Source organism: Prosopis cineraria, unplaced genomic scaffold (genome assembly GCF_029017545.1).
Source record: "Prosopis cineraria cultivar Desert tree isolate PC_DT_omini unplaced genomic scaffold, ASM2901754v1 PC2, whole genome shotgun sequence".
NCBI classification, from domain to species: Eukaryota; Viridiplantae; Streptophyta; class Magnoliopsida; order Fabales; family Fabaceae; genus Prosopis; species Prosopis cineraria.
Genome location: NW_026555333.1, coordinates 20,111,551 through 20,254,951, shown reverse-complemented (window position 1 = coordinate 20,254,951; position 143,401 = coordinate 20,111,551). Strand labels below are relative to the sequence as shown.

Genomic DNA, 143,401 nt, shown 5'->3' with positions numbered 1-143,401 from the left:
AAATAATGATAAATATAAAAAGAATGTGTAATTTTAAAGATAATTAATTAACTCATAGGAAGTATAATTTGATTAAAACTTCTTTATAATATTGAAGAAAATGAAGATGTAACTTTTCAATTTTACATTTCTTTACAATTAATATTCATAATAAATTGTTGCTTAGGAATTCAAATGACAATAAATAAATAAAAAGAAATTTTTTAAAAAAAAGCATTAAATACTCTAATTTTATTTTATATTAAGGATAAAAAAAAACTTTCAAATTTTATTTTATATTAAGGATGACAAGGACTACATGACAAAGAGAAAAGCTTGTGAAGTTCGTTCATTGATTATGGACACCAAATGTTTTGAGAATTTATCAAAAAGAAGAAAAGTCAGCATCAGGTACTTAAAAAGTGTTGAAAATTCTCAGCTTCAAATTGCAATCGGCAGGCCTAAATTTGTCGCCCAGTCATTCTATGATGGCTCCATAGCATATAGCAAAAACGAGTTCATGACTAATGACAACACTTTGCATTTGTCAAAATAAAACCCACAATTTTCAATGCAAGATCATTACATCTACCAACCCCAGAGAATATGTACATTGGTAAGCAAGAGGGGGGGGGGGAGGAGAAAGCCATGTGTGAATGCCAAGCCACAATGTCAGCCATCTAATAATTGAACTGAGCAAAATAATATACTGTACAATACATATCAGCCCCCAATTTTTAAAAATAAACAAATTTTAGCCAGTTAGCCTAACATGTACAAAAGCTTGGTCAGGAACCAACTATTCTTGATTCAGCAGCTAAAGTGAGTGAGAAACTTTGGTCAGTAGTAATTACGTTTTGGTTATCAATAATTTTCAACATAGCCTAAGGAAATATTTCTACAAGTATAAATATTTCTACAAGTATAACTGCAAAGTGCTTAATCCAAAGACTATGTTTTCCTCCGTTTATCAGCTGTGCTACAAAGAAAATTTGAAGGAAGCTGAACCTTATTGATCCCGGACTCTGAAGATGATGTGGAACTGGAACTACCATCGTCAGAATCGGAACCATCCACTGGATTTTTATTCAATCGATCAGATGAATTTCCTGGTTCGGGAAACCATTTTCTTTTGAGAGATCTGATCATGTCATTCACTCCCACAGGGCTAGCACTGCTTTTCGGCTTCAATGGTACTGATAAACTCGAACGCCCATTATCAACCGCTGCTGCAATGCCATGAGTTGCTTCCTTTCTATTCAAACTTCCACTTATCATACAGTAGTAGTTGTTGTCGTCGTCATCACTGTCTTCGATCTCGATAACTACTTTTTGTGATCCCGAACTTGCATTAGCTGGCAAAGAAAAGATACGTTAGAACTACATACATGAGAAAAAAGAAGGTTTGCCAAGAAATTGAAGAATATTAGATTCTACAAACGGAATACATTCTTGGTTGTTGCTTCTAGACATTACGGAAATTCCAGCCTTAGATTCTCCCGATGTATCATGTATAACCCATGTAGCTAAAAGAGATGCATGCTAAATATCCGCACCTGATTTTGGAGTGTGTGGGGATTGTCCAGCACTATCATCAGCTGTGAGATGGTTATTTCCACAATCATCTTTATCTTTCTTTCTTTGAGATGGAGAAGTGTCTGAAGCAGTATTTCCAGACTCATTGTTATGCATATCAACTCTATTCTTTTCCTGTTTGTCCATGTCTTCAATACAAACCCCTGGGTAAGTAAGCATCATTAAAATATCAGAGACTATCCACAAGCAGGACTCTCATGACTAAGCTTTCAGGTCAACAACAGAGGCAACCTGAATCCTAATCTCCCAAAATAAGTATTCTTACTTGCTGTCATTCTTCCAATTCATTTGATCAAAAACAAAGCCACAGAAGGCATAAAAGAAGAGAGCAAGTTTAATTGATAATCGATAATAAGTGGTATAGAACATTCATGGCTAAGAAATGCACAGTATATCAAAATTCACGAAAATATTTGCACAAAGCAAATTTCACAGATTTGAAGTACAAAATCACATCAGTTTAACTGAGGCAAGAAGCATTGGAGTCATATAGAAAGCATCAAAGAAGAGAGCCAGTTTAATTTATAATCAATAATAAATGATAAGTACTATAGAACATTCATGACAAAGAAGCGCACAGTATATCAAACTTAAAAAAAAAACATTTGCACAAAGCAAATCTCATCGATTTGAATGCTCATTGTCTTCAGTACACACAGTCACAACAGCTCAATCACTATACATTGAAGAAAATTGAGAGTTAAGAGTACCCTATTCATATGCTTCAAATTTTTACACAGTACCACTGCAAATGGACTACACCTAAGATGGAGTGAAAATAAAATTCCCACTTACCCCTAAATTGAAACTTGCCTCAGTTCTGTTGGTTTTACCACATAAATGTATAACATGAGATCAATTACCAGTGTATTTTCACTAAAAGTGCGAAGGCAAATATCTTCTCCCTATTTTCCTTCAACATATAAAAAGCCTTTCTTGACGTTGTCCTTTAAACTCATAAACGCAAGGTTTGTTATACCACAATAAAAAAAATCTTACTAGTCTCAACCCCATGCACTTGCATAAGAATTATTTTTTAAAAAAATATAATACAGAATTAAATAACTAAATTAATTGTAAGGAAAGACAACAATCAAATTAAGAATAATATATGAACAATAAATAGTAATCGCTCATTCTACTTTCATATAACATAGCGATCCTTCTTGATCAATGCAATGCACCGCATAGACACAATAACTAACTAGTCCATACATACGTCATGTTTTCTTTAAACTAGTCACAAGTATGTTATATCTTGCCCTAATAAAGTAAGAAATATAAATATGCAACACATGCAGCTACCAAAGTGATATTTTTAATCAGAAAACATTAATAAATTGAATCCATCTCAATCATAAACTTTCGAAGAAGCATTAGTCATGCATATCCAAGCAGCAAAAAGAGATGGGAGCTAAATTCAAGTATTCTCACTCACCGTCATTCTCCCAACTAATTTTACCAAAAACAAATCCTTAGAACAATTAAAAGAAGAGAGCCAATTTAATCGATAATGATAATTAATAATAAGTACTATAGAACATTCATGACCACGAAATACACAGTATACTCACGTTCACAGAAGCATTTGTGCAAAACAGACTTGAATGCTTCTTCTCTGCAGTAAACAATCACATCAGCTTAACAGCTATTTCTTCAAAAGAATTGAGTGTTGAGAGTACCCTACAGTTATGTTGCAAGTTGTCTGATGTGTAGAATAGGAAAGAATAGAGAAGAATAGGAGAGAGACGGGAGAGATAGAAGGAACGAGAGAGAATTTTTGAACAGTACTCGGAAAATATTATTTCAAGCATACGGAACAATTACATAGTCTCTTTATATAGGTTCCCCTAGGGTGCTGAATAGGATTAACGGTCACAGTCTAATGGTAACTAACCATTTCTGAATTATCCTCTAATTATACGCTCAAGAACCCTTGACCTCAAGGGTTAGAAATGACAAAACTAGGGTGCTGTTTCTGTAACTGAAACAAAGAAATCCAGCTAGCCTCTTTATCTGGGAGGTTCTTCCATTTCACAAAAACTTCTGTAATAATCCTTCCTTTTCTTCTACCCCTCCATTCATTCAATATTTTTCCTGGAATCAAATCTGAAGGAGATTTTGGCCAATCAAAGGGAGGTGCCGCTGCTTTACCGAAGGATCAGGGCATGATTTGAGTAATGAAACATGAAAAGTGGAGTGAACCCTTGATTCTGGAGGAAATTCCAGCTTATATGCCACTAGCCCTACCTTCTTACAGATTCTATAAGGCCCAAAATATCTTGGGGCTAATTTCTGAGAGCTTCTTGAAGCTGTAGAAATCTGATGATAAGGCTGTAATTTAAGAAATACCCATTGTCCTACCTCAAACTCTATCACTTCTGCGTAAATCTGCTTTCTGCTTCGTTCTATTCACAGCCCTATTGAGATGATATTTCACCATTGCTAAAGTCTCTTCTCTTGCTGAAAAAGTTCTGTCAACAGCTTCCACTACCACATCTCTAGGCAAATATGGAATATGCATAGGAGGAACTAGTCCATACAACAATTCATAAGGAGTAGCTTTTGTAGAAGTGTGATAGGATGTGTTATACTACCACTCTGCTAAAGAAAGCCATTTGTGCCACTCCTTAGGTCTTTCCCAACACATACACCTTAGATAATTTTCCAAACAACGATGAAGCACCTCTGACCACCCATCCATTTGTGGGTGATACGAGGAGGTAAGCTTTTGTTCCACTCCCAAAACCTTCAAAACTTCCCTCCAAAAATTACTGATAAGGAGGAGATCTCTATTGCTAATAATTTCAACCAGTGACCCATGCAACTTGTACACATGGTCTAAAAATTGCTGTGCCAAGGTAGATGCTGTAAAAAGATGAGATAAAGATAAAAAGTGTGCATATTTACTAAAATGATCAATGGTCACCCAAATAGTGTCTTTCCCATTTGATTTGGGCAATCCTTCTATAAAATCCATAGTCACACTCTCTCAAACTCAACTTGGAATAGGTAAAGGCTATAGCAACCCTGGATAAGCCACTAATTCAAACTTACATCTTGACCAAGTATCACAGTGCCTTACAAACTCATTGATGTCATCAAATAATTTTTGCCACCAAAATAACTTTTTGACTGTTTGATAAGTAGCTTGTACACCTGAATGTCCTCCTTGTGGACTTGTATGAAGCCATTCCAATATTTTCTGCCTTAAACTAGGAATATTTCCCACCACTAATCTGCCATTCCTTCTTAAATGCTGACCATCACAGGGATAGTTGCCTTCTCCATCTCCCTTCTGTTGCAAATGAGCTTTTAAAGCTCACAAATCAACATCCTCATCCCAACTCTTTTGGATTTCCAGAAAAAGGAAATCTGAACAAGTCTGCAAAGATACTTCAAAAAACTCACTTTTTGGCATCCTTAAAAGAGCATCAGCTGCATTATTGTCGTTGCCCCTTCTATAATGTATTTCATAATCGTACCCCTTAAGTTTAGTCACCCAATACATTTGAAATGCAGTTTTAAGCTTCTGATCTAACAAGTATTTAAGACTTTGCTGATCAGTTTTAATGATAAACCACCTTCCTTCAAGATATTGATGCCAATGTTCCACAGCTTGTACCACCCCCAACAATTCCTTCTTATAGATAGAGAGATTCAGATGCCTAGGAGCCAAAGCCTTGCTAAAAAAGGCAATAGGTTGACCCTTTTGCATCAGAACAGCACCAATGCCTGAGCTACAAGCATCAGTCTCAACCACAAACACTTGCGAAAAATCTGGAAGAGCAAGAACAGGGGCTGCCACCAGTGTTTTTTTTTATCAACTTTTTGAATGTAACAGCAGCCAATTCTGACCAATGAAAATTATTCTTCTTGAGCAGTTCAGTTAGGGGCTTAGTTAAGGAACCATAACCCCTAACAAACCTCCTATAATAACCCACAAGTCCCAAAAATGATCTTAGTTGTTTTACTATGGTTGGTTCAGGCCAATACATGAGTGCTTTGATCTACTTGGGATCGGTTGAGACAACTCCTCCACTTATAATGTGTCCCAAATATTCTACTTGTGTTGCAGGGAAAGTACACTTGCTTTCCTTCACAAAAAAAAGAGAAAAACAATTTTTCCTTAGAATTTCCAGAACCAAACACAAGTGTCGTGTGTGAGATTCTAAACAGGGACTATAAATCAAAATATCATCAAAGAAAACTAAGACAAATTTTCGTAAATACTCCCTGAATATACTATTCATGGCACCCTGAAAAGTTGTGGGTGCATTAGTGAGCCCAAAAGGCATCACTAACCACTCATAGTGACTTGAATGAGTACGAAAGGCTGTTTTATAAATGTCTATTGGCTCCATCCAAATCTGATGATAACCAGCCGTTAGATCCAGCTTAGTGAACCATTTAGTAGCCCTTAATTCATCCAAAAGCTCTTCCACAAGCGGAATAGGGTATTTATTCTTGACTGTCCTCTTGCTAAGTTCTTTATAATCGATGCACATGCGCCATGATCCATCTTTCTTTTTCACCAACACAATTGGTGAAGAAAATGGTGAGCTACTTTCTTGAATGATTTGAGATTGTAACAGCTCCTTCACCATGTCTTCAATGGCATTCTTTTGAGCTACTGGATATCGGTAAGGCCTTAAATTGACTGGATCAGAACCTTCTTGTAAAATAATAGGATGATTATGGCCCTTTCTCAAAAGGGGAAGAGAATTAGGCTCCTTGAATACATATGAAAATTCCAACAACAATCCTTGAACAGCTTTTTCAGAACCATTCTCCCCTTGCAATTGAAAATAACGCAGCTCTTCATCCTCCTTTTCCACTAATTGCAACATAAATATCTGTCCTCCAGCCTCTAATTTATTTTCAATCTTTTTAAAATCAACAATTTTACACCTTATAAATCCTTGAGACTGCAATTTACATATTTTCCCATTATACCACAAGGTCATGGACAAATTGTCATAATCCCAATAAGCCTGATGGATGGTTTTAAGCCAAGATAAACCTAAAACCATGTCATAGGTCTTGACTTCCATTATCTAAAAGTCTCCTTCAAACTCCTCACCCTGCATCTTCCACTTCACCCCCTTTAAAATCCCATATGGTTTCAATTTTCCACCCCCTGCCACTTCCACTTCTGCCACAAGTTTGAAATCACCCTTCCAACCAAGCTTCCCAGCCAAGTCACAGTCCATGTAGGCATGAGAAGCTCCATTATCTATGAGAATTTGCACTTGCCTTCAACCCACACATCCTGGAATTCTCATAGCAGAGGGTCCCACACTTCCTTGTATGGCATGTAGTGAAATTTGCAAACATTCAGAGTGCTCTAGTACATATTTGAATTTTTCTGGTGCTTTAACTTCTGGATTCATGTCCTCGTCAGCTTCCTTGAACCACTCCTCTTCCAATTCAATGAGTTGCAACTGCATCCTTTGAGTTTGAGAACATAGATGGTCCTTGGAAAAAGGAAAAAGGTTTCCAACAATAGAAACATAAATTTTTGGCTTGTAATTCCTTTACTTCTTCCGCAGTTAGCGTTCATGTGTTGCTGGAATTTATTCATGAAGACCCAGCGCCTGTGTGAGAAGAAACAAAGGCAAAAGAAGCTGTCTTGGGTGCGAAAGGAAGAGAATTTAAGGATTGGACCGTTTTACCCTCACCAAAAGACGACCTAACACTGCCAAATGGAGTCTTCGCATCTCTCCACCTAGTCAACCCTCTCTACTCACTTGGATAAGTATCCAAGACATCCCCTTGCAGTCTCAACTCTGAATTTCAAACTCACTAAAGCTAACACTGTCTCGACTCTGTGCCAAGTGTCTTCGTCTGTGCTTTCTGGCGATTCACCTCATGCGTACGTGCTATATTTCTCGCTTCTCGTAATGTTCTTGGTTTAAACATCCAAACCTGAGCTACAAATGCTTCCTCCAAGCCCGCTGTATATGTTTGAACCAAATAGTCTTCTGAAAGTCTAATCTTGCAGGCGATGGCATCAAACTCATCATTGAATTCCTCAAGAGAACCTGTTTGTCGAAGCCTGATGAGATCTTCCATGGGAGCCTCATAGGTAGGTCCAAATCTCTGCTTCAATTCTTCCACATATTCCTCCCAAGTCTATCGGCCACCTTCGTCTGACATAGTAAGTCCTTGATGCCATTGCCATACCTTCTCATCAAGGTGCAAACTTGCCATAAGCATCTTCCAATCTTCAAGTGTGTTGTCTATTTGAAAATAGAATTCACACTTCAAGATCCATCCCAAGATATCACTTCTTTAGAATTTGAAAAACTCCATTTTTGTAAAACGCGTGCGAGGCTAGTGCTCATGGTTTTTGGTCTTGGTCGTCCTTTACGCTGATTGTGACTTGCACGTCCTTTATCGGATATATCAATACGATCACATACTATTTGAGCAACCTGATTGGTGAGAGCTTGCATGTCACATGGGAGATCAGCCAGCTTGGCAAAAGTGTCTTCCAGTGCACGAAGTTGGTCCTCATTGTTATCTGCCATGGTATGTTGCAATCTTTGTGATCTTGTTTTAGGCATACAGGTCGAGCACCGCCAGCTCTGATACCACTGATGTGTAAAATAGAAAAGAATAGAGAAGAATAGGAGAGAGACAAGAGAGATAGAAGGAAAGAGAGAGAATTTTTGAATAGTACTCGAAAAATATTATTTCAAGCATACTAAACAATTACATAAAGTCTCTTTATATAGGTTCTCCTAGGGTGCTGAATAGGATTAACGATCACAATCTAACGATAACTAACTGTTTCTGAATTATCCTCTAATTATCAAACACAGTTCCATGACAAATAGGCAGCATTGTAGATGGAGAGAAAAATTCGCAACTACCCCTGCATTAAACATGGCCTTACACTGCCTTTCTTTTACCTCCTAATTCCTAAACATATGACTAATGATTTAGTTCCCAAAGCATCTTAACTAAAGTTTCAAACAGAGGATAAGTAAATATCTTGGCTTTTTTACCAACATACAACAAATAGTAAAAAAGAAAATTATCGAAATGCTACACCGTGGAAAATATTTACCCAAATGCTACATTGAAAATCATTCATACCGAAAACAAGTTTGTTGCTATGAAGAAATTGTTCAAGCCAAGAGCAATTTTATAATCAAAAATTATTTTTTTATTCAATGAAAGGTGAAATCATTCACTAGGTAAACGATTTCAGCTTTTTTATTGATGTGATATTTTATTCACTATTAACTGTGAAAATCTCTACTTTCCTTTCTTGCTTTGTTTTTCCTATGTGATTCATTTAAGCATGAGATAGAATGGCCGTTTACTATTGTTAATGCCCTTCTGGCCTTCAAGTTTGATAGAACATTTAAGTACATACAATGGTATTAAAGATATACCCAATAATAGATCTAACATATTAGTAGTAGCACTAGGTATGTGGTAAGTTTTTTACATTCTTCCACTAGTACCATCTTTTTTCCTTATAAAAAATTGTGATAATAAAATAATGTCTTATTGTTTATTGAGTTAACGGTCAAAAATGTCCCTGAAGTACACACGAAGGGTCACAAATGACTCTAAACTTAACTTGAGATCAATTTTATCCCTCAACTTTAAAAAATTTGTTGACCGTACCCCTGACGTTTATTTCCAATTATGTAGGTCCCACATTTGAAATTTTTTAATATAAAATATTATATAGTAGGTCCCACCATTTTTTTTATATTTTTTATAGCATCAAAATCTCTCTCTCCTCCATTCATCTCTCTCTGTCTCCGTCTATCTATCTCTCCTTCATCTCATGCCAACCAATAAGAGTTTCATCTTTGCGTTTCCATCTCTCTATCACACCTTCTCTCCTTCATCTCCTTTAATTCACGGCTTACTAGTGAGAGCTTGTTGGCTTTGCTTTGTTACAAGTCACGAGTTTGATTCTGCAAGAGAGGTGAAGCACTCATGAACTCACCATGGGCTCTATACGCAGCGTCGTTGAATATGTCATGAGAAATGTACATGATGCTTATTACTACTAGTAGTCCTATGCACTTAGTAGCACCGATATTGTGGCCATTAGAGTCGATCCCATGATCGTGTTCCTTAGCGACTAAACCCACATAGAGCATGATCACATTGATCATCTACAACAGGGTCTGCCATGGATGCTCTACTTGCTTTGATACTTCACTCACCACCGCCAGCGCGTTGGACTCCTCTTACGTTGATCGCTTCATGTGACAAAGTTTTGACATTGATGGAAGTAAATCATATTCACACCCACGTTACTACTAACCTCTTCTTCAATAGCCTTGAAAGAACAAAAACCTATAACATGGGGATGAGTTACAACAAATTCATCGTCCTCTCTTCTCACAAACTCATCGACCAAGGCAAGGGATTATGTCAGAGATCCATCTCTCTCTCACTCTCACTCTGTTGATCTTCATAGCCTTCTGCAACAAAACCAGTTTCGAACAGATTGAGTTGCAAAGAGAGGGAGAGAAGACAGAGAGATGCTAACGGGGTCATCAGTGGTTACGGAAGAAGATTGAACAAAACACATCACATGTAGTGGAGCTTGCTCTGTTTTATGATTGTAAAATAGAGCATGCTCCCTCACCTTCATTCTTGGGACACGAACAAAAGAGATGAGTGTGTTCATTCTTCATAAAAGAAATGAAAAGAAAGTGGAATCATGAATATAAAAGATATTGATAGAGATATACATATACATATATATATATATATAAATAGTAAATGAATAACAATTTTTGCGTTCACATGCATTCAAGGACAACAAACATGATGGAGGAGAGAGATTGATAAGAAGGAGATGAAAAGAGAGTGTAAGGAGTGGGGAGAGAGAGAAGAAAAGAAAGTAGGGAGGAGACACAGAAGAGAGAGGGGATAGAGGAGAGAAAGAGAGAGTTGGGAGGAGAGAGAATTTTTTTATATTATAAAAAATATTTCAAAAATGGTGGGACCCTCTATTAAATATTTTATAAAAAATATTAAAAATTTCAAATGTGAGACCCACGTAATTGGAAATAAATATCAGGGGTACGATCATCAAATTTTCTACAATTGAGGGATAAAACTGACCCTAAATTAAGTTTAGAGTTATTTGTGGCCTTTCGTGTATATTTCAAGGATAATTTTAACCCTTAACCCTTGTTTATTTTAGGTTGACATAACAGAGGATTTATACTGTCTAATGATTAATATTCATTCAAAATGCTCTCATTACATTGATTATCAAAATAGGATTGCTCACAACCAATGTAACATCTTACTTGTAATGAGAGAACAATAATTTAATAGGAACCCTCAGCATGCTCTACCAAGAGTTGAGTTGCCTCGTCTACAAATTTCTAGATATAGATTGAGTAAATAATGTGGTAACTATTTATCTATCCAACCACCAATTGAAAATAAAAATGTAGGGAAATAAGAGCCTCAAAATTTAGTCAATCCCATTACATGCCAGCCTATCATTATCATCACCCCCTTTCACCTCTCCCAATCCTATTCAAATTGAGCCTCATTACGTACCACTCTCATCATCATCATCGCTTTTCAACTCACCCACTCCTACTCAATGGTACTAGTGAAAGAAAGTGAAAAACTTACCGCATACCCAGTAGTACTACTAATACGTTAGATCCATTGTTAGGTATGTCTTTAATACCATTACAGGTACTTAGATTTTCTATCAAACTCTTCAAGTGCCGGAGGAGCATTAACAATAGTAAGTGGCCATTTATCTCATGCTTAAATGAATTATGCAGGAAAAGCAAAACAAGAAGGAAAAGCAAATATTCTTACAATTAACAATGAATAATATGTCACATCAATAAAAAAAGCTGAAATCGTTCACCCAGTGAACGATTTCATTTTTCATTTATTAAAAAAATAATTTTCAATTATAAAATTGTTCTTGACTTGAACATTTTTTCATACCCACAAACTCATTCTCCGTATGAACGATTTTCGGTGTGGCATTTGGGTAAATATTTTCCATAGTAAAGCATTTCGATAATTTTTTTTTTATTGTTTGCAATATATTGGTAAAAAAACCTAAATATCTTCCCTCGTTTTCCCTCCAATATAACAAACTATTGGAGCCAATCAATCACTTGTTCACTACCATTATAAATGTTATGTTTTCTGGAAACTAATCTCAGTACCGAAAAAAAGAAAGTAAACTAATCACATATAGCCTTAACAAAGCAAGAAATGTCAAGGTGCCAGATAATGCACCTACCACGTTGAGATATTTAACCCGAAAACGTTGCTAAATTAAAATTGAATTCAACCTATCATTTCTATCACATATAAAAATTTCGCAAGCCAGAATCAGCCATGCGTACCAAAGCAGCAAAGGAGATACATGCTAAACTTCCATACCTGATGCACCAAGCACAGCATTGTTTGGCGACTCTGAGGATTGCCCAGTGACTGCATTGGTATTTCCACGTTCATTGTCACATATATCAACACCATCCTTTTCGCCCGTGACTTTATCAGAAACCACTGGATCAGTGTTCCCTCGAATGCCAGACAGTTCCTCAGCTTTTCCTCTAGTTCCCACAAGAGTATCTCCATCCACGAACGAGTTCGTACCTTTCTCTACTATCAAAAGCCGTTCACAGAACTCCTCAAATTTCCTCTTCCAAGACTCCACTACTGATTCAGCCCTGCGATTTTCAGCCTCCAATTTAGCGTTCTTAATTCTCAGCTCAGCAACAGTATTTTCAAGGTCCAAATCATTATTCTTCTTCACCGACTCCAGCAGTCTCTCATACCTCTCTTCAGCATTCTTCCTCTCCTCACATTGCTCCTTACATTTCTTCAATTCATCTTCAACGTTCATCCTCACCAACGTCTCCAACTCCAATTTCTCAGTCAGTGCCTTAATCTCGGCCTTCAGTTTGGCTTCCTTCTCAACCAAGACCTCCTCCACATGATCATAATCAGCCATACGAAATGCAGTTCGCAAATTCGAAATCAAGTCTGTTATACTAAGCCCCATTAAATATTCTCTGTCTCCATTGCCATCGAACGCAAGTGGTGGGGCAGAACGAGGTTCCATGTCAACGCTAGAAGGACCAGAACGCGTAAGATTAGAGAACGTAGCCAAAGAGTCGCTTGACTGACTCTCGAACGAAACCGGTTCCTCTGAATCAGCAGCAACCAGGTCCCACTACTTTAATCACAACCGTCAGATACATCCGACACTCAAAAATCAGCCACGTCATCAAGCAAAGCAAAGACCAAAAAAATGGCGGAAGCACTTGCAGAAAAAAAAAAGTGAAGCAAAAGCAGTGAGAAATGAAGCAAGCACTTTGATTAATATTACCCAAGAAAGCGACGAAAAACTACGCTATTTTCATATCACGCTGTCTCCAACCTTTCTGAAGGAACCGTTCTACAAATGAAAAATAGTGAAGTCACTGATCCTGTGGTAAGCCGTCGAAACGCCGTCTCGGGCCGTGGTATCTGTCAGAGATGGGAAGTTCGACGCAGCAGGCACTATTTTAATCGTAACAGGATTTTCAAATCCCTATCTCCATAAAGCTACGGAATATCAAAAGGATTTAATCAATCAAAATATTAAAACTAGGTTTCAATCGGATTGGGAGGATACGAGGAGATATAATTTGTAATGCATGGTGATGATTGATCCAGAATAGAAAGGCAAAGAAGAAAATTAACAATTTAAAGCGAAAACAAAAAAAAATTAACCAGCAGGATCACCGCTTTAATTGAGAAAGCTAAGGGTGTGTTTGGTTTACCTCTCAAATAAGCGGTGGGTTTGGAAGAGCGTTTTCGCAGAAGCTGATAGGAAGTGCTTTTTCACGGACGTGCAGTGGTGGTGAGTGGAATGCTGGTGTCAGATTCTAGTCTCTTCTCCTTATCTTCATCCCGATCGCTACTCGCCGTCTCTTCCTTGCTCTGTCTTCAGTCTTCACAGAGCCGTGGTTGCCGTCCGTTCTGCTCGCCGGTTCTGGATCTGGATATATTTATAGTCGACGAAAAGTAAGAGCTGCACTGAGCTAAGAGAAGAAGGAGCTAAGTACAGGGAGAATTATTCACATACAAAGACAAATATGAAATTATATTTTATACCAAAAAACAAAAAGATAAATATAAAATTATTTATTAAACAAATGGCTATTATATTTTATTAACAAATAATTATGTATTGATTTTTATTAATGAATAATTTTTTTAGAAATCTTGAATTTAATTCTTCCTATTTTATATTACATAATGTAATATTATAACAATTTATCTGCTTTTAAATATTCTATTCTATTCTAAATTATAAAATAATTATTGATTATTGATATTTGCTCATATAATTATAATTATAGTGTAATGATCTAAATTTTTAAATTACACAAATTTTTATCTCAATTGATATTTTATTTAATTATTTTAATTCTATGATAAATGAAGATTAGTGGCTTAATAAAATCAATGTTAGAAGCTTATCTAAAAGTTCAGAGTTTGAATCATATTGCGCAAAAGTTTGTCTTTAATTTGTTTTAAAGTTTGGAAAAATTACCAAAGCACTTGTGTCTTTTATGTAATAATAGAAAAAGTTGTGCCACTTTTTGTCATTTTTCCAATTTTTCATTTTGTCTAGATTTTTCCTTCTCTTCTCGATCATTCAAATAACAGAGCATGAGAGAGGGAGGGATCATGTCAGTTCTTTACAGCTCTTCTCCTCTTCCCTGTCGCATCTCCTTCGACCCCACAATCAGCTCTCTTCTTCCTCGCCATCGCGTCCGCCGCTAGGAGAGTGCCATCGCCGGAATCTTGCCTTGGCCACCACCCTGTTTCTTTTTTATTTTATTTTTTTTCTCTACTTCACTGCTGATCCTTTCTCCTTCTCGTCTCTCAACGACGTAAGCTTCTTCCTTCTTCATGGCGTCATTTATGTGCTGGAGTATGGAACTCGCCCTTCCTCTTCCTTGTTCGTGATGCTGTTATGGTTTGAAGGAATTTTAAATTTTTCTCTTGCTTTGTGGTGGTTGATTGAGGTGAGGACCTTTGAATTTTTCCCTTCCTCGTTGATTTGTGTGTATAATTAAGAGGTAGAGATTGTAAAATTTTTCCTTTGTTCTTCACTCTGTTACCATGTGCATTTAATGGGGAGGGCAAGTTAATTTCAAATTAAAAATTTTGAAATCAAGAGTAAGATAAAGATGGATGGATTTGGTATCCTCAGAGTTAAAAATTAATTTTTGTTAGAGGAATTTATTGTGGGAAGCTGTATTAATTCAAATATTTTCTTAAAGCTCAAGTTTGACTTAAGAATTAAAGGATGAGGAGAAATTAATACTAAGAGAATTTGAATTTGTAATGAACATGTATGGGTGCTGCCAAAATATTTGTAGAAATGCTTGAAAAAAGAAATTTATAAAAATAATGTAACTAAATTAGTATAATATAGTTTGGAGGAATATATGTGCAAAAAGTGACTTGATCTATTGATTGAAATTTAAAAATATGAAAATAAGAGAAAGGATTACATATGATACTTGTATAATATTTTATTAAGTCTAAAGGAAACATATGAATGATTGATTGGCTTATTATGGTTTATAGTTGAGAATGGGCCATAAGGAGGTACAAGAATGAATTAAGATTTTTCAAATGGTTTAACTAACTCAAGTGCATTTGGAGCATAATTACTTAGAGTATTATCTATGATATTATTCGAAGTGAATTTAAATTCTTACTAAGTGATTGAAAAATTACTTGATAAATGATTTTAGAATTATGATTTATTTATCAGAAATTAATGGCATCGTTAGAATTAAAATAAAAAGATAAGAGAAGTAAGCTTTAGAATTCTTGAAAAACTCTCAGGTGAATGGGTAGTGTCCTAAATAATTTCTTACAAAGTATTTATAAAATTTCTTTATTTGAATTTTTATAGCATTTCTTTATAAGTTGTATAAATATTCTTGTTAATTTTATTTTTATAATTTATGCAATTCTTTTTACTTACCTCACTTTTATATTAATTGGTTTATTATAGAATCTACTTTATTTTCATTAAGCATTATGCTATTATTAAAAAAATGTTTAGATATGATACGTTATTAACTGACTATTTATTCTAAAGATTTCTATTTTTTAAATTTTATAATTTATATGATAGTTGTTAATACGGTGATTCGTGCATGGAGAACAATGAAAAAAAATTTGATAGTTGAGTATTATAATTTGAAAGGAATGGTTTTCAATGAATGTTTCAAACTCATGCAAGCTTGATTTAATTAGAGGGACTGAGTTTAGAATACTGGATACTAACGGCAGTTCCGTTAGCCCTTGGTGTGCCATGATACACCTAGCTAGCAGGGTGCATTGGAGGTGCTAAACTCGTGTGCAAGCCAACACACGTGGCATGGATGATGTAATTTCGTGGATATAATTCACGCCTGTTAATTGTTCTAACGTCTCGCTAAAGAAGGGATTTTAAAACTATTTTTTTTAAATTTAATCTTAGGAAGTCAACTTCTGTATTTTTACTAAATGTGGATTTTGTATTGAGTAATATATATATATATATATATATATATCCCAAGATGTTTAAGTATGTGTTGAAATTTAATAATTTGAAATTTAAAATTTTAATAATTTTATTTGTATTTATATATTCTTGATTTATATTATCTTTAATTGATTATTTTAGTAAATTTATAATTGGCTCATTGATTTCTTTTCATCATTTCTTTCAACTATGAATCGGGACGCTACTCATCGAAAAAATTTTCTTTGATATCAGATATTGAAATTGACCCTGCATCTCCTGCTGATTACTGAGGGACATAATTGTTTTTGAAACCGTAGAAGTATGTGTTAATTACTTTTGAAGTAAATTTATTTTATATTATAAAATTATAACTTAGTGCTCCACGTATACCGTAGTAAGGTTCTAGTTTTATTTTGTTAATATATAATCTGCTGGTGTGAAGCTATTTTACTTTGTTGGCATGAGTGGCTAGTTTTGTTATTGTAGGAATTTGGAGAGATTCAAATTATAGAGGAGATTTTGCTGAAATTTTTACAAAATATTTAAGACTACAAACTTTATACATATAAACTATATATCAATAATTCAACTTACTTTTTAGTTAATTAAGGCTTGTGAATGTGAGATTATCTTATATTCTATGTCGATTATACCTTTAATATTGAGGGTGTGACATATAATATATAAATATATCAATAGAAATTAGCTATCAATTTAGCTGATTCATGTATTTCTTTAAAATTTAAAAAGATAAGAAAGAATTTAAATATTTAGAAGAGATAAAGAAAAATCATAACAAAAAACTAAGATTTTTAATTTATCAATTTATTTTAGAGTATCTATTTTAAAAAATTTGTAATTTAAAGTTTATTATTTTTTAAAAAATATTAAATGAGTCACAAAAATATATATTAAGAAATTCATGTCATTTTTTATCATTATATATTCACACTGATTTCTGAATCAGGTCAACCAAAAAAAAATTCAATTTGTCTAATTAATTTTTTAAAAAATATTCAATTATAAATCATATTAAAGTCAAACTTTTACCCTATCATCAATTGATTCTAATATTAGTTGAGGATTTTTATCCAAACACATTCTAAATTTATGTTGTTCAATGCAGTGTTTTTAGAATCAAATCGAATATTAAATTAAAAAAACTAGTGGTTTACTATTCTCATGATCCAATCAGGTTGGACCAATGATCGAATTGGTGACATAATAATTAAATTTAAAAATTATATATGTATATAATACTCTAAATATAAAAAATAAATGTACAATTTCTACTTAACTTAAAAGTAAAATTAAATATTTTAAATTTATCATGACTTAACAAGCTATATGATATAACATAATATCAAATAATTAAAAAAATTAGTCTTTTTCTAAAAAATTGATAAAAATAAAGAAAGAAATAGGGTATTTTTCAAATAGTTTGATTTTTAAAAATCGAACCCGATTCCCAGTTCAATTGCCTTCCCAAAGCAGCCCAATCCAGCCTGACTCTCCAAACAGTATTTTCAACTTGATCGAGCCGTTAGCCTAACTAATTAATAATTTGACCTGTTTGACTTATCCAGCCATTCTGTTCAATTCACTTTTTTAATCATCGGTTCAATGTCCAAAGATTGGGAAATATCTGTTAATTTGGTATCAGAAAAAAAACCTAATTTTTGGCTCATTTAATTTGCTTGCCATTCATTTTTTTTAAATTTTTTACTTTTTTTATAATCAATATTTTTTTCGTTTACTCATACCTTTATTTTGTGTAAAGGCGGGAGATGATAAAAAGAGATATATTTAAACAAATTCTCGCATATAATCTGTTTTGAGTTGTTTGTTTAAAATTAAAAGTTAAATTATTTTTAGATAATTCAAAGATTTTATAAAAAAATTATTTTATAAAATTTATAAAGAGAAATATTATTTCATGTTTAATTAAAATAATAAAAAATAATTATTTTTTAATTATTTTTAGATTTTATAATATTTTTCGTGATCCATATTTATAAAAAGTAATTTGTTTTTAATATTTTAAAATTTTATAATGTCATCGTGTATTTCAAATTTTTATAACATTTTAGTCCATTTACTATATTAAATTATTTTCAAGAACTATTCAATATAGTTTTTCATAAAACTACCTTTTTCCTTTCATATTTTGTTTATTTACAAACTAGATTTTTTGAAAATGATTATTTCATGAAAAAGCTTAAAAAGAATGCGTTTCGTTAATGTAAAATTATTTATGCCAAAAATTCAAAATTTTAAAATGTTGAATAAATATTTGTCCCTCAACTGTCATTAAAAAATTTCAACCAATCAAAATGCTCCTATTCATGTATAATTTTTCAACGTATCTTTTTGAATTTCAAAAGTTAATTTGAAAAAAATTAATATATATTCAAATCAATAATTAATAATTATTAAATTTCAAATAAAATTGTTTTTAATCAAACATTTTTATCCAATTGAATAATAAGCATCATCGTTTCTTTCCTGAGATGCACTTAAAATAATTCACGTTGTCAAATGCATTATAATATTTTGCTCATTCCATGCATAGAATGATGTAAAGTTTTGTTTGGTTGTTAGAAGGGAATGGATTTGATTGAAAAAAATAAAAATAAAAATAAAATGATTAAAATGTATTATAATATTTTGGTCATTCCATGTATATAATTAAATCATGTTTAATTCATTGGCATATTATAATATCCTTTACTTGGTTTAATTTTTAGGGTTAATGGGCGTTTTGGATCCTAAAATATTACATGAAAGGCGCTCTAAACTCTGAACTTTTAAAATGTGTAAAATGGACTCTGAACTTTTAAATTCGTAGCAAATTACTCCTACTGTTAATTTATACTTAATGCCGTTATTGTTTACTTAGTGGCGCCCAATTAAAATGCTGACATGACAGTCTCTTATTAATGTGTCATTTATTAATAATATCATAAACTCTAAACTATTGCATGAGTAGTATCTTGGACCTTGAACTTTAAAATTTAGAGCAAAACGTTGACTATTATGTAGATCAAATTAGCTTCAGCGTGATCCACTGCGATAAACGCATTGTTGGCTGTGGTGAATGGTTCATAAATTTGTGAATGACATTTTTTGCCTCCTTTTTTGTAATATTTTTCACACAATTAGTATCTCATGCTTTTTATATACTTTGTAACTCTCATTTAGTCTTTTTTTTAATAATGCTTATTTATTTAATGGTAAAAACTTGAGATTCCACTTAAAAGAAATTTAAGTATTAAAGGATTTTATAGACAATGGATGCAAAAGACGACGATTTCATCAACGGATTTCAAATCCAAATTAACTGATTACTTAAAATCCTCTAATATTTAAATTTCTTTTCAAATGAGATACCAAGTTTTCACCATTAAATAAATAAATATTATTTAAAATAAAATTAAATTAGAGTTACATAATATATGAAAGTATGAGATACCAATCATTTGAAAAATAATACAAAAAAAAGGCAAAAAAAGTATCATTTCATACAAGTATGGATTGCCTGTTGTGGCCAACGATGCATTCATCACGACGGACCACACTAAGGCTAATTTGATCTACATAATAGTCAACATTTTACACATAAATGATGAGGGTAATTTGCTCTTAATATCAAAGTTCAGGATCCAGGATGCTATTCGCACAATAATTTAGGATCTTTAGTGCTATTAACAAATGACACATCAATTAGGGACTACTACGTCAGCATTTTGTTTGGGGACCCACTAAGTGAATAGTGATGACATTAAGTGTAAGTCAATGATGGGGGTAATTTATTATAAATTTAAAAGTTTGGTATCCATTTTATACATTTTAAAAGTTCAGGATTTATGGCGCTTTTCATGTAATATATTAGGATCCAGAATGTTCATTAACTCTAATTTTTAATTTATGTCATTCCTTATTTTCCTATCTAAGGCTTAAGAATTTCTCTTGAGGCTGTTTGAGCAACTATATGTAAAGATGCTAAAATGAGAATTAATTATTAATTAAATTAATAAAAGGAAAAAAGTCAAAAACACAAAGCATATGCAGAAAATTTAATAGCTCTTTTATAGGTAGTTAAAAATAATATTTGTAACTAATTAAGATTGGGCCTAGTTGTTGACAATGTAATGAACTAAGATTTAAATCCCTATTAAAAGATATCACATTTGATACTCACCTTAAATATGATTACTTAAATAGGAAATTACCTCCCGCACCATTTATAGAGAGAACAAACATAGCAATTGCAAATAATGCAAATCACTCAATTACCATTCAATGGAGTACATCAAACAGCAGTGGACATAATATGCGAACTTAGCTTCTCTAACTTATTAAAGTAGCTTTTAGATTAATGTATTTAAATTTAAATTTTATATTTAAAATTTTACATTTAAAATTTATGTATTTAAAATCCTGTAGAGGTCAATAGTATCAAACAAGGGATTTTTAACAGTCTTCAAGGCGTAGCTTGTGTGAAATGGAATTTAACACATGAAGCCAGAAAAGCTACACCAATAAGATTGCTTGGGTGGATATATCTGTTGGAATATTTGGATGTCTAGATGCAGGAAAGTTTTTGATAATGAAAGTGATGAGAATGACACACATGTTCTTTCAATCTTCTTTAAAACGTGTAGTGATTTAGATCTTTTGAAGAGAGTTCATTTGTTATCTTTTGAAAGAGGAAATACTAGAGCTACAAAAAGATCTTCTTGTTGCTTTGCCAATTTGGAAGTAGATAGTTCGATTCTTTCAAATAAACAGGCATGCGGGGGCGGAGTCATGAATTTTTATTAAGGAGGCCAATGATAAAGTATATATAATAATTAAAAAAATTATATGTTTATATATAATAGACATAATATAAATATTTCAACATATATATTTATATTCAATTTTACACATATATAACAAATATGTATATATATATATATATATATATTTTAAGTTTTTCTCATCAATTTTTTATGAGATAAAAATATTTAGTTATTATATTTATAATAAATGTTTTGGTAATTTTCTTCTCAATATAAACTATTATTAAATTGGTAAAAATTTTATCATCCCAATAAACATTAAATGATTTAAATACATCATTGGAATCTAAATTTTTGTTTAATGTAATAAACTTTATTACTTACTTATTAAATTTACTATTTAATTCTTTCAATGGATAATCATAGTAAATAAATATATTAACACATTAATAATATTCAATTGTCATAAAATTTTTATGTTAATGAGATCAAATTATATCAGAGTAAAAATTATTTATATCATAAATTTTAATAGCTTGATTATTTAAAAAAAGTATTTTGTTATAAAAGTACGTCTTCACCAAACTTCTTTATTGACTTTTGGATAAGTAATTTTATGATAGATATCAAGCACATAACATTCAATATATTTTGAAATTTTTGTTGTAATGCTTAACAAAGTTTGTTAATAATAATTCTCATAATTTCTTTCATTAAATATAAAATGAAAGCAAAATAAAATAATTCCAATACTTTAAAAGCATATATAACATTATCTTGTTTAAAATAAATAGATTTTATGATAACCAGATCTTTAAGATATTGAAATATTTGCTTTATACATATGTAAAAAATTACACATAGAATTAAAATGAAAATATCATCTAGTGTTTTATAACTTTTATAATGTGTCAACTTACGGGAGTCGAAAATATATAACTTCTATATTTTACTAAAAAAAATTAAAAAATTAGGAAAGGCCGTGACTCCTATCACTCTCCTTCTCTCTTCACCCCTGATAGGCAAGTTGGGGGGTGATTTGGGATGATCAATGGGTTTGAAAAAAAGTTTTAATTATAAGCTCCTCCATATTCCTTTAGGTATAGCGGAAGTCATTGCTATAATGCAGGGCTTGCACCTATGCTGGGATTGTGGGTACAACAAGATTAGCCTAATCACATATTGCATGGTCGCAGTGAACTTGCTAACTAGAGGATGCAATGAAAATCATCCCTTAAAAGATGTTATTGCGGACATGAAGCTTCTTCTTCATAAAGGTTGAACCATAAATGTTCATCATTTGTATAGGGAAGAAACTGCTAGTGTTGATTATCTTGCTAAGACATTCACAATTTTACTGAGATTTTGTGTCTCTTTAATCATCCTCCAAACCCTCTCATTGGGTTGGCAGATAATGAGTGAATTAACTCTCCTATAAACTCTGTTTGTATGTGTTTGGGCTCTTGACTTCAGTTTCTATTAAAAATAAAAAAAAATCCTTTCTTTGGCAATTTAAAAAAATTTCAAATGAAGAGAGATAAACTAAAGTTTGAAATGAGAATGAAAAATTAATTTGTATTTTTTAATTATAAGAAATGATAAAATATATAAGAGTCAGAAAAGTTAAAAGTATCAATAGTAAAAACGCAAAAACAATAAGATGTTTTAGTGATTAGAATTACAAATGATTAAAGCATAAAAAGAATTTAAAATCATAAAGGAATTATAATTTACAATGAATTTTAATTTAAAATTTGAACCAAATTCAAATTTATAAATTTAAATGAGACATCAAATCCACATCCAAATCCTCATTAATCCAAACAGCATAATTTTTGTCATAATTTTTGTCTTAAATAAATGATCTCGTCAAATGCATTATAATATTTGCATGTCCAGTGTCTAGAAATACTAAGTATGCTTTAAATTATCGAGGTATTATAACATTCTCCTGGCTTCATGCCTGAGATCATTCTTCCTCTTCCCTTTAAAAATTCCCCATTTTAGATACTTCCAACAATTATGAAAAGATGCAAAAGCAACTGCCAAAATCTCACTAACTAATCAAATCAATACAAAAAGAAAAACAACACGAGACAAAAAATCATAGAGACAAAAAATCATAGAAAATATAAATATATATATATATATATATATATATATCATGAGGATTTAAACTTTAAACCTCTACCATGCTCCGCCTGATCCTCATTAGTTGGTCATAGCTTTATTATATAGTCTTACATTGCAGATGAGCTATATTTTACAGGAACTAGTTCCAAATCATATTTTTTCTTCAAAGACATGCCAAAGGATTCATTCATGTCTAGATCTTCAGGCTTTTCCCCATTAGGCATCTTCCAATCAAAATGGAATAGCAAATTTGCAAGTGAAAGTTCAACATTAGCAATACCAAATGTTATGCCAGGACACATCCTCCTTCCAGCACCAAATGGAATGAGCTGAAAATCTGCTCCTTTGTAATCCACTGAGCTATCAAGGAATCTTTCTGGGTAAAATTTCTCAGCTTCAAGCCAATACTCAGGATCCCTCCCTATTGCCCATACATTAACCATCACCTTGCTTTTAGGTGCAATCTCATATCCATTAATCTCACATCTCTCACTGCATTCCCTTGGGAGTAACAATGGAACCGGAGGATGCATACGCAATGTTTCTTTGATGATTGCCTTCAAGTACTTCAGTTCATGAACGCTTGCTTCATCTACATAACCTTTTCCTTCATAGACTTCTCTCACCTCAGCTTGTGCTTTCTCCATCACCCATGGGTTTTTTACCAGCTCTGCCATTGCCCACTCTATGGTTTTTGATGAAGTTCCACTTCCGGCACTGAATATGTCCTGTACAATATACTATCATTAAAAGAATATCAACAATTGCTTATAGCAGTAGCTTCTACTCACAGATGATTCTAACTTGAAGTGACAAAAATGGTTCAAATTCAAGATCTGAACTTTCAAGAGATGTGAGTTTTGCTTCTGTCACTCCAATCATTTTTTGCAAGTTTAATCTGATGTGCTGCTTCTTCCAAGTATGTTTTGATTTAGGAAATAAATACGGTGAAGTAATTAGAATTGTTGTAGACTATTTTGTCAACAACATAGATCTAATGATTCTACTTTACAATAGCATACATGAAACTGAAAATGAAGGTATGTTTTATAGTTTCCAAGGCCAAACAGATTTTCGTTTGATTGCCTTCAATTTTGCATTAGCGATCACATAGAACTGCACTTCTATAAAATCACTAAATGGTTAACTACGAGTTCATATCTAACATTTCTGCCAAAATTAAATAGTAGTTAAACAAAGGAAAAAGAAGGTACTTCTACAAAACCTAAGAAACATGGTTTAAAGTAGCAAAGTGAAATTAAAATGACTTAGCAAGATGAAATTATTTAAAGTATCACATCATATAAAATGCTAGTATTAAGAATGAATATGGTTCCTATGCATATCTCGTTTCTCAAAAACCCTTCTAGTCAATTAATATCTGATAGTTAATTTCCCCCCTATTTTGGTTTCAAATATGAAAAGATAGTCATAGTAGCAAGATTCTAACCAAAATGGTTGCTTTGATCATTTCATCAGACAGAGGATGTTCAAGGTTGTCCTGCTTCTGAAGCTTCAGCAGAACATCAACGATATCTTCTGCTTTTTCATGGATTGCTTCTGTTTGTGTATCTCTGTCCTTGTGATCTCTTACAATGCTCCCAAGTATCCTGTCCATTTCTTGATGAACCTTCTCAGCCTTAGACCTTAAACCTGTCAATACTTGAAGAACTCCAATGGATGGATACAAATCAGCCAGAGAGAACCCTCCTACTAACTTCAGAACTTCCTTCATAAGTTCTATATAAGCTTCCTGATCTTTAGATTCCCTTCCAAAAGCTATCCTAGCGGTCATGCCATAGGCCATTGAGTTGACCTTCTTAGAAAGATTGATTACTGCCCCTTCACTCAGAGCTATCTCGTTGACAAGTTTTGAAACCTCTTCTTCCCGAATGGGTCGAAAAGATTCCACACGCTTCGGCGTCAGAAGCTCAAAAGTGGAAAGCTTCCTCATCTGCCTCCAGTAACTCCCATATGGAGAGAAGCTCATGCTCTTGGAGCCATAAGTGATAATATCTGCAGCAAGAACATAAGGCCTATTTGCAAAGATGATATCATGGGTTTTCATCACTTCTTTGGCCATTTCAGGAGAGGATACCTAGTGAAGAATCAAGAGAGAAAGTACACAGTAATTCAGTAATTTGATTGCAAAACTGTATAAGCTTTACAAAACAAAAGCGCCCAAACAAATAAATGATGATTGTAAGACTCTAAGTTCCATATTAAAAACAATAATTAAGAAATTAAGTAAGTCAAAATATCAAGCAAATCCGGATGAATACCACTATGCTTGAGAGTCCTCCAAGCTTTAGATGCATTAAAGGCCCATATTTCTTTGCCCATTTCGCCAGGTTTTGATGAGGCATGGCTCCAATCTGGTGCATATTCCCAAGGATAGGTATCTTAGGTGGCCCGGGGGGCAACTTTGAGTTTGGATTTCTGGTCTTAAATCTCCAAAATATGCAAACTACCGTGAACGAGAAGAGGAAGAAGGAAACGATTGCAGCAGGTGAAGGAATTTGGAGCTCCGACTCCATTGTTGGCTTGGAAAAGAAGCTTTGACTACTCCACCCGGCCCGGGGGGGGGGGGGGGGAGAAGAAGAAGAACAGCGTTCACCACTAAGCTGAAGATAAACATTTCGCGGAGAATTGAACCCCAATAAATAACCGAAGAATGTGTAACAGTGTGATAGTGACATATAAGGTGATCAAAGGTGGAGTTTGATTCGCTTTTGATCCGAATATGAACAAAACAAAACCAATCGGCATAAGAAATGACACTTCATCAATTCTTTATTCAGATCTCGGTTTGGTTGATACATAAATTAAGTTTTAATATTTTTTAACTCTTTTTTCCTTTCACATCCTGACAGTAAGTCACATTCTTAATTTCATTATTTATAAATAAAAATAAATATTATATCAAAAATAAAAATATTTAATTTTTGTTATAAATAAACATCAAAGTATATATATTGTAAATAATGCTAATACGAATTAAATTTTATTATAAATTATCTTAATTTTTGTAATAAAAATAAACTTGTTTTAAATCAATAAAAAAGAAACATGTTTTACTGGTAAGTTGTGAAATATTTGATTCTGCTCAATCAATAATAGCAACACACTTCTCCTTAATTTGGGCCATCTTTTACTCTAAAAATAATTAACAAAATTGAGAAAAGTAATATTAAGGATTTTATTGAAGTATTTTAGGCTTGGGCTAGACTTTAGTTGAGATTAAAATTTAAAATAATAAACATTAATTAATAGTCTAATATTAATTATAAAAAATACATTTAAAAATGTAAAAAGGTATGTGTCACACTCGGAAAATGCAACACGGACGGCACGAGAGCGGAGGTTTCGACCTTCAGAAAGAAGATCGAAGAAATGAGAGTTGAATAGCAATTTTATATATTTTTATACTTTTAATTTAAACTTTTAAATATTTATTTGATGCTAATTGAGTTTAATTAGATATTATTAATTTTATTAGCCAATATTTAGTTTTGAGATTTTAACTAACTAAATCTTTAATTTTAAAATATAAATGATATCTTTAATATTTGTACACAGTTGCTATTTAATTTTATTTTATTTATAGACCAAATTTAAAAGATATCAATAAAAATTATTTTAGATAAGAAGAATATGAGCATATTTGGAAGACAAATCAAGAATTAAATTTTTAAAATTTTATTTAAATTTATTTTGGATTATTTAGTATAATTTTTAATTAAAATAATTTAAAATAGTTTTATCATTTTGTTATTAGTTTTTCTTTTGCCGCACGAACATGCACGCAACGCTATTTATATATATAAAGAAAGCTGCGCCGCATAAGAGAGAAAAATAATGACTTGGACGGAAAAAAAAAAGAAAAAACAGGGTAGCAGCGATCGCGGTTCATCTTTTTCTTCAATTTCTTCAGTGATGGCTTGTCAATTTCTCATTTTATACTATTTGATTTTTAGTTTTATAGAGAGCTAAATTTTTAGTGTGATCAATCACAAATTATGATCTTAAATTTTAATTAGAGTCTTTAATATTTAGGAAAGATTTTATTTTAACTTTATTCCAATTTTCTCTTCTTCTCTCTACCTCTGAATTTTATGTTTTAATTGTTATTGCTAATTAGAGTAGCTTTATTGCATAATTTTTGAATTATAAATTTTATTTGAGGTTTTGCTTGCTATAATCGATTGATATAGTAACATAAGAGTAATTTGGCCTAACTTGAGTGATTATCCATGTTTTGTTTTTTGTGTGGCTAACATAAAATAGTTGTTAGGTTGTGGGTTAAGGGAGATTTTAATTAATTTATAACTTAATTTCTTGTTTAATTTTTGAATGATAATTTGAGAAATATATAATAAAACCAGAATAATAAAGTTAAATAAAATTTAGTTAATTTGTGGACGAGGAAGATTAAATTTAAGTGATGAGGTTGTGATTGATTGTGCTGCTTGTTTTTAGTAATTTTTTTAGTTGAATTTCCTCTATTTATTTATTTCTAATTTATTTTTTAATTTCATCATAAAAACCCTCTATTATTTATCTTTTCATAATCATAATTCAAATAGTTACTCTATTGACTCTTAGGGAGATGACTTAGGTTGCACTTTACTACAAAATCTAGTTTTTATTAATTTTGGTACTATTCGACAATAGTGTCAGGAGTTGCCACTAAAATTTTGAGAAAAATCTTAAAAAATCGTTTAAAGGAGGATAAGGATGGTCTGCTAAAACAGAAAATAAGTTCAGAAGTCGATTGAGTGTGGGAAAGATGTTAGACACCCCACAACACCCATTCGTTAGAACGGTTACCTGAAGTTTGTTGTACTATATTAATATAACTTTATGATTATTTTAATTATCCTTTTTTATATTTATATGTTTTAAAAAAAGATAAGAATTAAGTGAGAAATATTTATTTATTAATGAGGAAGGACTTGACTCAGAATTCAATTCTGAGGCCGTACCCTGTGATGGGGATCAAAGTTCATGTAGTTCATATTTAGAACATTGTCTATGGTTTTATTTATTTAAAATTTTCATAAAAGAGGAATAACAATAACTTATCAATCGCAAACAAAATAATTTTTATAAACTGTGAGTTGGTATGATTTAATTTGTAAAGATAATTTTCTTATTCCCATTTATATGTTTAAAACTATTTTCTCTATTATACTTTTTCTTTATTTTTAAAAATTCACTTTGGCAACATAGAAAAGTATTATTATTAAATATATTTCTTTTAAAACAATTTCTAATATATCTATGGAGATTTATTATCATTCGTGGATATTCAAATAATTCAAATGACCTTATTACCTTTTAAAATTCCATATTATCTTCACCATATGAAACCTTAAATTATTTATAAAATATTTTATTTTAATATATGTTCTTTTATATATTGAAAATTTATTTGATACGCCAATGGGAACTTTTATCACCCACAGAATATGGTAAAAACTTATAATCATCATAACAAAAGAGTCTTATCAACCTGCAACAAAATAATTATCTTAACAATTTATAGAGATTTGAAAATTTCATATGACCAAAAAATTTGGAAGTCGTTACGTAAATATATTAATTTAATTAATTTATTTTATTAAAACAATGTTTATTATTTTATTTTATTTTATTTACAAAAATTTATATATATAAATTGATAATTATATTATCTATGATAATTTATTATAATAATGTAATTATTTTGAATCTGAAAATTCCTTGAACTTTCACACAAAAATAAACTCAAATATTTTATTGATTTAAGTTAAAAAATAATAATAAATTAGTAAAATTAATTATTATGGAGGATCATTGGAATCCATGTCATTATATATATAAGTTGGATCTATTCATCTACGAAACCTTATTCATTTTCACGATAGATTATTATTTTAAATGCCTATGCAGATTTCTTAAAAATTTCACATGATCAATAAATAAAAAAAAATAAGGATTAATATTATGATCCAACCATATCCAAAATGGTCACCATAAAATTACCAAATTTTCATGATTAATCAACAAATTCTCATGATTAATAAGCAAGCACGATCTAATCATGAAGGGGACATAAATAAAAAATAAAAATAAAAAAAAAGAGAAACAATATGATTCAAACCCATAACCACAATCTCATATATTCGTCTAACACATGCAAATGTAGATAGTTTCAAACATTTGTCCAACACCTATATATATGGAGGTAAGCCCAGATCATTCATTCAACGCATACATGTATTTGAGCTAAACCTAGATAATTCATTCAACACATGCTAACCCAGATTCCCTTGCAAACTGACCGAAGAAGGAAAACACGTAGAAAAATCCAATCTAATTCTCAACTCCAGATCCCTAACACCAAATCACAATCAGAAAGAATAAGAAGCAGATAATCAACTAGACAATATAAACTAATTGATCAAAGTCAGATTAATTCGGATTCATGAACTTTGAACCTATTACAGCAGCTGAGAATCTCCAAACTCCTCTCACCTTCAGAGACTCAAATCATTTCCAGATTCAACCGTGATCTCCCTCAGTTCTTCTCGGCCCCCTTTCTCCAGAAAAATAGACAGAGGTTCGATTCCTTCTCACCTAGTTTCCTCTTTTCAAAAATTCGTCTAGCCCCCTCCCAAAAATCCTCTCAACACTTTGGTTTAAACTCTCGGTCTCTCTCTTTTTTTAGAAATTCGGCTAGCTCTCCCTCACGGTTCCAGACTCACAGTTTATATAGATTCAACTGCCACTTACCGTTACACGCTTCCTTCTCTAATCATCATTTCTGGTTTTGCTTTTCCTTCCCTTCTGCTGAGTATTTTCCTTTGCCATGTTCGTGTACATCGTTGTCTTCTTGCTTTTCTTCTAATTTCTCTGCTTTTCTTCTGCGTTTTCGGCCTCTGTCACTATTCCTCCGCGTTTTCTACTCACGCCTCTGGTCTTCTTCATCTTGGGTCTTCTTCCTTGCGTGTGTTCTCCTTCTTTCTTCCTCTGCTTTGCATTTTCGTACAACTTTTGGCCGCTGCGTGCTCTGATCTTTCTTTCCCCTATCTCTTCTGTTTGCGCCTCTCTCTGCTTATGCTTCTGCGTGTTTGTGGCCACCTGACTGAATGATGACTGAACCGATGGGTTAAGTTTTTAACCCATCGGTTTAAGTCATTATTTAACACCCTTTTTTTTTTTTAAAAAAATCTTCTCCCTAGCTCGCAGCCCTGTTTGATGCTAAAAAGGGTGTGAAATGTTGCAATGGGTCGCGTTTCACTCTCCCCATTTACCCATGAATATATATAAAAAAATGTTTCCTTCTTCTTCTTATTTTTTTTACTCCTAATATTTTAAATTATTAAAAATTGCTTCAAAAATTTGAACAAGATTTTTTTAAAAAAATTTATAATCCTAAAAAAAATCAAATTTCATTTTTTTATTATATATATATATACATTAATTTAATTAATTTCTTTTAGTGAAATAAAAGAAATAAAAATTCTAACCATAAAATTAAATTCTAGAAATTTTTATACTTCAAAAATATAATCTTAAGAAATATTAAATTTTATTTTTGAATTTTTATTATTTTTTTGGTTATTTATTATTATTAAATTAAAAAAATATCTGAACAAAATACAATGTTCACAGTATGGTTCATGTTTTAAAAGAAAAAAATTAAAACTTAAACCAAATCATTTAGTTTTTTAATATATAAAACCAAACTAAACTTTATCAATGATCAATTTTATGCAATTTTGATTGAATTGGCTTGGAGAATTGATTTTGCTCACCTTTAGAGACACATTGTGGGGAATTGGATCGTCAGGGCGGTACTAGGAAGAATGGGTTGAAATTGATAAAAAAATATTATACATAAAGTTTTATTTTAAAAAAATTAAAAATTTAAAAAAATAAGTTTAGTAAAATAATTTTTATAACATAAAATAGTAATATAATAATTATTTATAATCACGCAACATTATAAAAAAAATAAAATAATATTGTATATTTAGTATACTGGTTTCAATATAAATAAATACAGAAATTTTATATTTTTTGCACGCTGTTTATATTTCATAAAATATTGATATTCATTGATTGATGATTATATGTCTATATTAATAATATTCTCTCCATTTAATATTTTAAAAAATTTTAAATATAATGTTAAAAGATATAAAACATTTTAGGTGTGTAATTAGTAAATCTTTTTAAAAAATTATCTATAACTAAGGCATATTTAAAAAGGTTTTTTAACTTGAGACACAATATTAAATAAGCATAAATATAAAAATAATTTATAATTTTAAAAGTTATTAACTAACTTATTGAAAGAATATATTAGTTAAAAATACATTATAATTCTTATTAGAATGAATATATGATATAATATTGATTTTAAAAGTTATTAACTAACTTATTGAAAGAATATATTAGTTAAAAATACATTATAATTCTTATTAGAATGAATATATGATATAATATTGGAACTTTTGTAGACATAGGTCATATTATAAGATCAAACCAAGTAAATAGCTCAATATTTACTATATTTTACAATACAATTAATTTATTAAATTTATCAATGATATATTGTTATATATTAATAATAAATCTCTTATAAGTTTTTAAATTTTTAAATTTTAAATAATAAATCTCTTGTATATCAATGATAAACACTTTATATATCAATATAAATTGACAACATACTCAAATTTTCAAAAATTTGATAGGCTAGTTTATCCAATAGAAAAAATGATAAATGGATTTTTACAAAATAAAGAGAGAGATAAAAGTTAAAAAAATAAAGTGAAGGGGAAAAAAACAGAGGTGAAGTATGTGTTGAGGTATTAAAAAAAATAGAGAGAGATGAATAGTGTGAATGCTTACTTTTGACTGATAAAAATGGGGTAAGACCCATATGATTGCCAAGCTTTTGTGTATTTGAACACTTCTAGTTATGAGGGGGGGGGGACTGAGAGAGATGAATGGTGGGTTTTTAACGTGTGGGACCCACGCAAATATCAAAACCTGCCACATCTCTTTCTTCTACTTTGCATGGAAGAGAGTCGCACAGAGAGCCGCCTTGGGGGGGTAGAGCCGGTAATTTGAGCTGAGCCTAATGGGCTAGCCTGAACCTGTCAAAAAAAAAAGTTAGGGCCAAGCTTAAAAAATATGATATTTTTATATTCTGGCCTATTCTGGCTAGCTCAAATAGGCCCAAGAAAATTTAGGCCAAGCCTGATTGGGTTTGGGCTTGGCCCAAATACCTGAATAAAAGAATTTTATTTTGACAAAATATATAAAATATGATAAATATTAATTAATTCTTTAAGTTTTAAGTCATTTTATACTAAAATGCCATATATTTGAGTCCTATACATCATTTAAGGGGGATCTAAAAAGGATCAATTATTACATAAATGAATTTGCCTAATGCCTAAAGCGTAGTCTTCTAAAAAAAGAGTCAAACCTTTAGGTGGTTGTTGTGGATGGTATTACCCAACATCCAAGTTAAGTGTACAAGTAGCCAAGAAATTAGCACATTTGTTCCCCTCACGATAAATGTGAGCTATTTTTACTTGTTAATCTTGGTGCAATAAATCAAGTATTTGGTGAATCATCCTACCATGTGCATTTACCTATGAACTTTCCTAGGATAAGAGTTGTACAACAAGCAAGTAATCAACAATCCACATCAAGTTTGATATTTGAGAAAATATCAATCAAGGAGCACAGAAGGAAATTATATCAATTAAGGATTATTTATGATTAAAACTTGAATGAATATTTGTCAATTCGGGTTAATTTTTTATCAACAAGTATCCCTTTGAGTTTTAACTACAACTAATTTTAAATTAACAACAACTCATTTGGGTTTATTTTTTATTCAAGTTTTAACAATAATTGGTTCTTAACCTATATAAACTTCTTCTAGTAGCTATTTTCCCTTAGTCTTTTTATAACCATTATCCCATGCCATATTAAAACCATCAAAGATAACCCATAATTCAGGTTGTAAAGAAGTACATATTCCAATGTTCCTGCAGCAGCCTTGCAACCAAGCCCCTTCTTCATTTTGTAAGAGGCAACTTGCATCAGCTTTATCGTTAACACACTTAATTGCTCCATCGCAATTCAAAGTAATCCATTATGGTATAGGCTTTTTCTAGGTGATTGTTTTAGCATGTTTGGAGGTGTCTTGGCCATGAGCTCTATGAAGAGAAACACTTTCATTGGTATTAAAATCAACAAGCATTCTTACCTCAATCATTAACCTGTCTCCATGAGTAGAAATGTGCTAGAAAATAAATTTATTGTGTGCTTCTTACAATTTTCAACATAAAAGGCCAAAGGTAGAAGCTCAAGTATTATTCACCTCATTGTTGCAATTTAATCCATGAAGATTATAAAGCATCTAGCTATCAAAAGGCTCATTTAAAAAGTGATTGAAATGATTTGGAAGGATGACCCATCTCTATACATCATGAGCTAACTTGTAGTGTCAGAGAATGTGATCAATCATTTCACAATGTTCACCACAACACAAGCATAAATCACTAGTCGCCATATATCTTAATTAGACCTATAATCAGAGTATAATCATGTTATGAAAGCATGGAATACCTCAGAGGAGTGAAAGGAGTTGAAAAATCTCAAAATGCTGAAAGCAGAGTAGTGCATCATGGCTCGTGCGCCATATGTCGTGACTAGTTACTCTCTGTGCTATATAAAATTTGAAAAAATTTAATCTTAATTTATTAATCTAATGAGGGTAATTAGTGAGTTAATAAGATGTGGGGCCAGAGGGACTCAACTTAGTGTATTTATGGTGATTTCAGCCCTAGAAGTGGTTCCAGATTGATAGCAGGCCATTTGGGCAATGAAAGAGGAAGAAAAAGTGAAGAAATCTCCTTTACGCCATATGCTGTAGTGTGTGGTCAGTCCCCTATAGTGCATAGAGATGAATTTGAATGCAACGAGCTCCTCTGTACCATGTGCCGTGGCGCATGGGCAAAAATATGATAAATCAGTTACTTTTTGTGTGTGAAAACAGAAGAAGAGTAGGAAAGGAAAAATAAGAGTTCAACTTAGGCTCTACTAGAGCACTACATTGGCTTCCATTATTGACGTTTTGAAACTCCCAAACACCCAAGGTAAGTTTATGGTGCTTTATTCTTCCTTTCTCTCCTTCATTTATGATGAGTTATGGTAGGGTTTAAATTGAAAGATGGATGTTTAGTCCATAGGATTATGGGTCTGATTCCATTAGTTAGAATGAGTATAATAGGAGTTGTTTAATATATTGAAACATCACATTAATAATTTTGAAAGTGGTTGGTCCATGAGAGCATTTAATATATGAAAATTGATATAAATATGGTAGTTGGGAGAGGTTTATGTGCATTAATGATGATTTGAGGTGTTATTAATGATAATGTGTATTAATGAGACCTAATGAGCCCATTGAGTATAAATGGGTAGTGACTATGGGTTGATAAGATAGAGTATATGGAATTATGTGTTGATAAATTTTTAAGATTGAGACAATGATAATATTCTTGTGGTATGATTGTAGCGTAGTTCATTTTATTACCATTCAAGCTTATTGAAGCTTTGGAAAGTTAGTATAGTGAGGGGTAAACCTTTGACCTCTCAAAGGTTTAAGGTAATTGAGGAAAATTTACTTTTTATAATTGAATGTTAATTATGTTTGTGAAATGTGATTTATGATTTAAATTAATTATGCATATTGGCAATATGTTTGACTTGCAGAATGGTTTTAAAAAGATAATCTTGATTATGGCACCCTTTGTGTTTTATAAAATTGATTGTGATTTATTATTATGGGTAGAGAATTATGATATATTATGTGTTGAGCTTGTGGAGTATTTGAGCTTATGTGAGTTTATATATAATGAATTGATTGTTAAAATGCATATTATGTGAAAAATGTGCATATCATGATCATCAGTAGGAGTTGGCCTAGGGAGAGGAGTAGATTGGTTGAAATCCACATGGTATTGGCAACAACCGTTGGAATCGGGAACTAACCTTGGCATTAACCATTAGAATCGGGAGGTAGACCTTTTTCTATAGTTGATTCGAGACTGTTCCACTTATTCTACAAGGGACTTAAACCTAACTAGTCTCTATCGGTCATAAGGAGGCTAGATTATGGTACGATACCCTATGGTTGTTAGTATTAGAGAAAATTGGATTACATAAGTGAGTGAGTTTACCCTGACCCGGTAGCTCCTCATAAGTGAAAGGTTAGGTTAGTCCATGAAGGATGTAGCCATGTGATAGCCATTAGTTTCACGTTGGAGATAACAGAAGGATATAAGGTTGGCATATAATTATGCATATAAGTCTGGCCACATGGTTGTTAGTTTTATGGTCTAGCATGTGTTAAGGGTGCATGTTTGTTATTTTTATGACCCTGTGTTGTGCTTTATGAACCATCATGAGATTGTGTGTTGTGGGTTCGGTCACATGGTTATTAGTTTTGTGAACCGTGGCCAAGTGTTTATATGTGATATCTGTGTATTTGCTTAATTATATCTATTTACAATTAATATACAACTGTATATGTTGGGTAAAACTTGGTTACTAAATGGTTGTACTCACTCATCAATTCTCAATATTTTCAGGACCCAGCTTATCGAATCTGAATCGAGGAAAGCATACAGAGGCTTAGGATTGTGGAGTAATCCTATTTATGCCTCTTTTTGTTACTTTCATGTGTATTTATTGATGTACTTGCCAACTAGGATCATTTGACATGTTTTATGTACTATTTGCATGATTTCATGTATCGCTTGTGTATTTTGTGCCCTAGGTTAGTGAGTTTTAATTGTAAACCTGTGAATAAGGCTAAAATACTTGTGCAAGTAGAAATATATGTATTTTGAAAGATTTGGAATGAAATTGATGATTTTGTGTAACATTTCCTTCCCTTAAATGTTTTGTGAAAATTGGAGTTGAGTGGTGATTTTATAATATGAGTATTTTTGTTTGTGTATGGCGTGTTGCACGAGTCTGTGTAAGTCTATTGAGTATGGTCGAATGGTTGGTGTGAGCTATTGGCATGAGTGTTCGAGTTAGGACACCCATTTGTGAAATTTTGTAAAAAAGTAGTCCAAATGGGTTTTGGTGTCCAACTTTTTATGAAAAATGAGTTTGAGTGTGAAACTAGTGCCATTAATTAAAGTTAAGAAAAAGCTCTGTGTAGACATCAAAATCAACTCAATCGGATGTTGGACAAAGATTTAGGATGTGTTGGAGGTTTGCTCCTTGTGCTGTCAAATGACAGCATTGATGCTGTCATATTTGTGTAAAGTGCCACGGCGCATGAAGCAAAGAAGACAAGCCTCGGCACATGTGTCATTTTCTGCACAAAATCTGTTTTTGAGTTTTAAAACTCATTATTTTAGGTCTCAATTGATTTTTAAGCTTCCGCTTTACTTTCAAAACTCTAATTGGAGATTATTAAATAATGTTTGAGATTCGACATGTTGAATTTGAGATTCTTTTCAAAAAAGATTGGAGAAATTCCTTTTTTATGAAATTTTACAATTTGATAATTGCCATAATTTGGAGTTAAATATGGTTTAGTAAGGGATACCTTACAGTTTGGTTTGCTTGGTTATTACATGCTACTCGTCGCAGAATGTTGCAAGCTTATGACAGCATAATCTAGGCAACTTCCTACATGCCCCATTTTTTCGTCCGACGTCCAAATGAGATGATCTTGGTGTCTATAGAAAGCTCTTTTCGTAAACTAGCATGAATTTTACTTTGAAATCAAATTACACTAGGAAGTTGGATACCTAAATATATTTTCACAACTTTTCTCAACTTTCACAACAAAAAGGTGTCCAAAACCTTATACAAGTGCTAAAAGCTATTCTTAACACCCAGACCAGATTCATTAGACCTAGGACTATTGTACAACACACCACATGAATAGTTACACCACTATATCAAAATTTCACTCCATAATCCCTTTAATGCACAAAAAAGGAGGAGATTTTAGCATTGTATTTTAAAATAATATTCACCATTGTAATTAAAGGAACATTCATACACTTGTATTAGTATTTTAGCCCTATCAACATTTACAATTTATCATAAACAATGATTCAGGGCCCAAAACACATTTCAAACATAAAAAACAACTATATAGTGCAAGCGTAAATAAAATACATCCTAATTAACAATAATCAATCTACTATACAAAATAAATAAATCAAAGAGGCATATAATAGGAACACTCAGATTCCTTAGCCTCCGAAGTTTTTTCCCTCACTGCACCAAAGCTAGAACCTATAAAATGTTAAAAGAAGAGGTGTGAGTTTAGCCACTTAGTAACTAAGACAAGCCTACCTTATGTAGTTGTATATCAATTAAATAAACATATGAGTTTAAAGTTGATTTTCTCAAAACACACACTAATACATGAATTATAAATTATTATTTCTCATTACTTATTTCATTTCAATCATAAGGTACCTTGTCACAAGACACACAGACATGTGAAAATGATGTAATATATTAACACAACTTTGCTACAAACTTAAATAATCATATGACATGTCATCTAATCATATATGTATGATCAAACCATCCTTATACCCTCCTTATTTTCTCTAATTGAAACTGTGGGTTATAACACTGAATATGTCTTCATTCATATAATTGGACTACCCAAACTCACCAATTATAAGGTATGAGTCAGCTAAAGATCACAGAACTTACTTTCAGACTACGGCTTCCCCTTACTCTTGAATCTCTAGGGTATTGTATACCCTAAGCTATTGTTCTCGATAAACTAGTGAAAATAGCTAGATACTAATCCCTCAACAAATTATGGAACAATCCTTTGATAAACTATGGGACAAAGTTATACCCTCATGCATTGAAAGGCAACTAAAAATACCATATGAATTTTAACTACCTTCTTCCCCTAGGCAAACTCTTACTAACTAATCATGTAATGTACGATGCCTACTTATTTTCACAATTTCATTTATTCATTATTATCACATTGGGCTCACAATAATACATCACCCAAGTAAGCATCAATCTCATTTTCACAAAAACCACAAATACCTACCATTTTCAATCTCAACACGATTAACTCCATCTCATTATACTAAATCACAAATCAAGTTTATCACACCAATTATCAACTACTCATTTCCATAATAAATTGTAATTTGTAATTCATTTCAAAATCACTTTTACATCTTTAGTTCAAATCAAGACAAATATACCATCTCATGATTTCATAGCATACTTACACATTAATAAGCACTGATATATATGCAAATAATTACATTTCATTTTATAATGCAATTAATAAGCAACTATCTAAGATAGAGTTCTCTCGATTACCTTAAAATTTTAAAAGGTCAAAGATTTATCCCTCAATTATTAGCTTCCAAGCTTAATTTTCCTAAGCCAAAATGGTACTCAAATGGTTAATCTACAATTAAATAAATTTCTAAACTCACCAATATTGTCAAACATACATTTGCAATTCTCATTTTCCACTTCTAGAATATCCAAAGCCCCTATTTTTCTTATTTGGGCTTACCCATTAAGTTTATTAACTATCTTTAGCTCCCAATATTATTAATGAGCCATTAAATTTTTATTAATGGAATTACAACCCTTCCAACAACCCCCATTAATGCCATTTTCAAATATTTATGGCATTTATCAACCAACAACCTTTAAAATCATTAATACTTAGTTTAAATACTCTAAATAAATCCCATTAATGGGTTCGGACCTATAACCTATATAGACTAAAAATCATCTTTCGTTATCAAACCCTAACCAAAAACTTCAAGAAAATGAAAGAGAAAAGGAGATTAGGGCTTAGGACACTTACTTTAGATGTTTTCTAGCACCAAAAAACTCTTAAACCACCAATGTGACAAATCCTAGTAGAGCTTTGTGGAGCACCTTCATTTTCCTCTTCTTCCTCTTCTAATTTTTGTCTCAGTTCATGACTAGTTTAACAAAAAATTGGTTGTGTGCTACTGCACATGACATAGAAAGGCTGTTCTCCCTTAAATTATCATTTGTGCTCCACGGCAGACGTGCTACATGCCTCAGCATGTGGCATAGAGATATTTCCTTCATGTTTTCTCCTCCTTTCAATGTTGGAATGGCTCAATTTCACTTTGGACCCATAATTAAGGCTAAAAACACAACTAAGTACATTTATTAGACCTCCCTGGCCACACACCATATCAAATCACTTAATTACCATAATTAAACTTGACTAATTCCTTAGTAATCCAATAATTAAAATTTGAGATGTTATAACTCTTCCCTCCTTTTAAAAATTTTATCCCTAAAATTTGAATGATAAAGCCAGTAAACCATACCTCATGGAAAAAGGTGAGGATATTGTTGCTTCATCTTTTCCTCAGTTTTTCACGTTGCATCACTAAGAGTCATTCCTTTTTAGATAACCTTTACGAGCCAAATTGTCTAGTTTCTCAACTATTTCTCCTTGACATTGATAATTTTCTCTAACTCAGCCCGATATGTTAGATTCTTATGTAACTCCACATCCTCAGGCTCAATCACATGCATGGGTCAAGTTGGTGCTTCTTCATTTGTAAGACATAAATGACATCATTTACACCCAACAGACGAGGAGGTAAGGCAATTTGATATGCCAAAGGTCTAATTCTTTCAAGAATTTCAAACATAGGAGTCAATTTCTTAGCATGAATAGACCTCACAATCCCAGGTGTAGGTGTAACCTTTAGAAACACATGATCACCCACTATAAATTCTAGTAGTCTCCTCCTCTTATTCACATAACTCTTCTATCGACTCTGAGTAGTTAATAGTTTTTTATATATTATCTCAATCTTCTCAATAGCTTAATCCACTAAATCTATACCCATTATGCTTCTCTCACTCAACTCAGTCTAACAGAGAGGTGATCTACACTTTTTACTATACAAAGCCTTACATGAAGCCATTTGAAAGCTTGTAGGAAAACTATTGTTGTATGACAATTTGCCAAAGGAAAATGCTTATCCCAACTGCCTCTCCATTTAATGGCGTAACCTCATAGCATGTCTTTAAAATTTTAGATGATCCTTTCTATTTGACTATCGATTTGAGGATGATGGGCTTACTAAACTTTATTTTTGTACCCATGGCCTGTTGTAGTGCTTTCCAAAAGTTTGATGTGAACCTTAGTTCGCAATCTGACACAATCTTGCCCAGCACCCCATGCAATCTCATAATCTCTTAGAGGTAAACTTTTGTGAAACTCTTCAAAGAGTAGTTAGCTCTGACAACTAGGAAATGAGAAAATTTGGTTAATCTGTCCACAATTACCCGAATGGCATTATGGTTCGACGATATATATGGAAATCTCATAATGAAGTACATTGAGACACAATATCATTTTCACATTAGGATTTCCAATAGTTGCAGTAATCTTAGGGGTCTCTAGTGCTCAATCTTCACCTTCTAATGAGTCAAACATCGTGAGACATATTCTGTCACATCTCTTTTCATACCAAGCCACCACCATCAACTCTTCATGTCTTGATACATTTTGGTGGCTTCCAGATGAATTGTAAATTTACTCCGATGGGCTTTTGCCAGAATGGTTTCTCTAATTTCCATGTTGTCTAGCCCATACATCCAATCTCTATACACCATAAGTTCGTCGTCATTGAACTAAAAGTCTTTGGTCTTGTTTGTCTCAATCTCATCTTTAATCTCCAAAGGATACTTATCTTCAAATTAAGATTTGTTTAATTCTTTCCAGAATTTATTGGTGACTACCATTGTATTCAAGTTATACATAGTAAAATTTAGGCTGTTTTGATGCTCACTAAAGAAATCCTCTAGCAACTTAACAACTTAAGAAGTCCGTCATCATTTAACTTTGTAGATGAAAATGCATCATGATGAAGTAAATTCTGTCTTTAATAAAATGTTTTCCCCTTTTGCATTATATAACGAGAAAGACAATTCTGATTTTTTCACTTTACATGCTATGGGATAAGGTTGTTTTTTAGACTTCTCTATGGTTTGTTCCTAACTTTTCTTAAGAGAGTTCATCTTTCCAAAAGTTAGAGATTGGGATGCTTTGTTGCATATTTGATTTTTGAGTTTTTTCTTACTTAAATTGGTACTTCTCTCTTTCTAATACTTGCTTGCCTGGTGTTATGATTTGGATGTCAAGCCATTTTTTATGGTTAGCTAAAATTACCTACATCATCTCTTCCCTTCTCTATTCTGTAGTGTACAAGTTGATTCCTTCACGTTACTCATGTTCTGGTGGCTATTTCAATATTGGTTAAAGTTTGTTATTAATGGCTATTTCAAAATTTTTAAGAGTTTAATTGAAAATTAATCAACATAGAGTAGTCTTTAATTTCCTAGTAAAAACCTAGATAACTCCATCAAAATCATTAAGTTCTAGGGAGACTTTGTGTAATCTGTATGTATGCACCTGAACAATATACATTATATGAGAAGGAATTCATTATTGATTCTCTATTTAGTTTGTCACTAATATATAATATTATTTCTCCATCTTCTCATTGCTTATGCACTTTCACTTTAACTCAAGCATGTATGAGGGATGGAATAAAGCAATTAGCAAACTAAATATTGCCTTAGCTAGCTACAATTAGTCCTCTTATTTTGTTATGGCATTAAGTGGTCACCTACCATGCATAGTATGGTAATATTTAGAATAACTAGAGATAGGTGGAATCACTAAAATCCATCAATTTTTATTTTTTGAAGTGGTTTATCTATGTGGTTAATTTGATTTTTGATAATGACTTTAAACTAATTGTTGCAGAGATCATATCATTGGGAGAAATGAAACAAAGATGAATAAGCATGCCTTTAAAGCTATTAGCTCTAGACAAATTAGGAAAGGATGAGTCAAGCATTGGATCAAATGATATTAGACATAAGACTTCTTATTCAACAAGACATATATTTGGGGCTATCCGAAGTCTGGGTGAAAGGGTTTCAACTTCATAGTAAAATGTTTACAGCTCAAATTCCTCGAGGCAACAAGATTCTATTCATGGTTGTCTAAAATAACTTTTGCATGAAGTGCTTTGAACTCTTTGTGCATGTACCTTTTATATTTTGTTCAATTCTATGTATGAAATGGTTTGAACTTTATAATTATAATTGATGTAGTATTAAACTTTTGTTATATTAATGTGATTATAAATTGCGATTAGAAATTTGAATAAATGATTAATTGTGGCTAAACAAGATTAAAATATCAAAATTTGAGAATTGGTGAGAGATTTGTTAAATTAAAGTAATTATTTAATGAGGGATTAACATAGAGCCGATAATTTGGATGAACTAGGCTCATTTGGGTTGGGCTCAATTCAAGTTGAGCTTAAAATATCCTACCCTTTTTAAAAAGCCTATATAGCTAAGTCTGGCTTTAATGCCTTCAAGTTTCAGGCTTATTTAGGTCAGCCTAAATACTCAAAACTTTTTTGAAATATTTTTTTTCTTTACTTTTTGAATCAATTTTAATTTTTAAATAATTATGTTAATCATAAAATATTATTTTAACTTTAAAATAGTAAAATAAAAAAATAATAACTTATCAACTTTGTAATTAAGTAGCTCTATTACTATTTTATTGTATTATGTATAATTTATTCATAAATATTTTCTTTACTTATAAATGAATGTCTTAGTTGTTTAAATATTGCTCTTATCATAGTCATATATAAATATTTTATATATTTTAATTAAATTATATTATTTTAATTATGATTAAGTTGATTTTAATTCACAATTAGAACACTAACTTAAAATTATTGTCTTGATTAATTCAAAGATTTTAGTAACTTTTAGATAAACTATACTTTTTATTTTTAAATATATGAGAAAAATAGCCATAATCATATTATATCAAACAAAATCATTTAATTATGAGTAAGATACTATTTTTTGAAATTATTTTTTTATTTTTTATATTGTTTAACCCCTACATATAAGGGGTAATTACTTTAGTTTATTTTTAATTTTTAACTACATCTAGCATGGATGATAACTAAATAATTATCAAAAATATTATTCTATTTATTATGCTTATTTAGTAGTAGAGTTGGGAATTCATACATGCCTGAATTTTATTTTTAAAATTATTTTAAATTTTATTTTACTTGAAAATTAAATATTTTATTCTATAAAAAATATTAAATTTTTTTGAATACGTAAATGATTTATAGGAAATTTTTTTTTTTTAAAAATTAGGTCTTAAATATAAAAATCAATATTAAAATATATTTTAAATATTATTTTGAGATATTTTATTGATTAAAAATAATAAAAATATGAAAATATAAATATATTTAATTTTTTAAAAATAACTATAGTAATGTATTCAAATATATGGTATTTTAGTATAAAATGATATAAAACTTAAAAAATTAATTAATATTCATTATATTTTTTCATATATTTTTTAAAAAATTTATTTAGGTATTTTGGCTAAGCCCAAACCCAATCGAGCTTAGCCTAAATTTTCTTAGGCCTATTCGAGCGACCTGAGCATTAAAAATTATTATTTTTTGGCTCGGCTTTAAATTTTTTGGGCAGGTTCGGGCAGGCCTGTTGGGCTTAGCTTAAATTACTGGCTCTAGATTAAATAGGGCTTTTTAAAAAAATATCAAAGCTTTAAAATTTGTGATAGACATATTCCTAGCAAATTATGGCTAAAAGATTGGTTATTTTAGTGAGAAATAGCGAGGACAATGTCCCTCGCTAATATTGCAAGGAACACATGTCCTCACTAATTCCTAGCTAAAGTGGGCAATTTTTCAAAGCATTTAGTGAGGGATTAGGGTCGTTGCTAAAATAATAAGGGAACATAGTTGCTCACTAAATTTAGCAAGCCTATTTTTTATAATGAAATTTATGAGGACAAAATTCCTTGCTAATTTCCATTTAGTGAGGGATTCATCGAATCCCTTGCTAAAATGATTTTAGATGAATCCCTCGCTAAAATGATTTTTTCTAGTAATGTATTATATTTGCATATAATTGTTAGCTTGATGGCAGGATTGTAAAAGTGAAAAAGGTGGGACTTTCACTGAAGTTAGGAGGTTGTTGTATTGTAAGTACACATAACATGGACAACACTTGGGTAGCTCCCAATATTAGATAACTATGGCACTTGATTCGATAGTAGTTTAGTGTAATTCGGGCTTAGTTAATAATACCCACTCTGAGAGTAGGTATGTGTTACCTACAATAATCATGACACTTTATGGGAATTCAATTAGAAGGAGATTTTATGGTCCAAGTTAGGGGAGCAGTGACCTTTGGTAGGGTTACCCCTTTAATGTTAGAGAGCTTAGGCTAATCTAGTCACATGGATTAGTCTTGTTATGAATTATAGCTCATGGATTTAGTCATAAGTAATAAGTAGGAGATAAGGGGGAAAATTAATTGGTCATGCATATTTAAATATGTTACCATGATATGTGCTTGTAAATTGCCATTTAACACACTATTAAATGCTTATTCTTGTGTATGTTTGAAGTTAAGATTTCTTAATTAGTGAGATATTTATATCACTTTGTATTTAACATTTTACAAGTAAAGGCTCAGTAAGTGGCAAGGGAAAACAAATGGAGGCAACAACTAGTAATTATATTAGTAATGCCTTTTAGTTGATATCTGTAAAGAATTGTTGCATTATATTTATTTAGTGCCAACCTAGGAACATATTGTGCATTTAAGATTGTGTTGAAATTATAACTGTTATTAAATTTATGATTGATTTGTTAATTGCTGAGCCATTTGGTGGAACCAGGTTAGTATGGGCTTATATTATAGCTAGTGTGTTATTGTGGGAAAAATATGTTGAGTTATTATTGAATATTGTGGGTCAAGCCAGTTTTGTTAATCTATGCCTATGGGGCTTGTGATATGGCTAGAAAATATTGTGAATGATATTGACATGTGAACTTGTTGATGTTATGTTCATGGTTGAATTGTAGACTATATTGTTGTGTTGATTCCCAGTATGGTTATGCTCAGCCGATTGATTTGGTAGATTCAACTATAGATATTACTTGGGTCATGGAAATGACCATTGTGTCCTTGTGCTAGTAGGAAAACCTTACTTGGGATTTACCTTGTGCTTCCGTTTATTCGATTACTCTAATTTGTTGTTTTGAGCTCAAGAGTATTTGGAAATTGATTTTAATTGGAATTCTATTTTGAAAGAGTTTTCATTTTTCTTGTTTCTCTTGTGACCATGGTTAAACATATTTTACTATGGTAATGGTTAACACGGGGACATTAGCCTCAATTATCATGATAGTGTGGTTTAATTAGTGAGTTATATATATTTTCTACACATATTCTTTTACCTTTGCTTAGATTTGTATCTAAGTTCTTATATATCTAGTTCTATCCTTTAGGAGGGGAGAAAGGATGAGAAACTAAGAAAAATATAGTACGGTTTTAATGAGCCCATTCTTCAAAACCATGTAATTTTAGGGTAAATAAAGGAGATAAAGTTAAATTTTTGATGAAGATGTATGAAATTGGTGGAGGAAATTTTTGATAAAATTAGAGACATGTATAGAGGTTAAATGGTGTAAAAATATAGGTGTTGGGCTAGACTAGGCCCAATTAGTAGGCTGAAAATGAAGTGTTGCGTTTTACACTTTTAGATCAAGCATGAGATATGAAGACGTCACTCTTATATTACTTAACCATACTTTTTCCATCTCTAAGTAAACTCGTGATACAAATGAAACTCATTTCATTTTTCCTTCACATGGATCCTACTATGCTCAATCGACCTGCATGATCACTTAGTTATAAGTGTCTTTTGATTATGTGAAAATAGTATTCCTCATGTAAGAATATATGATAATCTTAGATCTAAGGGCTCAATGACATAGTTATAATGAGATATGCTTATAACCTAATTCATGTAGCTATTTCATGATGGATTGATCCAGCACCTTAGTTTGTAACAAATGCATATGGTTTTGATTTATATCTCCATTTATGATAATCAGATAATCATTAATCAAAATTATATTAGTCTTAATTCATTATTATTCCTATAATAATAATAATTGACCTGGGATATTTAGAATAATTCTTTAATTATTCATAAATCTTTATTATAAAGAAAACGTGCAAAATAATATAATAAAACATTTAATAAATTTCTGTCTATTAAATTAAATCAAATATATTGTCTCTAAATTGATTTCCTTGGGCATAATCTCCAACAAAACCATGGTATTATTGAAAGATATCATAGTACCTTTGAAAGTGAGCCTTTAATGATCTCATTACCATCACCACTTACATCCTTTTTTACTTTGTATCATGACACCTCACATTTAGGACACTTATGTAGTCCTTCATACTCCTTTTTGTACAATATATAGTCTACATTGCATGCCCATCGAACACAAGATTTTCTTGGCCTCATAGTTACAATTGGGAAGCACATTACCATTGAGAAACATATATGCTAACAGTTCAAGCAACCAAGTAAAACTTTTATTGGTCCACCAATTTCTTACCTTCAAGTTGACTAATGTTAACACACACATCAAATGTTTATATTTTTTACATCTCAGATACAAAGGCTTCTTTGCATCACTTTGTAGGCTCTTATATGTATGTGCTCCCACAGATAAATCTATTCTTAACATCACGAATCATATTTTCTATTTTATCATCCCAAGCATTCACACCTACTTCTTTCTATTAGGACATGGAACTCATCCTTTTGATTTTACCATGCCATATACATCAACTCTACCTCAAATGTATCCTATCAAAAAACAAACGCTCTCTTGTTTCAGTAATACTCAATCGACTCTCATTTAAATAATTCACACAAGGACAAAAACTCATTCCATTTCTACTATGAACATTCCTTTTAACAAATATTTAAGAAAATATTCCACCCCATTCTTATATTCCTCACTTGTTCTTTTAGCTTTCATCCAACTATGATTTATTTTATAATTACCTAATTAATCAACATACAATATGTCATATTTAAAACTTATGCTGATTTTTGCTTCAATTAGTAAAAATTATAAAAAAAAATTAGCAGAGTTTTTCCTCAGAACCTCCCAAAATTTCAACAATAATGAAGTTAAAATCAAATTCTCAAGCATTATACAAATTTAAGTAATTCCAAGCAATTCCTAAACACATAACAATTTTTTTAAAAAAAAGAAACACATTCTAAATTTAAGAATTATGATAATTAAATTATATATACTTCCATAGTTCAATTATATTTATTTTTCAATTTGTAAATATTATAAAAAAAATTTGACAACTTCTACACTTAAAATAAGACATCCCAAAATCTCAGCTATCACAAAGTAGAAAACATAACAAAATTTACTCACCAACAATTTATAAGGTTCATTAGTTCAATCATATTTATTCTTTCAATTTGTAAAAATTGGGAAAAAAATTTCTGTGAAGTTTTTTCTAAACTTAAGACCTTTCAAAATTTCAACAAAAATGAAGGTCAACTTAATTCTCAAGCGTTATAAAAAGTTAACAATTCAAGTAAAAATTTTTAAATTAGGAATTATGCACTCTCCAAAATCCAATTAATTTTTAAACACAACAATTTTTAAACCCAATTTCCTTTGTTCAAGAATATTTATTTTTAATTTTACAAAAATTATAAAAAAAAATTGGCAGAGCTTCCATCCCAAAATTTCAACAATTACAAAATAGAACAATATCAACATTCCCTTAGCAACAATCCTAACATTGGAAACATAATTTTTAGTGACTGAAAAATTGAAAAAAAATGAAACTTCAAGGAAAATATCGAAATCTAAAATTATCCAACTATTATAATTTTCAGAAATCAACAAAAAATTAAAAAGTATAACATTGAAGCTTACGTGGAATCCACTGAAGAAGAAAATGGAAGTAAAAAAAAAAAAAATCCACTCGAAGCAAACCCCACTATAGAAGAAGAAGTAAGCAATGAAGAAAATGTAAAAGGAGAAAATAAACCCACAAGGAAAAGAAGAAATAAATATGAGAGACTGAGTACCTCAAAAAGGGTACCCAAAATGTCACCTACAATGCTGATGATGAGTGGCAAACAACGGTGGTTAGATGACAGAGGCAAACAAACTAACATGGATGAGGGTTTTCGTGTTGATTACATATTAAACTAATGTGGAAACTCATAAATTTCTGTTTTTTTTTTTAAAATCTTACCATGTTGGTTGCTGATTTCAATGACGTAATAAAAAAGTTTTCACATAAGGTATGGCAAAAGCCAACATCATTAGCAAAATTTTAATTATAAAAATGTCACTATCTTTTTTTTACATCAAATTTTTGCATAACATCCATGAATAAGTGACAAAAATGAATTTTTTTTTTTGTAGTAGTAGTGCATGGAGAAAATCTCATCCCCAAGATTGATACAAGATCCAACTTTTGCAAAAAGAGACCTAGTATGGAAAAAGAAAAAAAACAAGTTCACATTGAAAATTTAATGATATAGTGCATTAGTATAAAAATAATTGCAAACAAGCAAATAAGAAGTTTTAAAGGATCCTCTCTGTAACTTCTAAGTGATGCGGTTGATTACATGAGAAAATACTAATATGCCGTTTGATAGTTAGAAAGAATGAGAACATAATGGATTAAATAAATAAAAATGGATCAAAATATGAAGGAGAGATAAATCAACCATGTTCATGAATATAACTCAGTGAACTAGCTCAATTTTTTTTTTTTTGGAGGATTGGGCATAGCATACTGTATTAAGCTAGGATTTGGATTTTCTCTCCTGCAAAGGAGAGAAAAGGAGAAATCAGTATAGATCTAAATTATTAAATTGAATTTAAAAATTAAGATTTGATAATTTTTAAAAATATAAATTTAATTTGAATGGTTTAGATTTACAATGAAGAAAAAAAGAAGAGGAGAGAAACCCACCCCATTAAGCTATGGGACAAACTAAGTTGAGTAGAACATACCTTTCTAACCTAGTTTACTATTTTTGGCATGCTAATGGATTGACATGCCGAATGCCAACTCATTTTCCTAAATTTGCACTTAACTAAGTTAAGGAACACTTTACCCAAAAAATAAATATTGAGGTGGAAATTAAGATCAATTTATCCCTAAATTCAAAATTTTAAAATATTGAATAAATATTTGTCCCTCAACCGTCATTAAAAAATTTCAACTAATCAAAATGCTTCCATTCACGTATAAGTATTTTCAACGTATCTTTTTGAATTTCAAAAATTAATATGAAAAAAATATTAATATATATTCAAATCAATAATTATTCAATTTCAATTAAAATTATTTTTAATCACACATTTTTATTCGTTATCCAATTAAACAATAAGTATTGTCGTTTCTGTCTTGAGATGCACTTAAATAATTCACATTGTCAAATGCTTTATAATAATTTGCTCATTCTGTATATAGAATGATCTTAGTGTGATATAATTAAATCATATTTTAATTTATTGGCATGTTATAATATTCTCTACTTGGTTTAATTTTTAATAATGTATGTCTTTCCTCATTTTCCTTCTAAAGTTTTCCATATTAGACTGTTTAAACAATAATATGTAAAGACGCTAAATCAACAAGTGAATTAATAAAAGAAAAAAAAAAGTCAAAAACAAAAAAAGCATATGCAGAAGAATTAATAGTTCTTTTATAGGTGATTAAAGATAATACTTGTAACCAATTAAAATTAAGTTTAGCTGAAAAGGTTAATTTTTTATAATGTAATGAATTAAGATTCAAATTTTTATTAGAAGAAATGCTACATTTAATAGCCAATTATGCCTTAAAAATTGCTTAAATAGAAAGATAACTCCCGCACTATTTATTTATAGCGAGAACAAATAAAGCTATTGAAAATAATGGAAATCACCCAAAATTACTACAATTCAATGGAGTACATCAAACAGTAGTGGACAGAATATGCGATCTAGCTTCTCGAATTTATTATTATTATTATTGTCGTCATGGTCATCGTTGTCGTCGTTTATACTTTGAGATGCACTAAAATAAATGATCCTGTCAAATGCATTATAATATTTGCATGTCCAGTGTTCAGAAACACTAAGCATGCTTTAATTTATTGAGGTATTATAATATTCTCATGGCAGCTTTATGCCTCAGATCATCCTTCCTCTTTCCTTTTAAAATTTACCGCGTTAGATACTTCCAACAATTATGAAAAGATGCAAAAGCAATAGTCAAAATCTTACTCACTAATCAAATCAATAAAAAGAGAACAAACAACAACACAAGAGACCGAAAATATTAAAAAAGAAGAAGATAGAAAGTCCAGTACTACTTGGTGACAACAAGAACTTATTAATTGCACAGATTACACACACACACACACACACATCGTCAGGGTTTAAACTCCAACCCTCTACCATACTCCACCTCATCCTTATCAGTTGGTCTCAGATGGCTTAAATTTACTATATAGTCTTAAATTGCAGATGAGCCATACTTTACAGGAATTAGCTCCAAATCATATTTTTTCTTTACAGACAAGCCAAAGGATTCATTCATGTCTAGATCTTCAGGATTTTCCCCATTAGGCATCTTCCAATCAAAATGGAATAGCAAATTTGCAAGTGAAAGTTCAACATTAGCAATACCAAATGTTATGCCAGGACACATCCTCCTTCCAGCACCAAATGGAATGAGCTGAAAATCTGCTCCTCTGTAATCCACTGAGCTATCAATGAATCTTTCTGGGTAAAATTTCTCAGCTTCAAGCCAATACTCAGGATCCCTCCCTATTGCCCATACATTAACCATCACCTTGCTTTTAGGTGCAATCTCATACCCATTAATCTCACAGCTCTCACTGCATTCCCTTGGGAGTAACAATGGAACCGGAGGATGCATACGCAATGTTTCTTTGATGATTGACTTCAAGTACTTCAGTTCATCAACACTTGCTTCATCTACATAACCTTTTCCTTCATAGACTTCTCTCACCTCAGCTTGTGCTTTCTCCATTACCCTTGGGTTTTTTACCAACTCTGCCATTGTCCACTCTATGGTATTTGATGAAGTTTCACTTCCAGCATTGAATATGTCCTGTAAGATATACTATCAGTAAAAGAATTTCAACATTTGCTTATAGCAGTAGCTTCTACTCACAGATGATTCTAACTTGAAGTGACAAAAAATGGTTCAAATTCAAGATCTGAACTTTCGAGAGATGTGACTTTTGCTTCTGTCACTCCAATCATTTTTTGCAAGTTTAATCTGATGTGCTGCTTCTTCCAAGTATATTTTTGATTTAGGAAATAAATACAGTGAAGTAATTAGAATTGTTGTAGACTATTTTGTCAACAACATAGGTCTAATGATTCTAATTTATAATAGTATGCATGAAACTGAAAATGAAAGTACGTTTTATAGTTTCCAAAGCCAAACAGATTTCCATTTGAACTTTTTGCCTTAACTTATGCATTGGCGATCACAAAGAACTGCACTTCTATAAATCACTAAATGGTTAACTACGAGTTCATATCTAACATTTCTGCCAACATTAAACAGTAGTTAAACAGAGAGAAAAAAAGTACTTCTACTTCTACAAAACCTAAGAAGCATGGATACAATCAACGACTTAGCAAATTGTAATTATTTGAAGTATCACATCGTATAAAATGCTAGTATTAAGAATGAATATGGTTCCTATCCATATCTCGTTTCTCAAAAACCTTTCTAGTCAACTAATATTTGATAGTTAATTTCCCCCCTATTTTGGTTTCAAATATGAAAAGATAGTCATAGTAGCAAGATTCTAACCAAAATGGTTGCTTTGATCATTTCATCAGACAGAGGATGTTCAAGGTTGTCCTGCTTCTGAAGCTTCAGCAGAACATCAACGATATCTTCTGCTTTTTCATGGATTGCTTCTGTTTGTGTATCTCTGTCCTTGTGATCTCTTACAATGCTCCCAAGTATCCTGTCCATTTCTTGATGAACCTTCTCAGCCTTAGACCTTAAACCTGTCAATACTTGAAGAACTCCAATGGATGGATACAAATCAACCAGAGAGAACCCTCCTACTAACTTCAGAACTTCCTTCATAAGTTCTATATAAGCTTCCTGATCTTTACATTCCCTTCCAAAAGCTATCCTAGCGGTCATGCCATAGGCCATTGAATTGACCTTCTTCGTAAGACTGATTACTGACCCTTCACTCAGAGCTATCTCCTTGACAAGTTTTGAAACCTCTTCTTCCCGAATGGGTCGAAAAGATTCCACACGCTTCGGCGTCAGAAGTTCAAAGGTGGAAATCTTCCTCATCTGCCTCCAGTAACTCCCATACGGAGAGGAGCTCATGCTCTTGGAGCCATACGTGATGATATCCATAGCAAGAACATAAGGCCGATTTGCAAAGATGATATCATGGGTTTTCATCACTTCTTTGGCCATTTCAGGAGAGGATACCTAGTGAAGAATCAAGAGAGAAAGTACAAAGTAACTCAGTAATTTGATTGCAAAACTGTATAAGCTTTACAAAACAAAAGCGCCCAAACAAATAAATGATGATTGTAAGACTCTAAGTTCCATTTTAAAAACAATAATTAAGAAATTAAGTGAGTCAAAGTATCAAGCAAATCTGGATGAATACCACTATGCTTGAGAGTCCCCCAAGCTTTAGATGCATTAGAGGCCCATATTTCTTTGCCCATTTCGCCAGGTTTTGATGAGGCATGGCTCCAATCTGGTGCATATTCCCAAGGATAGGTATCTTAGGTGGCCCGGGAGGCAACTTTGAGTTTGGATTTTTGGTCTTAAATCTCCAAAATATGCAAACTACCAAGAGGAAGAAGGAAACGATTGCAGCAGGTGAAGGAATTTGGAGCTCCGACTCCATTGTTGGCTTGGAAAAAAAGCTTTGACTACTCCCCCGGGGGGGTGGGGGGGTAGAAGAGCGTCCACCACTAAGCTGAAGATAAACATTTCGCGGAGAATTGAACCCCAATAAATAAACCGAAAAATGTGTAACAGTGCAAGCGATACTGTGATAGTGACATGTAAGGTGAGCAAAGGTGGGGTTTGATTCGCTTTTGATCCAAATATGAACAACACAAAATGAATCGGCAATAAGAATGACACTTCATCAATTCTTTATTAAAATCTCGGTTTGGTTCATACATAAAATAAGTTTTAATATTTTTTTAACTCTTTTTTTTATTTTTTAAGATCAAGTCACATTTTTAATTTTATTATTTATAAATAAAAATAAATATTATATCAAAAATAAAAATATTTAATTTTAGTTATGAATAGACATGAGAGTATATATATTGTAAGTAATGCTAACACGAATTAAATTTTATTGTAAATTATCTTAATTTTGCAATGAAAAGAAACTTATTTTAAATCAATAAAAAAAACGTGTTTTAATAGTAAGTCGTAAAATATTTGACTCTTTTCAATTAGTAATAACAATACACTTTTCCTTAATTTAAACCATCTTTTACTTTAAAAATAATTAATAAAATTGAGAAAAATAATGTTAGGGATTTTATTGAAGTATTTTGGGTTTGGGATAGACTTCAGTTGAGGTTGAAATTTAAAAATAATAAATACTAATTAATTGTCTAATATTAATTATAAAAAATACACTTAAAAATATAAAAAGATATGATTCAAGTTTGATTAAAATTTAAAAAAAAATTAAAACTTGAATTAAATCATTTGATTTTTTAATTTATAAAATCAAATTAAATTTTATTGATGATTAATTTTATTTAACTTTAATTGGATTGATTTGGATTGATCTATTTTATTTGATTTCGCTCACCTTTTGAGACACATTATGGAGAATTGGATCGTCAGGGCGGTACAGGAAGAATGGGTTCTAATTGATAAAAAAATATTATACAGAAAGTTTTATTTTTAAAAATTAAAAATTAAAATAAATAAGTTTAGTAAAATAATTTTTATAATATAAAATCATAATACAATAATTATTTATAATCACGCAACATTATAAAAAAATAAAATAATATTGTATATTTAATATACTGGTTTCAATATAAATAAATATAGAAATTTTATATTTTTTGCACGCTGTTTATATTTCATAAAATATTGATATTGATTGATTGACGATTATATGTCTCTATTAATAATATTCTCTCGATTTAATATTATAAAATTTTTTAAAATATAATGTTAAAAGATATAAAACATTTTAGATGTGTAATTAAAAAATTTTTTTAAAAAATTATTCATATTTAAGGTATAATTAAAAAGGTTTTTTAAATTGAGACACAATATTAAATAAGCATAAATATAAAAATAATATATAATTTTAAAAGTTATTATTTAACTTATTGAAAGAATATATTAGTTAAAAATATATAATTCTTAACATAATGAATATATGATATAATAATGAAACTTTTGTAGACATAGGTCATATTATAAGATCAAATTAAATAAACAGCTTAATATTTATTATATTCTATATTATAACTAGTTTATTATATTTATAAATGATATACCGTTATATATCAATAATAAACTTTTTATAAATTTTTAAATTTTAAATAATAAATATTTTATATATTAATGATGAACTTCTTATCTATTAATGTGAACTAGCAACATACTCAAATTTTCAAAAACTTGATGGGCTAATTTATCTAACAAAGAAAATGATAAATCAATTTTCATAAAATAAAGAGAGAGATAAAAGTTAAAAAAAATGAAGTGAAGGGGGAGGAAAACAGAGGTGAAGTATGTGCTGAGGTATTAAAAAAAAAAAAAGAGAGAGAGATAAATGGTGTGAATGCTTACTTTTGGCTAATAAAAATGGGTAAGACAATGATTGCCAAGCTTTTGTGTATTTAAACACTTACTAACTTTATGCTAGTCTTATCTGTGAGAAAAGAAAAAAAGAGAGAGAGAGAGGAATGGTGGGTTTTTAAAGTGTGGGACCCAGGCAAACATTAAAACCCGCCACATCTCTTTCTTCTACTTTTCACAGAAGAGAGTTGCACAGAGAGCCGCCTTGGTCACGGGTTTAGAGCAAATTTTTATGGTTAAGTTTTATTATAAGATATTTCTAGTATAATTTAAAGATTTTTATGATTAGATATATTTTTTAAATATTTTTCTAAACAGCTTTTTCCATTTTATTTTTGAAGTTGTGACCGTGGAAAATGAAGATTTTTATATATTTGAATTTAGGTGTAGTTTTAACTGGTTAATCTGAGTTTAAATATGTTAATAGAGTTTGATTAAGTGTTTAATTGATTTAGATTTGTTAAAATGTTTGATTTGGAGAATTTGTGATAAAGTGAGGGTTTGTAATTGGTTAATGATATCCTAACCATTTAAACCCGAATTTAATGCTTGGTTTATGTTTTTTTTTTTTTCCAAGTTCAAGGAAGGGAGATCCAAAAAGGATCAGTTATTACATAAACAAGTTTGCCCAATGCCTAAAGCGTAGTCTTTCAAAAGAAGAGTCAAACCTTTAGGTGGTTGTTGTGGATGGTATTACCCAACATGCAAGTTAAGTGTATAAGTAGTTAAGAAATTAGCACATTTGTTCCCTCACGATAAATGTGAGCTATTTCTACTTGTTAGTCTTGGTGCAATAAATCAAGTATTTGGCAAATCATCCTGTCATGTGTATTTACCTATGAACTTTCCTAGGGTAAGAGTTGTACAATGAGGATGCAATTCACATCAAGTTTGATATTTGAGAAAATATTAATTAAGGAGCACGGAAGGAAATTTATATCAGTTAAAAATCATTTGTTATTAAAACTTGAATGAATATTTATCAATTCAGGTTAATCTTTTATCAACAAGTATCTATTTGAGTTTTAACAACAACTAATTTTAAATTAACAACAGTCCATTCAGGCTTAGTTTTCATTCAAGTTTTAACAATAACTGATCCTTAACTTATATAAACTTCTTGTAGTTGCTATTTTCCCTTGATCTTTTTATAACCATTATCCCATGCCATATTAAGACCCTCAAAGATAGCCTATAATTCAAGTTGTAAAGAAGTGCATGTTCCAATGTTCCTGCAACAGCCTTGCAACCAAGCCCCTTCTACATTTCGTAAGAGGCAACTTACATCAGCTTCATCGTTAACACACTTAATTGCTCCATCACAATTCAAAGTAATCCATTATGGTATAGGCTTTTTGCAGGTGATTGTTTTAGCATGTTTGGAGGTGTCCTGGCCATGAGCTCTATAAAGAGAAATACTTTCATTAGTATTAAAATCAACAAGCATTCTTACCTTAGTCACTAACCTGTCTCCATGAGTAGAAATGTGCTAGAAAATAAATTTATTGTGTGCTTCCCACAATTTCCAATGTAAAAGGCCAAAGGTAGAAGCTCAAGTACTATTCACCTCACTGTTACAAGTTAATCCATGAAGATTATGAAGCATCTAGCTATCAAAAGGCTCATTCAAAAAGTGATTGAAATGATTTTGAGGGATAAGCCGTCTCCTTACATGACGAGCTAACTTGTAGTGTTAGAGAATGTGATCAATCATTTCACCATGTTCACCACAACACATGCATAAATCACTAGTGTCCATATGTCTTAATTAGACCTTTAATCAAAGTATAATCATGTAACGGAGCATGGAATATCTCAGAAGAGTGAAAAGAGTCGAAAACAGTTAAAAAATCTCAAAATGCTAAAAACAGGGCAGTGCCTCATGGCTCGTGCACTATACACCGCAGCTAGTCACTCTCTATGCTACTCACCGTAGAATGTTGCAAGCTTATGGCAGCAGAATCTAGGCAACTTCTTATATGCCCCATTTTTTCATCCAACATTCGAATGAGATGATCTTAGTATCTATAGAAAGCTCTTTTCATAAACTAGCATGGGTTTTACTTTTAAATCAAGTCACACTAGGAAGTTGAATACCCAAATACATTTTCACAACTTTTCTCAACTTTCACAACAAAATGGTATCCAAAACCCTATACAAGTGCTAAAAGTTATTTCTAACACCCAGACCATATTCATGGGACTTAGGACTACTTGTACAACACACCACATGCACAATTACACCATTATATCAAAATTTCACTCCTTAACCCCTTTAATATAAAAAAATAGAAGGGGAAGGTTTTAGCATTGCATTTCAAAATAATATTCACCATTGTTATTAAATGAACATTCATACACTTGTATTAGTATTTTGGCCCTATCAACATTTACAATTTATCATAAACAACGACTTAGGGCCTAAAATACATTTCAAACAAAAAACAACTATATAGTGCAAGTGTAAATAAAATGCATTCTAATTGGAAATAATCAATGTGTTACACAAAATAAATAAATCAAATAAGCATACAATAGGAATACTCATATTCCTAAGCCTTCAGAGCTTTTTTCCTAACTATACTAAAGCTAGAACCTATAAAATGGTAAAGAAGAGGAGTGAATTTAGCCACTTAGTAATTAAGGTAAGCCTACCCTCTGTTGTTGTATATCAATTAAATAAACACATGAGTTTGAAGTTGATTTTCTCAAAACACACACTAACACATGAATCACAAATTATCATTTTTTAATTAACTCATTTCATTTTAATCACAAGGTACCTTGCCACAAAACACATAGACATATGACAATAACCCAATATATTAACACAATTTGCCACAAACTTAAACAACTATGTGACATGTCATTTAATCACATATGTATGATCAAACCATTCTTATACCCTTCTTATTTCCTTCGACTAAAATCGTGAGCTATAATACTAAATAAGGCTCTGTTCATGTAACTAGACTACCCAAGCACATCAATTGTGAAGTATGACCCAGCCAAAAATCACAAGACTTACTCTTAGACCATAGATTCTCCTACTCTCGAATATCTAAGGTGTGGTATACCTTAAGCTAATGTCCTCGATAAACTAGTGAAAATAGTTAGATTCTAGTCCCTTAACAAACTATAGGACAAGGTTATACCCTCATGCATCGAAAAGTAGTCGAAAAAACCATATAAAGTTAACTACCTCCTCTCCTTAGAAAAACTTCTGCCAACTGATCATGCAATATATGATACCCGCTTATTTTCACAATTTCATTTATTCATTATTATCACATTGGGCTCACAATAATATATTGCCCAAGTGAGCATCAATCTCATTTTCACATATACCACAAATATCTATCATTTCAATCTTAACATGATTAACTCCATCTCATTATACTAAATCATAAATCAAGTTTATCACACCAATCATCAACTACTCATTTCCATAACACATTGTAATTTGTAATTCATTTCAAAATCACTTTTACATCTTTAGTTCAAATCAAGACAAATATACTATCTCATGATTTCATAGCATACTTACACATTAACAATCATCGATATATATATATATATATATATATGAAAATAACCACATTTCATTTTACAATGCAATTAATAAGCAACTATCCAAAATAGGGTTCCCTTGATTACCTCAAATTTTTGAGAGATCAAAGGTTTACCTCTTAATAATTCGCTTCCAAGTTCAATTTCCCCAAGCCAAAATGATGCTCAAATGATTAATCTACAATTAAATAACTTTCTAAACTTATCAACATTATCAAACACACATTTTTAATTCTCATTTTTCACTTCTAAAATATTTAATGCCTCTATTTCTCACATTTAGGCTTACCTATTGAATTTATTAACTATCTTTAGCTTCCAATATTATTAATGAGCCATTTAACCTCCATTAATGGCATTATAGCCCTTTCAACAACCCTTATTAATGCCATTTTCATATATTTATGGAATTTACCAACCAACAATCTTTAAAATCATCAATACTTAGTTTAAATACTCTAAGTAATTCTCATTAACTTCATTTGAGTCAATAGGTTTGGATCCATAACCTATATAGACTGAAAATCATCTCCCATTATAAAATCCTAAACAAAAACTTCAACAAAATGGAAGAGAAAAGGATATTAGGGCTTAGGACACTTATTTTAGATGTTCTCTAGCACCAAAATACTCTCAAACCACTAATGTGGCAAACCCTGATAGAGCTTTGTCGAGCACCTTCATTTTCTTCTTCTTCCTTTTCTAATAAAAGGAAAAAAAAAGTCAAAAACACAAAAAGCATATGCAAAAGAATTAATAGCTCTTTTATAGGTAATTAAAGATAATACCTGTAACCAATTAAAATTATGTTTAGCTGAAAAGGTTAATTTCTTATAATGAAATGAATTAAGATTCAAATTTTTATTAGAAGAAATGCCATATTTAGTAGCCAATTATGCCTTAAAAATTGCTTAAATAGAAAGATAACTCCCACACTATTTTTTTATAGCGAGAACAAATAAAGCTATTGAAAAAAATAAACAAAATTAGTTTAATGGCCTCAAAAAATGAAACTTTAATATATTATGGATGAGGTTTTTGAATATTTTGGAATATGGCCCATTCATAAAATTACTTAGATGTATTTTTCCTTTTTTATCCTCAGAATAAATTTATCATTAAAATTGAATATATTTAATTTAACTAATATTTAATTGACTGGATCTTTCATTTTTATCATAAAAAATCATATTGTGCGTGCTCTCTCTTTGATTTATCATCTCTGAATATTTTCTTCATCAAATTTTTTTGATTTAATTTTCCTGAATCATTATATTCATCTCTCATACAGTTCTTTTCTTCATCAAAAATTTTGATTTGATTTAACTAACATCTGAGAAAATTAAGTGTGATTTGTTAACCTAATGAGTTTATTAATAAGTTAATGAGGTGTGTGGCCAGAGGAGCCTAATTGATGTAATTTGTTATAATTTTAGCCCTAGAAGTTAGTCTAAATCAATGGTGCGCCACTCAGGTAAGGAAAAAGGAACAAAAAGTGAAGGAATGCCTTCTGTGCCATATGCTGTGGTGTGTGGTCAATCCACCACAGTGCACAGGGCCATATTTAAATACAACAAGCCTCTCTGTACCATAAGTCACAATGGATGACAGCATGTGTCACGGTACAAGGCCAAAAATTAGATATATCTGGTTCATATCTACACGAGAAAAATAGAGAAGAGGAAGGAGAAAACCAAAGAACATATTGAAGCTCTGTTAGGGCACAAATATTAGAACCCTTGAGGATAGATTGAAGCTCCCAAACACATAAGGGAAGCAATCTATGTCCTCTTCTTCCTTTCTCTCCCTCATTTATAAAGGTTTGAGTTAGGGTTTAGGTTAGAAGATTTATTTTTGATCCATAAGAGTTATGAGTCCGATCTATTAGATAAAATAGATATAATGGGAGTTGTTTGAGGTAGATAAACCCTACATTAATGATTTTGTGTATGGTTAGTAGAGTGAAGCCTTTAATGTCCGAAAATCAACATAAATGAGATAGTTGGGAGAGTTTGATATCCATTGATGGTAGTTTGAAGATCTATTAATGATAATATGCATTAATGGAATCTAATGAATCCATTGGGTATGAATAGGTAGTAAATTTTTGGATGGATAGAATAGAGTGTGTGGAGATTAATGTTGGAAAACTCACAAAATGAGATAATGATGATATCTTTATAATGTGATTGTAGATCATTGTTATTGGCACCATTTAAGCTTGTGAGAAGCTCTAGAAGTTGATATTTAGAGGGGTAAACCTTTGACCTCTCAAAAGTTTAAGGTAACCGGGAGAAACTTATTTTTATATAGTTGAATATTAATTTGTTATTGGTTGAAAATGGATTGTTTTGAATCGTGAATTATATTTCGAATTATAGATGCAATTTTGGATAAAAGATGAACTTGTGAATGATTTGATAAATGAAAACTTCTTACGTGCCATGCAATTGTGATTTATGAATTTATCTTGGCATATTATTGTGAGTGAAAGTTGTGATTTATAATGTGGAGTATTTAGAGTAATTGAGTAGGAGTATGTGAGTCATATGACATGATATGTTTTGAGTTGAATGCATAATTATGTGAGTTGTGCGTAGTATGATCATTAGCGGGAGTTTGCTTAGGGAGAGGAGTAGATGGTTAAATCCATGAGGTACTGGCCATGATCGTTGGAATCAGGAACTTGCCTTGGCACCGACCGTTGAAATTGGGAGGTAGCCCTGGTCCCATGGTTGATTCGAGACTTTCTCACTTGTTCTATAAGGGACTCAAACCTAACTAGTCTCCACCGGTTTATGAGGAGGCTAGATCAGGGGTATGACACCCCATGGTTGCTAATATTGAGAGAAATCAGATTATATAAATGAGTGAGTTAACCCTGGCCATGTAGCTCCTTGCAAGTGAAAGGCTGGGTTAGTCCATGAAGGACGTAGCCATGTGATAGCCACCGATTTTACATTAAAGATAACAGGAGGGTATAAGGCTGGCATTCAATCATGCATATAAATTCGGCCATATAGTTGGTAGTATTACAACTTCGTATTTTTATATAGTTAAATATTAATTTATTATTAGTTGAAAATGGATTGTTTTGAATCGTGAATTATATTTCAAATTATAGATGCAATTTTGGACAAAAGATGAACTTGTGAATGATTTGATAAATGAAAACTTCTTACGTGCCATGCAATTGTGATTTATGAATTTATCTTGGCATATTATTGTGAGTGAAAGTTGTGATTTCTAATGTGGAGTATTTAGAGTAATTGAGTAAGAGTATGTGAGTCATATGACATGATACGTTTTGAGTTGAATGCATAATTATGTGATTTGTGCATAGTATGATCATTAGGGGGATTTTGCTTAGGGAGAAGAGTAGATAGTTAAATCCACGAGGTACTGCCTGTGATCGTTGGAATTGAGAACTTGCCTTGGCACCGACCGTTGAAATCGGGAGGTAGCCCTTGTCCCATGGTTGATTCGAGACTGTCTCACTTGTTCTATAAGGGACTCAAACATAACTAGTCTCCACCGGTTTATGAAGAGGCTAGATCAGGGGTATGACACCCCGTGGTTGCTAGTATTGAGAGAAATCAAATTATATAAATGAGTGAGTTAACCCTGGCCACGTAGCTCCTTACAAGTGAAAGGCTGAGTTAGTTCATAAAGGACGTAGCCATATAATAGCCACCGATTTCACATGAAAGATAACAAGAGGGTATAAAGCTGGCATTCAATCATGCATATAAATTCAGCTACATGGTTGGTAGTATTGCAACTCTGTATTTTTATGTAGTTGAATATTAATTTGTTATTAGTTAAAAATGGATTGTTTTAAATCGTGAATTATATTTTGAATTATAGATGCAATTTTGGACAAAAGATGAACTTGTGAATGATTTGATAAATGAAAACTTCTTACATGCCATGCAATTGTGATTTATGAATTTATCTTGGCATATTATTGTGAGTGAAAGTTGTGATTTCTAATGTGGAGTATTTAGAGTAATTGAGTAGGAGTATGTGAGTCATATGACATGATACGTTTTGAGTTGAATGCATAATTATGTGAGTTGTGCGTAGTATGATCATTAGCGGGAGTTTGCTTAGGGAGAGGAGTAGATGGTTAAATGTACTAGCCATGATTGTTGGAATCGGGAACTTGCCTTGGCACCGACCGTTAAAATCAGGAGGTAGCCCCGGTCCCATGGTTGATTCGAGATTGTCCCACTTGTTCTATAAGGGACTCAAACCTAACTAGTCTCCACCGGTTCATGAGGAGGCTAGATCAGGGTTATGACACCCCATGGTTGCTAGTATTGGGGGAAATCAGATTATATAAGTGAGTGAGTTAACCCTGGCCACGTAGCTCCTTACAAGTAAAAGGCTAGGTTAATCCATGAAGGACGTAGCCATATGATAGCCACTGATTTCACATCAAAGATAACAGAAGGGTATAAGGCTGGCATTCGATCATGCATATAAATTCAGCCACATGGTTGGTAGTATTGCAACTCCGTATTGTGCATTGTGATTTAAAATAGATATATGTGTTTTTGGGCTCGGTCACATGGTTGTTAATATTATAAACTGTGGCCAAGTTTGTCACATGTGTTGTAATTGTGGTTGTCTATTTGCATCTATTTACAATTGACATGCAACTGTCTAGATTAGGTGAAACTTGGTTATGGAGTGATTGTACTCATCCTTCAATTCTCAATATTTTCAGGGCCTAACTCATCAAATTCGAGTCGGGGAAAACACGCAGAGGCTTGGAATTTGTAGAGTAATCCTTTTGTATGCCTTTCTTTGTTATTTTATGTGTATGTATGTTAATAAAATTGCTAACTAGGAGTTACATGTGATTTTTATACTACTTTATAGTAGCATACAACTTGCATAGTTTGTATCATAGGTCAGAGAGTTTTAGTTGTAAACTTGTGGATAAGGTCAAAATAATAGTGCAAGTAGGAACATGTGTATTTTAATTTATTTGAAATGAAAATGATGGTTTTGTGTGTGATTTTCCTCCCCCTTGTGCTTTGTGAAAATTGGGGTTGAGTGGTGATTTTGAGAAATATGTGTTTTTGATTGTGTATGGTGCATTGTATGAGTTCATTAGAGTTCATTGAGTATGGTTGGATGGTTGGTATAGGCTTTTAGCACTTGTGGTTGAGTTGGGACACCATTGATGTGAGATCTTGGTGAAAAGTGATAAAAAAGGGTTTTGGTGTCTAACTTTTTGTAGAAAACAAATTTGAGTGTGAAACCTGTGTCATTAGCTGGAGTTAGGAGAAAGCTCCGTCTAGACACTAAAGCCACTTCAATCGAACGTCGGACGAAGTTTTGAGACGCGTTCCAAGTTCGCTCCCTATGCTATCATTTTGACAGCTAATATCTGTCAAATTCGTGCAATGCCTCACGCTGTGGCGCATGGCATAGAGGCAAGTGAGCTACAACGTATGTGTCATAAGCTGCGGCACATGGGTCATTTTCTGCACAAAATATAGTTTTGAGTTTTAAAAGTCATTGTTTTGGGTTGGGTCCCATTTGTTTTTTTAAACTTCCACATCATCTTCAAACTCTGATTTGAACATTTTAAGTGTGTGATTAAGATTGAAAATTGAGTTTTGAGATTCCATTGTAAATGATTTGAAAATTCTCTCATTTATGTAATTTTACAACTTGGTAATCCTTTGAGGGTTAATCCGTTGATTACCATCTATATGGAGTTAAATGTGGTTAAGTAAGGGAGACTTTACGATTTACCTAGATCATTATCTTTATCACGAAGCTTTTCCTCTCTCTCCCTCTCTATTTTTTCCATGTATTATGAAGAGGACGTTAGACATCAAAGAAAAAACTCCATTACTGATTTACGATACTACATAATTGATATACTTTTGTATATCAATGATAAACAAATTGATAAGTTTTCGCTAATATGACTTGTATATTAGTGATAAATAATAGCATATCACTAATATACTATTGTAGATCAATATAACCAAACAATCAGACATAAACTTTTTATAATTGATATACGATCATATATTAATAATGTAGTATCACAAATCAATGACACAAAAAACACATATCATTTACCCAAAACAGATCAAACATGGTCCACAAAAAAAATTAGATTCTTAGCTTATTATAGAGAATCAAATAACTAAACTAATAAATAAAAAATCATGAATCTGTAGCTTCGTTCCCCATCGGGGTGCTTCGTTCCGTTGAGTACTGTCGATATATCTCACTTCTGATTTGTCTCTCGCTGTCGTGACTATGGCTCCCTCACACTATTCTGCTATCTTACATTCATCTCTCTTGCATCGAGTTTTGTCTTCTCTCTTGTATTTGTCTCTTTTGTTCAAGAGATTTCTTGCATTTTGAATCTCTTGGTATTTTAAAAAGGCATATATTAAAAAGGACAGTTTTATAAATTAATTATAATCTAAATATTAAAAAGGTCATTTTTTGAAATTTAAAAAAGGATATACTATTTCTTTTACTTAGTCTTATAATATGGGCTATCTATGCAAAAATTTCTTAAAAATAATGGAAATCACTGAAATTACCATTCAATGGAGTACATCAAACAATAGTGGATGGAATTTGCGATCTTAGCTTCTCGAATTTATTATTATTATTATTATTATTGTCGTCGTCGTCGTCATTTATACTTTGAGACGCACTTAAATAAATGATCTCGCCAAATGCATTATAATATTTGCATGTTCAGCGTCCAGAAATACAAAGCATGATTTAAATTATTGAGGTATTATAATATTCTCATGGCGGCTTTATGCCACAGATCATCCTTCCCCTTTCCTTTCAAAATTCCCCATGTTAGATACTTCCGACAACTATGAAAAGATGCAAAAGCAGCAGTCAAAATCTTACTCGCTAATCAAATTAATAAAAAGAGAACAAACAACAACACGAGACTAAAAAAAAACAGAGAGATATAGAAAATCCAGTACTATTTGGTGACAACAATAACTTATTATTGCACAGATTACAGACACATATCATGACGGTTTAAACTTTAAACCTCTACCATACTCGACCTAATCCTTTATTAGTTGGTCTCAGATAGCTTAAATTTACCTTATAGCCTTAAATTGCAGATGAGCTATACTTTACAGGAATTAGCTCCAAATCATAATTTTTCTTTACAGACAAGCCAAAGGATTCATTCATGTCTAGATCTTCAGGCTTTTCCCCATTAGACATCTTCCAATCAAAATGGAATAGCGAATTTGCAAGTGAAAGTTCAACATTAGCAATACCAAATGTTATGCCAGGACACATCCTCCTTCCAGCACCAAATGGAATGAGCTGAAAATCTGCTCCTCTGTAATCCACTGAGCTATCAATGAATCTTTCTGGGTAAAATTTCTCAGCTTCAAGCCAATACTCAGGATCCCTCCCTATTGCCCATACATTAACCATCACCTTGCTTTTAGCTGCAATCTCATACCTATTAATTTCACATCTCTCACTGCATTCCCTTGGGAGTAACAATGGAACCGGAGGATGCATACGCAATGTTTCCTTGATGATTGGCTTCAAGTACTTCAGTTCATGAACACTTGCTTTATCTACATAACCTTTTCCTTCATAGAGCTCTCTCACCTCAGCTTGTGCTTTCTCCATCACCCTTGGGTTTTTACCAGCTCTGCCATTGCCCATTCTATGGTATTTGATGAGGTTTCACTTCCAGCACTGAACATGTCCTGTAAGATATACTATCATTAAAAGAATTTCAACAATTGCTTTTAGCATTAGCTTCAACTCACAGATGATTCTAACTTGAAGTCACAAAAAATGGTTCAAATTCAATATCTGAACTTGGAAGGGATGTGACTTTTTCTTCTGTCACTCCAATCAATTTTTGTTTTTTTTTTTGCAAGTTTAATCTGATGTGCTGCTTCTTCCAAGTATATTTTTGATTTAGGAAATAAATACAGTGAAGTAATTAGAATTGTTGTAGACTATTTTGTCAATAACATAGACCTAATGATTCTACTTTATCATAGTCAGCATGAAACTGAAACTGAAAGTATGTTTTATAGTTTCCAATGCTAAAAAGATTTTCGTTTGAACTTTTTGCCTTAACTTTTGCATTAGGGATCACATATAACAGCACTACTATAAAATCACTAAATGGTTAACTACGAGTTCATATTTAATATTTCTACTAACATTTAAAGGTAGTTAAACAAAGAGAGAAAAGGTACTTCTACAGAACCTAAGAAGCATGGATACAATCAGTGACTTAGCAGAGTGAAATTATTTAAAGTATCACGTCATATTAAATGCTAGCATTAAGAATGAATATGGTTCCTATACTTATCTCGTTTCTCGAAAACCTTCCTAGTCAATTGATCTTTGATAGTTAATTTTTTTCCCCTATTTTGGTGTCAAATATGGAAAGATAGTCATAGTAGCAAGATTCTAACCAAAATGGTTGCCTTGATCATTTCATCAGACAGAGGATGTTCAAGGTTATCCTGCTTCTGAAGCTTCAGCAGAACATCAACGATATCTTCTGCTTTTTCGTAGATTGCTTCTGTTTGTGTATCTCTGTCCTTGTGATCTCTTACAATGCTCCCAAGTATCCTGTCCATTTCTTGATGAGCCTTCTCAACCCTAGACCTTAAACCTGTCAATACTTGAAGAACTCCAATTGATGGGTACAAATCAGCCAGAGAGAACCCTCCTATTAATTTCAAGACTTCCTTCATAAGTCCAATATAAGCTTACTGATCTTTAGATTTAGTTCCAAAAGCTATTCTAGCCGTCATGCCATAGGCCATTGAATTGACCTTCTTGGTAAGACTGATTACTGACCCTTCACTCAGAGCTATCTCCTTGACAAGTTTTGAAACCTCTTCTTCCCGAATGGGTCGAAAAGATTCCACACGCTTCGGCGTCAGAAGTTCAAAGGTGGAAATCTTCCTCATCTGCCTCCAGTAACTCCCATACGGAGAGGAGCTCATGCTCTTGGAGCCATACGTGATGATATCTATAGCAAGAACATAAGGCCGATTTGCAAAGATGATATCATGGGTTTTCATCACTTGTTTGGCCATTTCAGGAGAGGATACCTTAGTGAAGAATCAAGAGAGAACATTCACAGTAACTCAGAAAGTTGGTTGTAAAACTCAAAAAGATTTCCACATCAACAGAACCCAAACAAACAAATAATTGACCGGAAAACTCTTATATTCCATATTATAAACCGTAACTAAGAAATTAAATCAATCAGAATGGAAATCTAGACGAATACCACTATGCTTGAAAGTCCTTCGAGCTTTAGAAGCATTAGAGGCCCATATTTCTTTGCCCATTTCACCAGGGTTTGTTGAGGCATGGCTCCAATCTGGTGCATATTCCCCAGGACAGGTATCTTAGGTGGCCCGGGAGGCAACTTTGAGTTTGGATTTCTGATCTTCGATCTCCAAAATATGCAAATCACTGTGAATGAGAAGAGGAAGAAGGAAACGATTGCAGCAGGTGAAGGAATTTGGAGCTCCGACTCCATTGTTGGCTTGGAAAAGAAGCTTTGACTACTCCCAAAAATAAAAATGGAGCGTTTACTATTAAGCTGAAGATAAACGTTTCGTGCAGAATTGAGGCACAATAAGGAAACCGAAGATTGTGTTAGTGATAGTGACGCATCATGGAGAATTGGACCGTAAGGAAGAAATTAAAATGAATATAGATGTATGTTTCGTTCAGACGTCGCCGTCAATTGGTAAACAAACGCCGCCCGCCGGCGTCAATATGTGGCAGATCAGTGATGCTGTTAGAAGTTACGAGCATCGATTAGTACGAGCCTGCGAGATTGTTGAATATTCTCTTTCATTTCCATATATCTTTGGATTTGTTTGCAAAGTTCATTGCTTTTGGCGCCATGCATGAGAAAATGACGGGGTGCGTCTTCTGTGTACAGCGTTGTTCTGAGTACTGTAGCGATGACCGATGAGCATCCCATATATATTCCATGATGACAGGCCAAGTAGGATATATCTGATATAATTTTTAATATTAAATTTAAACCATTCAAATTAAATATCACAGGTTAAATTGATGATAAAATAAATTTATTAAAAATATTTATAATTTTTATAAAATTATATTTTAATAAACATAAAATAAAAAACTTAAATATGAATCATCCTAATTAAATTTGGACAATTTACGTTCCATCATTTATCATCAAGAGGCAAGAGTGATGAGTACTAAAGCTAAACACAGAAAATGAAAATGGCAGGGCATGAATACATTAATAGCAATTATATACATTTAATTATTAAAATTTTATGAAAGAATTATGGTTTTTTTTTATCTGGAAGTAAATGACAAATGAGTTTATAAAATTGCTCTTACCAATACCACCTAATTAAAATATATACATACATACATATATACATATAGCTGATGAAAGCCTAATGTTTTATTTGATAGCATGGAACTGATATTAGAGAAGTGAAAGTAAAATTGAAAAATAACTTGTTTGGTATAATGTATCTTACTTTTCCATGAAATATAGCTTCATCAAAATTGGTAGAACTCACTTTCACCTTCATACTCATGAAGATAATTAAAAATAAATTTATGATGTGATGGCGATGTTGCATGAAAGTTTGAGCGACAATGATGTGGGACATAAATGGTGATGATGTACATGAAGGTAATGTAGCAAGTGATATGGCAGTGGTGGTGGGACTTGCAAAATAAGTTTCAGTTATAAAATATATTAGTAACAAAAGTTTATAAATTAGTGAAGAATATTTTTCAGTTACTGAAATAGTGATGCAATATTTTTAATAGAAATTAGGAACGGATTGTCAATGCTAAACTCAAAATTAGTAATCAATTTTGCCAATAATTAGTGACATATTTATCCATTAATTTAAATTTTCTTTTAGTAGTGGGGTGTGTGCTTGTGCATGTGTGCATCACACAAAATCTAAACAGAAACTGCATTGTTTATCACTCGTTAATAATATAACTTGATAAAAATTTTAAAATATATGAATAAAATTTAATCTTGTTAGAAACAACTTCCTATATTAAATTATCTAGTACTTTTGCAATGAAGAACACATTACAATGGTTGTTGATTTGTTGTCAAAAGAAGTAATGCAAGTTCCAGCATAGACGGTATTCTCTTCAAATTCCCTTGGAGCCAAAAGAGGTTTAGTGAAAAGTGGTGTGTGTCCATTCAACTGTCAAAGAAAGGAAGAGATTATACACATTTTGAGAGATTGTAACATTGCGAGAGTTGTACGGGAAACTATTCTGAATCCTAATTAACATGCAGGATAATTTACAAGTTTGGCTTCGATGGACTTCGTCTGAGGAACAATCGCTTTAAGCAATGGCCTTGGTTTTGAGTTTTTGCGCCTACTTGTTGGATCCTATGGACAATGAGGTGCAAAAAATTTTTGATAACCACGCACCTTCAAAATTTAAGCACTGCTATTATATTGGAAGAGACAAGCACGGGAAAGTTTTAAAATAGAATTTTTCAAGTGAATGCAAAGGCACATAACGAGTGGACTCCATCCCCATTTGAATTCTTGTGGGTAGGCATGGATGCTTCGGTTAGGTTCAATATGCAGGCAGCATGTGGTGGCCTAATTAGAGATTCAAGTGAAAGATGGATCATCGGGTTCCAAACAGAAATTTCTGCTGGAACCATTGTGGAAACAGAGATTCATACAATTAAAATTGATTTGGAATTGAGTAGACAGCTCGGATTCACTAAAATCCAAGTAAAATCGATAATTCAGGTAGGCCTAAATGCTCAAATTGTCAATTTTCATCCTCTTTTTTTTTAAATCCAATTTTTATTTAAAAATTAATTATTTTTATTATTATAAAAAATGTAAAATATACTTTTTAGCAGTAATTAAAAAAATGTAGAAGATTCAACTTTAAAAAAAATTTGTGGATCTTAAAATTTAGAAATAAATATTAAAATATATTGTAAATATTATTTTAAGTTATTTTATAGATTAAAAATAATAAAAATATAACAATATTAGTATTTTTAGTTTTTTTTAAGAAAATATCTATCATAATGTACTCAAGTATATGGTCTTTCAATATAAAATAAGCTAAAACTAAAAGAATTTAATTAATATTTAATATATTTTTTAAAAATTAAATTTTTAATGGAGTAGTTAGGTCAATTTAGAACCTAATTGGGCTTGCCCCAAATAAACCTGAACATAAAAAATATGTGATTTTTTTCAAGTTTGGTCCTAAATTTTTTTCAACCTTATTTCGACTCGTATTAACTCATTACTATAAGATGGTGGTCCGTTTGAAGCGAGACACTGGAAGATACTAGAGAAATCTAATGCTCAGCCTGGGAAGTGACTTTTAGAGAAAGCATCAGGTGTGTAGATTTCCTTGCTAAAACGACCCAAAGAAGTTGGAAACCAACTGCAAGTCCTACAAACGTGGCCAGAGGGATGTGGACATATTCTCGAAGATGATCAATGAAGATGTGGTCTTAATGATTCTGTTTATGTAACTTCGATGTTGAACTAATGTTCTGTTTACTTTAACTCCTCAAGCTTCGACTTGCTTTTGATATAAAAAAAAAATTGTATTCTCCAACAACAATAATGTGAAATTATTACTTTTTATTCATTGGAACAATTGTAAACTAAAATCACAAACACAGAAACTTGTATATCACAACAACTGATCAGGTTTGCCATATAAGTATCCTTAAATGATAGGTACAGTGTTATATGAAATAGGAACCAGGAACAAATCATTCGTCCTTCTCACTATAGTGCCAAAACACTCAGCCATGTCAAGAGATTCATGACTAGTTCCAAAAGGAAGTTCCAAATCAAAGTAGTAGAGTAAGAGTGCAAGAGGAAGCTCAATATTAGCTATTCCATAAGACATGCCTGGACAAATCCTCTTTCCAGCACCAAAAGGAATGAACTCATAGTGGGACCCTTGGTAATCAATGGAGCAATTCAAGAACCTCTCAAGATAAAACCTCTCAGGTTCAGTCCAATATTTGGGATCTCTAGCAATTGCCCATGCATTAACAAAGCTTGTGGCTCTTGCAGGTATTGTGTATCCATTGACTTCACACCTTTCTCTACATTCTCTTGGGAGCAGTAAAGGAGCAGGTGGGTGTAATCTCAGAGTTTCTTTGATGACTGCTTTAAGATATTCAAGTTTTGTGAGAGCTGTTTCATTGACATGATGATGTCCTTTATTGCTTCCAAGAACTTCTCTGACTTCTTCTTGAGCCCTTTTCATGACTCCAGGGTTTTTTAATAATTCTGCAACGGTCCATTCCAAGGTTGTGGATGATGTCTCACTTCCACCTATGAACATGTCCTGCATAAAATTATTGCTTCAAACTTATATGTGTGTGTCTCTTGAATGTGTAAAATAATAATATGCAATGAAGAAATTCTTTGATACATACAATTAATCTTGTCATTTGAAATTTGATCATGAAGGAAATAATTGAATAATCATACATTCATAAATTAAATAGAGTTGGGAGAGAGACATACCGAATCCGAGAATGTAGCAGTGCACTCGATTACTAGAGTTTTTTTTTTAAGAGACACTAGAGAGAAAAAAAAAAGGGAAGAGAGTAAATAGAGAAGAGGTATTTAACTCTTGTGTGTCCTAATTTTTTCCTTTAGTCAATCTCCTCTATTTATAGTGTGGGTGATTGGTATAAATTAAGAACTCGTTCCATGATAAATCCTTGCTCATTATGATAGAGTATATTATTTATCTTGAAGATTAGGTTATCTCGAATTCAGTCAAGAATAAAGTCTGATTCTTGACTCAAGTCAAAAATAATTTAATCAAAATAAATTATATTAAATACTAATTAATATTTGATTCTCGATCAAGGGCAAAGACTCAAATCCAACAGGTCATATATATACAGCCAAACCCATTGATTAGTTATAAGTAGAAATGTATGATCATACTAACCAAAATAATAGCTTTGATGTTGGTCTTTGATAGTGGAAATTCAAGGGCATCATTATCTTCTAATTTCAAAAGAACAAAAAGAAGACAATCTTTGTCTCTTTCTTCTTCATCACCAATCTTATTCATTGCACATCTCTGATAATGTTCTCAAGAATGGTATCAATCCTCTGATGAATGTCCTTCCATTTGTGTTTCATTCCACTGATCCAATGAAGCCACTTCTGTGAAGGGAAAATATCAGTAATATTGAAACCTGCAGCTAACTTCATGACATCTTTCACTACAGAGATAAATGCATCTTGGTCCTTGCACTTCTCACCAAAAGTTGCCCTAGCAGTTATAGCATATGTCATGGAGAAAATCTCATCTCCAAGGTTGATACAAGATCCAACTTTTGCAGAAAGAGACCTAGTGCGGAAAAAGGGTAAAAAAAAAATTCACATTGAAAATTTAATGATATTGTTCATTAGTATAAGTGGCTGATATCATGAGAAAAGATTAAAAAAGCTATTTGGTTGTTCGAAAGAATGAGAATACAATTGATTAAATAAATAAAAAAAAATCAAAATGTGAAGGAAATATAGGTCAACCATGTTTATAAATGTAACTTGGCAAACTAGCTACCTAATTTACTATTTTTGACATGCTAAATGGATTGACTTATCGAGCCTTAACTCATTTCCTAATCTTACATTTAAATGAGATAAGGGACACTATCCAGGAAAAAAAGATATTGAGGTGAAAATTAAGATCAATTTACTTAAAATATCCTATATATATAATTCCATTCTAGTCAATATGACTTCGGACACCAATTGTCCATTAATTCAAGTGAGCTATTATCTCTCAGCCTGAAAATTGTTAATAATCACTCTTTGCCGACCTCATTTTGGAGCACCATTACCAAAGTTGAAAAAGTGTTTATTAATGAATTAAATCTCATAGCTAACACAAGAAAAGTTACTGAGTCTACCTGGTTCAATAGGAAAGGAGGAAAATGAAAGGTCAGATTTTAAGGGAGGGTAAAAATAGAAATAGCACTAGTGGACTGACGTAACTTGTTTAAGCAAACATGTTTGGCCTAAGCTTATGAAGAAGGATGTATAAGCAAATGGGCCAGGCTTGTTTACTTAAAACCTGGCCAATAGGCTTATCAAGCTTACCTATTTATATAAATATACATAATATGGTATAAAAATAAAAATGTAATAGGTTAATGAGCAAAATAAAACTTGGAGTATTATGCAAAAAGTCCCCTAGATCATGAACTGTTAAACTGTGTAAAATGAATTCTAAAATTTTAAATTCATAGCCAATTAAATCCTAACATTAACTTTTTGTTAACATTGTTACTATTTATTGTGACGCCTAGTTAAATGCTGACATGGTAGTTCTTTATTAATATATCATTTGTTAATTAGTATCATAGATCCTAAATTATTATAAGAGTAGCATCCTAAACCCTGAGGTTGGAAATTTCAAGCAAATTATCCCTATTATTTATGTATAGATCGTTAACTATTATGTAAACTAAATTAGCCTCAACGTGGTCTATCGCGGTGAACGCATTATTGACTATGATGAATGACTCATAATTTTGTGAAATGATATTTTTTGCCCTTTTTTTGTAATGTTTTTCAAATGATCGGTATCCAATGCTTTCGTATATTCTATAACTCTTATATAGTCTTATTTGAAATAATGTTTATTTATTTAATAATAAAAACTTAGATCTTATTTGAAAAGAAGTTTAAGTATCAAAGAATTTTACAGACAATGGATATGAAAGTTGACAATTTCATCAACGAATTTAAAACCCAAATTAATTGGTTAATTAAAATCATATGATATTTAAACTCCTTTTCTAATAGGATCCTAAGTTTTTACCATTAAATAAATAAATATTATTCAAAATAAGATTAAATTAGAGTTATAGAGTATACAGAAGTATAAGATACCAATCATTTAGAAAACATTACAAAAAAGGGGGGCAAAAAGGTCATTTCACAAAATTATGGGTCATTCACTAAGGCTAACGATGCATTCACCATAGCAAACCACGTTAAAGCTAATTTGATCTACATAATAGTTAACATTCTATACATAAATGGTGACGGTAATTTGATCTAAGACGCTACTATCATAATAGTGTAGGATCTGTGGTGCTAATTAATAAATGATACGTTAGTAAGAGACTACATATCAGCATTTGTCTGAACCCCACGGTGAACAATACAATGAACAGGAATAGCATTAACAAAAAGTTAATGATAAGATTTAATTTACAATGAATTTAAAAGTTCAAGTTCCATTTTGCACATTTTAAAAGTTCAAGGTCCAAAGCACTTTTCACGCAATACTTTAAGGTCCATTTTGCTCATTAACCCAAATATAATTAATATGAATTATGTAAATTTATTTTAAAATTTTATTTTTATATTAGAAATTAAAATGACAAATAAAGAAAAACTTTATTTTATGTTATATTAATTAACTACTATCATAAATATAAGTAAATATCATTTCCTTCATTATATAAATATAAGTAAGATAAAAATATATCATAATATAATTAAATTAAATTTTATTAAAATATTAAAACAGATCGATTAACTTGCACAAGCTTACAATTTGATTTATTCAAACTTTGGTCGAACTTGATCAGGCCTTAAGTTTAAAGTTTAAACTTGCGAGTCCATCCCGCCAACCTGCCAAAAAGTGGTGGCTTATGATGTAGAAAATGAATTCATTTAAATGTAGGATGATTTTGACCAGCATCACATAACTTAAACTCATAGCACACGGCTTAATCACTTTTTTTTTTTTTTATGTTGCTATCCTACTTGAAAACAATTTGCTTTTCCACGTGCCTAGAGCTTGGGAAGAAATTCTTATTTCAAAAAAGAATATAAATATATGATAGTAAAGCATCTAAAAATAAGTTACTAGAGAGCTTACTGTATTGTCACTGGTTTTATGTTATGTGTGTGTGTTATCAGGTTTTATGCTCTCTCTCTGTTTTTTTTTTTCCATTGCAAAATTTATCTTTAAGCTTTGTATTGTAATTTCAACCTTTTATTATATTTATTTGTGATGGAGTATATATTTATTTTGGATTATATTAATGTATTTTAATTTTGCATTGTGTTTTTTTAATGATTTAGAAGGACTTTAATTATTATTTGGATAATTAGTTTTTAAGATGAAATATAATTTTTTTACCTAAAAAAATAAAAATAAGTGAATTTGTAATTTTTTAAATTAAAAAAATTATAAAATAAAATATGTTTGGCTAACCCCCTAATTTGCTGTGGGTTATGTGGCTTAGCAGAAACACAACCCGCCAGGATAAGGGTTATGCCAATATGTCCAATTAAATCCACAATCATTTACAGGCCAATCTACAGCTCATGAATAAATTTATATTACTAGCTCTACTTAAGTTTAAGTTTATTGTTAGATTTTATTTACATAAATAGACTCAATTTAACCTATTTCCACCCTAATGAGAGGGAGGTAGAGGAGGAAATTTTAAGAGAAGAGAGGTGAGAGAAGAAAAGGGGAGGTGAGGGAGCAGGAAAATCCCTCCAAATCCTTTCACTTTGAAGGAGAGGGATTCCCATGAATTATGCTTTAATCAATCAAAGGAAGCCCTCTATTTTTCCAATCAAATAAGGAAAGAAAAAATTTATTAAAATTCTTTCTCCACTCCTCCCAATCAAACCTAGTTTAGGCTTTTAAAAATAAATAGTAAAAATACAATAATATGTAGATTCCTATATTTTGTTTGTGTTTTTTTAATTCCTATAATTTTATTTTATTATTTCCAACCTCTTTTGTTTGATCTATTTGTAATATATTAGTTTTTATAATTTTAAAAATATTCATAAAAATGATGAATGATACTAACAAAGTTTATTTTCCCGTGATGTATTTAATTATATTAATTCCCTTGTTGTCATGGAAAAAAATACGTTAACATGGAACTAAATTAACCAGCGCAGATTAAAAATAAAAATGAAGGGGAAAAGTTTTAAAAGTCTTTGTTTAGAAATCTCAATCATAAAGATTAAGAGGTTAACATAATTAAATACATGTTAGCCAAATTAAGTCCATCTGTAGTGCAAATTAGATTCTTATATGCTTTTTTAAAATTACAAACACTAACGTAATAACTGTTTAAATTAAAGGACAGAAAACACTGAAATAAAAATCACAGTACATAAAATTACTGTTGTATTTTTTTAAATAAATAAATATATTTTTTATACCTCACGAGATTCACGGCTTCTTCTTCCCTGATGCGGTGGAAGGATCGAACCCTCTTGGCACTGAGAAGCTCCAACGCACAAATCTTCCTGAGTTGCTTCCAATAGCCTCCGTAAGGGGAAAAAGAAACGTTGGTGAGGTCATAAGCAACGACATCAGCACCGGCTAAGGGAGGCCTTTGAGCGAAGGTGGTTTCGTGGGTTTTCAGAACCTCTCTAGCCACTTCTGCAGAAGAAACCACCATTGCCGACATCACTCCAAGCTTCAGGTGCATCAGAGGCCCATATTTTCCGGAAAGTTTTCTGAATCTGTGGTGGGGGAGTCTGTGGCTTGCAACGTTGTGTATGTTTCCTATGATTGGAAGCTTCCATGGCCCTGGGGGAAGTTTCGATGATGTGTTTCTGAATCTGCTGATTGATGCTTTGAGAAACAGTGCCGTGATGAAGATGATAAGAATGAGCACGAAGAAGGGAGATGATAGGAAGAGAACCTCCATGGGAGAAACACGATATAATTCGCAGGCCTAAGACAACAGCGACAGAACAACTATCGATTAAATAAAAGTAGTGATACTTTCTGAGCCTTGGATCTGGTGCAAAGAGGGAATCGATGCATCAAATAATAAACACACAAATCAGCTGGCAACTTCACTTAGGAGAGAAAGAGAGGAATCCATATATATATATATATATATATTTGTTTGACCTCTGTATCATAATACCACTTTGTTTGGAATTTTGATGTAGTTTAGTTTCAGTTGGTAATAAATCCAGTGATCAGGACATGGAAAATGTGGATTGGGTCCATCATTGCAATCCCACACGCGGAAGGAGAAACCCAAAAAAAAAAAAAAAGCGCTCAATGATGATAACGTTGACATCTGTGGAAGTTGTAGTAAATTCATGACGAATACGATGATTATGAAAACTTTAATGAAGATGGTGATGTCGATAATGATGATAAAGAATTGAATGCTGGTGCGAATTATGGGGTATGGGCAGGACTGCAGTGCTGCTGCAGAACTCACGAAAGTTTCTACACAAAAGAACTTGCGATGTTTCTGATAGCAAGGAGAGTTCTTCAATCATATCATGCCCGGTTGAAATTTGAGTTGTCCGTTTCTTAAAGTTTACCAAGCATTTAGTTCAACTGGCAAGGGAATTATACCAGTAGTATACAAGTTTCGAGTTCGAATCTTAAGAATGTACTCATGTTAAATACTTTTTCTTTTCTTTTTTTTGGGGGGTCAGAAGTCATGTTAAATACTTGATGGAAGAGCTTGCCACTCAAAAGGGTCTCACAAGTGTTCGATTCAGATTAATCAAGACTCCGTTAAGTCCCTTCAACTCAAGTTGTGCAAGCCTAGAATATTCGGTGCAATATGCAAAAAGAAAGAAAGAAATAATATCCGTGATGTCCTTAAGTGCCTTCAAGTTACACGGTGTGCAGAGTTCTGCTTTTCAATGGGCAAGGCCTTTAGTGTTTATTGAAGTCAGTTTCTTCATATTGCTTCATTTACTGGTATACATAAGGAATTTAACTGAAACGTATAATGAAATGTTCTATAATGTTTGTGATAAATACAACTTGAACTTCTAACTCTACACTTGTAACTCACATGTAGCTTTGACAAATATAAGAGGCAAACTTTTCACATTTGGTAATGCATATGCCTTTATTTTTTCTTTTCCTTATGTGCAATGAATCTAGTGAAGAGGACCTTGTAGAAGATGATCAAGACTAATGTGTCTTCTAGAGGTTCAAATGAATGCTACAATCTAAGCCATTGTTCTCCATTTATGAAGTTTCTGTCCAGAAAAGGCTTTGCTTCCTCATTGGTGAAAGATTTTGACCATCGCACTCTACCACTTCTATCTGCTCCTTTTCCTTGGCACTGAAACTCTCCAAAAAATGCAGTCCTGAAACATTACATTGATTGAGTAATAATCTTAGGCTCATTACATTTGAACTATGGTAATGCAAAATTTGGATTTGAGAAGGTTTAGTAGTTTATACTTTTTTCTTGAAGGGTGATTCCATTCAGTCCATCCTTCTGGGATTATAATGTCATCCATATAACAGTTTGAATATATTATTCTTGAATAATCTCCCCATGCTCTTCCAAGATAGACCTTACCAGTTCCTTGGATTGAACAGCCTACAAAAGAAAACCCTGTATCTTCATTTGGTGTATCCCTGTGATGAGCTGCAATTGCTCCATAGCTCTCGGTTGTTGACTTGAGACGACAATCCTAGTCAGCAAATACCGACCTCAAGCGTCAGCATCACACTCAAAAAGCATGCACACTGATATGCAAGTATATCTTTTGTACTAAGCATAATGGTATTGTGCAATTCATGTAGCTAACCTTACCCAATAAATTAAAGCTTATTGTTGTATAGAGTTCAAAAGAGATAGACTGAAGCCTCATATTCCTCAGTCTATCTCTCTACAACTACACAAGAAAAGTTTGAAGGAAAATTATAGGGAAATATGGATGCAAGTTGAAATAACCTAAACTTACCTCATAGAATGATCTTGCACTGCCACAGATAAAATCAACTTTTCCTTGGATGAAACACTTGAGGAAGTAATGAGTTCCTGTGTTATCCAAAAGAGTGTCCTGTGTTCCCAATATTTTAACCTTATAGAACATGGCTCTCTCACTGTCTACCCTCAATGCTACTCCTTGCATTCCTCGTCCACCAGCCTGTGCAACTACAGAGTTCTGCAACCAACCCCATAAAATTTACGAAATTTCAATCTTTTTTCCCAGTGTTACTATCAGAGTTTATCTTTTTTGGATTTTGTTTTAGAACTGGTATTGTTCCTATCAATTTGGTAACGAAAAAGGTTAGTTCTCACCTCAAATGTGATCCTATTTGCACAGAAGTAATCAGATTCTACTGCTACAGTTGCAGAACCATAAGTCCCCAACTCTTGGCCATTTGACCCTATGTCTGATGACTTGCTGTTCCAAGTAATCACCACACCATGTGTTTGATTTCTTTTCCCTATGAATGAGACATATGGTTTGTTCTTCGGCACAAACACCTTTTCTCTGCATTTTACAGAAATGACAGAAATCAGCTTTGTTTGCTCACAAAACACTATTGAGTAATGACAGAAATGCTTTCTCTTGTTTGAGATTTCTGTATCAATTCAGTACCTGAGAATATCATCATCAGGGGACTGAAGTAAGTTTTTTGACTATATATGATAGATCACTGGGTTTGATGAATTAAAAGGAGAAAAAACCGAAAAAAGTTAAAAGGGTTCATGTCTAACCTGTAAGTTCCTGGGGAAATGTATATCTTCACCCTGTCTGTGTTATGATCTGGCACCATATCCACAGCTCCTTGAACTGTAGAGGAATGTCCATTACCATTCTGGTCAACCACAATAACTTGAAGATCACTCTTAGATTGCGAGGCTAAGCTATTTTCGTCCACTGTCAAATCATCCCATGTAATGTAATCTCTCACAGACCCATTATCACCACTTTCTGCTGCTAATAAACCCACCAAGGAAATTACAAAAGCAAACAAAGCTAAAACTCTGAACTCTGATGACAATCCCATTATCATCGTCACCACCCCACCACCTTCTTCTTGCGGTCTCTCAGAATCTCACAGAGCATGAAGATGATGAACGAAGAGCAAATGGGAAGCAAGCACTACAGGAATCAGGACTTATATATAAAGTAACGTATATATTTTGGATGTGAAGCGTTTTGGTGTTGAGTGAGGACTTGAATTGAATGTTATGAAATGAAACACAAAGAAAGAGACGTTCAAATTTACAAGCAAGAAAATGGTGATTGAAGAAACATGAAAAGGCTGTGTATGGGGTTCAAGTTTTGGGGTTCTAATGAATGAAGCAGAAAGAGCGTTTGAAGATCTGATCTGTGAGATACTTTTAAAGTTCATCATAAAGAAGAAGGTGATGGTATTTATAAGTTAATAAGTTGAGGCTTTTCACAGAACTTGGTAACAAGAAGTGCGGCAAGCAATTGGTTATGAAATGAGTTGCTTGCCCGGAATAATTATTTTTCTTCATTGGCGTTTTAAATGTCTCATTTAATTCTCACAATCTCTTCGATTGCAAATTCCAATCATGTGCTGTAATTTTACAGTCTCTTCGGTTACTGCTACTCTAGAAAATAATTAATAGTAGTAAAGTGAATGTTAAAGAAAAAAGTTTGCTACAATTATAGTGCCTCGAACAGTCCTATAATTTATCATGAATATAACACAGATTAATTAATTAAGTTTGTATTTTGAAATTTAAGTTACTTAACATTATAATTAACAATAATTTCATAACATTAAAAAATTTCTCAATTAATCTACCACATCTGTATATTTTTACTGAATGTGCACCCACCAAAAAAATAGTTAATTAAATATTTAAAATTCAATTTTTTTTTCAAACTTTGTCCTTATTTAATGTAAGGGGAACGGACCATATTGATGAAGCAAAGGAAAGAAATATTAATATACTTTCAGGGGCATTTTAGGTAAAAAAATATATATTAATTGTTCTTAAAATTCATAAAATTCTTTTTTACCAAAAAATTTGTAAAATGATGTATACATTGAAACTGGCTTTTATTCATGGAACTAGCGTATAGTTTATTATTTCAAATCGAAATTTGGCCATAAAAAATTTTCAAATCGAAAAAATATTAAGTAATCCACTTTAAAATTTCCCTGAAAAAATAGTTATGGGTCGAAGTGTATCCTCATAAACAGTTTTTTATGCAAAGAAAAGGTAGGTTGGCTCAATGGTTATTAATAATACAACAAAACAATAAATGGTAAAATAATCTACACAACAAAAATCGTAAAAGAAGTCAATAACTTGGGAGAATGAACCAGAGAAGTTGCAGAGCAGTGACCTCACAAAGCATTGAGTGGGAAAAACTAATGCAGCTGTTGCTGCGTAATAATAATAACAATAATAATAATAATAATGGATTTACAATTTTTCATAGCTCTAAGGGTATCTTTGATGAGTGGAGGAAAATAGAAAAAAAAAAAAAAGTAAAAGTGGATATGAAATTATAAAGTGATACACAAAATATGATAAGTATTAATTTATGTAACTTACATATTTTTGGGATAAATTGGGTATGACAAAACAAAGGTGGCAAGACCATGAGGTAAAACAAGAAATTTTGGCACATTTTGGTTTAATCCATAAAATATTATAATTTAAACTAATATTGTATAGTCTAATATGTCTTTTTCTTTTGTCATAATCTCTTAACTTGTTATTTTTGCTTAACATTACCTGACATTTTTAAGTATAAGGCCATTGGAGTCCTTTTCAATTTATTTTCCATATTCTTTTGTTATTAACCATATTAGTTCATGTATCAAAGATAACTTTGTTATTATTTAGTATTTTCATTGCTTTTTTTAAAAAAATATCCATGTAAAAAATATTTTTCACCCCTTTTCCCCCTTTTCCATTCCATTGCATTCTATGCACCAAACATATATTTATACATGTTTGGTTTTAATCTATTGATGCTCAGAAAATCTCTTTATTAATTTAAAAGAAAAGAATTAATTCTAATTAAAAATTTGTATCATGCCCACTAAGTTGTTTCATTCCATTTTAATTGTTCTACTCTGATCTCATCATTTTTATTTCGTGTATGAATTGAATCTTAAGTATTTGGTCTATATCTTTGTACATATCTTTTTGGTTGGATATGTATGTGTAACATGCCAAATGCTTATACGTGGAACAGATATTGATTATAAAGTCAGTGGCCATTTAAGGCAAAAGGCATAATAAGCAGTACTCATCAATGTGCTTCGAAGTCTTTTCTTGTCATGGTCATTATCACATCAATTCTATTTCTCTCCCCACACGCACATTTTTTTTAAAATAATTATCCGATTCTAATGCAATTAAGTCATATTTATTTAAGTATTAAAGTACATAACAATTAAGAACCAGCAGAAATATTAATCAATGACAATCATTTATTAACCAAAAATATTAAAATTGAATTTCAGGACTATGGTCTTTTTTATTTTGCAGTTAAAAAATAATCTTTTAACTGAAATATTCATGTATGTTCATTTAGTCACTTAATTTTTTGGATATACTCCCTCCGTTTAAAAATATAAGGTATTTTTAACTTAATTTCACTCTCAAATAAAGTGATTACCTACTTTCAAACTAATTCTATTTTTTCATATTTACCCCTATTAAATATCCTATAATAAATATAAAATAACTATCAATAGGGGTACTATTAAAAAAAAGCAATAATTACATCTCTAAAGACTAAAAATGTCTTATATTTTTTAACATTCAATTCCTTAAAAAATATCTTATATTTTTGAATGGAGAGAATATTTAGTCATAACAATAATTTTTAAACTATGTCAAAGGACTCTAATACTTAAATTCAATTTCGAGGTTTTAGTGTCCTCAACAATTATTAATTATTTTTGCAAGTCCTTATCTATAGTTTTCTCTAAGTATTATCATATTTAATTCACAAGTGCTTCTTTTGATAAGCTAAAGTGAATTGGGTCTTGACGGCTTATAAAAGTTAGGACATACTTTGAAGCTGAAAGAGCATTTTCAATAATATTTGCAAATTGTCCATCAATAAGGTCCTTCTATTAGCAAATGGATTTGAATCCATGATCTTATAGATTATGGGCAAATATTTGCCAATTGGATGAACTTTTGTTGGTAATTAATTAATTAGAAAAATCTTCTAGCTAAATATTTTAGGTTAAACATCAAAAATATGCTTGAAGTGCACATAAAGGGTCACAAATAATCTTAAACTCAATTATGTGTCATTTATATCCCTCAACTTCAAAAAATCATTGATCCGTTATTCTTGTATTAACTTACCGTTATGTGGGTCCCACATATAATTTTTTAATATTTTTATTATAAAATATTACTTGTGGGCCCCACATTATTTTTTAATGGGTTAGAGGTCAATTTTATCCCTGAAGTATACATAAAAAATCACAAATGATTATAAACTCAACTTGAGATCAATTTTATTTCTCAATAGCTAAGATTTTTAAATTTATTGTCCTACCATTTTCTCCATTTATTTTCTCTATTAATGGAGGCTTATTTTAAATTTTTTTTATTATAAAATATTTAAGTGAGTCTCATCAATCATTTTTTCAATATTTTTTCTCCTTTTCTCTCCCCCCTCTCTCTTTCAATCGTTTGAATCAAGGTCGTGTAAGAGTAGTTAGAATTGTTGTTGATCGATGGGAAGAGAGAGAGAATGAAGGATCTTTGAATGCTATCGTTCAGGCACAAGCTGATCACTGATTCAATCTTCAAACCAAAAAAAGCCAAATCTCATAAAACAACCATGCTACGTTTGAATCTACAAGAATGGGCTATGTAGATGAGGGGATTAGCACTATGATCACTTTGAGCCATACTTGAAGTGCAAGAAGTATGCTTATGTGCAAGTTGTTATTTGGCCATAAATTGAGTTATGGTCTCGAACTATCTGAATGATATTTTGTAATGTAAAGCTAGCCTCCAGGCACTATATTTCCCATTTTTTATTTAGGATTTTGCTCTCAACGAGTGCATATTGCATCTTTAGCCATAGATTAAGTTCCGGGCGCATGTTGCTCTCAACTGATGAGCTTCTGTACAAAGACTCAGCTTGTTAGATAATATACAACCTTGATTCAAACGAATGAAGGGGAGAGGAGAGAAGGAGAAAAATATCAAAAAAATGATTGGTGAGATCTACTTAAATATTTTATAATAAAAATATTAAAAAAATTTAAAATGGACCTCATTAATAGAGAAAATAAATGAAGAAAATGGTAGGGTGATAAATTTAAAAATCTTATTAGTTGAGGGATAAAATTAATTCTAAGTTGAGTTTAAGGTCATTTGTGACCTTTCATGTATACTTCAAAAATAAAACTGACCCTTAACCCATTAAAAAAAAATAATTTGAAGCCCACAAGCAATATTTTATAATAAAAAATATTAAAAAATTTTATGTGAGACCCACATAATTGAAAGTTAATGTCAAGGTAACGGAGCAACAATTTTTTAAAGTTAAAAAATATAAATGACTCATATTAAATTTATAATCATTTGTGACTCCTTATATACATTTTAGGTATGTTTTTGACCCTTAATCTAATATTTTATGCACAAAATTCAAGCCCCTTCATCTTGTTTAAAGAATATCGAGTTTCTTATACTCAACCAATGTATCATTGATGCAAACATATCTTTTCATTTTCGAGAGGATGACTTCGGATTTTTTTGATGTGACTGTTGCCAGCTTGTTGATGTCCACAAAGTTTTCATCAATTTAACCCTTACAATATGGACGTAGGGGAAAAGAAAGACATGTCTTCAAACTTTGAATCACTTCTATTTTCCCCCTTATTTCATAAAACATCATAAATAGAACATTGATGTTGTTAAGGACATTGATCAAGCATTATGCAACAGAACTCGACTTAGAATCACCAACCTTGAAAAAACTGTCTTTAAAACCATAACATTGAATGGATCATAGCCTGGTCAAAAAGTTTTAGTACATAGAATGAGTATGAATCTTTCAAAAAGTATGTGGTTTTTCTATGTAAAAAAGACAATTCCCTGTCATGTTATCTTTTTCTATGACTATAAGATTAATAAGAGTCAAGATTAATCACTATGCTATGTTAGAACATATTTGTCCAAACTATTCTTCACACAAGGACAACTCCATGTTATATTATCAAGGGTAAAATCAGTTGATGAATTGAAAATACTTATGCATAATAGTAATAGTAATTGTAAGGGAACAACATTAAATATAGTTTGTTGTGAGGTATTTTGTAACTTGCTAGGAGCAATCGATGAATGTACTTGATGATTATTGTAATAGTAATGTTAGAAATTTATTGTAGAAGTATTGCTAGATGTTTTAGCTATTCAATGTAGTTGTAATCTAAAACATTTGAATACATTTAGTATTAGCTCGCGTGCAATACACAGGAGTAAACGCTAGATATAATAAATAAATGGAAATTTATCATGTCAGTAACAAGGATAACAAAAATGTAATAGCTCATTTTAAATGCAAAAATAATGTGGATATCGAAAAATTACCATGACATCTTTCGTAGCAAATAATAGAAACATAATCAGAAAAACTAGGACAATAATTAATAATTATAGATATACTATGTATAAAAAATAGTCGAGTTAAATAAAAGAGACTTGGTACCTTGTATATAAAATATCAGCTTCAAGTTTTATGTATTTTTATTGAAAAATAATTTACTAAGAGAATGAATTCATTTTAAACTCAACAATACTTGAATCTAAATTATTAGATGTTAAATACCAGAGTGTTCTCTCCTGCTCCCTTTCTCATGGTACCATCATATCCTCACAAGGGCAGGATTTTTTTTAAAATCATTTTATATATTGAAAGCATATTGAAAGTTTGTATTTTATATTCCCCAACTGATATGCAAACGAAATTTTATTAAAAAAAATGCAAACGAAATATAATATGGGAAAAAATGCGAAATTTTTAGTAGTTTCAAACAGATTTATAATATACAGTTGTCAAGACAAAGAATAAATAAATAAATATGAAAAGTGGACCCCGCTAGGAAATGATAGTTTTCACGTTTTGGTTGAGATGAATGACATCACTGAGATAAACTTAACTTTGGAATCTCAGAAGTGAGCAATGCAAAAATTGGAAACAAGATTAATAATGAAAGAGTTTCGTACAATCCCATATACGGATATATTATACCCAAAGGCTTTGGCTTTGAGTTGAATTTTGCGGCTTGTAATGATGGAGTTGGGGAGTTACGTTTTCCCTACACCATCAATGCAAGTCTTTTACATGTAAATGTTTTTATGTTAGGCCTCGACCCAACATTGATCTAACTTCAATCTTTATCTTTAAAACAAGAAATTGGTTTGCCTTAGTTAAGAAATGCGTGAAGATTGGCAACTAGAAGGACTCACATAGACATTATTATATATGTTGTGACTTGCTAGATTAAGAGGGATATTTTAGATTTGGATTTCTTTGATCTAGACTCATAAAATAATCAAATATAGTGAATTAGATGAGGTGATGAATTTATGGCATGTAACAAAACTATAATATGGTATAAACGTTTTGAATTTTTCAATGGAAATAAGCATTTTATGTTGGAATAAAATTCAACATATGGAGTCACATATATAAATATTAAAAATGTTGGCCATTGTAATAATTAAGCCTAAATAAAGTAACTTATTTGGAAAAGTTTTAAGGCTAAGGAATATAATTGTTATGAAATAAATGTGTAGAAATTGAAGTAATATTTATAATTTGTTGAGTAGTCAAAAAGGCCTCACCTTACATTTATGCAATCGGCCTCACCTTACATTAGATCTAAGATAGTGGGTCAAGTTTGTTCACCTGATCCATTTATGCCCATCAATTTTTTATATAGATATCTAATTGGGTCAAGTTCAAATATTATTAGGTTTAATTAGAAGTAATTCTAACTCTCTTAAAAATATTTTTCACATTTAAACATATTCAAATATAAAATCTCATACTTAAACAATTATAGCCCTTTTCACTAAACTGACATATGTTGTTCTTATGCCTATAATGTTGCTAGGATAGCTTGAGAGAATGTTTCTTTAAAGGTAAGTAAGCTTTAAAGGGTCAATCCTAATGACTAAAGGACTAAGCTATTAAGAAAAGCAAATTATTGAAAAAATGTACTAAATTCTTTACAAAAAGGGTCCTAAATTTTCTTTTCTTTTTATTTTTTTTCAGAAACTCTTAGACTTGGTTTTGATAGAGAGAAAAATATAAAGAAAAGAAAACTAGAAAGAAAAATTTCCAAAAAATAATAAATTTTCTTTTACTATTTTTAGGATTTTTTTTTTCCCCTGCCAGCTTTCCTTCCTTCATATTTTTCTCCTCGTCTAAGCCAAAGGTTAAGGACTAAATTACTAAGGAAAGCAATTACAGACTAAACTCTAAACGAAACCTTCCTAATGATGTAGTTGATTGTGATGATAATGATGAGGATCATGCATGATAATGTTGCCAATGATGCTACAAATGTCTAGTCGTTAGTTATTTGCTTTCTTATCAAATACTATGAATTATTTGTCGTTAGTAATGACAAATAATCCTTCACTCCTTCTAATCTTCATTTTACTTCTCTTAATTAAGCAATTTTCATTGTACTTTATTTTTGTGCAGTTTTGGTTGGTATAGTTGTATTTTTGATTTGATCAAAGAGGATTTAATCAATAAGTGATAAAAGATTGAACCGACTCAAATTGTAGAAAGGAAAAATAGTGATGACCATTTGTTCTAATCCTTACGGATGAAGTTATAAGTGCCTATCCTCTTTGAGATGAGATTAATGTTTCAGAACAAACAAAAATTGAATTTCCTTTTCTTTTATGTTTGACTAAGATAAAATAGTTTGATATATTAATGGTTACAATAGTTTTTACACTAAGGGTTTGTTTAATTTTGTTCTATTTTTTTTTTAAAAAAACCATTTTGCACACCAGTTTTTAAAATTATTTTTTAAAAATAAAAATTTATTTAGTTATATTAATTTAAAAATAAATTTAGAGTTAAGAAATGGCATAGTAGCGGCTGCCATTGTTTAATTGTGATGACATTTAATAATGATTGGTTATAGTTAAAAGTAATTTATAATAGTCAAATGTAGTATATTTTAAAAATAAAAAATATAAAAATATAAAATTTTTCCATATGAAAGCTATTTTGAAAACATTTAAATTCAAATATTTTTTATCTCTTATAAATAAAAAATAATTTCTAAAAAAAGAAATTAAATAGGACCTAAATAGCTTTAATTTCATAATTCATTTTAATAATTTTTTAGCTATATATTTTTATTATTATTACTAACATAAATCATATAAATTCAGAATATATTATATATTGTTAGTTACATATCAAAATTTAATATATTAATAATAAAATATTAAAAATAAGGTCTAAATTAAAAAATTGAATGAAATTATAAAAAATATATATTTTGTAATAGATATTATTTATATTTTTTATTTTTAAACTATCTTTATAGTATGACAATTATAAGACTAATGTCTTGAAAAAATTTAATGTCATTTTAAAGGCTATCCTCTTCCAAAAAATTCATTTTTGATCGATTATCTGTTCTCTGGCTGTTTCTGTAGAATATGGACTCTGGCCCATTATCAGAAGCCCATTTGAACATGCTTGGGCCATTTTAACAAGAATCGATTCACAAAGTTATGTTAAAATATATTTTGCTGTACTGGGCTTAGCCTTCCCTTTTATTAAAAAAAAAAAACCGTAATAGGCTCTTCATTTAAGAAAATAAAAATAAAAATAAAGTTGTGGATAACTCCGTTGGGAGAGCGAAGAGAACATTACCTTTGAGTTCACTGGGAAAGCTGAGCGAAAGAAGAATCGAAGAGGAGCTTCAATGGCTGTTTCTTCTGTATCTTCTTCGTCATTAGTTCCTTCTCTTTCACTCATCTCATCTTCTTCCTTGAATTCTAAAGCAAACTTCTCCTTTTCCTTCTTCCACATTGGCACTAACACCTTCAAGCTTCAAAGCTCAAAGCCCCTTCTATCATCAACTAGGGTTTATGCTGCTCCCGAAGTGTTGGATTCCCCAGATTCCGCTGAACTTCCCCCACAAACCCCAGATGACTCCGAATTCACCACCCTTGAGGTTTGTAAATTATGCCTTTCAATCTGTTTATTATCTGTTTGTTTGGTAACGAGTTTCCCTTTTGTGAATTCTGACGAAGACTTTGAATTTCTTGATTAAAATTTTAAATTGCGGAATTCATTGTTATTTCCAAGCCATATACTGCAAATCTGTGGATATTAATTTACCTTAGAGTAAGCGAAACTCACGTCAATGTTCTTTCGGCTTTATGACTCTATCCATTCTAGTATATTGCTTCTGAGAAATCTTAGTAACGGGTAAATAGTGTGGCCTTCAACATTATCCTGATTTTCACTCGAGAATAAAGTGAAATTTGGATGTCAAATGGCATGGTGTTCCAATAATGTCTTCATGTTTCAGGTTGGAGACTTGGGGACTCCAAGCACCTCGTCTCTTAGCATTGGTGCAGATGCAGATGCGGTATGTTCATCAATAACTTAGTCCACTTGCGGTTTTCTTTTTTGGCTTCACTTAATCAAATTTGGAGGGTCAAATTCCATATATTCAATTTACCTTGACAAAGTTACTGAATAAATTCTGTCAAGAAACTATTAGATGACTCTGTCTGAAAATTAGGTTTGATAAATCAGCCAGTTGCTAAATTAAATAAGTTGAATGATGATTAGCCCGTACAAATGCTTCCATATCAGAAGTATAATATAATTCCTTGAAAAGTTGGCATCCATATTGATGAAAATGCCCAAAGGTACGTAGATTTGCCAATTGTTAGTCAATTTATGACAAGGATGAATCAGGGAAGGACAGCTAATTGAAATTTTAATTTGTATAAATTATATAGTATTTCATTATGCTTGGAGAATATAGTTGCATGCTGTTCCTTTAGTATGTCATGTAGAGAGGTAGGACCAATAATTTTTTTATGCTTTAGTGGTCAAGATTAGGAGTTCAAATTTCACAGGATGGTTGTGTCAAATAATATAGAAAAAAAAAAGTTGCAGATCTAAACATATTAACATATTTCTACAACAACAACAACAACAACAAGCCTTTATCCCACTAGGTGGGGTCGGCTACATGGATTGCAAGACGCCATTGTGCTCTATCATTTATTAAGCTTTTAGAAATATTATTAATTAAGAGATCACGTTCAACAACTTCCAAGAGTGTTCTCTTAGGCCTTCCTCTACCTCTCTTAATCGGACTCAAAGTTATATGTTCCACTTTTCTCACTAGAAATATTAACATATTTCTAGTGGCATAAAAAATACATTTTTTGCTGTCAAAGTCTGAAATGCCAAATTTATACTGCTTGTTAACTTGAAGCTATGATCTGCTTCAGGCCAAGATGAGTGTGAAATTGAAAATTTGATGTGGTTTGGAGCTCAGCTTAACCACTTGTAACCCAAAAGAAGATTACATTTAGTGCATTTGAACTGAACCGATGATTTCTATTGTAGAATTTGTTCTAGTATTAGTTTTTGGCCTAAAAAACTGTGTGCTGCATGACCTGGTGTCAACCACATGCATATGGGCCTTTATAATGTTAATGCAGCTACATGACAACTGAAAAGCTTCATCTTGTTTACGTTGCCACTTTTTTTTGAAATTGATTATTGATATTCATCAATGTAATTATCAATGTGAACTCACCATTGGCTGTTGGTCTGTTTTACATGCGGTTTCTTGGAATCCAGTCTTCATGGATAGTAAAAACGGTCCAGAATCCAAACAGCACGCTAAGATGATGGAAAACTAAAGACATATGCTAGGTGTACAAAATTTTAGAACTTAATCAAGTTTATTTTATGCTGTGAATTGTCTTTATTTTAAAAATTAGGTTGATAATTTATTTTGAATTGGGATTTACCTTCATTCACCTTGTCTTATGTAGGTTTCATTTATTTTAAAACTTAGGTTATTATTATTTTAATAATTGTATATGCGGCTTTATAAATAGCCCTAGAGGTTCTCATTTGTTAGAATTTTAGCTGTTGAGTAAAGATTGAAATTATTTCCCGCCTATTCTTCCCATAGGTTCTCTCCATTTCTCCCTCCCCCATTCCCTCACTTGTCCTATATCATAAGGTTTTGAAGATATGTTTGAACTTTGAAGTATTGCTTTGTTTTTAAAGTTTCAAACCACGAAATTTTATAATATCAAGACCTATATTTCGGTTTCTGTTATAGTTTTATGAAAATCAGTTCATCTTATGAGTTTGTCTGTTTCAATTCTCAGATGGCACCAAAGCAGAAAATCAGAATCAAACTTAGATCTTATTGGGTTCCCCTGATAGAGGATTCATGCAAGCAGATAATGGATGCAGCAAAAAGTACCAATGCAAAAACCATGGGTCCTGTACCATTACCAACTAAGAAACGAATCTATTGTGTTCTTAAATCTCCACATGTGAACAAGGATGCCCGGTTCCATTTCGAGATAAGAACCCATCAGCGACTCATTGATATTCTATATCCTACTGCCCAAACAATTGATTCTTTGATGCAACTGGATCTTCCTGCTGGTGTTGATGTGGAGGTCAAACTCTAAGAATATCTGCTTTTGCAGGTTGTTGATTGTAATGGACTCGAGGTGAGCTTCATCCATCTTATAATTGTCAGAAATTGTGCGTCATATATATATATATATATTACATCCTGAATCTTGACCTTTATAAATGGAAAATAAACTGCCCGTTTTGTTTTTCCTTTCTGTCCACCCCTAGTTTCTCAGCCAGTCCCTGTCTGCTTTGGCATGGACATATCATATACAATTATTTTAAATTCTGATACAATGAACAATGGTGACCTGTAGTAAATAGTGCTCATCAGGTGACTTCATCAGTATGAAAAGTTGACTGCATTGCTCCCCTGTATCCTATAATTTGAAAAAGAAGCTAAGCAGTTGTATAGTCAGGCTTTCTGATTCTTTTATGAATAATCGTGCTGTCTTCTATTCCAAATTCGAGCCAAATTGAGCTCCAATTGAGGGGAAAGCTCTCTTATCTTAATATTTTTCCTATTCATGGGATTTGAATTTAAAATCTTACTTTAGGGGATTGAGTATCTTACCACCCGTTCCAATCAGGCAATCACGATTTGCAATCAGCCAAACATGAGTCCATCCCAATCTTCCACACCTAATTTCCCCTGTTGAACTCTGTTTATATGATGTTGTTGGAAGATTAGTCATTAAGCATCAATAAAATTTAATTTTACTTTTACTTTGGCTGAATTTCGTGTTCAAATCCCTTATTGTTTGGGACCTGTCTCTGTTGTTTTATATGCATTTCATTGCTTTCTGAGCTCTAGTAACAGGGTTGATTTCATATGATGTTTCTTCAATCCTCTTTATAGTTTATACCCACCTATTGCTGTGAAGCAAGTCCAGATATATTAGGCGAGTCTGTTTTATTCTAACTCTTGAATACTATTTGGTCATGAGCCCATATAACCGTCTTCTTCAGCTGTGGTGACCTTTGCTAATATTTTTTTCCCTGCAATGACTATCTATCTTATCCAGTTTCTGGCCATTATTGATTTTTTTTTTTCCTCCTTTTCCTTGCATGTTTATATTCTTTAAAGGAGTTGAAATTTTTCATGGGAACACTTTTCTGGCAGAGAAGGGGATATCATTTCCAAATTAGCATTAAAGTGTAACTAGTGGAGCAGGTGTGCTGAGCAGTGTAAAAATTGGTCAAATATATACATCAACGGCCAAGCATAATGAGAAGTCCAGGGGAATATTGATTTTGAATGAAAACCACCTCAATACACCCCTTTCAGCTTTCATTAATTATATATTGTTAGTGAGTCTCTTTCTGTTTTAATTAATTATTTATTGAAGTATAGTGTATTGTAATGCTGGTGGTGGACTAAATGTGAGGCATACAATTGCACAAGCTCTCTACTGTTTTATGTTTACCACGCTAGTTTTCCAAGTTCTACTGGTAGCTGCGGAGATGGATGAAGTACATATTTTAATCTCAAGTGAAATTGTAGATTACTGTTTTTATGCTTATTTTACTCGGAGTCTGGTATAGTCATCCCAGGTGGAATTTATTTATCCTCCGGATTTGATGATCCTATTTTTCTGTTGTTGAATCGCTGATTCGCGCATATGAACAGTGACATCCCACTCACTTTGATTAATAACGTAACCCATGAGTCCATGTGACCGTATTGACAACAAATTTGTCACACCTGAGTTGCGACAGGAATTGGGCGGGGAAAGATAATTAATACTTTGGATGTACTGTAGGTATTTTTATATTTTATTATAATTTTTTTGTAATTTAAATATTCCATATATCCTGATCATTTGAATGTTAGCTTCACTAACTCTTTTATTTCCATCTCGTTTTCATTTCTAGTTTCTCTCTTTTCGTTGTCTTTGAATTTAAAACTTTATGCTATTCAAATAAAGAATTTTAAGTGAGATTTTAAATCTAAAATCTAAATTTAAATTCACCAATCTAAATATTATCTAAAAAATCAATTTTGAATGAAATCGCCTCCAAAAATTTGGGGAAACCTTGGGATTTTATTTTGAAAAGAAAATTATAAGGCTAGTTTATGAATCAAATTATAAGGCTATTTTATGTATTTTTACTGAATTCAATGTGTACCCAACTCCAAGCAAGATCGTATCCTCACCATCCAAACAAACTTGACACAACTGAAACTAAGGAACTAGCAAATCTCGAGTGACGTCATCATGTATCACTGAGAGCGGGAAATGAGTGTAATAAATTGTTTATAAATGTCATAGCCGCCGTAATAATCAAGTTACATGTAGATGCCTGATAAAAACTGAGTCTACACCATCAAACATCACAATAGTTAAACTTTCCTTCGCTTTTGATTCCAATACGGCAGTACCCACTTCCCCATCAGGGAAGTCAATTTGCTAACAGGAGAACGTGGATTCTCACTTATGAAGCAAACGATTATTCCCCACAACATCATTTAATATGTAAAACAACACCTTTATATCCATCCACATGCCCTTATGGTTGAAAAGTAGCATCTAAATAACATAATCAGACCACTCAGAAATATGTGAAGTATGATCCATAGTGAAGCCTGGAATCTTGCCCAGCCTTACAGGATTTGCCTTCCCTCCTATCAATCTTGCTGGGTTTCCAACTGCAGTGGTCATTGAAGGCACATCCTTCAGAACCACAGAACCAGCACCAATCTTAGCACCATCGCCAATCTTTATATTCCCCAGAATGCTAGTCCCTGCACCTATCAGCACTCCATCACTAATCTTGGGATGTCTATCTCCGGAAGCCTTCCCAGTTCCTCCCAATGTCACATTATGCAGAATTGACACATTGTTCCCTATCACTGCCGTTTCTCCCACCACCAATCCTGTTGCGTGATCCAGTAAAATCCCTCTTCCAATCTTCGCTCCTGGATGGATATCCACTGCGAATACTTCAGAAACTCTGTTCTGAATCAAAATGGCCAACACGTTTCTTCCCTCAGACCACAATTGGTGAGCTATTCTGTGAGCTTGGATTGCCAGAAAGCCTTTGAAGTTTAGAAAGCAATGGACATAGCTAATGCAAGCAGGGTCACGCTTTTTCACTGCTCTCAGATCATACTTTACAGCTTCCACAATTTCTTCGTGTTCATCAAGGACGGAAACGAAGAGATCTACTAGGGTTCCGCTGGGAAGAATGGAACTGCTCAATTTGAGGGCGAGATGACTGGCCAATGCGATTTCAAGCGATTGGTGAGACAGAATCGAAGCGTGGTAATAGGAAGACAGAATCGGCTCTCGTTCCACATCTGACCTTGCTTCCTCCTGCATCTTCGCCCAGAGATCATCATCGAGAAATTCCTCCATTAAGGAACAATCAGAGAAAATGGGTCGACAGAATTTAGCATAGTTGAAGGAGTGATCGGAGGTGTGGCGCATGTTTGGAATCCGAGAAAGTAGATCAGATTCGCATAAGCCGACCCTTGAAGCGCCTAAACATTCACAAGCAGCCATTGAAATTGAAACGAACAAGAGAGAGAGTGAATTCAGTGGGTGTTGAAGAAGAGAGTAGAGAATTGAATCGTTGTTGAATTGAAAAGTATGAATGTTCTTTCATATATATATGTATATATATATATATACGTATGGACGTACATGTATGGGGGAAGAAAGAGAGCAGAGTTAAGGTCAAGGCATAGCGTGAGGCGCAAGACAGTTGAACTTCGTAGTGTGAGCGCGCTTTGCATTGCCAGGTCATCAGATGCCATTGTATTTAATTCTTTTTCGTGCAATACTTATTCCGTCTCAAATTGTATAACAAATTAAAATAAAACTATAAATATTGATAAAATTTAATAATAATACTTTATCATTTTATTTTTTTAAAAAATATAAGGTTTTAAAAATACTTTTTTAAATATAATTTAAAATTTATATACTTAATCATTAGCATTCTAATTCTTTCTCACTTATAAGTAATATTAAAAAATATTATTAATAAAATATTAATTTTATTAAATTATCTTACAGTTTAAAATAATAAAATATCTTTAAAATCATCTTATAATTTAATAGAGTTACCGTATTATACGCACTGACGATTAGACGAAGGATCCAGAATCAATCATAGTGGTCAAATATGGGATAATGCTTTTTTTTTTTTTTAAATTAGATTATGTTTTCTTTCAACGTGACAATTTTATTGGAATAAAAAAAAAAAGAAGGAATAAAGGTGATGTCATGGATTACATAAGCCGGAAGTGTCGAGGTCAAAGGAACACTGAATCGGATTCTGAAGTCTCCACGAAGGCTGCTCGTCTTTTATCATAAACTGGACGTCATTGCAAATGTCATCGCTTTTCTTTTCTTTTCTTTTTTCTTTTTTAATAAACGGTTATTGCAAAATTAAAATCATACTCATTTCATTAAAAAATATAATATATTTTTTTAAAAGTTAAATATTTTAAAAATATAAAATATTTTAATTTTTTAAAATATAATTATTATTTTTTTTAAATTTTTTATTAATAAATAATTTTATATTTATTATAAAGTATTTAATAAAAATAATTATAAAATGATAGGATTAATTTAAAAGTAGGTAATTATTTTATTAAAAGATAAACTTTTATCAAAAATATTTTATATTTTTAAATAAAAAGAATAATAAATAAGCTTTAACTTACAATTTACAATATCACCATCGGGTTAATCATTGTATACTTTTATGCAGTAGGATAACACTTTATAATTTTTTCGTTCAAAAAAAAAGGATAACAGTTTATAATTTGGATCAAAATAGCAATTTAGAAAATGCTAATTATTATTTATTAATCATTTCTGGTAAGAAAATATTTATTTTTCATAAATATTGGGTGATAAAAAAAAACTTGTTTAAATAAAACGAAATATTAATCCAATATATTGCAGAGAGTCAAACAAATAGTGATGGAATATTAGATTAATAATAAATATTTATATATACCCTACATTCTTCCCTTCCCTCCCACCTTCCACATCAAATAATATATGCTTCTTTAGTAATGTAAGACATTTTTAATTAAATTTTATCTCTTAATAAAGTAAGTATTTATTTTTAAATTAATTTTATCTTTTTATATTTATTTCTATTAAACACCCTACGATAAATATAAAATCATTATCAATAGAGACATTTTAAAAAAAAATAATTATACCTTAAAAGATTAAAAATATTTTATATTTTTTAATATCTAACTCCTCAAAAAATGTCTTATATTTTTGAATGGAGGAAGTAATGTTTATAACATATGAATATTATTCCTTATTAAAAGTTTTATATTTTATATTAATTGATAGTTATTTGACCTTTATCTTGTAATTTTATTAGTATATATAAATATTAATCAGTATAATCGAACCATATATGATGATAAAAATGAAAGGTTATTGCTCAAAATGATTTACTGTTTTTAAATTAAGTAAAATCATAGATGATGAATCATAACAAGAATTCGCATATGTCAGATCTCTTTCTCTATCAACTCTATGTCAGATTTCAAGGCAAATTAATTATCTGATAATTATTCATTGAAATTGTCAAGTTCATAGATTTGATCCATTCCTGACTCAAGAAGGCCAAGTAAGGTCTCTGTCTAAGAAGCCTCACTATCGGTAGGAAATGAAGAAGCACATATTAATTTGCTGCTTTCCTGGGTCTCCACCATATTAATTTGTGGGAATGTGCTTGTTTTCTTCTTCTCCTATTCAATGATGAGTCCACTAATTAATGTGTTTGGACACTACGTGCCTGTTTGCTTACCATTTTCAAAATGTTTAAAAAAAAAATTTAATAGTTATTTCTTCATTTTAACACATGTTTGGTTAATATATTTTCTTAAATCATACCACATTTGCAAAAGTACTTCTAAAGGCCCGTAACATATGCGTTTAATTTTACACAGTTGGCACGGAAGTTGGGAGTACAGTTTTTGTGAGAGGAAGGAATTGGTAATTTTTGCACAAAAAGCACATCCTCCTACTTAAATTATAAAATAATTTTGAAAGTATTTTATTATTATAAAATATAAGACAATTTGATAAAAATAAAATTTTATTAATAATATTTTTTTAATGTTGCCCTTCAAATGGAGAGAGAATTGAAATGATTATAGTATAATAATTAAGTAAGACTGAAGTTGGTGCTCTAAGTCCAAATACTTCTTCAAGCAGGCCCAAATTAGAAATGAAATAAAACATGGCCCAATAAATTTAACCTTGTACATAGATAACAGGAATGCCATGTTTAGAAAGCATAGTGACCTCACATCAAGTCATTCCTCAAGTCTTCATGAAAGATAGAGCACTCATCTTACCACTCTTCCATGATGAGGCACACCAATACTGCTCAGAACGGCACAAACAATTATTTGCTCTCTCTAATGTTTTGAAATTCAAACTCAAAAGAGCATGGTGTTGTCTCTCTATGTAAGGCAACATGTAGCTCTCTCTCTCTCTCTCTCTCTCTTTACACTTTACAAACTCAACACACCCAAACCAACTTTCCTAGTGCAAAAACTCCAATAATTAACATGACATCACTTCAAGTTCGTCCAACACGACTCCTTTTGTCATTACAACTTAGACTTTCTATGTTATTTACTTTGCTTTTGCTTCCGTATGGTACCAATTGTATTTACTTGTTAGTAATGCAATCAAGCCTCATACATTCTTTGCCGTACTTTTAGTTTCTTATTCAGCTTTGGCGCTCTAAGGAACTTGCAATAAAGGACCTTGAGATCCCACACAATCATTTGATCTAATTCTTATTTTGAGCATCAATTCCTTTGGCACCCTTGGCAAACCCTCAAAGAGCACAATGCTTTGAACTTGAATCCCACAACCAAGCCAACAATATTGTTATTAAGTTTTATTGATATGCTTAATTTTATATCACATTGTCTTATAATTTGGAACGATCAGAGTATTTCTTAAAATGTAATCCAAACATATGATATCAAGTTAGAAGCTCTCGCACATCTTTCATTTTTGAACTTGTATATGCTCAATGAAGATATGTTGCCTCTTATTTCTTCTCTACAAATCTCTTTGATTTAATCCAAAGTTCTCAACCAAATTTCAAATGACAATTATACATAAAATTTTTGCAAATAATTACAATTGTGTACTATTTTTCACATGTAAAATATATTTTTTACGCATTTGAATTAATGAAGATTTGGATTCGAACCAAATCCTTCATTTGAATAAACAAAAAATTATAAATTCATCTATTATTATAATTTTTTTGCTATATCATAGTTAATTAAAATTTTAGCTACTTCAAACATCTTGTTTTCACTGCATTTTCATTGTTAATGTCTCTATAACTTTAGTATCTTTTCTCGTTTCTTGTTCTAGTCTCTTGCCAATTAAAAAATAGAGATAAATTTATCACTCTTAATTTTATTTTTTGATTTCAAATCTTAACTTATATGTCTTTTTCATTTGAAATTTTTTTAAAATAACCACACAAAGGATTTAAAATGTGATATTTGAAATACAAGATTTTAAATTTAAAATTTAAATCCACCAATCTAAACATTACCTTATATTGATGTTAATGAAATTTGTTTCTGTTGGTAATAAAACAGCTCATACTTTACAAGGAAATATATCTGAACTCTGCTTTTGATTTGAGAACTTCATTAATATAAAATATGAGTAATTTGTAACTAAGTACTTTTTTTTTTAATACAAAACAAATATTGACTTTCGTGAGATTAAGAGCCAGCTCATCTAAATGATTTTCTATAAAAACAATTATACTAAATTTTATTTTAAAATTTATACCATTGAAAAATTGATTATATATTAATTTCAAACCTAATAACATGATATAAGCTACGCATCATTTATTATTTTATGGTGCCTTAACCCTTTTTTTTCCAGCTCTATTGCATCAACCCCATTCCCGAAAAAGATGATAAAAAATATAGTAAATTTTAAAAGTTGATTTATACTATCTAATCCCTCCTGTCCTTAATTAAAGATAAAGTTTGGAAGTTTTTTTGGGTTCATAATGCAAAACAAAATTAGGATAATTAATATTTTTAAAATTTTATTTTTTATTTATTTCTCGTCGTTTAAATTCTTAGACAGCTATTTATCATGATTTTTAATCATAAAGAAGGGTAAAATTATAAAGTGTCACATTTTTTTATAATTTTAAAGTTATGAGGAACATTTTTTTTATAAGCATGAAGTGAATTAACTTCATCTTTATACTCTCTCTTGTTTAAAATATAAAATTTTTTTAATAAAAATCTGCATACAATAAAATTTTTATTTTCATAAAAATATATATTATTTTTTTACTCTTAGTTTCAATTCATGATGAGTGAGCAGAAAATTATCAATTCACAGACATGATAATATATGTTAATAATAGTATAAAAAAGGATATATGTTAATAAATATACTGGGTAAAATAAATTTTTTTATAACTACTAAATGATTTATATTTTGAACTATAATTAGTTGGAAAAAATACTTAAATGTTAAAAGAAAGCTAAGTTATTTATATTTTAAACTAATATTAATTGAAAAAATGTTTATATTTTATACGAGACTAGTTGTATATATTTTGAACAAAAGATTAGTTGAAAAAATAATTATATTTTGGATTAAGGAAGTATCTAGGGGAGGGAGTATGTAAATAAAATTAAAATTTAAGATAAATCCAATCATGTACATAGCAAATGGGCGCCAAGTTGTCAACGATTCAATGCATGAAGCTATGGACCTTTCGTCTATATATATATAAATATAATACATAATGTATTGAAAAGTAATTAAACAGTCGTGCAATACAGTGACACTTGACAAGGCCACGCGACACAAAAAAGTTGCACGGTCTTTCGCGTCACGCCGTGTCTCTTCTCTAGTCGGCTGTGTCTTTCTTCCCCGACACGCACACGCACACGCACACACATATACATAAGGATCCGACTCTTGCCACTCCACTTCAAGTCCCAGTTCGATTCAATTCTCTCTCTCTCTCTCTCTCTCTCTATATATATATATATATATATCTCTCTCTCTCTCTCTCTCTCCATCTCCCGCAAAACTTACTCTCTCTAGCTAATTCCTGTCAATGGCTGCTTGTGAAATTGGAGCTTCTAGGATGGCCATATGCGGATCCGACCCACTTTCTCGGATTCCAAGCTATGCAAAATTCTGTCGATCCACTTTCTCTGATTGGTCGTTAATGAAGGAATTTCTCAATGAGGAAGAAGAGGATGATCTCTGGGAGAAGATGCAGGAGGAAGCAAGGTCAGATGTGGAACGAGAGCCGATTCTATCTTCCTATTACCATGCTTCGATTCTGTCTCACCAATCGCTTGGAAACGCGTTGGCCTATCATCTCTCCCTCAAATTGAGCAGTTCCATTCTTCCCAGCGGAACCCTAGTAGATCTCATCGTTTCCGTCCTCGATGAAAACGAAGAAATCGTTGAAGCTGTAAAGTATGATCTGAGAGCAGTGAAAAAGCGTGACCCAGCTTGCATAAGCTATGTCCATTGCTTTCTAAACTTCAAAGGCTTTCTGGCAATCCAAGCTCACAGAATAGCTCACCAATTGTGGTCTGAGGGAAGAAACGTGTTATCCCTTCTGATTCAAAACAGAGTTTCTGGGATATTCGCTGTGGATATCCATCCAGGGGCAAAAATTGGAAGAGGAATATTACTGGATCACGCAACAGGATTGGTGGTGGGAGAAACTGCAGTGATAGGGAACAATGTGTCAATTCTGCATAATGTGACATTGGGAGGAACTGGGAAAGCTTCAGGAGATAGACATCCCAAGATTGGTGATGGAGTGCTTATAGGTGCAGGAACTAGCATTCTGGGGAATATAAAGATTGGCGATGGAGCTAAGATTGGTGCTGGTTCTGTGGTTCTCAAAGATGTACCTTCAATGACTACTGCAGTTGGAAACCCAGCAAGACTGATAGGAGGGAAGGCTAATCCTGTAAGACTGGACAAGATTCCTAGTTTCACCATGGATCATATTTCACATATTTATGAGTGGTCTGACTATGTTATTTAATTAGATGCGATTACTCAATCATATGGCATGCAGATGGAGAGTTCTTGTTTTTGTGTATTAGATGGCGTTGTGGGAAATTGCTTGTTTGATATATGTAAGTGAGAATCATCGTTCTCCTGTATTAGCAAACTGAGTGGCCTGGGGAGGTTGGTGCTGGAAACAAAAGCAGAGCATAATGTTACTGTTTTTATGTTTGATGAGGTAGAATCACCTTTGTTAGGCAACTAGATCTAAGCCTGTATACTGTACCAGAGGCTTGGTAATGAGATGTTGATATCGTGTAAATTGGGCAGCTATTGTTTCTAGCTGCTCTTTATAATATTCCCCCAGTCTAAATTTTGTAAGACTTTTTTTGGAAGTGATTCGGACGTTTGACAAAAATAAAGTTTGATTAATTATATTTGTTGGTATAATATTACCTTTCTCTTTTTATTATATTTTTTTCTCTCTATTTAATATTTTATTAGTAAGATTATATTAAATGAAGAGTGTTTTTAAAAATTTAATTTATATTTAAATTTTTTAAAATATAAGATTGTATAGTTATTTAATGAACTTTATTGATATGTATAATTTTATAAAAAAATGTCTTATAAATTACTTCTTTAATTCAATTTATAGAGTAAATAGAGAATATTAATTTTAATCCTATTTATAAAGTACTTTACTATTTTTCATGTCCATTTTTACTTTTATACTCTTATTAAATACTAAAAAAATAATTAAAAATGGTCTTTTTTTTTTATTAGAGGTAGAGGGACAAAGTTAAATAAGGTTTAAGAGTTTTTTTTAGTTCTAGTAAAATATATTAAAAATGATTTATATATAAAATAAGAGGGGGAGGGGAGAGTGAAATGGAAGCATCATATACGAAGAGTTCTATAGATTGGCATGTCCCTTTAATTAGGTTGGCTTCTATTTGTTTGAACAATTAGTGATGAGAGTATATTTTTAGAGCAGAGGATACGTGATTAATGCTGCTGCTTGTAAAGAAGTTTAGAGAAAATTTTGAATTCAGTATAAAAGAACATAAATGCGGCTTTAACTTTGGCGCAATCACACGTATATTTTCTATTTTTCTGGCCAAAGCACATATATCTTCGATGGATGATATAAAATTTATAAAAAATAATGAATAGTATTTATATACTATAACTAATGGGTGGCTTGTTTTGAACTCTTTGTGTAAAGCATGGACCAATCTAAACACTCATTAAATTAAACACACGGAAATGATATATTGAAGATCCCGTGGAAATTTCGTCCCCCCCCCCTCCAAAAAAAAAAAAAAATGTCCCATGGAAATGTCTTAATAGGGGTATAATCTCAAGAAACTTGAATGAAATTAAAATTTTGAGCACGTTTTGAAAAAAAAAAAAAGTTTAGACTAGGGTTTTTACTCTCCGTTTGAATGGAAAGAAAAGTTGAGAAAAAAAAAATAAAGAAAAAAAAATTGAAAAAAAAATTCTTCCTTATCCTTGCATGAGCAAGAGAAAATAAGGAAAAAAGAAAATAAAAAAATAATATAATAACTATGATAATCTTATATTAAAATATGTCATGTTTCATATAATTATTTTTATAAAAACAAATTAAAAGAAAAAATTATATTAAAATTAACTTCATAAAAAAATTAAAATTAATTCGTTTATTAAAAATATATTATTGTATTATTATATCTTAAAACCTAATAATTTAATAGAAATATATTATTTTTTATTTAAAATATTAAATGGAGATAATTTAATAAAATTAAATATAAATCATCTATATAATATAGTGAGACATTGTAGCTTCTAGCCAAGAAGAAAAAGAAGAGTAGGAGAGAGAGAGGTTTTGCATGAGAGAGAGATTGATAAAGCATAAAGACGGAGGAAAAAAAAAAAATAAAAGAGAGAAGGGCATGCACAGAATAATAATTCTTTTTTTCAAAATCTCTCTCTATATATGGAGAGAAAACTTGAGAAAAAAAAAAAAAAGCGGTGGGTCTCACTTTTTATTTTCTTCCCTACTTTTCAATCCTCTCATTTTTCCTTCCTCATCCAAATAAGGCAAAATTTGTTTTCTTCATAGTTTTCCTCTAATATTTTCTTTCTTCCTACATTTTCTCTCCAAAGAAACAAAACATTAAGCTTGGTCTTCATTTGTATTCTGTTTTCTTGCCCATTTGCCTCTTGTATTAAACTTGATGATCTTGCAAAACATATTTGAAGTGTTTTGTTATTATCAAAAAAGGGGGATTCTATCTTAGCAAGGATCAAAATTTTTATTTTCCAAACATGATGTTTTTCATTTAAATTTTTTCTTTTAATTTTTTTTATGAATCCCGTAAATGTAAAATTTTGATCATTTTATATAACTTTGTCAAGTTAAAACACTGAAGGACATGTTGGTGGCCTTGTGGCCAAGGGGCATTTGCACTCCTCCTGTAACAAGGAGGATGTGCATTCGATTCTTAAAATGGAAAAACTTGTGCATGTGTTTCCTTCCTCTAAGAAAAAAGTGTGAATATGGATGGGTGAGCGGATATTATGGATGATTGTCCCTTACCAAAAAAACAAAAAGTTAGAACACTGAAAGCAATAAACTAATATGCTAAAATTATGCACTGTGAATTCCAAGTTTGAGAAATGTCTCTTTTGGGTCCAAGCTCAAGACCTCCTAAAGGAGGCTATGACGGTGAAGAATATTATGTTAATGGGAGGCCATGTATGAGCGGTCATTTGGTTTGAAGATATGAATCTTAACGATGCTTTGCTTTGGGATTTTTTTCGGATTAGGGTTGAGGTTGATTTTCATAAACCTCTTATTGTTGGGTTTTGGGTATCTCGACAAGAATTATCTAATATCTGGGTCAATATTAGATATGAAAAGCTAAAGAACTTTTGTTATAAATGTGGAATTATAGGTCAAGATTAGCACTCCTGTGGAAAAGAAAGGGTAATGTTTGAATTTAACCTAGAAATTCCCTTGTATGACGCTTCGTTGGGTATTTAGCCTAATGAGAGCTATTTCTGCTCCTATTTCCATCTATAGTGGTGTTGTCTCAGTGAATATGGAGGTAGCGTGTGACTCAACTGACTCTGATAAGAGCCCAGGTGAAAGTCGTTCTGGTGCTGGGGATACAAAATATGATTATGTTATTATGGATGCAAAATATGATTATGTTATTATGGAAGAAAAGAAAAAGATGGTTCATTTTTGCAATCCACCATAGGGTGCTCTCATACTGACACCTGTCCAAGAAAAAGAAAAGACAAATGTTGCGAGCAAGAAGGGGTAGAGTGTGGTGGTTAGTAATCAAGATTACTAACCCAAATAAGGATAAGGGGCCGGAGTTAATTGGGTCTAGCAATTCGCATGTGCAAAGCCCGAAAGGTGGTTACTAATCGAGAAGATGAATAGAGTTTGGTGCTTAACCCACCTAAAGCCATTGTTATTGTGCCTGCAAAGAGTTCACCATTGCCTACTACTGAAAGCCCACTTGAAAAATGCCTATTAGTCCATCATCCTTTGTTTATCCAGGAAGAGGAGGAAGGGGAGAGAAATGACCTATTAGATGTATCTTGATCTTGTTTCTTGATATATGAATGAATCATCTTTTATTCCAATATATATATATATATATATGCCTATTAGTTGCTAGCCCTAAGGTTAGTAATACCTACTTTGTTGAATTTCCACTTGAGGAAGAGGAGAGCACAATTCTGTTTAGAGATTACATTGAGGCCTCTCACCTATGAGAAAATTCTGATTCAGGAATTGACCAAAATTAGTCTGAAAAGGGGCTGTGATGAAGAATGGGAGGAATTTGTTGCTAAGAATGCCTGAATATGCAAGAAGTTGGAATTTGATTCACAATATGAGAAAGATTTTAGTGTTGCTCAAAATATAGGTTTCATTGAGGGAAAGAAAGCTCGATGCTCTCCGAAGAATAAGAAGCATAAAGGGAAGGAAAACAAGAAATGAGTTTGCTCTGGTTTTAGTTGATATTCCTGTGATGATTTATGATGCGAATGATATGTCATCAATGCGGTTGAGAGGTGTGATGGCCTAAAATCAAAGGCCACCTGGTCACCATGAGTATCCTATCCTGGAACTGTCAAGGAGCAGAGGCCTCTTTAACAAGTAGGAATCTTTGATTCCTTGCGAAAAAGTACAGACCCCATCTAGTTTTCCTCTTCAAGATCAGACAAGAAGATAGAATGGAAAGGTTTCATAGGCAACTAGGCTTCTATTCTCGACTCATGTTGATTTTATTGGGCTTTCTAGTGGTTTGTGTTTGTGGTGGAAGGAGAAAGTGGTCATCTCTATTTACAACTCTCCTAAGAATCATGTTGATGTTAAAGTTGAAAGTGGCATGGAGAATCTCAGTGTGGATTACCTTTGTTTATGGACCTCCTACTTTCACTAAAAGACAACATTGGTGTGGTCATCTAACTCGATTAAATCCTAGACATGATGAACTTTGAGTATGTTTGGGTGATTTCAAAAACTTTATTTCTGATGGGGAAAAAAAGGGTGAAAGAGTGCGTACCATCCTTCTTCTCTGAAAAGTTCCTTAAAATTATTTTTGAATTTAAATATATGATAAAATCATGTTTGAGATAATTTAAGATAGTTCCGGCTCAAGAACAAATTGTAACATCTTAAGTTTTACAACTTAATTAATATTAGGAAGGAATTAGTTCATGGAATTTTGAATTTATCATGTAATTATTTGAGTAAAAAAAATTTACTCAAAATGAAATAAATTTTAATTCTTTCTTTTGAAATTTTTTTTTCAATAAAGTAGAAATTTATAAAGTTGAGTGAGATTAAATAAATAGGATTTTAACTATTTTATTTAAAAAATTATATTCATTTAAATTATATTGAAACCAAATACAATTAAGATTTAATTGTTGGTTTTTAAAAGGACCTTAATTAATACTCCCTCCGTTAAAAAATATAAGTCATTTTTTGAGAAGTTGAATGTTAAAAAATGTAAGAAATTTTTAGTCTTTTGAAATGTAATCATTGCCTTCTTTTCAAAAGTACTTCTATTAATAATAACTTTATATTAATTATAGAGTTTTTAATAGAGATAAATATAAAAATATAAGATTAGTTGAAAAGTAAGTAATTACTTTATTGAAATGAGATTCGGCTAAAAATATCTTAAATGGAGAGAATAGTAGATAAGTTATATTAGAGGATTACAAGTATAAAAAAGCACGGGGAGAAAGTAAAAACTCTAATATATATATATATATATATATATATAAGGTAATTATATATATATATATATATATATAAGTAATATCAGTATTAAAAAAAAAAAAGTAAAAAAAGGGGGAAACAAAACCGTGATATATATGTATTAACCCAAGGTCGGCTCATGGCCCACCATTGGTTTTTTTGGGCTAAGGCCCACCATTGGGTGGGCGAAGGTCTTACAAACACCCTCATCCATATTTCACTTCATTCAGCGAGGAATGGATGGCGGCAGAGTCAGTGTGAGAGAGATGTCGCAAGAGAGGCCGAACAACAGGCGAATAAAATCTCAGAGAAACTGTATCAAATGTTGTAAGAGTGGGTTGAGACTTTTTAAGACAAGGTGAGTGTCCTAAAATTTTTGTTCTACCTAAAATCACCAAATTTATGTGGATTTAAAGTTATAGAGAAATCATAGGACCTGGGTAAAGATGTTGAGTGATAATTCAATGATTATTTTGGGATGATAGAAAAAGGCTTTAGAGAATTTTAGATAATTGTGAGTAACTCTAAGAGTGGTAGAAATTATTTTAGAACTATCCAAAAAAGCAATTTATAAATTAAAAGTAACAATAGGAAATGGATTATAACTAATTGGTATTTATTTTAATTATTTGAGAATGGAAATTTAATTTATTAGATGCTTAGGACAAACAAAACATGCTCACGAGTGCTTTGGGGTTAAAAAGTAATAATCAACATAACTTAAAATTATTCTGGAAAATCCTTGGGATAAATTGAGAAGCTTTAATGATAGAATAATTTTAAATAAAATTTATAAGAATTTTCTAGAAGTTTTAAAGTTACAAATAGCTTCCACGTGTATGTTGGGATAGCCTTAGAGTAAGAAATAAATTTAATTTAATTTTAATTTCTCAATTTTTTGTTTGTAGGAGTATTAGGATTTCCTGAGGGACTCTTTAATTTTAGCTCTAACCTTTGAGTTAGCTAGAGGGCCTTTTATAGAGAGATCTCGAGTTCTTTGGATAAACTCAAACTCATGTAACTTCTTTTTAAGTTATCTTAATACTAGTGGGGGTAAATAACTGAATCTTTTTGTATACTAATATTGAATTAAACCTAAATAACATGCATATAATAATGTTTTGCAAAAACTCATCCTCGTGATTAACAAAATAAATTTTTGAAAACATTTTTGTAAAACTATAGTTAGTGAAAAACCCTATAAATTTTTATAATTGCTTGTTTGGAATTTCTAAGACTAGAGACTTATATTGATCATAATTTAACTGGTTGGCGCTTTGTTGAGTTGTTTGAATTGATATTATATGTAAAATTTGATAGTGTCTGTAGAATGACAAATTTTGTAAATGTTGAGACATACTTGTTGTGAAAATTATATTTTGATTTGAAATATATTGAAATTGCGTTGATGACTCAATTTTTTTTTTTTTATGAAAGCTGATAGACAAACTTGTGCTGTTGTGAAATATGTTATTGACATGTACTGTTGTGCTTCTGGTCAAAGAGTCAATCTATAAAAATCAAGTTTATTGTTTTCTGGTGGTACTCCTTATAATATTAGAGAAGGTTTGTGTGATCTCTTTAATATTCAAATGGTGGACTGTCCTGGGAAATATTTAGGTCTTCCTTTGCTGTGACGAAGATCTAAAGTTGAGGCTTTAGGGTTTGTGAAAGATAGAGTCGAGGAAGATTCAAGGTTAGAAAAATAAATTTTTGTCCTTTGCTGGTGGAGAAGTGGTTATTAAATCTATGGCTAGTGGTATGCCAACATTTTCAATATCTTGCTTTCTTTTCCCTAAAAAAGTTTGTCAAGATTTGAATAGTTTGATTTCTAATTATTGGTGGGGGCAAAAAGCTAATGAGAGGACGATGCATTGGGTAGCTTGGGTTGACTCATTCTAAGTGCAATGGTGGTCTGGTTTTAGAGATTTTATGAATTTTAATGTTGCTCTTCTAACAAAGCAGGATTGGCGAATCCTTAATGAGCCTAATGAACTTTGGGTACAAGTTTTAAAAGGGATTTGCTTTCTAAATCTGATTTTATGAGTGCAAAGTAGGGAGCCAATGCTTCCTAGCTTTGGCAAAGCATTTTGGTAGGTCATGAACCTTTGGAGGATAAAATTATTGGCTACGGTTAGAATTTAAATTTCTAGATAGACCTTTGGATCCCTAGCATTCCTGGTTATAGATTGTCCCTTGGTGACAATCCTAGGGGTCCTACTGATTTAAAGTCTCTGAGGTTATTCACAATGGTTATTGGAATTTGGATGATGTTAGGGATGAATTAACTCTTGATGAAATTGAAGCAAAAACATCCCTCTTCCTTTGTTCCCTAGTAATGATGTGCTTGTCTAGCTTGAATCAACTAAAAGCATGTATACTGTTAAGGATGGGTGCATGTATGCTACTTCTGATTTTCTGGTTCAAAGTAAAAGTGACAGACAAAACTTGCCCTTCAATTTTGATAAGGTTTGAAAGCATTTGTGGAAGCTGAAGGTGCTTGAAAATGTTAAACACTTGGTTTGTAAAATTTTAAAAGTTCTTCCAACTAAGGTTCATTTAGAAAGATTTTCAATTTCTAATTCCAACTTATGTCCTTGTTGCCTGTTTGAGGGACGAGTCTCCTGAGCATTTACTTCTCTACTGTGACAGGGTTAAGAAATCCTAGTTTTCTTCTTATCTTCCCTTGAATGTTGACAATTTGCATCACTGTAACGTTTGCAATTAGTTGTGCTAGTTTTTTTTGGATTCTAATTTTGATGAGTACAAGAAATCCTTGATTGCTATGATGTGTTGGGATGATCACATTCAGTGTGTCTCCCATTGCTCAAACACATTCGTGTCCCCCTTCTAATTAATCCTTTTATTAAATGTAACTTGCATTTACTCCCCATGCGTTTTGCATGGGGAGCAAATTATTAAACACAAAACTAAAAAACAAATTCGACATTTACGCCTAACTAATTCTGTTACTCACATGAATTAAACAACCAAGAATAACTAATGTAAAACAAGTAGGGGAATAGGGAAGAGAGAGATAAAAAAAAAAAGAAGAGCTAATACCGAAACTCTTGAAAATTCTTATTCAATAATACTTAAAAATTGAATACAAATGAAAAATCTAACTTTCTTTATAGAGCACTCTAAAAATAATAAAATAATAATAATTTAAATTCAAATCTTAAAAATATTGATATATAAGATAAAATTTTAAAATACATAATAAATTCTAATTCTAATGGATAAAATCATTATTTAAATATTTCTAATAGATAATTCTAATATCTTAAGTAAATTTCAATTATCCTATATTCCATCAATAATGCTATGACATATATATTTATATATATATATAGAATGAGTGCCGATAAGATGTTAAGTTCATGAGTAATGGCAATGTCAATTAAATTCTTGCAAGGTAGGAGAATGGTGTATTTAGATGGAAGCTTTAGTTGTGACGACAAGAAAGTTGGTGTTAGAGTATTTTTCATAACTCCTTTAGATCACCCCCACTACCAATCGAGACTGGACCGCATCACCGACCGAGATCAAACGGCTAATACCAACTAGGACCAACAACCAACTTCTACCAAGACTAGACCGCTGGTGTTGACTGGACTACATTGATCAAGATCGGAGTGCAGACGACGACCGAGACCTGAAGGCTGACTTCTACTATGACCAGGCCGGCACCGATCGGGACGGGACTAGCACAGGATCGTTGAGCTGATTAGGATACGACAGCCGCTTGCAATTAGGATCTAACGACTGACTCCTATTGTGACTGGGACCGAACTGATGACCTAGATCGAGAACAGACCGTTGATGGTCCGGTATCGGTTGTTGCCAATGGTCTTGTCCCTATCGACGCAGCGGTCTGGTCATAATTGAGGTCTCCTGTCTGGTCCAAGTCAAAGTTGTTGAACCGATCACAGTAGGATCCAGCCATCCAATCTCGTTCATAAGCTGTTGTCCAATCTCAATTAATGCTGGCAGTCTTGTCTTAGTTAGCGCCAATAGTCTTGTCCTGGTCGGTGTTGGTGGTCAAGTCTCAATGAAGGTTGGCTATCCGATCTCGATCATTCCCTATACTGCGATCCTGGTCGGCGTTGGAGGTTCGGTCTTAGTGAAAGTTGGCCATCTAGTCTCGGTTGTTGCCTACACTCCTATCCCAATCAACGCTGGTGGTTTAGCTCTGGTGGAAGTCGGTTGTCTAGTCACTATCGTCACTAGTAGTATAGTCCCGATGGAAGTCTACCATTCGATCCTAATAGGCTCTGGCGATCCGATCCCAGCGAAAGTTGGCCATCCATACTGCTGACTTTGACTAGGACTGGACTGCTAATGTTGTCTGAGTTGCTTTTAAATTCAAACATAAAATTTAAAATTATGAATTTTACTTAAGATCTAAACATATGATTTTAATATTATTATTCAATTTTTTTATCATCCAAATAAAGAATTTATAATATATAAATTTTAAATTCAAATTTCTAATCCAAATTCACCCATCCACACGCGATCTAAATTTTCATTAAGTGATTTCTTGGAAACAAGCAAATTGGCCTATATAAATTATAGGTGCATAAACTTCTAGAACACTAAACTCTTTTTTTTTTGTGTGTAATATTTTTTTTTAACTTTTGAAAATAATACAATTTAACCCTACTGTTAATAAAAGTTAACTTTAGCTGTTAGTTGACTATAAAACGACCTTAAAAATTATAACAAATAACCAAAAATTGTGTTAAATGATCCAAAAATTACAAATAAGGATCTAAAATATTATGGAAAAGGATCAAGCAAATTTTACTATTTTCAAAAGTTGAAGGAAAATATTATACTAAAAATGAATTTAGGATCCTGGACACTCTTAAACTTATAGTTTAAGAGTTAATTTGATCTTTTATTCTTTATTTAATAGTCAATGCAGATGTGTAAACCACTCTAAAATTTTATGAAGTCATTGAAAAAATTTCCATTGATTTAGTAATCAATTTAGACGTGTAGATTACTCTAAAATTGTATAAAGTCATGAAAAAACTTTCCATGGATTTAGTAATCAATTTAGACGCATACAGTACTCTAAAATTTCATGAAGTCATTGGAAAAAGCTTTTCATTGATTTAATAGTCAGTTTAGATGTGTAAACTACTCTGAAATTTCATAAAGTCATTCCAAAAATTTTCCATTGACTTATAGTCAATTTAGCCATGTAAATTACCCTCTAAATGAAATTGTTTCATGACCTTTCAAAATTTAATAAAAAAAATTGCATAAGAGATTAAAAATGACAAATTTAATGGCGTATAAAACTAATATGAAGGTCAGATTATGATAATTGTTTAAATACTTTTTTAGGCTTGCAAACTATTCTTGGAGAAAGGGATATTTTAGAAACATTTAATTGAAATTTGAATGTATGAGCGAAAATTCCAATGTTTTTTTTAATAGTGAACCGTTGATACAAGGCAAATTTTTACGTTGATTAGTTTTTATCTCTAAAATTTCTTTATGTTCTTGATAAAGTATTTGATGAATTTCAAAAATAAATGTTCTTTAGACTTTTTAAAGAGGCATAGAGTCATAAAATAAATCATTGTGATATTAAATGTCACTGCTTGAATATTCTGCAATATAACACATACATAATTTTTTTTTTTGTCTGACCACAGAACCTTTGGGTAGGCCTTGGAATTGGACTCCACCTTTGCAACAATACTTGAAAATTTAGCAAAGTTGGATCTCTAAAACTTATTATTAAGATTAGGACATACTTTCAAATTCAATGAGTACTAATAGAAGTATTTATGGATCACCCATTAGTAAGATTGATTCACATGTTAGTAGTAGGATCTGAATCTATGATCTTGTAGTAATTAATTCTCTTGGGTGTCTATTTTTTTATAACATTGAAAACATTTAGTTAAAATTTAAAAATTTTAAAAAGAGAAAAAATTGTGTAATATTCTAAATTGATATGAATAATAAGAATTAATATTGTATTATAAAATATTGAAAAAATATTATTTTAATGCAATGAGTTTTAGATTAGTCAATTTAGACGCGTTATTTAATCTTTGAACTGTAAATTATATTATAAAAACATTTTATATGGCGCTAAAACTTCCGAGGATAAAGAAAAGAGAGAAAGACGTGTGTATTTTTTCCCCCATGATAGCATGGATATTTTATCAGTATCGTAATCCCTCAATAATCTTATCAACATACATACATATGCATGATATATAGTTCCTTTTATTAATTATGTCTTCAATTGTGAGGCACTAAATTGATATTGCTTATGAGAATTAATGATACAAACATGTGGTTTTTTCTATAATTTCTTCATAAATTTTATGATAAGCGTAATTAGATCGATCAATTTAGACAACTAAACTACTCTTAGAAAACTTATCTTGGCATATTTTGCGCATAGTTCAAAATTAATAATATGGATAATGAAATAAATCAAGCATATTTTTGTTATATTTTTATATTACCCTATGGAAGAAATTTACTAGACTTCTCAAAAATTTGATTTAAGATCAAACGTAAAATGTGTATGACAATAAGTTGATATATGTGTAAGGAGATTTAACGATGAGAAATAATGAAAAAATAATTTTATAAATAATAATATATTTAGATGTGTAAAGTGCTGGAAAAGATTTTCTTGACTTTCCAAAAATAATGGAAAGTTGCACTCAAGTGAAAGAGTGGAGCAATTTCTTGTGGGAGAAATACTTAGGTAAATCGGGCGTATCACGTCAATTGTAGTCTGTCTAATAAAAACATAATATTTAGATCTCATTAAATATAAATTAATTTTAATATTAATGATAGTAGAGAGAAAATACAAAAAATCAAATATGTATTATGTTATAAAAATAAAATTAATTTAAAAAATATTACACAGGATTTTATTTAAATTACTTAAAGTATTTTAATTAAATAGGTTATAAATAACGTGGAACATCCTATCTATCTAAATATGTGGTTCTTACTTAAAGTAACTTCTTGCAATGACTTTTAGAAAAGACTTGTCAATAACATTTCCTTTTTTTCCCTGACAGATGGCCCTGCACAATAAATTTATATGAGGAGGTCTAGTGTCCTGAATTGAAGAATACTCATAGATTGTATATCAAAGAACTTGCTCGAGTATCTGATTTTGCAAAAGGGAGTATCCTTCATAGTCTTCCATTATGAGGATCCTTCAGTTTTTATTTCTTCACCTCCTTCTGTTTTGCTACATGTGCCTTTGCAGCAACGTGTTGGCGGTGTATTGTTTTTGTGTTGAAGATCAACAATCACTGTTGCTGCAACTGAAGAACAACGAATTCAGGTTCAAAGCTTCATGGTCTACTAAACTGGTAAGCTGGAATCAAAGCATTCCTCACTGTGATTGGAATGGTGTGACTTGTAATAAGGAGGGGCATGTTATTGGTCTATACTTGTACTTGGAATCCATAGATGGAGAATTGCACAATTCAAGTGCTCTTTTTTGTCTCCAACATCTTCAAAACTTGGATTTGAGTTATAATAATTTCAATTCTTCCATTCCTCCTGCGATCAGAAGTTTGAAGAACTTGGTTTCTCTGAATTTGTCACAAAATGCTTTTGAAGGGCAAATACCAATGGAGATTTCTCAGTTAAAAAATCTGGTTAGTCTTCATTTATCTTCTTTATTTTCATACTTGAAACTTGAGAATCCAAATCTACAACAACTAGTCCAAAACCTCACAAAAATCAAGTATTTGTATTTAGATCATGTATACATATCAGCTCAAGGGAAAGATTGGAGCAATAGTCTGCTAGCAATTCCTAGTCTTGAAGAAGTGAGCATGTGCTATTGTAATCTCTTTGGACCCATTGATTCTTCATTAGAGAGACTTAAGCATCTCTCAAAACTTTATCTTGATGGTAATGACTTATCATCTATAGTGCCCGAAAGCTTTGCCAATTTAAAGAAATTAACCGTCCTAAGTCTTAAGCATTGCAATTTGAAAGGAGATTTTCCACAAAAGATATTTGAAATTGCAACATTGTCCTATTTAAGCGTATCAGACAACATTGATCTCCATGGGTCCTTGCAAAGCTTCCCACTCAATGGATCTCTTAAGACTTTAATAGTAAGTCACACAAAATTTGATGGTCCAATCCCTTCTTCTCTATTTTCACTCCCATTTGTAGAACATGTTGATCTTTCATTCAACCATTTTAGTGGTGAATTGAACCTTAATATGCTTCAAGGTTGTCAACATCTACAAACATTAGATCTTTCTTATAACAACTTATCAGTTGAAGCAAGTGTTATGGATATTGCTAGCTTCTCTTCATTTCCAAACTTAAAGACTCATCTTGGATTGGCTTCCTGTAATTTGAGAGAATTCCCGATGTTCTTGAGAAACCACTCCCGAATATTTGAACTTAACCTCTCAAACAACCAAATTAAAGGCCTAGTACCTCATTGGCTTTGGGAGATTCTAGGAGAACATGGTATTCTAGATCTTTCTTTCAATTCTTTGACAGGCTTTGAAAGACTTGTTCAAAATTACACTGCTAATTTGGAGGCTATCTATCTTCAATCCAACAAACTCAGTGGGAACATTCCTCCTTTTATTGCCTCATACTTTTTGGACTTGTCAAGTAATAACTTTAACACTATTATTCCATATAACATTGGTGCTCAATTTCATTCAGTTTATTTCCTCTTCCTTTCCAGCAACAAATTTCATGGGGACATTCCTCATTCCTTATGCAATATTCCACATATGATTGGACTTGATCTTTCCAACAATGAGCTTGAAGGGACAATCCCACCTTGTTTAATACATGGTGAGACTCTCAGGATACTAAATCTTAGAAAGAACAAGCTCAAAGGAAATATTCCTAATGCATTTCCAAAATCATGTGATAATTTATTAATGTTAGATGTACATGACAATCAATTGAGTGGCTTCATTCCGAAGTCAATGATCAATTGCAAGAATTTGAGGCTGCTGGATCTTGGGAATAATCATATTAGTGGTCACTTTCCATGCTTCCTAAGGAACATATCCTCACTCCAAGTCATGGTTTTGCGAAAAAATGAATTTCAGGGTCCTATTGGATGCCTAGAAAATAATGGAAGTTGGCCTTCCCTTCATATTATTGATTTGGCATTTAACAACTTTAATGGTTTTCTTCCAACCAAAGCTTTTATAACTTCGGAAGCAATGATGCATGATTTTGAAGATCAAGCTGTAACGTCCATCCTTTCTTATTACATCACAATCTTTGTTTTCAAAGGAATGTCATATTATTATTCAATGGCAATTGTGAGTAAAGGCCAGGATGTGGAGCGGGATAAAATACAAAACTCCTTCACTTTGATTGACTTTTCATCTAATAATTTTGGAGGCTCAATACCAAAAGAGCTAATGAACTTGGAAGCTCTTCATGTTCTCAATTTGTCAAATAATGCTTTCTCAAGCAAAATCCCATCTTCAATTGGAAATATGAAGCAGCTTGAATCTTTGGATTTGTCAAACAATTATTTGACTGGAGAGATTCCAACAGAGCTTGCAAGCCTGTCGTTCCTTTCATTTTTGAACCTTTCATTTAATCATCTTGTGGGAATGATCCCTACAAGCACACAACTTCAATCATTTGATGCCTCTTCCTTCCAAGGCAATGAAGGGCTCTATGGACCTCCTTTGACCAAAATTCCAAATAATGGGAAGCCAAGATTAATGCTACCACCTCTAGCTTCTGAAAATGACCATGGAATTGATTTCACATTTATCACAAGCATGGAATTTGGAGTGATTTTTGGCTTAGCCATTATTATAGGACCTCTTTTCTTTTGGAGGAAATGGAAGATAATGTACTGGAAATATGTGGATGATGTTCTTTGTATCATCTTTCCTCAACTTTATCTTGATTATCAAAGACATGCTGGACAATGGCACGCAGTTCTGCGTTGGAGTCGTTAAGCATTACATTTCGTTGAACAACATTATTTGAGTCTTGATTTATAAGGTAAATAAATATATGATTATATTTAGCATATTTCATTATATTGCTTGAAATAAACATGCATGCATATTTGTTTGTGCTCATTATGATATGCTTTCTTTATAACAATAGAAGTTTTTTGTGTTAGTGTGCGTGTGTCATATGATCGAGTTCTATTCATATTAATGTTCATTAATGTTTTAATCCTTGCTTTATATTATGTTACATAATACATAGGTCTCTGTTTTTTTTTTTTTTTTTATGATAACATACATAGGTCTATATTTGTCTAGTAGATTTTGCAAGAATTGAAACTTCGTGCATGGCCAAAAGTGCATATATACAAAAACTCAAAATTATATATAAGTTGATTAAAATTTTGATCCACGCTAAACAATTAAAATATTATAGAAGTAAACATGGCAATGCAATTAGGGGACATTTACCCGTTCGTATATAATAGTAGTAAAAACTTGATTCTGTAACTTTTTAATGTTGTTTTTGTTCATTATTCATATTGTCCCTATTTTATATATATATATATATATATATATATAGGGAAAGCATAACTTTAATTTCATATATTTTGCTAGTGTTTTGCTATTGATCCTTGTACATTTTTTCGATGTTTTCATTGTTTTAAGTCTTTTCAAGGTGTTAATACTTTGTTCATGAAAAGACCTAAAATAATGAAAAATAAAAGTGTAGGGCCAAAAAATTAAAAAAAGTACAGGAACTAATAGCAAAATGTAAGCAAAATACAAGAATTTAAAGTTATGTTTTCCCTATATATATATATATATATATATTTCAATTATATCAGTTAACTAACTGCCTTATACCATTGTAAACTTTAGGTGAAGAGAATCAAGCAAGGTCACATTCACATATAATGCAGCTTAGCTATGTATGATAGTGAAATAAAGATTTGAAGTATGATTCATGTAATTATTTGAGTTTGATCACTCAGAAATTTAATACCTTGATGTGATGAATTAATGGTGTTTGGCTTAGAACTGGTGCTTAAACTATTATAAGATGGTGTTATTATTGTTTTTTTTATAGTTTATATTAAGTGATGCATTTATGTTTTCCATCAATATCTGAATTTTTTTATTATTGGCTCTTATATTTTTTCTTAAATCTGGTAATTATATCACTTAGTTTAGAAGGTGTAAAGTTTTTTTTTTAATTTATTTTTGTAGGTGGAAAATCTACTGCTTTTACTCGTAGTTAATTATTACCTTCGTAGCATTGTAAAACGGGTTGTGGGTCAGCCCATGACAGGTTGGGAATGGGCCAACTCTCCAAAAATATGATGGTGTTATTATTGTTTTTATGTAGTTTATACTAAGTGATGCACTTATGTCTTCCATCAATATCTGAATTTTTTTTTATTATTGGCTCTTATATTTTTTCTTAAATCTGATAATTATATCACTTAGTTTAGAAGGTGTAATTTTTTTTAATTTATTTTTGTAGGTTGAAAATCTTCAGCTTTTAGTCGCAGTTAGTTATTACCTTCATAGCATTGTAAAACGGGTTGTGGGTCAGCCCATGACAGGTTGGGAATGGGCCAACTCTCCAAAAATATGGGTTGGGTTTTGAAAATTTCCAAAAAGTGTATATGCGCCAACAAAATAACAAACGCTGGTTTATCGAAATTTAAAACGTATTGTCTATGTATGTATGCATGTATTTATTATAACATGACAGCTAAATGAGTGTGGCAGCACGAATCCAGATTTTCCGAATAGTGGCAGAGGAAGGTTATCTCAATTAATTGTAAATGTCAATATCCTAAAAAAAAAAACTATAAAATAATTTATAATATGAGCAAAATGATCAGAATGGGAAGCTTTTTTCTCGTTTTACGGAACAGTAACAAAAGAAAATTTACTCAAGTCTCCAAAAACATAAATAAAACATAATCGAGCACTAAATGTTAGAGAAACATGACAAACAACAATTGATAGCAAAAGTTAGTGTATATTCCAATTTAATATGTGTATATCATAACGTGAGCTAAATAATGAGAAAGCCAATAATAATTCTAGTTTTTCAGAACTCGGGCTGGCCTAACTGTAAATGATGGTCTCGCGAAATATAAAATAATTAATAACATAAGCTAAATGAGAATATATGAAAGATATTTTCTCTCTTTTTTTTTCTATGGAAGGGTACGGTAATAGATGAAAATTTATTGAAATGTTAAAAAGCATAATTAAAATATAATTCACACAAAAGGCTAGCTCATTTGATGAGAGTGGGAAATAAGGAAAACTTAAAATCTCTCTTGTTTGTGGACTTGATTTTTATTTTTCTTTTTTTCTTTTTTGCACCACTTTCCCTCTATTTCCCATCTTAGTCCCTCAGTCAAATTTTGAATGAGTAGAATTTAATATTTTACAATCATTAATAAACTAGTGAGTTTTGTTTTTTGTTTTTAATTTTGTATTTTGCATATTCATCCTGTTTTTTTAATATAATGTCGTGGAAAAAGAATTGTGTGAAAAATATAAAAATCAAGTCATGTCAGATTTTAATAAAATTTTGCATCCTTAAGGTGGTTTATTAAAAATAAAAAGATTTAAATTATGTTGAGATGCTTGGTATGCGATCATATCAAATATTCATCCTTATTTTGATTACGTATATACCATATTAATTAAGTTTTGGAAGAGATAAAAAAATTATAATGATAAGAAATATCCAAAAGACTATAAAAATAATATTGTTCATAATAATTTTCAACAAAAAATAATACTATAAAATAAATATTATTAAAAAAATAAAAAAATATGGCATATGTTCGAGTTGATTGCCTTAGGCAAGGCCGAGCTAATTAATCTTTCGGATCATGTGCACAATGCTAGATGAGACCGGATCCCACCCAACAAATTCAACTCTAATCCAAAATTATGCAACTATAGATGATAGATAAAGATTTATCGACTGTAAGTGGAAAAAGATAGTGATCCAATTATATATTGATATGAGTTTAATGAATACAACCTAAAAATAAAAATAAGAAATAACTATTTTAAATTTTTTCGACTATCCTAACCAATCTTCTTCCAAAGGAAACGGGTCCTACACATATGCAACCACGCACAACACATATCTAATAATAATAATAATAATCTTCCTAGCTACTTGGAAATAGAACATACTTACATGCTCCTCCGGTTCTGTATGTATATTAGTCATATTCTAAAAATATACTTTCGTCCATTTTATAAGTTACTAGCTGATGAGATTATTTTATTTTAAATTAAAATTTTAAAACTATCCTTAAAAAGTAAAAGAGAGAGAGATAAAAAATAATATTATATTATTTTTTTACTTTTTGCTTTTTATTTGATGGTTATATTTGAAATTTCACCTACTTTTATTTTTTATACTTTTATTGTATTAATATTAATAAGGTTGATAGAAATGACTAATAAATAAGATTAAAGAGAGTACTTTTTTTCGAGATATGGAATGCCACTGAAGCAATAGGTTCTTAGCAACTATTTCTAATCACTTGATGGCCTTAATGAATTATCTTAATTTAAAGTTAATAACTAAAAGTTGAAAAATATAAAAATTGATGAGGAACAGTCTTAAAATAAAGATTATATATCTATTTATATATATAATAGATTCTAAAAATTAAATAAGCATAAGTTAATTAAAATGGATTATACTATTCAATAATAAAAAGAGATAATTAATAAAAAAAATATTGTTGAAATGAAAAAAAAAACCGTTTGTTAAAGGGTATTGAGTTTCAATTTAAAATAAACAATTAAAACTCTGCATATCATATCAAACTCTTTCTTGTCTATTTTCAGAAATAAATAAAACCTTCTCTAAGAAAAAAATGGCTAACATTTGCTTTTGTTTGGAAATGGAAAAAATGACATATGAAAAGGGTTAAATGGTAAGTTAGATCCTAAATTATAGGTTCATGAGTGATTTGAATCCTAAACTCATTTTTAATACATTTTGAACTCTAAACATGGATTAAAACTACTGAGCATATTTTACAAGTTCATCTTCAATGTTCAAAACATTATACTCATCAATGTAATGAGATGCAGACCATCTAAATTTTAACCCGAATAGTTCAAATTTAAAGTATTATTTTATACTTATTACAATAAAATTTATAAAATTATAAAAAAATTAATTATCAAAATTTGGAGAGTCCAAGCTGATATTGAAATTTTGATAATTTTTATATATCGACTATATATATGTGCTTTGCATAGTCCAAATTTAAAATTTTTAACTTTTAATTTTTTTAAAATATTTTTTAGAAACAAATTAGTTTTATATATTTTAATTTTTAATTTCATATTTATCAAAATAAAAATTTACAGATAGTATAAAGTACACTTAGATAGTTAATATATAAGAATCATAAAAATTTAAGTATCAAATCGGACCCTCTAAATTAAATCTAGACCATATTGATAATTAATTTTTTTATAATATTTTATTTTAATAAGTATAAAATAAAAATAAAAAGTAATACTTTAAATCTAAATTATTCATATCAAAATATAGATGGTTTATATCTCATCATACTAATGAGTATCGAAGATGCGTCCATACCTTCCTCTCTCATAATTATTGGATTTCCATCTGTGTTTGAGGCAGAAAGCCAAGACTCCCAAGCCCTCATCTTCCTCAATTACCACCCAACATCTGCCTCCAAGCTCCCTTCCTGGACCTAGATGGGGGGAGAATTAATCAGGTTTACTTGAAATTAATGATAAAGGTCAAATTGTCATGAGTATAATTGTTTAGGGTGTGTTTTGTTTAAGGGAAGGGGAGGAGAGGAAAGGAAAGGTTTATAATATTATCTTGTTTGGTTTTGTTGGAGAAGAGCAGAAGGAGGAGTTTTTAATGATCATTTATCTCGTTTAGGAGAGGAGGGGAAGAAAGGTAATAACTAATTTACTATTATATCTTTATATATTAGTTTAAAATTCTTTTAATTGTTCCTTGTAGAAAATAATTTTACACCTCAATTCAAATTGCATAATTTCTTAAAAATTTACACTCATCCTATCATATTGTCAATATGTGAATAAAAATTAAATAAATAATTATAATGATAACAATTTTTTATAAAAAATGAAAAACTCCCTTAAATATATAATAAAATATGACGAATTATAATTTTTTTTAAAATCCAATGAGAATAATGGAGGTCTAGAAATGAAGCACAATCTAATATGAAAAAGAGTTTTTTTAATTATAAATATACTTAGAATATTAAAAAATAGCGGAGGTCAAAATAGTTAAAAAATTATCTTCCCCCTAAAAAAAAACCTCAATTTAGAGAGAAGCAATATTAGGGAAGGGGAGGGCCCTCCCCTGCAAAATTTCTTAAGTAAATAAGGGGAGAGAGGAGCACCCATCCAAAACCCCCTAATCAAATACATCCTTAGGAGTTAAAATGCGCCAAGAACAAGTTTATGGTTCAAATTATTCTTAAGCATATAGCTTAGAATCTAAATTGTCATTTAACATTGTATGAAAATGCTAAAATTATTGATTTGTGAAAACAAATTAATGGAAGAATGAAAATATAGTCCCAACAGAATGAATTAATGATAGTTAATTAGATTCTTGATAAATGAATTGTAAACATCAATTTAAATAGTTACAAATAGAAATTTAAATCACAAATTGATTGCTATACTTGGAATGTAAATATTTTATTTGTAATTAAAACTCTTGAATTTATAATTATTTGAATCCATTCTTTCAAGTTTTTCTTTGAAAATTTTATGAGGTACCTAACTGTTATTAATTTCCTCTTAAGGAACTACCTAACTGTCATTATCCTTCTCAAATTAATAACTTTTATCTTATACACGTTTTCCAATGTTATAATTTAAAGAAAATCATTAGATGATAATTGTATATAATTATAAGAAAATATTATATGTATATGTACACGTGTGCTACCGAAATTTGAATGTATGAGCAAAAATTCCATTGTTTTTGCGTTGATTAGTTTTCTTCTCTTAAATTTCTTAATGTTGTTGATAAAGTATTTGATGGATTTCAAAATAAAAGTTATTTAGACTTGTTAAATAGCTATAGTGTCACAAAATAAATCATTGTGATGTTGAACGCCATTGCTTGAATATTCTGCAATCAATATAATATATAACACATTCAGATTCTCCCCCCTCAACAACAGAACTATTAGGCTTCAGTCTTGGATTGCACCTTTGCTTCCACACACGAAAGTTTAGATAAATTGGATTTCGTAACGCGTGAGCTTATGATAGTTAGGATATGCTTTCAGGTTTAATAAATACTTATAGAGATATTTAGAAAGTGAGGGAAAAAAAACATGCTACAATATTCTAAATTGATGTATATGAATAAAATTAAAAACTATTTTTTAAAGGGCATCGTTTGTTGAAACGTTTGTTTATTCAAACTTGGGGGACTCATGTTCAAATGAAGAGTCGATAGTGAGTGAACACACTTTGCTACACCCATCTATACTCTTTGCTCCAACATGTTCAAATAGGTTTGGCTATATTTGATTGAAAGGGAGGGGAGTAGAGGGAGGGAGAGAAGGAGGAGGAGGAGGGGGAGGGGGAGGGGGAGGGGGAGGGGGAGGGGGAGGGGAGAGTAGGGGGAGAGAAAATTTTTCTCTCCCCTCCACTTTACCAAATAAGGGGAGGGAATTTTTTTTTTTTAAAATTTCCCTTTCCCTTTCCTCACCTCCCTTTCAACCAAACAGACCCAAAAATGTGAAGGGATAGTGGACCCTCTCATTTGAATTAGCCATTCCGCTCATAGGGGGTAGGTGATGGTACATAGAACATCAAGTACGAGGGTTTAGTTTTGGTGCTTATTAGCTAATGAGCAATCTGGACCATTTTGATTTATCATTTTATTTTTATATTTTATTATATATTTTTTAAAATATAAAATTTTAATAAATTTATTTTATCATCAATTTGGACAATACATATTTAATCTAGATGGTTTAATTTTATATTAATTTTTTAAAAATTTTATAAGTTGACCATCTAGATGTATTATGGACACATAACTTGACCATCCAGATGTACTCCGGACACAGTTTGTCTAGAGTACATCTGAATGGTCAACTTACAAAAATTTTTTAAAAAAATTAATATTAAATTAAACCATTCAAATTAAATCTTGTATTGTCCAAATTGATGAAAAAGTAAATTTATTAAAATTTTATAATTTTTTTATAATAAATATGAAATAAAAATAAAAAATAAATTCTATAAAATTTGGACCATTCAGATTAAAAATATTGACAGTCCAGATGCTCATCAAGTGATGAGCACCATGAATCCTAATCAGGGCCGAGTATGCGAGGAGATCATTTTAAGCAAATTTAGGATTGAACTATGACTTTTAAGATATAAAATAATAAATTGGGCTTAAAATGACCCAAAAATAAAAGGGTCTCTTTTTTAAACCTTTTTATATATTTTTTACAATTTAATATGAAAAAGAGTAAACACTACACTAAAACAAAACCCAAGCTACTGATGAAGCTTCACAAAGAATAATTAAATGATATTGATGTTAATAACAATAAAAATTATTAAAATTTAGTTGATGATGCTAGCAAAGTATAATTGTTATGGGATTAATTTTGGAATGTTATTATTATTTATTATACTTAAATTTATTGTTGCATGAATTGATTTGAACTTATTTTTTTAGATTTAATGTTATGTGTAATAACTTTTTTTCAGGATTTTAAATATGCTTTTTTATATTTTTAATTTGAAAAATAAAAAATAATTGGAGTTAGCCCGTTTAAATATTGGCCTTTCAAGGGCAAATCCTACTTAACAGCTCTAAATGGAAGGTAGAGCCAGAGGTTTTGAGAGAGGGATTGAGAGAGGGATGGTTAACTACATTTAATTAAAATTAATGGTAAGGGCTAAATTATCATAAATATAATTGTTTAGGAGTTAAAATGTATGAGAAATAAGTTTAGGGTTTAAATTATTTATGGATCTATACTTTAGGTACAAATTTTCATTTAACTTTGTATGAAAATGGTAAAATTATTGTTTTGCAAAAGCAAGTCAATGGGAGAATGAATTAATAAAGTCCTAAATGAAATAGAATGAATGTGAATATGAATCTCAAGTGGTGAGGACGTGATGCTCACTGAGTCGGTGGAAGAAGAAATGAATGAGGAAGCTAAAGTGAATGGAAATGAATGAATAGGCTTAGTGGTGTGAAGCATGTGCTTCAATAATTTTGGAGATAACTCTAAAACTAATGAAATGGGAAATATAATGTCAAAAGAAAAGGCGAGGGAGTGGAAAGTGTAGGAATAAAAATGAGAGAATAGAATGAGAGTTTAATGGAATAAAAAAATACTTAGAAAAATACCAAAAATAAATTGAGGAGAAAATAAAATTTAAAAAAAAAGAAAATAAGAGAAAGAGATTTTCACACATTATTATTTTACTTTATCTATTTTTAGAGTTAATAATGTAAGTCAAACCCAACAAGTCATCCTAAATGTGCCGAACAAATTTAGGACTGGAGCTTGAATAGGTTTAAAAAATTCAGGCCAAGCTCGATCTAGTTCGAGCTTAACTCAAATATCCAAATAAAAGAAATAATATATTCAAAATATATAAAATATAATAAATATTAATTAATTTTTTAAACTTTATATTATTTTATACTAAAATACCATATATTTGAGTGTATTACTAAAGTTATTTTTTAAAAAAATTCAAAATATTCATATTTTTATTATTTAATAACTCAAAATAATATTTAAAATATATTTTAATATTGGTTTTTATATTTTAAGGCCTACTTATTTTTTTAAAAAAGGTTGTGAGTCCTATATATCATTTAAGTATCTAAAAAAATATTTTATATTTTTTATAAAATAAGATATTAATTTTAAAGTAAAAATTAAATTAAAAATAATTTTAAAAATAAAATTTGGGCATGTATGAATTCTCAACTCTACTTCTAGATAAATATAATAAATAAAATAATATTTTTGGATAGTTATTTAGTTATCATCCACACCAAATTTGATTAAAATTAAGAATAAATTAGAGTAAATATCCCTTATATATGGAGGTTAAACAATATAAAAAGTTAAAAAAATAATTTAAAAAAATTAATCATAATTAAATGATTTTATTTTATATAATATAGTGATTATTATTTTTCTAATATTCTTAAAAAAAAATACAATTTACCTAAAAGTTATTGAAAATTGTGAATTAATTGGGATAATAATTTTAAATTAGTGGTTTAACTGTAATTGAATGAAGGTCAATTTGATCATAATTAAAATAATATTATTTAATTAAAATATATAAAATATTTATATATGACCATAATAAGAATAATATTTAAATAACTAAAATATTAATTTATAAGTAAAGGAAACATTCATAAATAAGTCATACATAATATAACAAAATTGTAACAGAGTTACTTAAATACAATGTTGATTTTTTATTATTTTTTCTTTTATTCTTTTAAAGTCAAATAATATTTTATGTTTAAAAGAGTTATTTAAAAAATAAAATTGGTTCAAAAAATAGAAAAAGATATTTTTAAAAAGTTTTAGATGTTCAAGTCAGCCTAAATAAGTCCAAAGCTTGAAGGTATTAGGGTCAAACTTAGCTATATGAGCTTTTTATATAAGATAATATACTTTAAGTCTAAATTGAATTGAGCTCAGTTCAAATAAATCTGGCCTGCTCGAATTACCAACTCTATTTGTTTTTCATATAGCCACATAGAAAATGCATTTTAGGGAATAAAAAATAATATTCAATAAAATCTGAAAAAATATGCAATAAATTTCAAAAATTTGTTAAAAATATTTCCTTCCCTTCTAATCATAAATATTACCTATTTATTTCAAATTATATCAAAACAAGTGCTAAAAATGAATATGAGAATGAGAGAGAGAGAGAGAGAGAGAGAGAGAGAGAGAGAGAGAGAGAGAGAGAGAGAGAGAGAGAGAGAGAGAGAGAGAGAGAGAGAGAGAGAGAGAGCTGTGTTTACTTGAAATTAAAGGTAGGCCAAAGTGATACAAGTATAATTGTTTAGAGTTAAAATGCATCAAAAATAAGTTTAGGATTCAAATCATTTCTGGGCTTATAATTTAGGGCTCAAAATTTCATTTAACTTTGTATGAAAATGGTAAAATTATTGTTTTGCAAAAGCAAGTTAATAGGAGAATGAAAATAAAGTCCTAAAAGAATAACATAATGATAGTTAGATTCTTGATAAAATTTTTCAAAAAATAAATTATAAATATCAATTTAAATAGTTACAAATAAGAATTTGAATTACAAAATAATTTTTATATTTAAAATTTAAATATTTTATTTGCAACTGAAACTCTTGAATTTTATAATTATTTGAGTCAATATTTATAGCCTTTTTTTTTTAATTTTGTTAGGACTTAACTACTTTAACTCTTTTTTAAATTTTATAACTTGATAGTCATTATCCTCCGCAAATTAATAGCTTTTATCTTACATGTGTTACCCCTCTTTGAATGAAAATAAAAATAATATTATAACTTAAAGAAGATCATACATGATAATTGTATATAATTATAAGAAAATATTATATATATATATATATATATATAACTGAAATTTTGAATGCATGAGCAAAAATTCCAATTTTTTTTACAGTGAGAACCAATGATATATATAGGAAAATTTAATTTTTATGTTGATTAGTTTTCTCCTCTAAAATTTCTTAATGTTGTTGATAAAGTATTTGATTTGATAAATTTCAAAAACAAATGTTCTTTAGACTTATTAAATAGAATGCGTTGCTTGAATATTCTACAATCAATACAGTAATATATAACACATCCAAATTTTTTTATTTCTCAACAATAGAGCCCTTGGGTTGGGCCTTAGTCTTGAACTTCATCTTTGTTTTGATATATAAAAGTTTATGTGTGTTAATTTTTGAGAGGCATAAGTTCACTATGGTCAGGGCATGCTTTCATGTTTAATGAACGTTTATAAAAATATTTATAGATTACCCACCAATAATCACAATGGCAGTGAGATTTGAACCCATAACTTTGCGGTAATTAACTCTTTTGGGTGTTGATTTTTCAGAAAAAATGACAATTAGGAGTCCCAAAAGAACATTGATGACAATTATAGATCTTAAATTATTAAAATCACAATAACAAATTATGGTCTTTATTTGAAATTAAAAATTTTGAATTATTAGTTGAAAAATTAACAAAATATACTTTGAATTATTTGTAACATAAGTTAAAAATTTACGAGAGTTATTTGTTAATTGTAAGTCAATCATTTATTATCTTTGTTATTGTTACAATATATAGATAAATTGATTAGGAAATTTATAAAATGCATATGGGATTATTTATAACATTAGTTGAGAATTTATGAGAATCAATTGTGAATCGCAAGCCAATTGCTTTTAATTTTTTGTTATGACTTGAAAAATCAACAAAAGGTATCAGATAATCTTTGTAATGTTAGTTAAAAATTTATAAAAGTTCATTGTGAATCTTAAATTAATTAATAAAAGATAATTTATAATAAGTAAGGATCATGGTCCGTTATTAAAAATTTAATAATTCAAGACCTATAATTATCGTTAATATTCTTATGGAATTATTAATTGTCATTTTTCCATTTTTTTATAACATTGAAGACATTTAGTTAAAATAAAGAAAAAGAAAGAGAAAAAACATGGTACAATATTCTAAATTGATACTCGGTACTGCTAATTTATTTCTTTTTATTTTTAAAATTTTAAATTATTAATTATTAAAAACATTTCACATCCACAGAATCAAACTTTTTTTTTTTCTCAATTCATTTCCCTGTTGAATTTGGACCCGGAGGCTGTTTTTTATTATTATCATTTTCCTTCCACTTTCATAATTTATTAATATCATTGTATTAAATAAATATGTTTTAGCCATAGATTTAATGAATGGTTGTGGTTAGAGAAATTGAGGGGAAAAGATAATTAAAAAAAAAAAAAACTGGAGAGGTTCTGTTTCCATTTAATTTATTTCATGTGTCAAAACTCAAGCGACCCAAATTCTTCCTCGTGAAACATTCGTTTCTCTCTCTCTCTCTCTCTCTGTTTTTTTTGGAGGTGTACCTGCTGTTCTCGTCATCTCGTTGTATTGAATGGGACTGTGTTGTATTGCTTGAAACGTGAAGCAGATTCACTACCACGTTATTATTGTCATAGCGGTGTAAATCCGTTGAATTAGTCAGTGGCAATATGATGCTCAAATTCAGAAGGAAATCACAGAGAATCTCACGAGTAGAAAAAATAAAGGAGAATTTCAGTCAAGGACTATGAAAGAGAGATATTTAATCATGGGTTTAAAAAAATTTATTTTTTTTTTTGCAAGATTTCTAGACTAAAGCGAAATAAAATAGATACAAGACTGAAATGCCCTTCTTCAAACTTAACAAGTACTTAATTACTATTTAAATTTATTTGTTAATTGCTTACTTGTACTTGTTATTCCTTAACAGTACTGGTTAAATAATTAACTAGTTAATTACATGACTCCATAATTTTAAGAACATTACTTATTAATTTCAAAACTTTATTTGTTAATTTGTTAATATGGTTTGTTAACTACTTAACTTAATTTGTAAATCCTTTATAAGGCTTGTTCACTCAATTGAACCGAAAAGCACCATCATTAAATGTTAATTTTTTTTATTTCATTTGTTAACTTAACAATATCATTCGTAAATTGCCTGATTTTACTTGTTAATAATCATACTAATATCAGTTGTTAATTATCTAACTTTTATTTGTTAATTTATTATTATCAATTGTAAATTATATGACTTGTGAATAATCAAACTAATTCAATCATTTTATCCCAAATGCAAAATTATTAGTCCTTAATTCTCTAATTTTACTTATTAATTTACTAATATCGGTTGTCAATCATTTTTTCTTTCTTTTGTAAAAGGGTGGTTTTTTTAGCCTCCCATTTTATTTTAATTTAGTCCAAAAATTCTGCAGAGAATTTTTAAAATATTTTGGAACCCACTAAGAAATATCTCTCTTTCATGATTTTTAACTAAAATCCTTCCAAAAAATAAAGAGTACATTATAGAAAATGTTTTATAATGTGAAAAGAAGGAATGCCACCTAAAAAGATGGCAATTAATTAATTTTTACGTTGATTAGTTTTCTTCTCCATAATTTCTTAATGTTGTTGATATAAATTTGCCTTGTATTCTTGGAGAACCATTGATGTAAAGGAAAATTTAATTTTCCATTACGCCATTGGCTCTTAGTTGATGCCAACAGTTCGGTCTCAATAGAATTCAATTATACGATGCCGATTCGTGCCTACTATTTGGCCCAGGTCGGTGGTAGTGGCTCTGTCCCAGTTGGTGGTGGCTGCGTTTTGGTCCTAGTTGTCATTGGCAATTTGATTTTGTTCGGCGTTGCTGATGGGCTAATCAAATTACAATGATATTGAGGTAGGATTTAAAATAATAAGGTCTTAAGGATTTCAAATTATAAAGAGACTGAAGTAGAATTTAAATTTAAATTTGGGTCTATACATTTTTAATTGGGAGAATGACAGAGAGGTTCTAAAAAGATTAATTAATTCAAGTTATGTTACAAGTGTCAAATTTTAAGAATTTGCAACTCAATCTCTCAATTTTGCAACTTTGTTGTGATGAAGTTACAACATATATTCCAAATTTTAACAGAGAAAACAATTTTTTATTCTTTAACTATGTTAAAATTTAGAAAATAAGCTACAAATCTATCACAATGCAATTATAAAATTAAGAGACGGACTTGCAAATTTATGAAATTTGACACTTGGAACTTAACTTGAATTAATTAGTCCTTTTTTGACCTCTTTGTCATTCTCCCTTTTAAATTACTCAAACAATGAATATGGCATAAATCTAAATCTCCATGTATCTAAACATAGGTTTAGCATATTTGAGAATGTCAATTACGATATATTATGAATTGTTTATTATGAGACATATAATGAGCATTCAATTTATATAAATATTGAGGGTGGAACACAATTTTGGAAACTATGGTGAAAAACAAACATGTTGCACTTGGTTTCTTTAAGGAATTTAAAGATCAATCATGTGTCAGCAATTTTGTAAGTTTTTAATATGATAAATATTTGGTTGAGAAAGTAATAAATTATAAATGCAATAAGTTATCTTTTGTTCCGTAGCAAGGCTGGACCACATTGCTTTCATTCTTTTTGGGAATATCAAAGTATTGGTTTGGTCTGAAGACTGAATCATAGTCAATGCACAAAATGTTTCTTATTTGTTATAAATTTAATCGAGTTTTGAATGTGAGATTTTCCATTAATTGATACTACTAGAGTTGTGATCCAGTGTTACACATGAGGTGTGATTTATGCATGTGATTGATCGTGTTAATATATTATGAGCATTGGTTTGTTAAGAAAAACAGATTGCTTATTGTATGATTTATTTTGAGGTATGATAAATTAAATCATCATATTTGAAAAATCATAGATGATTAAATAACAGAGTATATATGTTGCAAATTATACTTATGGGTTTAGTGAATTTGTACATGGGTTTGTTTCATTCTTGTTCTACTATTGAACCAGGATAGTTGTAGTACTCATTTAATTGAAGTATTATTGATGTAAAAATAGGACTTATGGATATTATATTATGAAATTCTAATTAATTAGAGTGGCTGGCAATATATATGAAAATTCCAATTTAATTAGTATGGGAAGATATGATATTGTGAGATTCTAATTTAATTAGAATTATTATTAATAAGATATTAGGATTTTTTTTTGTGTTTGAAATATCAAAAACTATAGGGCTGTTCAGCAAGTTATTTTGCTTTGTTCTAAAAATATATGTCTATTGTTAAGGAGGTTTCACTTAATTAATCATGAGGAGTTTCAACAATTGTGTTGGAATTGCTCTTAATAATAGTATTATTGGACACAATTCAAAACATATTTTCTAAGGAGTTTTCTGACAAATTTAGTGTGTGTTTGGATTAAAAAATTTAAAACTGAAGTCATGATTGAACTAAGGTTGCCATGAGGTTAGAAGAAAAGTTAGTTAATGAAACATGATTAATATTTGGATACCTTTTTTATAAGTCAGAGATAAATTAAATTTTATTTGAATAATTTGATTCAAAAGCCAGTTAAGGCTTTTAATGACAAAAATATGCATAAATTTTTTAGTATATATTTTTTGACTAATTGATAAGTAAAAAAAAATACTAAACTTAAAGTGACAATTAATAAGTAAGAAATCTTAAATATTCAATTCTGAAAAGCTACAGATTACAAAATATTTAATTGATATGATTTATAAGTTTAAATATTCACTTATGAAAAGCTATAGATTACAAAATATTCAATTGATATGATCTATAAGTTGATCTCTAATAATATTCTGAACATAATACATCTGTCATGATGATTTCAGTGAAGTTTGCCTTTTAAAAATTGAGAAAGAATATATAATACTTTATAAAAAATAATAAAATGATGAAAAATACTAAAAGGGTAAACTTCACTGAATCATTTTATTAATTTGTATAAAATATTAGCTATTTTCTTTGTTTAAAAAAGCTAAATTGAAATTCACAGATCTCAATTTAAAGGATTTAAATCCAAAAATATAAACATTAAAATATTGTAAGACTAATAGAATTAAAATAATGTGAATTGCTGTATTTTTATTATTAAAAAAAATGTTATAAGCGACGTGAGCATATAAGAATTTCTCTCATCCTTCTCCTTTGTCCCCACTAATTTCTCTCTCTTCATCTTTTGTAATTATTATTATTATTATTATTATTATTATTATTTGATGTTGTCGTCTTGCTTGTCTTTGGCCAAAAATACAAAGAAAAGACATCTGAATGCAAAACAATGGCTCACTAGTACCAAGGCTGAATGCAGAATCCAGGAAAGATAACTTCAGGAAAAAAGCTCATTTAAACCATAACTTCAGTTGAAATTTTTTTCCATCCAAACAAGACGTTTTGCGATTTTTACATCCTAATAACCTCGGCTTGGGCCATGGCCTACAACATGTAATTGCTTCGCGTTCGTCCATGGCTGGCATTCTATCGTCTCTTGGTTTAGGAGGTCGCCGGTTTTCTTCCGTCCATTTCGCAGTATACGATGGTGGAGCCGCTGGAGATGACCATCGAGCATGCCCCACCCAAATACATGCTATCTGCCTATATTAAATTTTGCAACAATATTATGTGTTCTAAGGACCAAATTATGAAAAAAAACATTTATTTAAATAAATAATTAAAGATCAAATTGTAAATCACACAGAGCATATCAGTTTGGTCAAAAGGTTCTAAATTTAGAATTTTATAATTTATCTATTTATTTTAAATTTTTAGATTTTAATATTTTATAATTTAACAATTTATTTTATATTTTATAATTCACAAACAATAGTTAATTATATATGCGCCTTTTCTTTTACATTGTGTGTGTATATATATCATAAAATTTATATACATATCAACTAAATTTTAAATCAAATCATTCAAATAAATTTTAATTTATTTAACTGATATTTTAAAAAATTATTCAAATAAAGTCATGATAAAGAGACGTTTGTTTTTTCTAACCTCAAGTTTGCTAACTGCAATTGCTTTCAACCTTGGTTGCAAATTTCTTAATCCAAACACAACCAACCTAATTGACTGCACTTTAGCCTTGGAATGCACTTTTGGTTAAATAGATTTATTAACTTTCTAGGGTGTTTCCACCAAAAGTTAGTTCAATTAATTAGAATTTAACCTATGATCCATAGGTCATGAGAAAAAAATTCTACTACTAATGTGAGAACTTTATCAACCTAAAAGCATGTCTTGATCTTGGTGAACTTAAGACCCAATTAATATGAACTTTTTTCACCAGGAAAACTCTCTCTTGGGTGTTGATTTTTGTTATAACATTGAAAACATATAATTAAAACTACAAAAAGTTTAAAAAAAAGAGCAAAAATTGTACAGTGTTCTAAATGATATGAATAATAAGAATTTAATTATATTATAACTTGAAAGTATTCTAATGTGAAAAATAAATAAGAATTAATAACAATTAATATTCTAACTTGAAAAATTTCGCGTGTTCCTAACTTTGACATAGACTCTTGCAATGACTTTTAGAAAACACCTGTCAATTCATCTCTCTCTCTCTCTCTCTCTCTCTCTCTCTCTCTCTCTCTCTCTCATCTCTCTCTCTCTCCTCTCTCTCTCTCTCTCTCTCTCTCTCTCTCTCTCTCTGTTCCTTGATAGATGGTCCTACGTAATAAAATTTTTTATTATTCATGAAATGAAGTTTGACTTCCGCAAATTAAGTGGAGGTCTAATGTCATGAATATTGAAGAAGACATAAATAGTTTGTATCAGAGAACTTGATTATCTGATTGCACAAGGAAGCATCCTTCATAATCTTCCATTATGAGGATCCTTTCAATTTTATCTCTTCACTCCATACTATTTTGCTACATGCGTCTTCGCAGCCACTTGTTGGCGGTGTCCGGTTTTTGTATTGAAGATCAACAATCACTATTGCTGCAACTGAAGAACAATGAATTCAAGTTCGATGCTTCATGGTCTACTAAACTAGTAAGCTGGAATCAAAGCTTTATTTTTTATTACTGTGATTGGAGCGGTGTAACTTGTGATAAGGAGGGGCGCGTTGTTGGTCTGGACTTGAGTTGGGAATTCATAGATGGAGAATTGCATAATTCAAGTGCTCTTTTCTGTTTCCAGCATCTTCAAAACTTGGATTTGAGTCATAATCATTTCAATTCTTCAATTCCGCCTACAATTGGAAATTTGAAGAACTTGGTCTCTTTGAATTTGTCTGATAATTTTTTTGCAGGGCAAATACCAATGGAGATTTCCCAGTTGAAAAATTTGGTTAGTCTTGATTTACCTTCTTCTTCATCCTTGAAACTTGAAATTCCAAATTTGCAACAACTAGTCCAAAACCTAACAAAAATCAGGTATTTGTACCTAGATTATGTAAAAATATCAGCTCAAGGAAAAGATTGGAGCAATGCTTTGTTAGCAATTCCTAGTCTTGAAGAAGTGAGCATGATGGGGTGCAATCTCTTCGGACCCATTGATTCTTCATTGGAGAGACTTGAGAATCTCTCAAAACTTTATCTTGATAGTAATGATCTATCATCCATAGTGCCCGAAAGCTTTGCCAATTTAAAGAAATTGACTATCCTGAGTCTTCAAGATTGCAACTTGAGGGGAGATTTTCCGCATAAGATATTCCAAATAGAAACACTGTCCTTTGTAAGCATACTTCACAATGACAATCTCCACGGTTCCTTGCCATACTTCCCACTAAATGGATCTCTTGAGACTTTAATAGTAAGAAAAACAAACTTCACTGGTCCAATCCCTTCTTCTCTATTTGCACTCCCATCTATAGCATACGTTGATCTTTCATTCAACCATTTTGATGGTGAAATAAAGCCTGATATGTTTCAAAGTCATCAATATTTAGATATATTAGATCTTTCTTACAACAACTTATCCATGGTTATTGATGCTAACCTCTCTTCATTTCCAAACATATTTCATCTTGGATTAGCTTCTTGTAACTTGACTGAATTCCCAGCGTTCTTAAGAAACCATTCTACGATGGTTTGTTCTCTTGACCTCTCAAACAACCATATTCAAGGATTGATACCTCATTGGATTTGGAAACTTCAAGGATTACAGTGGTTAAATCTTTCTATCAATTATTTGACAGGTTTTGAATCTATGAAAAATCTCACAAATAATTTCTATGTTCTTGATCTTCATTCCAATGAACTCCAAGGACGAATTCCAGTGTTCTCTTCTGTGGCTTATTTGGACTGCTCAAGTAATAACTTCAACTCTATTATTCCACACAATATTGGAACCCATTTATCTTCCACTTTTTTCCTCTCTCTTTCTGAAAACAAATTTCATGGACACATTCCTCGTTCCTTGTGCGAAGCTTCTCTTCTAAATGAGCTCGATCTTTCCAATAATAGCTTCAAAGGGACAATTCCAGCTTGTTTGATAGAGAGTGAGATGCTTTGGGTATTAAGTCTTGGAAACAACAAGCTCACTGGTAAAATCCCTAATTCATTTCCAGAATCATGTTGGTTAAAGGCTTTAGATATCCATGAAAATCAATTGAGTGGGCTAATTCCCGAGTCTCTTGCTAGATGCAAGTACTTAGAGATGCTAAATCTTGGGAATAATCATATCGAGGGACACTTTCCATGCTTGTTGAAGAAAATATCCACATTGCGGGTGATGGTATTGCGAGGGAACAGATTAGAGGGCCCCATTGAATGTTTTGACATCAATGGAACTTGGCCAGTCCTTCAAATTATTGATTTGTCTTTTAATAACTTCAGTGGTTTTCTTCCAACAAGAACCTTCACAACATGGGAAGCAATGAGTAAAGGTTTTTGGGACTCCAATTATGACCTAATTATTTATAATGGAACCGGTTACTACTATGACACGGTGAAAATTATGAGTAAAGGCAAATATATGGAGTTGGAAAAAATACTAAACTTATTTACTTTGATTGACTTCTCATCTAACCGTTTTGAAGGGCCTATACCTAAAGAGCTGATGAAGTTTGAAGTTCTTCATGTTCTCAATTTATCAAATAATGGTTTCTCAGGCAAAATCCCATCTTCAATTGGAAATATGAAGCAGCTTGAATCCTTGGATCTTTCAAGCAATTCTTTGACTGGAGAGATTCCAATAGAGCTTGCAAGTTTGTCATTCCTTTCATTTTTGAACCTTTCATTTAATCATTTGATGGGAATGATCCCTACAAGCACACAACTTCAATCATTTGATGTCTCTTCCTTCCAAGGCAATGATGGGCTCTATGGACCTCCTTTGACCAAAACTCCAAGTTATGGAAAGCCTGGACCGATGCCACTTCTAGCATCTAGAAAGGATCATGGAATTGATTTCAAGTTTATCACGGGCATGGAATTTGGATTGATTTTTGGCTTAGCCATTATTGTTGGGCCTCTTTTCTTTTGGAAGCAATGGAAGGTACGTTACTGGAGGTGGGTGGACAATGTCCTTTGTAGCATCTTTCCACAACTTTATCTTGATTATCAAAGGCATGAGGGAAAATGGCACGTAGTTCTGCGTTGGAGTCGTTAAGCATCACTCTTTGTTCAACAAACATGATTTGAGTGTTGATTTATAAGGTAAACGAAATATATGACCATATTCAGCAAAATTTATTATATTGTTTGAAATATAGATGCATGTGCATTTGGTTTTAGTGTTAAATGAAAATTGGCCTCTAAATTACAGGTCCAAGAGTGTTTAAAACCTTAGACTTATTTTTAGTGCAATGTTTTTATTCAATATTTCAAAACAAAATATTGCACCTACCTTTATCATGCATTCTTGCTACGTTCCTCATGACTGGTTCTTCGTGATGCGGGTATGTGGTGGTAAATAAGTCCCTTATTTGAAAATTATACATAATTTTTCCTTAAATTCTATGTACCATTTTTAAGATCTGCACTAGTTGATTAAAAAAATGATTTTTTATTGTTAAAAGAATGAATCATATATAGTTGTAAAGATTTGATAATAAAATATATTGTAATAATTTTTTAATGTTGCTTTTGTCCATTCTACTTCTTATCTCTATTAATAATTTGCTTTAATTTTATTACTTATCTAATTGTGTTATTATTGTAAATTTTAGGTGAAGAGGATGATCAGGAGTCGCATATTCAAATATGATTCAGTTTGGCTATGATTGTTGAATAAAGATATGAATTAGATAATTCATTCATACAATTGTACAATGATTTTGAATTTGATAGAGCTTACATTTAATGTTTGTGTGATGGATTAATGGTTTTTTATTATAATATGTACTTGAACTCGCTACAAAAAATTTGACTTAGTCAACAATGACTTGTTATGAGAGCTCTTGTCACTAATTTTATTTGCAATGACAATAAAAGTTGCTATTAAAAATATTCAATCAGCAGCAGCAAATGTCATCACAGAAAGAAAAATTTGTCACTATCGAAAGTTGATAATCGACAACGACAAAATTTGTCACATAAATTTAAACCACACATCAATGGCCGCTGAAAAGTAATGCTAGTTTTAACCATATGGTGTCATGTCACCTTCCATATGTCACCCTCCACATCATGCCATGTGTCATTATACTATCAATTTATATTTTCATTTCACAAATTGTCACTTTCAAGGTTTGAACTTATGACCTCCTTCTTTTATATCCCACCATTTTGCCATTGAGTTAAGATGAACCTACATTCTATTATTACATAATTAAATATATATTATTAAACTAAATAAGCACACATATATCTTAAATATTATAAAATATCATTACTTTCATTAAATACTTCAATCTAATTGTTTTAATTTATTAAAATAGCAAATTATATTATTTATTTTGTCTAAAGTAAACTATAAATATAATTGATATAATATCATTTATATTATGTATTTTAATTTTTTTTACTTCTCCAGGTCATTGTATTATTTATTTTAATATTTATATTTATAATCATAATATAAAAATATCTAAGAATAAATAATAAAAATATAGATTATTATACATTAGATCATAATTCTTCATTTTTCTAGCTAGTTTTATTTAAAATTTTATATTTACTTTTAATTAATAATAACTCTTAAGTAATGTAATTGGTTTGTTTTAACATTACATTTTACTTTTTTAATTTTTTTCATTTTTAAATTATAATTTTATAAGAAAATTATACACTATATTATCTAATTTTTTTATCCTTATGTCACAAGACAGCATCAAACAAAAAAAAAATTATATAGCATTACATACATAAATATATTTCATATATTGCAAAAGTTAAAAGTAGAATTTTAGAATACTTTATTTATTTTATTTTCATCTTCCTCTTCCTTATCATTAGCCATTGAATTGGGAGCATTTAAATCGGCATCAAACTTTAAAGTTACTAGTATTAAATGTAGAATTTGAATTAAAAAATTAGATTAGATAAAATATAATTCTATAAATAAATAAATTCAACTATCACATGTCTAATTATTATAAACAAGTAGTGTTATTATTTAAAATACTAATTTAATTATAAAATATTTGAAAATAGAGAGACTCATTACTACGTTATATGCATTCCAAATTTAAATATCAAATATTTGAATGAATTTATCACTTCACATAGGGGTGTGTTGGTCAATTTAGTTAGATTCAAAGTTAATTAACCAAAACAAATGAACCAAACTGGCATAAATAGTTAGACAGAATCAATGAACCAAACATTACTTAATAACAAAAATTGACATAAAATAATACTCTAGTTTGGCTTACTTCTTTAGACTAGCTTATTAGCAATTAAATAATACCTTAATCTCATAAAATAATTTCATTATTTTAAAGTTACAATTTAACCATAAAATATATTAAATGAAAACTTGATAAATGATAATTTTATATATTTTTATCCTTTTAATTTAAACTTTTAAATATTTATTTGAAGCTAATAGAGTTTAATTAGATATTATTTAATTTTATTAGCCAATATTCAGTTTTGGGATTTTAACTAATTAAATCTTTGATTTTAAAATATAAACAATATCTTTAATATTTTTTGCACAGGTGCTATTTAATTTTATTTTATTTGTGCAGATCTTCTAAATTCAATTTGAAAGATATTGATAAAGAACATATTGGATAAGAAGAATATGGACATGCTTGGAGATCAAATCAAGAATTAAATTTTAGAAATTTCGTTTATATTTATCTTGGATATTTTAGTGTAGTTTTCATTTAGGGTTATTTAAGGTAGTTTTATTTTTTTATTAAATTATTAAGTTTCAAGTTGGAAGAGGCGTACGAACACACACATATATATGAGGAATGAGAAGCACGATCGGAGAAAAGACGAAAGAGGAGGATCACGGAAGAAAAGAGGGAAAAACAGCGTAGCGACCACAATTTTAACGAAAAAAAAAGGGAAAAAGAATAGCGATCGCCGTTCACCTTTTCTTCTTCCAATTTTTTGGATGATGGCTTCTCAATTTCTCATTTTATATTGTTTGATTTTTAATTTTATGGAGAGCTAAATTTTTGGTGTGATCAATCATAAACCATGATCTTAAATTTTAATTAGAGTCTTTGATATTTAAGGAAGAATTTATTTTAGCTTTATTCTAATTTTCTCTTCGTCTCGCTACCTCTGAATTTTATGCTTTAATTGCTATTGCTGATTAGAGTAACTTTATTGCATAATTTTTGGGTTATAAATTTTATCTGAGGTTTTGCTTGCTATAATCGATTGATATAGTAACTTAAGAGTAATTTGGCCTAACTTTGGGTTGTGATTGATTACGCTGCTTGTTCTTGATAATTTTCTTAGTTGAAATTTCTCTGTTTATTTATTTCTAATTTATTTTTAATCTCATAAAAAAACCCCCCATTATTTACCTTTTCATAATCATAATTTAAATAGTTACTCTATTAACTCTTAGAGAGACGACTTAGATTGTGCTTTACTACAAAATCTAGTTTTTATTAATTTTATGCTATTCGATAGTAGTGTCAAAACTCATTACGTTATTTTATATATTCATTATAAAATTACAATAATACAACAAGATTAATGTCTTAAAATGTTAAATATTAGATTAAACAAAAAATAAAAAATTATAATGATCATATCTAGTTAGTATTAATTGTTACGAAAGTCAAACTTTCAGTGGTAACTTTAAAAGTTGTCATTGATTGTAAATTTTTAGTGACGACATATATATTGCTGTTAAAATTTAGATTTTTGATGGCGACATATACTTGTCGCAGTTAAAAGTTTGACAATCAATGGTGACTTTTTGGAGTCACAGTAAAAAGTGAGACTTTCATAGGCGATTTTTTTTGTTGCTGTAGATTGTTTATTTTCAAAAAGTGACTGCTAAAAGTCATTTTTTTAGTGACTATTACTATATATGGTTTTATTAATGTTTTTAAATATTTTATCAATTGATGCTTTTATGTTTTTACTTTGTATCGGAATATTTTTGTTAATGACTATGTATACACTATAGACTCTTTCATAAATCTCATAAATATATCGCATAGCTTAAAAAGTATAGAAGATTTTTCCCCTTTCCTTCAAGTTGAAAATCAATGGTTCGCTTTGAATTTATTTATCTTTTGTTATAAATATTAAATACTATGATATCAAATATTGAAAGTGGTAAATGAGAAATGCTAGTCTCAATAAGGAACTTCAAACAAAAAATTACTAAGAAGAAAATTGCTGTATCATTCTATTTTTTAAATCTAGATCCAAAACATGTTCGAACTTGATCTAAAACATGGTTCTTTTTTATAAAATATACTTTTTGCAACAGCGAAAATAAAATCTTAGAATAAGGGTCTAGTCTTCATTTGTATTCCGTTTTCTTGCCCATTTGCCTCTTGCACTAAACTTAATGATCTTGTAAAACGTATATATTTTAAGTGTTTTGTTATTATAAAAAAAATGGAGATTCCAACCTTGGCCTGGACCAAATTTTTATTTTCCCAATTGATGTCTTTCATTGGAATTTTCACTTTTACTTTTTTGATGAAAAAAATCCTATAAATTTAAAATTTTGATCATTATATATATATATATATATATATATTTGTCAAGTTAAACACTGAAAACAACTAAATGCAATATAATTTTGAATCCCAGGTTTGAGAAGGATAATGATATTATTTTTGTTCATTCTCAACATTAAATTATAAAACATAGTTTTGACATAAAAGCTATAAAAAAAATGTGAAAGAGTCTAAGTTATTGAACTAATATTTCCCTTAGAATTTACCAAGGGCATTTTGTGTGTGCACATCCACTCATATCTACGTAATCTACATTAAAATTAAAATTGCATAAAAATAACATTGCCGAAATTTTGTGTGGTGCTATAATTATTAGATATAGAAAATGAGAATTAATAATATATGAATTACCACCTCTTTTTACATAAATTTCTACACAAAATATCACAATAACTTTGAGCTAGTAAAGACTTGTCCAATTTCGATAGGTAAACAACTCTTAAAATATTATCTTCTCATATTTTATGTGGTTCAAAATAAATATGGACAGCAAGATTTAATCTAACTTACATTTCTTGACTTTTAAACTGTTTTTGGAAGAAAAAAATTCCAGCCTTTTAAAAAAGTTGATTGAAAATTTCATGAGTCTGTTTTAAAAATCTTCCATGGACTTAATAATCATTGTAAACAAGAAAGCCACTCTAAAATTTCTTAAATTCATCCTAAAAATATTCCATTTATTTAATAGTCAAATTAGATGAATAAATTGCTTTAAAATATCAAGTCATTCCTAAAATCTTCCACTGACTTAATAGTCAATTTAGAAAAGAAAAAGTACTCCAAAATTTCATAAAACCATTCCCAAAATTTTCCATTGATGATTTAATTACCAATTTAGACGTATAAACTACTCGAAAATTTAATGAAGTCATTAAACAAACTTTCCGTTGATTTAATAGTCAATTTAGACGTGTAAACTACCTAAAATTTTATAAAGTCATCAAAAAAAACTTTCCATTGATTTAATAATCAATTTAGGCGTGTAAACTACTCTAAAATTTTACAAAGTCATGGAAAAAATTTTCCATGGATTAAATAATCAATTTAGACGTGTACACCACTCTAAAATTTCATAAGGTTATCGAAATTTTTTTTATTGATTTAATAGTCAACTTAGACGTGTAGACTACTCTGCAGTGTCTTATAGTCATTCCAAGAATTTTCATTGACTTATAGTCATTTAGCCTGGTAAATTACTCTCTAAATAAAAAAGTTCCATGACTTTTCAAAATTTCATAAGAGATTATTAGATATAAAGATTAGA

At 30.7% G+C, this 143,401-nt stretch overlaps 11 protein-coding genes and 2 pseudogenes across 22 annotated transcripts; 6 read left to right on the top strand and 7 right to left on the bottom strand.

Moving 5' to 3' along the window:
• Positions 1–632: 632 nt before the first annotated feature.
• LOC129303243 (uncharacterized) lies at positions 633–13,648 on the bottom strand. Of its 8 annotated transcripts, XM_054942429.1 has the most exons (6): positions 13,377–13,648; positions 12,941–13,158; positions 11,989–12,787; positions 3,150–3,193; positions 1,536–1,718; positions 1,163–1,334 (listed from the first exon to the last, which is right to left on the bottom strand). In XM_054942429.1, the coding sequence occupies exons 3-6, from the start codon at positions 12,671–12,673 to the stop codon at positions 1,305–1,307; spliced, it is 942 nt and encodes a 313-aa protein (XP_054798404.1). In that variant the 5' UTR covers positions 12,674–12,787; positions 12,941–13,158; positions 13,377–13,648; the 3' UTR covers positions 1,163–1,304. The 8 variants fall into 8 exon arrangements, with proteins under 8 accessions (XP_054798397.1, XP_054798398.1, XP_054798399.1 ...); XM_054942422.1 differs by lacking the exon at positions 3,150–3,193 and having other exon boundaries at positions 633–1,334; positions 13,377–13,645; XM_054942423.1 differs by lacking the exon at positions 3,150–3,193 and having other exon boundaries at positions 633–1,334; positions 11,989–12,784; positions 13,377–13,645.
• A 9,391-nt stretch (positions 13,649–23,039) lies between these two features.
• LOC129303240 (cytochrome P450 71D10-like) lies at positions 23,040–25,679 on the bottom strand. Of its 2 annotated transcripts, none has more exons than XM_054942419.1 (3): positions 25,332–25,679; positions 24,500–25,147; positions 23,040–23,789 (listed from the first exon to the last, which is right to left on the bottom strand). In XM_054942419.1, the coding sequence occupies exons 1-3, from the start codon at positions 25,584–25,586 to the stop codon at positions 23,157–23,159; spliced, it is 1,536 nt and encodes a 511-aa protein (XP_054798394.1). In that variant the 5' UTR covers positions 25,587–25,679; the 3' UTR covers positions 23,040–23,156. The 2 variants fall into 2 exon arrangements, with proteins under 2 accessions (XP_054798394.1, XP_054798395.1); XM_054942420.1 differs by having other exon boundaries at positions 23,040–23,777; positions 25,332–25,678.
• Positions 25,680–50,464: 24,785 nt separating this feature from the next.
• Positions 50,465–53,111, bottom strand: LOC129299649 (desmethyl-deoxy-podophyllotoxin synthase-like). The gene is made up of 3 exons (XM_054938115.1): positions 52,781–53,111; positions 51,949–52,596; positions 50,465–51,231 (listed from the first exon to the last, which is right to left on the bottom strand). Exons 1-3 carry the CDS (start codon positions 53,024–53,026, stop codon positions 50,611–50,613), a joined length of 1,515 nt encoding a protein of 504 aa, XP_054794090.1. The 5' UTR covers positions 53,027–53,111; the 3' UTR covers positions 50,465–50,610.
• A 12,427-nt stretch (positions 53,112–65,538) lies between these two features.
• LOC129303873 (cytochrome P450 71D10-like) lies at positions 65,539–68,333 on the bottom strand (annotated as a pseudogene).
• A 2,897-nt stretch (positions 68,334–71,230) lies between these two features.
• Positions 71,231–77,455, bottom strand: LOC129298007 (desmethyl-deoxy-podophyllotoxin synthase-like; annotated as a pseudogene).
• A 907-nt stretch (positions 77,456–78,362) lies between these two features.
• LOC129300714 (pectinesterase QRT1-like) lies at positions 78,363–80,704 on the bottom strand. Of its 2 annotated transcripts, none has more exons than XM_054939303.1 (5): positions 80,111–80,704; positions 79,688–79,883; positions 79,347–79,550; positions 78,959–79,073; positions 78,363–78,740 (listed from the first exon to the last, which is right to left on the bottom strand). In XM_054939303.1, exons 1-5 carry the CDS (start codon positions 80,407–80,409, stop codon positions 78,619–78,621), a joined length of 936 nt encoding a protein of 311 aa, XP_054795278.1. In that variant the 5' UTR covers positions 80,410–80,704; the 3' UTR covers positions 78,363–78,618. The 2 variants fall into 2 exon arrangements, with proteins under 2 accessions (XP_054795278.1, XP_054795271.1); XM_054939296.1 differs by having other exon boundaries at positions 78,838–79,073; positions 80,111–80,703.
• Positions 80,705–89,248: 8,544 nt separating this feature from the next.
• LOC129300583 (uncharacterized) lies at positions 89,249–93,629 on the top strand. Of its 2 annotated transcripts, none has more exons than XM_054939160.1 (4): positions 89,249–89,586; positions 89,947–90,006; positions 91,784–92,137; positions 93,166–93,629. In XM_054939160.1, the coding sequence occupies exons 1-3, from the start codon at positions 89,335–89,337 to the stop codon at positions 92,093–92,095; spliced, it is 624 nt and encodes a 207-aa protein (XP_054795135.1). In that variant the 5' UTR covers positions 89,249–89,334; the 3' UTR covers positions 92,096–92,137; positions 93,166–93,629. The 2 variants fall into 2 exon arrangements, with proteins under 2 accessions (XP_054795135.1, XP_054795131.1); XM_054939156.1 differs by having other exon boundaries at positions 93,130–93,629.
• A 654-nt stretch (positions 93,630–94,283) lies between these two features.
• LOC129303546 (serine acetyltransferase 1, chloroplastic-like) lies at positions 94,284–95,645 on the bottom strand. Its single transcript, XM_054942922.1, has one exon. It carries the CDS (start codon positions 95,546–95,548, stop codon positions 94,574–94,576), a length of 975 nt encoding a protein of 324 aa, XP_054798897.1. The 5' UTR covers positions 95,549–95,645; the 3' UTR covers positions 94,284–94,573.
• Positions 95,646–101,066: 5,421 nt separating this feature from the next.
• On the top strand, positions 101,067–102,520 carry LOC129303547 (serine acetyltransferase 1, chloroplastic-like). The gene has a single exon (XM_054942923.1). The coding sequence runs from the start codon at positions 101,169–101,171 to the stop codon at positions 102,120–102,122; it is 954 nt and encodes a 317-aa protein (XP_054798898.1). The 5' UTR covers positions 101,067–101,168; the 3' UTR covers positions 102,123–102,520.
• A 5,088-nt stretch (positions 102,521–107,608) lies between these two features.
• On the top strand, positions 107,609–116,154 carry LOC129302625 (receptor-like protein 37). The gene is made up of 3 exons (XM_054941539.1): positions 107,609–107,721; positions 114,440–115,030; positions 116,092–116,154. The coding sequence occupies exons 2-3, from the start codon at positions 114,572–114,574 to the stop codon at positions 116,152–116,154; spliced, it is 522 nt and encodes a 173-aa protein (XP_054797514.1). The 5' UTR covers positions 107,609–107,721; positions 114,440–114,571.
• A 139-nt stretch (positions 116,155–116,293) lies between these two features.
• Positions 116,294–117,343, top strand: LOC129302624 (receptor-like protein 18). Its single transcript, XM_054941537.1, has one exon. The coding sequence runs from the start codon at positions 116,294–116,296 to the stop codon at positions 117,341–117,343; it is 1,050 nt and encodes a 349-aa protein (XP_054797512.1).
• A 17,611-nt stretch (positions 117,344–134,954) lies between these two features.
• Positions 134,955–136,758, top strand: LOC129302623 (receptor-like protein 6). The gene is made up of 2 exons (XM_054941536.1): positions 134,955–136,672; positions 136,737–136,758. The coding sequence occupies exons 1-2, from the start codon at positions 134,955–134,957 to the stop codon at positions 136,756–136,758; spliced, it is 1,740 nt and encodes a 579-aa protein (XP_054797511.1).
• LOC129301676 (receptor-like protein 19) lies at positions 134,984–137,662 on the top strand. 2 transcript variants are annotated; one of them, XM_054940271.1, is made up of 2 exons: positions 134,984–135,074; positions 137,065–137,662. In XM_054940271.1, the coding sequence occupies exon 2, from the start codon at positions 137,085–137,087 to the stop codon at positions 137,634–137,636; it is 552 nt and encodes a 183-aa protein (XP_054796246.1). In that variant the 5' UTR covers positions 134,984–135,074; positions 137,065–137,084; the 3' UTR covers positions 137,637–137,662. The 2 variants fall into 2 exon arrangements, with proteins under 2 accessions (XP_054796246.1, XP_054796245.1); XM_054940270.1 differs by lacking the exon at positions 134,984–135,074 and having other exon boundaries at positions 136,742–137,662.
• Positions 137,663–143,401: the final 5,739 nt, after the last annotated feature.

What these genes read in the sequence shown, in the direction of transcription:
- LOC129300583 (XM_054939160.1), top strand. Translation starts at nt 89,335, where the DNA reads ATGGCTGTTTCTTCTGTATCTTCTTCGTCATTAGTTCCTTCTCTTTCA. An exon ending in CCGAATTCACCACCCTTGAG is followed by an intron (nt 89,587 to 89,946) that starts GTTTGTAAATTA and finishes TTCATGTTTCAG; the next exon opens with GTTGGAGACTTGGGGACTCC. An exon ending in TTGGTGCAGATGCAGATGCG is followed by an intron (nt 90,007 to 91,783) that starts GTATGTTCATCA and finishes TTCAATTCTCAG; the next exon opens with ATGGCACCAAAGCAGAAAAT.
- LOC129303243 (XM_054942422.1), bottom strand. Translation starts at nt 12,673, where the DNA reads ATGGAACCTCGTTCTGCCCCACCACTTGCGTTCGATGGCAATGGAGAC. An exon ending in TGCTGTGCTTGGTGCATCAG is followed by an intron (nt 1,719 to 11,988) that starts GTATGGAAGTTT and finishes TTACTTACCCAG; the next exon opens with GGGTTTGTATTGAAGACATG. An exon ending in CCCACACACTCCAAAATCAG is followed by an intron (nt 1,335 to 1,535) that starts GTGCGGATATTT and finishes TTTCTTTGCCAG; the next exon opens with CTAATGCAAGTTCGGGATCA.
- LOC129303546 (XM_054942922.1), bottom strand. Translation starts at nt 95,548, where the DNA reads ATGGCTGCTTGTGAATGTTTAGGCGCTTCAAGGGTCGGCTTATGCGAA.
- LOC129299649 (XM_054938115.1), bottom strand. Translation starts at nt 53,026, where the DNA reads ATGGAGTCGGAGCTCCAAATTCCTTCACCTGCTGCAATCGTTTCCTTC. An exon ending in GGGGACTCTCAAGCATAGTG is followed by an intron (nt 52,597 to 52,780) that starts GTATTCATCCAG and finishes ATTCTTCACTAG; the next exon opens with GTATCCTCTCCTGAAATGGC. An exon ending in TGATCAAAGCAACCATTTTG is followed by an intron (nt 51,232 to 51,948) that starts GTTAGAATCTTG and finishes TATATCTTACAG; the next exon opens with GACATATTCAATGCTGGAAG.
- LOC129303240 (XM_054942419.1), bottom strand. Translation starts at nt 25,586, where the DNA reads ATGGAGTCGGAGCTCCAAATTCCTTCACCTGCTGCAATCGTTTCCTTC. An exon ending in GAGGACTCTCAAGCATAGTG is followed by an intron (nt 25,148 to 25,331) that starts GTATTCATCCGG and finishes ATTCTTCACTAG; the next exon opens with GTATCCTCTCCTGAAATGGC. An exon ending in TGATCAAAGCAACCATTTTG is followed by an intron (nt 23,790 to 24,499) that starts GTTAGAATCTTG and finishes TTTTAATGATAG; the next exon opens with TATATTGTACAGGACATATT.
- LOC129302624 (XM_054941537.1), top strand. Translation starts at nt 116,294, where the DNA reads ATGTTAGATGTACATGACAATCAATTGAGTGGCTTCATTCCGAAGTCA.
- LOC129300714 (XM_054939296.1), bottom strand. Translation starts at nt 80,409, where the DNA reads ATGATAATGGGATTGTCATCAGAGTTCAGAGTTTTAGCTTTGTTTGCT. An exon ending in GTGCAAGATCATTCTATGAG is followed by an intron (nt 79,074 to 79,346) that starts GTAAGTTTAGGT and finishes TTTGCTGACTAG; the next exon opens with GATTGTCGTCTCAAGTCAAC. An exon ending in AATCACCCTTCAAGAAAAAA is followed by an intron (nt 78,741 to 78,837) that starts GTATAAACTACT and finishes GTAATGTTTCAG; the next exon opens with GACTGCATTTTTTGGAGAGT.
- LOC129301676 (XM_054940270.1), top strand. Translation starts at nt 136,758, where the DNA reads ATGGTATTGCGAGGGAACAGATTAGAGGGCCCCATTGAATGTTTTGAC.
- LOC129302625 (XM_054941539.1), top strand. Translation starts at nt 114,572, where the DNA reads ATGAGGATCCTTCAGTTTTTATTTCTTCACCTCCTTCTGTTTTGCTAC. An exon ending in TTTCTCAGTTAAAAAATCTG is followed by an intron (nt 115,031 to 116,091) that starts GTTAGTCTTCAT and finishes CTTCCTTTCCAG; the next exon opens with CAACAAATTTCATGGGGACA.
- LOC129303547 (XM_054942923.1), top strand. Translation starts at nt 101,169, where the DNA reads ATGGCTGCTTGTGAAATTGGAGCTTCTAGGATGGCCATATGCGGATCC.
- LOC129302623 (XM_054941536.1), top strand. Translation starts at nt 134,955, where the DNA reads ATGCGTCTTCGCAGCCACTTGTTGGCGGTGTCCGGTTTTTGTATTGAA. An exon ending in GAGTCTCTTGCTAGATGCAA is followed by an intron (nt 136,673 to 136,736) that starts GTACTTAGAGAT and finishes TGCTTGTTGAAG; the next exon opens with AAAATATCCACATTGCGGGT.